Below are 144,179 nucleotides of genomic sequence, written 5' to 3' on the forward strand. Positions count from 1 at the left end.
ACAGTAATTTGTGTAGAGGTGTGAGGTGAGGAACAGGAAACCTTAATCCTTGTTTCCCATGAATTCGCTGTGTCACCATGACAGATGACATGATCCCTCAAGGCCTCATGCCTCCTTTGTAAAAATGAGATGGATGGATTGGATGATAAAAATGGTAACAGCTAAAGTGCACTGAGGACTTCCTATATATCAAGCCCTATAGTAAGCACTTACTGTGGATTAACATGCTGAAACCTTGCAACACTGCTGTGAGGTAGGTACCACTATCATCCCTCATTTTACAGATAATCCATGAGATGCTTTCAACGCCAAAGTTCTAAAATTATGTGACTTCAAGTTAAATAATATGGTAGATTGTATTTTCCAAAGGTGGACACAACAATATTTCCCATCTTATATACTCTTTAAATATATACATGTATACATATATATACATATATGTATATACAAATACATATATTTATAACATACATATATTTAAAGAGTATATATATACACACACACATATATGTGTGTGTGTGTGTGTGTGTGTGTGTGTGTGTGTGTGTGTGGCTGGGTACAGTGGCTCACCTGTAATCCCAACACTTTGGGAGGCTGAGGTGGGAGGATCACTTGAGCCCAGGAAGTTGAAGCCGCAGTGAGTTGTGATTGTGCCACTGCACTCCAGCCTGGATGACAAAGTGAGACCAGATCTCAATCAATCAATTAATAAAATATTTTCAGAGATGGGATCTTGCTCTGTCACCCAGGCTGGTCTCAAACTCCTGGACTCAAGCAATCCTCTTACCTCGGCCTTCTGAGTAGCTGGAACTATAGGCATGTGCCACTGCACCCAGCTCCTATGCTCTTCTTCAAATATAACTTTGACACTCATATCTTTGAGAAGTAGGTTTATCTACCCTCTCATTGAATTTGGGTGGCCTTGTGACTATGGAAAAAGTGATGTTGTGTTGACTTCTGAGGCTAAGTCCATAAAAACCAATATAGTTTTCTATTGCTATGCAACAAATTGTCCCACACTTAGTAGCTTATCATAATACCTGTTTATTAGCTCATGGTTTTGTAGGTCAGAATTCTGGGCACAGCATGACTGGGTCCTCTGCTCAGAGTGTCACACAGCTGAAATGAAGGCGTGAGCTGGACTGGGTTCTTGGAGGCTCAGGGTCGAGGTGGGGACCCGCTTCCAAGCTCATTACAGGGAGAGTTCAATTCAGTTCTTTATGGTTGCAAGACTGAGATCTGTTTCTTTATTTTTTGCCAAGTGGTCACCTCCACCTTGAAAGCTGGCTATGTAGAATATCCTTCATGTCAAATCCCTCTCATTTTTTGAATCTCTGAATTCCAGTCTCCTACCTCCAGACCCAGATTTAAATGGTTCATGTGGTTAGGTGAGGCTCACTCAGGGAATCTCCCTATCTTAAGATCAACTGATTCCAAACCTCATTTATATCTGCAAAATCTCTTTTGTCAAGTAATCATGGAAATAATATCTAATGATGTTCATAGGCTCCACTCACACTCAAGGGAAGATTATACAAGGGTGAGAGTCATTGGGGCCATCTTAGCTGCCTACCTGATAGCTTCTGCTTTTCTTTTTCTTTTTTTTTTTTTAAGATGGAGTCTTGCTCTGTCACCCAGGCTGGAGTGCAGGGGTACAATCTCTGCTCACTGCACCCTCCACTTCCCGGTTCAAGTGATTCTTCCACCTCAGCCTCCTGAGTAGCTGGGACTACAGGTGCCTGCCACCACCAAAAAAAAACCCAATTTTTTGTATTTTTAGTAGAGACGGGATTTCACCACATTAGCCAGGATGGTCTTGATCCCCTGACCTCATGATCCGCCCGTCTCGGCTTCCCAAAGTGCTAAGATTACAGGTGTGAGCCACCATGCCCGCCCTGTTTGATTCTCCTGTTTACTTCTGGAATTCAGCCACCATACTATGAGGAAGCCTAAGCACACCGTGGAATGGTCCACATGGAGAGAAACTGGCCTCAGTTAACAGCCCCAACTGAGCTCCCAGCCAATAGCCAGCATCAACGTGCCATGTGAGTGAGCCATTTTCAAAGTGGATCCTCCAAGCCGCAGGCTGAAATATCCCCACTGGCGATGTAGTGAACGGATGAGCTATCCCTATTAAGTCCTGCCCAAATTGTAAATGTGGGAGTAAAGGAAAAGATAGTTGTTCTAAGCCACTAAGTTTTGGGGTGTTTTGCTATATAGCAAAACCTAGTTCAAAACCTATTTGATCACCTATGTGAGACAATCTGTAAGTACTGGAAGCTGTGGACAAGGAGGGGTAGCTTCTATTTCTTTTAGGACATTGGAGCATCTGGCAGTGTAGGCCTAAAACGTCATTCAATACATGCTTGCTGATTCATCAGTTCAAACTTATACTGACCTGATTTACACTAGTATACCAGTCACCCATATTTGGAAGTTCCACATTTTAAAAGGGTTATCTAAAAATTATGCCACTTTTTTTTGGAGTAATGGCTATACTATATATTTTTAAGCCATGTTTGTAAAATGTTTGGGGTATAAATGAACACAGATAATGAATATTAATTTTCAAGGTAAAATGGGCTTGTGTGTAAATCACTACATAAAGCATTAGTACTTCAAAGTATATTCAATTGCTTTTCAACAGTTGTTTTTATTAGAAAAATCAGAAAGCATTGAAAAAATAATTACCAGTTTTGTCACTAAAGAACTTTCATCCACAGATATCAAAACTATTAGGTGAAAAACTGTTGGAGAGGCCAGGAGCAGTGGCTCAGCCCTGTAATCCCAGCACTTTGGGAGGCCAAGGCAGTTGGATCACCTGAGGTCAGGAGTTCAAGATCAGCCTGGCCAACATGGTGAAATCACATCTCTATGAAAAATACAAAAATTAGCCGGGAATGGTGACAAGCGCCTATAATCCCAGTGACTAGGGAGGCTGAAGCAGGAGAATTGCTTGAACGGGGGAGGTGGAGGTTGCAGTGAGCCGAGATCTTGTCACTGAAAAAAAAAAAGAATGACTGTTGGAGAATAGAATATCCATACACTCTCAAGGTGGCTCTGTGTGGATTATTTGAAAGGAACAGGTAACTTTACAATGGAGAAACCAGGCAGATAACTTCTTAACCAAGTGGCCGAACTTAGTATCACCAATGCTGGAACAAACAGATCATGTGCCTCGCATTGTGATGCACTAAGAATACGACATCGCCTGTGAAGCTGTTTTATCAAAAAATGTTTAACCTAAATCTAATGAGAGAAAACAGACAAATCCAACTTAAAGACATTCTGAAAAGCAACGAGCTTGGACTGTTCAAAAATGTCCATGTCCCAAAGACAAAAAGCTAGGGATCTCTTCTAGATTCGAGATTAATCAAAGGGGTTAACTAAACTTCGATTTTGATTGAAGCCTTATTTCACCCTCCCAACAAGAAAGGAAAAAAATAAGCCATAAATTTAAATATGCTCTGCATCTTATAGTGCCATCCTAAATGTTAATTATCTGAGTGGATTACCGCATTGTGGTTAAGTAGGAGACCATCCTTGTTTTTAAGAGACAGATGCTAAAATGTTTAAGGCGAAATGTCACTGTGTCTGCAAGTAACACTCAGCCAAATTGTGTAAGGACTAAAATTTTGAATCCGGTTGAGGAATTCTGTATCAACATCTAGTCAACACTGTCCAGGGACTCGGTAGAACAAGCAGTTTCCCTTCGCACGGTTGAGAAGCAGGCAGCCTGACCCTCTCCTCCCCAGGCGGCACGTGTAACCCTGAGCACTTAAAAGCAGCTGCAGCCCTGGGGGAAGGAAGACTGAGGCTGTGGTTCCACTTCTGCCAGAGGACACACACGTGCACACATGCTCCGTGCACTTTTATGGCAGTCCATGGAAGATGCTTAAGTGCAAGGGTGAGGCTGCACCACTCCCCTAACCCCCACAGGAACTTAGGACAGCGGGCTGTGCGGAGAACATTACAGCAGTCACGTCCGCCAGAGGGCAAAGCCTTGCCCTTTCGCCCCTCACAGGACAGCAGCACGTGCTGTCCGGAACACTTTACAGTCAGGCAAAGGTGCGAGGATGAGGCGTGCCCCTTCACCCTCACAGAACAGCTGCACGTGCCTGTGGAGCACCTTACCTCAGTTATGCAAATGTGAGGGCAAAGCCACGCCCTTTCATCCCCACAGAACAGTGGCATGTAGTCTGGAGCACTTTATGGCAGTTACATGAAGGTGCGAGGGCAAAGCCACGGCCTTGTAGCCTGCGAACAGGAGCACGTGCTGTCCACAGCACTTTAACGGCCTTGAGGCTAAGGCGCGGACGATGCCAAGGCCTTTCACCCCGACGGAACAGCGGCACGTGCCAGCCGGAGCACTTTACGGCAGTCAATGCCAAGGCAGCAGGGTTAAGCCACGCCCTTTCACCCCCACAGAACAGCGGCACGTGCTGGCCGGCGTACTTTACTGCAGCTACGCGAAGGTGCGAGGTCTCGAGCGTCTGCTGCGTCAGGGTCTGCTGTGGTTACGGGGCTTTGCGCTCTATCTCATTGTGGTCTGGCCGTTGGTCCGTTGGCACACCTACGGCTATTCTATCATGGCAAGGATGGCGGCACTGTGGCAGAAGACCAGAGATTACTTCCTGAGCAAGGAGTTCCGGGAATACGTGACCAGCACTCACTTCTGGGGTCCCATGGCCAACTGGGGCCTTCCGCTGGCTGCCTTTAAGGACATGAAGGAGTCGCCGGAGCTCATCAGTGGCCGCATGACGACTGCGCTCATCTTCTACTCTTCGATCTTCATACGCTTCGCCTACCGCGTACAGCCTCGAAACCTGCTGCTGATGGCGTGCCACGGCACCAACGTGGTGGCTCAGAGTGTGCAGGCCAGTCGCTACCTACACTACCGCTTCAGCGGCGGCGCCAAGGCCGAAGCCCGCGACCGTCCGGCTCCCACCGCCGCCGCTGCCACCAGCCGCAGTTCCCGGCCCCCGAAACAAGCTTCTTAAGGACTGATCGCATTTCTGCAGGTCACAAGCACTGAACTGTTATTCTTCCTGAAAAAAGACCAATGAAAACTTCGGTTTTGACTCTCTTAACAGTGCAAATCTGACTTAAACCTGCAGTTTGGTTGATAAACAAATACAAGATTGCATTGAACTGAAGTTGAGTGTTGCCTCTTTCGTGAACTGGAAATGTTTTTTAGAAGGGGAGGGTGGATTAGCTAGTCTTTCTCTTCGCAGGACCCACAACTCAGGATAGTTTATATGGGGGAGGAAGACTTTGAATGGAAAGCACCTCACACTATTCACTAACTCGTAGCTTTTTTTGTTTGTTTTTTTTTAAAGCTCTCTTAGGATCATGTTTTTCTTACTTGCTTTGGGTATCCAGGGCAAATAGGGTTGCTTAGTATCACACACGACTCAGAACTCGGTGCAGTCCCAAACCCGTACATCAAAAAAAGTCTGGGGGCTATTTCTACTGCGGGAAATGTTTTGAAGTGGGTTTTAAATGAATGTCGTGAGGTACAGTGTAGACTTAAGGAGTCCGTAAGAGAACCTAGGTTCCCTTGGTGACGGAGAGCGATTATGGAATCAGCCATGGAAACAGGATAAACAACTCTGGGGACAATTGCCGTCAACCCTGGATTCTAGGCAAATAGGTAAAAATGACAAAATCATTCTTTCCTCCATTTCTTATCCTTAAAAACGGGAAATGGCAGTTTCTAAAACTGGTTACCTGTCACTCTGTTGAATGCTAGCTAGAGCTGGGGGTGAAGGTCAGTGGCCAACAGCGGCAGCTCGGAGTATTCCACTAGGAATCCTGGGGGTTCCTACGGATTAAGGACAGTTGAGAAAAGGGAAACGAGAAGGGTAGGGTGGTGGGGCAATAGGGTAAGGCCATTACCCACATGGCAGAGGCTGCCCTCTACGATTTGACCCCAAATTTCCCCCTGCCCCTGCCTCTGGAGGATGCAGAAAATGTTTACTGGTGAACCCCAGAGTAGGTGTTCAGAAGTGTTTGAACCCTGATTTAGCTAAAGGTTTCAAATACAAAGAAATTTAAAAGCACTATCAAAGATTCTGAAGACATCAGTTCTTGGACAAAACAGACTCATTAGTGTAATTCTGAAGATTCCCCTTTGTCTCTGGCATTTAAGCAGAAGTCCTCTTTGTGGGCAGTCTCTGTTTCACGGCATTCTGCCTGTGGGAGCGGAGGGAAACAAACTATGGGGAAGTCGTGTATTGGTTATCTATAGCCCTGTAATCACTCCAACACGTAGTTTAAAACAGTTATCTGATGTAATTTCTGAATGCCAACAATCTGGGAGTGATTCAGTGGGGGGCTTTGGGCTCAGGGACTCTCAGCTGTCAGCTGGGGCTGCAGTCTCTGAAGATTTGAGGGGAGCTGGAAGATCCACTTCCAAGCGCACTCATACTTGTTTTTAACAGGCTTCAGTTCCTCATCATCTGGGCCTCTTCATAGGGCTGCTTGTGATGTGGCTTCCCCCAGAGTGGTGTTCCAACAGACAGCCCAATATGGAAGTTCTGGTCTTTTACAGCGCCATCTTGGAAGTCACATTACCATCACTTCTGCTGTGTTCACATAAAAAAAAAAAAATCTGGTACACTGTGGGAGGACAGTATGAGGATGAGAAGCAGGCACTGTTAGGGGCCATCTTGGATGCTGGCTACCACACGTGGTGCTAAAGAATTCTCATGCCTTTCTGGGAGTCAGAAGAAGGTAAAGCATGTAAGTTTGTTGCCTACCTTCCCAAAGAGAGGTCACAAAATGCTGTTTACAGTGTTGTGGTCATTACTAACATGCATATATCATAGAGCATGGGTTTGAGAAGCAGAAATCTCTGGAAGATAATAGTTGATCTAAATGTTTTAGATAATCCAGACTACAATGAAGTATTAAAAACCAGTTCTTAAAGTTATGAAATAACTTTATATCCACTTCACTGATTTCATGAGTAGAAATTAATATATTTTTAGGTTGCTTTACAATATGCATTTTGTAATTTGAGTACATTTCAATGAAAGGCCACTGTCTGAAGACACTTCAGAGTAGGAAGGTTTCTAATTAACCTGGTGAGGGAAAAGGAGGTAATCTCTACTGATAGTTTCCTATTGCCCTATACTTATAATTTAGAGGTCAAAACGATTCGAGAAAATATCCAAAAGATTGCAACACCTCCACAATAATGCAGTGCTCCACTTACCACATCTAATTCATTATCTGCCCACCCAACTAAGAGAGCTAACCCTATGTTGCCTAGGATATTAGTGTTTAAAGACAAATAAGTCATTCATACTTTATCTCAGGAAACGCGACACAGCCAGCTTGCAGTTTGAATTTATATTTTATTATTTTGAAATTCAAAATTTTAAAAAGATTTCAAAATACACCACTACATTTGTTGTAAAAATTGAGGATATAAAATAGAGAAGCCAAATTCCTTCTAACTCTCCCCTCTACCTCAATTCCCTTCACAATACAGCAAAAAAAAAAAAAAAAAAAAAAAAAGCAAACAACTTTCTAGACCTCTACTATTCTAAAACACAAAGAGCATTACAGCATGCCATGTTTTGTTTTTGTTTTTGTTTTTGTTTTTGAGATGGATTATCCCTCCATCGCCCAGGCCAGAGTGCAGTGCCACGATCTCAGCTCAATGCAACCTCCGCCTCCCCAGTTCAAGCGATTCTCCTGCCAGAGCCTGCCGAGTAGCTGGGACCACAGGTGCATACCACCATGCCCAGCTAATTTTTGCAGTTTTAGTAGAGACAGGGTTTTGCCACGTTGGCTGGGTTGGTCTCATGACCTCAGGTAATCCACCCCACTTGGCCTCCCACAGTGCCAGGATTACAGGCATAGCCGCCACCCCCAGCTGCTATGCACTGTTAAACCTCTGGATCACTGCATGGCTGCAGTGCAGCCACGCTTCCTTCTTTCCAACAGTTGCATAAGATCCTGTGGTAATGAACATGCTACACTTGAACAGCGCTGCTATACACATCCTGCTGTGCACACCCTTGTGCCAAGGTGCACGGTTCTGTTAAATAGGACATGAACAGGTTGATGTCTCTATATAGGCTACATTGCCTTAAAGCCCTCTCTGGGGCTTTAGAAAGTTTTCAGAACCATATCTTTATCAGAGCGGACAAATCCAGTAAGATGACAGCTCGTACACCGTCATCCATACCTTACACATCCTTGTATTTATAACTACTTCAGTGGCTGGCACATGGTGGACCCTTGACAAAAGCTTGTTGGTTAGATAAGGAGAAACTAGCTAGACACATATAGAAAATGAAAGTGTTCATAACCCAAAGTTCCTAAAATTGGAAATCAGATCTTAAATTGGTTAGTGAATCAAGATTCCATTTGATCCCAAGTTTTGTATCTCACATCTAGAAGCTCGGAAATATTTCACTAAGTTTCTGAGTTTGGAAGAGTTGTGAGATGAACGAAATTTCTTCTTTCTTTACTGTTGAAGTCTTCTCAAGGAATTTCATGAAATGAGGAAAGAAAATCTGAGACAAAGACTAAATACTACCTGACAGATTAAAGCAGGAAGTTACAGGCACATTTGCATTCATCTGGGCTTACAGAGTTATATAAGTGCACTTTAACATAAAATATGGACCAAATATGCCCTGGGCCTCCACCCATTCTACAGAGGATAGCCTTGGTGGGTGGGTGGAAAGGCACTGGAGCACAGCTTCACTGGGCTTAAAATGGAGCCCTTCCTGCAGGCAGTGAGGCACATGGCAATTCTGTTCCTGAAGGTCCACAGGCAACTTGACCCAGTGAAGTACCACTGGCCTCGGAAACAAGCACATGCAGGAGAAGGTGAAAGTGAGGCTGACTCCACAGACCACTGCCTACAAAGTGGCATTCATTGCGCAGTTTGGGAAACAAGCAGGAGGAAGTCAGGAGTGGATGACTTCATGGGTAAAAGGTATAGAAGAAGCATGAATTAATGTGTGAATTTGTTGAAAAGAAAATGTTGTCTTTGAATTTCCGCAAGAATGTTGCAATTTCCTTCTTAAATTTCTCAACAAAGGACCAGGCTTAGTTAATAGTATAATTAACATTTAGGTCTGCGAATACTTCCACGCTGAGAGAGGACCCTTCCGTGAAATATTCACTGAGCATGTGACAGCCAGGCCCTGGGAGTGTCCTTTTCAAAAGTGTACCATAAACAAGCTGCCAAGCGAGAAGCTCCCCACTCCCGCCCGACATCCCTGCTTGTGATGCTGGCCTGGGTCCTGCCTGTTCACTGGTCACTCGAGTCACCATTCTTCAGCTCCCCACGGACCAGCCTAGGCCCACCTCCTTGCCCTACTGCCTTAGGCTACTCCAACCTGGCAGTAACAATTCTGCGGGGTTTTCTTGAGAGACGGTCTTGTTCCGTCACCCAGGCTGAAGTGCAGTGGCATGATTATAGCTCACCACAGCCTTGACCACCTGGGCTCAAGGGATCCTCCCACCTCAGCCACCTGAGTAGCTGAGACTAAAGGTGTATGCTACCACACCCAGCTAATTTTTAAATTTTTGGTAGAAACAGGATTGCGCTATCTTGCTCAGGTTGGTCTCAAACTCCTGGGCTCAAGTGATCCACCCACAGTGCTGGGATTACAGGCCTGAGCCACTGCACCCAGTGGCAGTAACATTTCTGTACTAATTGGAAATAGCTAGAAAATCGGCTTTCAGGCAATGTTTCTTTTTGCTTTCTTCTGAAAAGGAAAGATTTCTATCCCAACATTTATATCCCAGCACAGCCTTGGCATCCTGGGTGAACAGGAATAGGACTTGCCTGCCAGTGGGTGGAGCACTCTGGGTGAGCCTCTGGCACAGGCCTGGCCAAACACAGTCTTTACTAAGTTAAGCAGCTACAGCTTAGGACCAGAAAAGAAATTCACCTTTTAAATAGCAAAAAATCCCTGGATGGTAGCAAGTTGTTTTTTTGCGTTTTTCTTTTTTCTTTTTTTTTTTTGGGAGACAGAGTCTTGCTCTGTTGCCCAGGCTGTAGTATAGTGGCACAGTCTCAGCTCTCTGCAACCTCTGCCTCCCAGGTTCAAGTGATTCTCCTGCCTCAGCCTCCTGAGTAGCTGAGATTATAGGCACACGCCACCATACCTGGCTAATTTTTGTATTTTTTTTTTTTTTTTTTTTTTTTTACTAGAGATGGGGGTTTCACCATGTTGGCCAGGCTGGTCTCGAACTTCTGACCTCAGGTGATCCGCCCACCTCGGCCTCCCAAAATGCTGGGATTACAGGCGTGAGCCACTACGCCTGGCCTAGTAGCAAGTTTTGGCATAAGAGTATCTAATATTTTTTGACTGTGATAGATTATATAACCCCAAGTTTATGAATATTGAGAAAGTTCCAAAGAGTCAGAGCAAAGTCCAGGACAAAACAGCAAAAATTCCTTTTTGTTCGGGTACAATACTCTGGTAACTTTTTCCTTTTGCACAGAAAAGGATATCTGAGACAGAAGCCATGCTGACTTTCACAGAACATGCCTGATTTTTGTTGACGAACAACCTAAAATGAAAGAGAATGCTTTAATTTTTTTTTTTAATTGAGGGGGAAAAAAATACAAATGCTCAAGACAGTGAACTCATTTTAACAAGTTCTCCTTATGGAAACTAATCAATTGCTATTAATGCCACAGTAAAAGCTGGACATCAGTGGCATCATTTTAAGGCAGAAATGCTTTTTGATTATGTTATAAAGCTGATTCATTTAATTCTAGACCAATGACTTGGTGTATTTGGCTAAACAAAGCTCCCAGGGAACTGATGTTGAATTACTTCACAGACGTCCATTAATTAGAGAAAGAACACAAACCTCAGGATCCTTTCTTCGAAACGGTAAGGACAAAGGCAAACTTCCTATTAGACTGTTGTGTGTTCATGACAGCCTCACATGAGAGAACAGACATGAAAAAGATGAGGCGATTCTGTCCTTCTTTAACACTATCATCTGCCTGAACTCACCTCAGGCCTTCCTGTCAGGTGTCTGGCTCCCAGGTTCCTTTGAATCCAGCTTTTGATGTAGACAGAGGCTGTCTAGCTTCTGCATCTCTTCTGTAAGGCCATTTCTAAGATCCTCATTGCTTCTCAGAAATTCCTTCACCACTTCTAGTCGATTTGAGAGCTGCAAGAGGAAACCATGCAATGTACAGCTTAGACAGTTTTGTAGCAGATTTGTAACTCAAATGAAAAACCTACTAGCTCCCAGTCTGGCTCCTACTCATGTGCCCAAGAGACAGAAATCCTGGCTATAGGCATCTGTCCACAAGTTAAAGTTTGAAAAACAAAAACAAAACAAACCCTTTAAAACAAAGCATCCTCCACTCAAAAAATAGCGACCCAGGATAACCGGTTCTGGGGGTACGCAAGTGGGTATTTGCTTGTCTCCTTCCATTTTTTTGTGCTTTAAAACTTCCTGCCTTTACATGAAAGGGCTTCATTTTATACATTCACACGTGTATGTGTACAAATAAATAAAATGCCCTTTTCTTTTGAATTCTGTACCTGAATTATTAAACATATACATGGATATATACATATGTTCATATAAATACATGGATATATAAAAGTGTGTGTGTGTGTGTGTGTGTGTGTGTGTGTGTGTGTGTGTGTCTGTGTGTGTTGTTTTGTTTTGAGACAGAGTCTTGCTCTATTGCCCAGGCTGGAGGGCAATGGTGTGATCTCAGCACACTTCAACCTTTGCTTCCCGGGTTCAAGCAACTCTCCTGCCTCAGCCTCCAGAGTAACTGTGATTACAGGAATGTGCCACCACACCCGGCTAATTTTTGTGTTTTTAGTAGAGACAGGTTTTTGCCATGTTGGCCAGGCTGGTGTCAAACTCCTGACCTCAGGTGATCCGCCCGCCTCAGCCTCCCAAAGAGCTGGGATTACAGGCATGAGCCACCGTGCCCGGCCGCATGTATATATATTTAATAGTAACAAATATACAGGTTCAAATCTCAAAATCAACACAAAGGTGTAAGATAAAAAGTTAGTCCTCTTTCCACCCCTGCTGTTTTAACCAAAAACAAGACAGAGGTCTTGATAACATTTACAACAAAAGTCCTGGGGTCATAATACAATCACTGTTTTTCCTGATCCCAGATGCACATTTTTCCCTATTCTAACATCTCAAATGAGAAGGCATACCATTGGTAGTGTCTTGTACTAAATGGGCAGCATTTTTTTTCTTTCTTAGAAGTAACTAAAATACTGGTATGTTTTACAATTGACAGCATTTTAGATTCACTGAAATCGGGTCTTAATAAATCCTCTGACTTTGGCAACTAACGCTAAACATGGATAATCATATAGGGTATGAACTTGCAGAAGACGTCAAATTTAATATATGTAAAAACCTGACCTCCAACTTTTTTAAGATAACATGTAAATCAATCATCGCATTTTGATCAATTGAAATATTATAAGAAATGCCATGGTCTGCTGAAGAGAAAGCATGAAAAATGAGAATTTATCAACTCTACCTAGAGACTTTGTGACCCAGAGGACAAGCCAACTAATCCCTATTTCCTTTCAGTAAAACAGAGATAACGGGGGTTCAAAACGTATAGCTGCTAGCTCCTCAGAGATACAAGATCTGCAGCACAGCAGACGGGAAGCCACAGGATCAGAACGAAGAGACCTGCAGGCCAGCCCTCAGCCTCAGTGCAAGCTCCATGGGGCCCTTGCCTCACATGCAAAGCAGGGGATACGATAAGATGACTGCCAGGTTTCCTTCTAGCTCTCAACTGACACAAACTCCTGGCTCTAGCTTCTGAAAGCAGCAGCAGAGAGAAAACTGGGGCTCTAATGGCATTATAAAATAAAACCAGATGAACTGAAACACATGGATTTAGAAAACAACAGATTTAACGTTCGAATTCATCATTTTAAATACCTATGGGGTATACCATGGTGGGCACACCCAAAAAACCAGGGGTACCAAGTCCTTCTGCTAAAGGGGCTCACCACGCTGAATAAAGCACCTGGATCAATGCTGGAATAGTTAATACAGGCATATTTACCAGCAAGGAGCACGGCTCCGTGAATTTTTATTTAATAAACCCTCCCTACGTTTAATGAGGTAACCAGCAAAACTACTTTCCTTGGACAAGGAGGAAAGGAGAGGTGAAATGATTTTTCCAAGATCTCCTGGTGATCTAGAAATCTAATCCAGCCAGTGCTGGAATATTTCTGAACCTTACTGGAATATAATTCTACCATTGTTAATTTCTTTTATACCTTGGATGTGACATGGAGATTCATTCCTCCTGTACTTGGGAGTTTAGACCATCATTAGCCTGCAGGTCTTAAACTAAAAACATTGATGATCCTACAAACATTCTCCTCCCCTCCTTCTCTACCCTTTTCCAGCCCCATGCCATGCTCCAAGTAATCTCCCTGGCCACCAAGAACCATCAGCTCTGCCCAGGCACTGCCTCCAGAATCCAGCTCCTTCACACCCCCTAGTTTTTGTTCTCTCTCACCTTCACATGACTCCAAGAGCCTTCTGGGTAGTTGCTAGCCACTCAACCAACCTCCAGCTACCACAAGAGTTAACTTTCTAAAAGCTATATCTGATCCTATCACTCTTTCTTGACTGCTTTTTGGGAATGAAGGTCAAATCCTTTGGCATGGCATAGGAAACCTTTCGGCATGTCGCTTCAGCCCACTTTACCACCCTCAAATCTGCCCACAGCTCCTGTGCTCACCTGTCCTTGCCTAGGCTCAGACTATCGTTTCCCGCCTTTGCAAGTACTGTACCCTCTGCCAAGAAGAACCTTTTTCCTTGCCAATTTGTCACTCTTATTTGATTCTGTGAGCCACAGCTCAACAGCACCTTCTCGGCAAAATCTTTTGGCAATCCCCCTGACCAGCAGCCAGTGTCTGGAGCATTATTTTTTTTTTCAGAACTTTATTGTAGCTCTTACTACATTTTTCCACTTTGTGGCACAGATTAGGCACTCAAATGTTTGCTGTTTGCTGATTAAATGAAAATATTTGTTAAGAAATAATATTAATCTGTGCCCAAAGCATATTCACACTTCTGGAAATTACTGGACTTATAAATCAAAAACACAATTGGTTATGTGTTAAGATGAGCTACTCTTCCTCCCCAGCATCTTTCTTTGTGTTGTTTACTCACAGAGGATATAATACTTTTCTTTTACCTCTTCAGGCAACAGCTCTTGCTCTTCTGCTTGAAGATATATCTCTTGAAGTTTCTCCTTTAGTAACTGCATTTCTATTTCATTGACTTGGCTCTCACTCAGGTAAGTTCCCATTTCACATTCACACCCATCTCGCTGATCTTCCTCGGGGACGTGAACAGCCCAATCAGATGTCAACAACTGAGAGGATTGCCATACAAATATATGAACTCATTTCATGAAAAAGGCATTCCACTGAATTACTCAAATAATTTATAGTTAAACATAATGAACTGGATCCACATTAATAGTGCACTGTGACCACAGAAAAGCTTCTCAGCCCAGCATAACTGCAGATTTCTTATGAGTATTCTTTCCCCCTGCTTACATTTTAACATTTAGGTTAAATCTAATAAACTTCAAATTTTAAATGTGTGGCTGTTGTTCTTTTCTCTCCCTTCATTCTGTATGCCAAACTATTAAACATGATTTTTACCTGTTCTATTCTGGAATATACTGCCACAATGTCTGGAATGTTCTTGAATTCATCCAGAAAATTTTGGATCTTCATCTGAAAATCGCGAAGCCACGCAGAAGATACTTTCATCTCGGAAGAGTGCATGATCTCATTACGACATTTAATTACCTGCAGAAAGACAAAAACATAAAAGGCTTCAAAATCAAACAATGGGATAAACTGAGATCTCTGACCCCTCAAAAAAATCACAGAAAGGCTTTGTTAATTACAAAATCAACAAGAGCGGTCTTCAGATGAGAAGGGCTGGAACTTTCTTGGGATCATGGGCATAATCTGGCATGTACTTGTATCAGAGTAGAGGACATTTCACCCCTCTAGCTGCCCAAGTCAGATCCGTATTTAGTTTCATCCTGTCTAGAGGACATATACCTTAAGAAGTGACATTCTCCTTGCGTCACAAACTGAAATGCCTTCAACGGTCAGGCAGGTAGCCTGAGGGAAGGTGGCTATGTGTAATAGTAAGGGGTGATCTCCCTACTAAAAGACTGGTTTGGGACAAACTGGAGAGTAGAGGCCCTATATGAGGGGCAGCCTCTACTTAACGCGTGGCTTATTGCCATGGGAGTTAAATGAGCCCTGTGTTCCCAGATCTTCTGATTTTTCATGAGAAATTGGAAATTTAGATTTTTCTGACAACTAATTTGAAACTCTAAAAAATCATGCAGGACAAATAAGACACGACAATAAGCCAGATTTTGGCCACAGGATTCAAGGAATAAAAAGATGGCTCCTGGGCAACAGCTGAGCCTTTTCTTCCTCACTGAGTCTCTGGAGCAGATTTCCAAGCAATCCAGAAGTTCCTAACATAACCTGTAGGTACCTGTTGGTGTTGTTGAGGCTTGAGGGGATGTTCAGTCCCCTGCCACGTGAATAATACATTAGTCAGGGTAAGGAATACAAACAAACCTACAACTATCCTTAGCCCTTGAAGTCTTATGGCCAGCTGGATATTACACCATCCCCCAAAATCTCTTAATTTAAAACAACCTGCCAAAGAGCAAGCTCATCGGCTCTGGGTATACTCACAGGATGAAGCAGACAATACAAACATCTTTTAAATACTGGTGGAGCACCAGGAAGCTAGGTCAAGGGAGTTTCCCGATGTGGAAATCATGATGAAAAGAAAATAAACTTTGGCCTCTATCTTTAGCAAAATGGTCCTGTCTAATAATGTATTAATATATAATTCATATAGAGCCTCCACAGTTTGGTTAAAAGATACCAAAGGGGACAACTACTGTGACAGTCCTTTGTTTCTGCTGACATCATAAAGGGTTCTCAATCCTGGTAGTTGCTGGCATGCTGACAAAAGATACATGCATTTTCTCTACCTATTATAAATAATCCAGCTATAGCTATATACTCTTTCCAATGATCTTCAGGGTAATAAATTTATGAGTTGTTCTTTGGTGAACTAGAGAAAAATCTGAATTTCCCAGAGGAAATCTATCAAGCACAGTGATCTATTCTCACCGTTATCCATCAATGTTCACATTTTCTTCCGTTCCATATCATTTGGTCTTGCCGCTGCTTAGCCAATGAGATTCAAAAAGGTAGGATTCAGATGTTAGCATACAACAGGCAGAATGTCAATGTTCTGTATTTTGTTTTTTAAACAAGAAAAATTACTTCCCTGTTCTGTTTATTGCAGAACAGGGAAGAGATTTTTGGGTTCATCTACTTCAGTGGCAAATGGCACAGTGAGTTGTCAGGAAACTAATTCGAGAGAACTGAAGGATGAGTGTCTTGATTGCATTTGCACTGGAGTTCTTGGACATCACAGAAGGTGCACATGATATGAGCCCCACTAGCTTGCTTAGCAATGCCAACTTTGAACACAAGTCTAAGTTACTTTATACACCACTGTTCTGGGGAGCTACCGTGTGTTCCACCTGCATGGCTGGCTTAGCATCACAGGGCGTGTCTCCTGGCCAACTCTCACAGCATAGACCCAACTGACTGGGGTATGGTTTTCAATCTGACAGCTCTTACCTCTGTGACTTTCTTTCGATCAACCACGAAGTGATCGCAGGAGTTGATGAGACTTAAAAGCGCAACCGCATCACATTCCTCAGGTCCTCGTTTGTCTGCTAGTCCTCGGGGCATGAAGGCCTATAGCAAGGGAGGGAGGAAGGGGACCTGAGCCTCTTCCAACTCTAGAAGCTGGAAGGGCAATGGTTACTTCTACTTTCCAAATGATGACTGAAATTCTCTTACGCACTGAGGTTTCAACTTAGAGCCTCATGTGCCCAAAATGCAAGTAGGAAAACAGTGTCACAGCTAAGCCTTGGCCAAAGGCAATAACTGAAGGGCTGTACTATTCCTGTTATTCGAGACACACGACGTAACTGGCTTTCCATCCTGTCTTAATGGCATATAAACAGAAAGCATGAGTAGAAGGCACCTTTTTTTCTTTTCCTTACTGAAATTTCAGTGGCTGAGTTGTTAAATAAAATAAAACTGGACACTTTCTGAATGACCTGAGTAAGTTCAGTATGCAAGTATTACATTAAGAGTCTGGGCTTTGGAGTGCAAACTGGGTTCAAATGCCAGCTCTTGCCATTTGCCAACTGTGACCGTGGTTAAGTTACTCTCAGATTCCTCATCAGTAAATGGGAGATAACTGTCCTTACCTACTTCAAAGGATATTGTGAGAATGAAATAAGGGAATGCAGGTACAGCACAGTGTTGGGCACATGCTAGTAACCAGAACATGAATGTTGGGAATTATTACGTAGATGGTGCAAGGTGAGTAGGACCACAAAGGAGTTACAGATGGAATCCCAGGATGAGATACTAGATACACCAGAAGGGCCTCAAGCTAGCAGGATCTTGCCTTTAGTAGGATTTTATGGCACAGACCCCCAAAATGGTATTATGGGAAAGCTTGGGCGTATTTCTTTACTGAAATTTTCTCAATTTATATCAGGATACAACAACTTTACTAGGCTAAGAATCTCAAGGATACACTCCTGCCAAGGGACCAGAACAAAAAGTTACTCGCAATAAGAATTCTACATAGGCTGGGCATAGTGGCTCATGCCTGTAATCCTAGCACTTTGGGAGGCAAAAGTGGGAGGATCACTTGAGCCCAGGAGTTTGAGGACAGCCTGAGCAACAAAGCGAGACCCCCATCTCCATTTAAAAAAAAAAGGCTGGGTGCAGTGGCTCATTCCTGTAATCCCAGCACTTTGGGAGGCTGAGGTAGATTAATCAACTGAGGTCAGAAGTTCAAGACCAGCCTGGCTGACATGGTGAAACCCCATCTCTACTAAAAATATAAAAATTAGCCAGATGTGATGGTGCGTGCCTGTAATCCCAGCTACTCGGGAGACTGAGGCAGAACTGCTTGAACCAGAGGTGGAGGCTGCAGTGAGTCAAGATTGTGCTATTGCACTCCAGCCTGGGCAAGAAGAGCAAAACTCTGATTCAAAAAATTAAATAAATAAAAGTAAAAAATTAGCCATGCATGGTGGTGTGTGCTGTAGTCCCAGGTACTCAAGAGGCTGAGGCAGAAGGCTTGCTTGACCCCAGGAGTTCAAGGTTTTTACACCACTGCGCTCCAGCCTGGACAAAGGAGCAAGACCCTATTTTTTAAAAAAAAGTCTTTAAGAGACCTGTTCCATCGAAAACACATCTCAATAGGCAACTACAATGCCTCCTACAGGACTGCTCATGAAAGCATTATGAAAAGGCTGGGTAAGTGCTCATGTATGCCAAGGAGAGTCAGGGCTACATTCCTGATGGTGGCTACATTCCTGAGCCTCACATAATTCAGAATTTTGTAAAGCCTGGCTGGCCCCTATCAACAAGTACAGTAGTCAGTCCCATCACTATCTTTCTGTGCCTTAATAGCCACAGGCATGCTGACCCTCTGAAAGAAGTCTCTTATGGGCCAGGTGCTGTGGCTCACATCTGTAATCCCAGCACTTTGGGAGGCTAAGGCTGGCAGATCACCTGAGGTCAGGAGTTTGAGACCAGCCTGGTCAACACAGTGAAACCCCATCTCTACTAAAAATACAAAAATCAACTGGGCGTGGTGGCACGTGCCTGTAATCCCAGCTACTTGGGAAGCTAAGGCAGGAGAATCACTTGAACCCGGGAGGCGGAGGTTGCAGCGACCTGAGATCACTCCACTCCACTCCAGCCTGGGCGACAGAGAGAGATTCTGACTAAAAAAAAAAACAAAAAAACAAAAAAAAAAAAAACCGTCTATCATAGTACCAGCTACTTCAGAGGCTGAAATGGGAAGATTGCTTAAGCCCAGAAGCTGGAAGCTGCAGTGAGCCAAGATTGTACCACTGCACTCAAGCCTGGGCTGCAGTGCAAGACCCTGTCTCAAAAAGGAAAAATTAAAATAAAAAATAAAAGGAACTGCTGAATTCAGCTATTGCTGGGAAGAAAATGCAAAGTTAGTACGGTCTTAGTTACCTCCAAATCAGGTGTAGTTTTTTCTTTTTCATTATCAGGTAGGTCCTGTCTGGCATTTTCTCACCAATATAAGCCAATCTATTCCATGTTAAAGTTTTTGTTTTGTTTTGGAGAGACAGGGTCTTCCTCTGTTACCTAGACTAGAGTACAGTGGCACAATCACAGCTCACTGCAGCGTCAACCTCCCAGGCTCAAACAATCCTCCCACTTCATCCTCCTAAGTACCTGGGAGGATTATAGACATGCACCACCATGCTTGGCTAATTTTTTTGTATTTTTTGTAGACATGAGGTTTGCCATGTTGCCCAGGCTGACCTTAAACTCCTGGAGTCAAGTGATCTGCCTGCTTCAGCCTCCCAAAATGCTGGGATTACAGGTGTAAGCCACTGTGCCTGGCCTTGTTAAAATGTTATTTTAGTAATTATTCCCTTTCTTCAGAACTGGAAGCCAACAGCGAGGCTCTGCTGCTTCCCTGCAGTGAAAGCAGGGCCTTAAAATTGTATTGCATACCACCGTGTTCCACATGCCAAATGCACAGCAGTGAGAAACGTGTTATTGCCTCTCCCTATCCTCCACTGTCTCTTCGCTGGGTAGGAGATGCATTTGGAAAATAAACAGAGGCCCGATTGTGCTGGGCCTTATTGGCTCTGGAAAGGTGTGAGGTTTATTCTAAGGCTATCAAGAAGCCATCCAAAGGTTTTAGGCAAGGGTTATAGAACAACCTAATTCCCATGTGAAGACTGCACATCCTGCTGTGTGAAGGACCGACCACAGATGCTCAGAGCAGCAGAGGCCCGGTAGGAGAAGGTGAGAGTTGTGATGCGGAGATGGAAAAGAGGATTCCAAAAGTATTTTGCAGGCACAAACAAGGGGAGAGGGGCTACCGAGAGGGAAAGAGATGAAACGAGTGATTCTGGAAAGTTGGTAATGGGGAATGGGCAGAGGGTGCGGGGTAAAGACAAACGGTTCTACTTTAGAACTAAATACAATGTGCTCCATAGGTGATGGAGTGGAGGGGCAAGTAAGCAGTTGGATGTGTACATCTAGAACTCAGGAGACAGAGCAGGGCTAGAGCCACCAATTTGGGAGCCAGTTATCATTTAACTCCACAGGCCTGGGCAATGTCACCAGAGAAGAGGGGAACAGAAGAGACCCAGCCCTGAGTCCCGAGGAAAGCCAAAAGACATTCAGAAGGAGGCTGAGCTGGAAAAGCCAGGGAGATGGGAGGAAAGCCAAGAGGGTTTCAAGAAAAGCAGCCAGTAGTGCCAAATGCCTCTGGGAGGTAAGAGAGATGAGGCCAGAGAACTGAAGGAGTGGCAGAGGCGGAAGCCGAGATGGAGTGGGTTGAAGAGGAAGTGGGAGCAGAGAAGAGAACAGGTGTGAAACCTCTTTTTTGAGATGTTCTTCTGGGTTTGTATATGGGAGGCAGTTAGAGAAGTGGGGAGATAGCAGGAGAGAATAGATCAAGGGACATTTTTCTTTCTTTTTTTTTTTTTCTGAGACAGGGTCTTACTCTGTCACCCAGGCTGGAATATAGTGGTGCTACCACAGTTCACTGCAGCCTCAACCTCCTGGGATCAAGCAATCCACCCATCTCAGCCTCCCAAGTACCTGGGATTATAGGCACACACCACCACAGCTGGGTAATTTTTTTTTTGGTATTTTTAGTAGAGATCAGGTTTCACCATGCTGGCCAGGCTGGTTTTAAACTCCTGACCTCAAGTGATCCACTCACCTTGTCCTCCCAAAGTACTGGGATTACTGCATGAGCCACCACACCCAGCCACACCCGGCTAATTTTTGTTATTTTTTTGTGGAGACAGTTACTCTGCCTTATGGTTTCGTCACATTGCCCAGGCTGGTCTTGAACTCCTGAGCTTAAGCAATCTTCTCACCTCTGCCCCTCAAAGTGTTGTGATAACAGGCATGAGCCACCATTATTCAGCCTCTTTTAAAATCTTATCTTCCAAGTATTTATTCAAGTGTTTTTAAAAAACAGCTTTCTTGAGATATAATTCACCCATCTATACATTACAATTCAGTGGTTTCCAGCATATTTACAGAGCTGTGCAACCATCACTACAGTCAATTTTAGAACATTTTCATTGCCTCAAAAAGAAACCCCATACCCATTAGCTACCATCCCTCATTCCTCAAAGTCCTGGCAACCACTAATATACTTCTGCTTCTGCAGATTTGCCTATTCTGGACATTTCTCATAAATGGAATCAAAATGGAATTTATAAAATGGACATATCACATAAATATGTGACTGGCTTCTTTCATTCAGCATACTGTTTTCAAGATTTATTGAAACATTTATTGAAACATATTGTAACATGAATCAGTACTTCATTGCTTTGTTACATTGCTACAGGAAAACAATATTCCATTGTACAGAGACACTAAGTTTTAAAAATTCCATGCATCAGCTGCTGGGTATTTGGGTTGTTTCCACCTTTTGGCTATCATGAATGGAGCTGCTATGAACATGTGTGTACACTTTTTTGTATGAATTTATGCTTTCATTTCTCTTGGGAATATACCTAAGAGGGGAATTGCTGGGTCATGTGGTAACTGTTTCTTTCTTTTAAAAAAATTTAAATAAACCATGGCTCTATTACAACTTTTTCTATAGTGATGGGAATAAGCTGCAAGAGAGAAAGACTGGACAAGTGAAGTATCAAAGGCCTTGAGCAGGAGAAAAGGGATAAGAGCCAACAGAAGAGTGGAGGTATAAGAAGAGGAGAGACACCCTTCCTCCTTTGTAGCAGAAGGAAACAGATGATGCACATGGAGATAAGTTGGTGTTGGCAAAAGGAGGAAGTATAGTCAGCCCTCCACTATCCATGGGTTCCACTCTCATAGAATCAACCAACTGTGTATGAAAAATTCTCAGGAAAAAAAATACAAAAGTAAAAATAGAGATTTTTTTAAAATACAGCATAACAACCATTTACATAACACTTGCATTGTATGAGGTAGTATATCTAGAGATGATTTAAAGTATATAGGAGAATGTAAGTAACATGCAAATACCACATACATCATTTCGTATCAGGGACTTGAGCATCTATAGATTTTGGTATCCTTGGGGGTCCTGGACACAATACCCCATGGATAAGGAGCGACAACTATGTATGTCCAGGGGCCTCCATCAACTCTGTGAAGCATGAGCAAGGGCAGAGGAACGGGAACGGGAAAAGTAGTAGTCTCCAGAAACAGAAGCCTAGTGAGAGATGTGATCAGACCACTGGGGCTCATGATCAAGAAAGAAAGTGAAACCAGTCAGCTCCCTTGTGAGATTCTTTCCCACTAAGCAGAAGCAGACAATGTTGTCATCAGGACTGGAGTTAGGCCAGGCAAGTTCAGAGAAAGGAGGAAAAAAAGCTGAGATAACAGCAAGGGTGTGATTATAATGATGGGCCATGGAATCTGGGCTAGCTGAGGTGACAAAGGCAGGCAGAAGGGCAGAGGTTGCTGGGTACCGAGGAAGCAGTAGAAGCCTCAAAGAGGCGGACGTAGTATGGGGCCCAGGGCTGGGGGCAGGAGCGTGTGAATAAGTGTGCCAAAGGCTAGCAGGATGTTAGACACTGAGACTTCCTGTGCTGACAAGGTCCAGGGTGTGGGCATGCAAGTGGGAGGCTAAGGGGGAGTGGAGCAGAGGATTAGAATCAGGAGCCCAGAAACAGAGAGGATGGGGTTGGACTTGAAGTCTGCAGGTGACAGCAACCAAGAGGAGCAAAGAGTGGTATAAGGATGCCAATGGTGTAAACGCAGCAACGGAGACCAGATGAGGGACAGGCATTGTAAAGGGCAGAGTTTTCTTTCTTTCCGTTTTTTCTCTTTTCTAGGTAAAAGTAGAAGTCAGCAATGCTATGGCTACAGTGGAAAAAAATGGGGAATAAGGTGTAGGTGTGGTGGGTTTACTGGCTCGTGATACCCAAAAGTCTGAGGACCCCGATACAGTTTCATTTTTTAAGACAGGGTCTTGCTCTGTCACCCAGGCTGGAATGCAGTGGCGTGATCACGGCTCCCTGCAGCCTCAACTTCCGGGGCTCCAGCGATCCTCTCACCTCAGCCTCCTAACTGGGACTACAGGCACGCACCACCAAGCCCAGCTGATTTTTGTATTTTTTTGTAGGGAAGGGGTTTTGCCATGTTGCCCAGGGTGGTCTTGAACTCCTGAGCTCAAGTCATCCTCCCACCTTGGCCTCCCAAAGTGCTGGGAATACAGGCACGAGCCACTGCACCCGGCCCCAATTCCTTTCATTTTTGAGATTGGGGAGCATAGGCTGGCCCTGTGTCACACACAACAGCTGAGCCAGGACTCAATCACCTGCTTCTCAGGCACTGCTCCTTCCCAGTGCCCACTCTGTGCCTGCTGATAACTACTGGCATGTAGATTGACTGCTAAAGTCAATGCGTGTTAGGAAGCCACTTCCGGCTGTCCCTCTCCATCCCTTACTGAGCAAAAAAATTTCCCACTCGGTCCACTTAGTAAGTGACATTGCCAAGATCTGAAGACAGATCCGGCTGCCTACCCCATTCCCAGCTCCCCAAAGTGCCTTTAGCTGGGCACTTAAGGTCCTTTCTATTTTAGCCCTAACTTCCCTTGGCTTACTCTGCCTTATGGCATCCTTTAGCCAAAAATAGCCGATGAGCTGTTCAGCGAGCCTACCCTCAAAGAGACCACACAAGAGTCTCCCTCCCTGCCTGTGCTCATAATGCTCGCTCTACATCTTGCCCAGTATCTCTTCTAGAAATCTTTCCTATAACTTTCCAAGCAGGGGCAACAAACTCAAATGCCTTCAGGAAGCAGATGGGTAGAAGAAAGCTTCTACTTCACTAAGCTGGGTTGGGTCCCCCATACCAGCCCCGAACCTCCTAGACCCTTGATCAATCTCTCTCTCTGCATTTGTTTACGAAGCCCCGGCGTCCACAAGACCAGATAGCCACCCTAAGTGCTGGGTGACCCGCCACCTCCTCCTTCCATCCCGGCCTCAGGCGCTTACCTTGGCCACCTCCCAGGCGTCCACCGGCCAGAGGCCGGGCCGGCAGTTTCCCCAGTGCACGTCTCCATTTCTGTTGACGTGATGTCTCAAAATCTCCCGTTTCCACACAGCGCACACCTCACACTGTGGCTGAAACTACAGGGGGCGGCGGTGAGGAGGGGCCCAGGAGGGAGGGGCGTCGCGGTTGGCCCCGCCTCCCGGAGGGAACTGGACACTCGCGCTCTGGGTCTGGGACAGGAACGGGGATGAGGAGGGGCAGGGTGGGGGCAGAGGTCAAGGCCCGGAGCCAGGTGCTCACCTGGCGGGCGCGCGGACTGCACCGTGAGCCGCCGCGGCAAGCGGCGCGCGGCCCCAGACCAGAAACTGCGGCGAGTAGGCCGCGGTGGAAGGAGAGTACCTCGCGGCCAACGAAACCCTGCAGGCAGCTGCGCAGCAGCAGCAGGCAGTGGCCCGCCTTCACCCAGTTCTTGTACTCGGCGCAGTTAAGGCGCGCCGCCAGCTCCGACAGCACCATGTCACACTCCCAGCCAGGACGCTGCGGGGAGTGGCGGACGGCAGTGCGCAGGCGCGGAGCCTGGGCACTGCCCGTGGCAGCGGCCCCTGCGCCTGCGCGGCCCCACCAGGAGGCGGGGTTTGCAGAGATCGCGGTGCGTGACGCCGGCCCCGGGGCGGAGCATCTTGACATCCGGGGCACGTCGGCTCCACCCTACTTAGGTGACGTCTGAGGTCTAAGAACTTCGGTGCTTGCGGAAGCAGCCACTCTGAAACCATTAGGCCGTCTTTGTCCCCCAGACTGAGACCCTGCCAGCATCCGATTCGACTTCCTCTCGCAATGTACGGGCACTTTTTTTTAATTGTACAGATGTACACGGTGCTCAGGGCACATTGCTTTAATCGTGTATGTTCTTTGCATTACACAATTCTATAGTTACTGGTTCCTAAGCCCACGCACCAGCTGTAGCAAATTGCGGTATTAGTGAAACGTGACTGCAGGCTGCCTGCGGTGTGCCAAGCTGACCCCAAGCTCAAAACCCCTAGCCAGCCACCGGATCACCTAGAAGGGGGCGTTTGCCTGTTTAGGGCAAGACACCACTTGGGTTCTAGAGGGTTGCACACCTGAGCTTAGATAAGGGCATCCTGAAGCCCCCAGCAAAGGTCAGACGATAATTACCTAGTAATTTTGGTTATATGATCATTAGTGCTCCTTGCACATGGAAGTCTGATTTAAGTTCCAAAGAAGTGCCACAAAGGTCAGAAGGCATTGGATTGTCAACTCCAAGTGACAAGTCAGGTCAGTTTTAGTTGTTTTTAGTGAGCTTTCTAAGCTTGGAAAACATGTCAAAATTGTGTGTAGTTAAAAGCCTGAGGAAAGAGTCTAAACGTTAAACCTTCCCCTGACTGTGGTTCACAGCAAAAAATACCCAGTGTTTAGGAGCACTAGCTCACAGTCAAACTGCCCGTTCTTAGCAGTTTGATCTTAACAACCTTAATTTGATCTCAGGCAAATGACATTTCTCTGGGCCTCCATTTACTCATTTTCAAGAGGAGGATATTAATAACCTACCTCATTGGGTTGTTGTGAGGATTAAATACACATTGAAATACTAAGAAAATGCCTAGCACATAGCTCTCAGTAAATACTTGCTATTATTTTATATTGACCTAAATGTGCCCTTTCATCAATCAGTTATATTTCTGGACAAGGTATTTTAACAAATCGCTGGCCACTTGGAAGTGGAGGCAAGTTACAGAAAATGGGGAGCGTACCATGGTGCACCTCCTGGAGTTGTGCAGCACAGTGCTGGCTGCCCTCTGCTAATTCTGTTTTAATAATCTCAATGCTAAATCCATCCTACGTAAATTCAAATCACATCTTTAGACACACTGTCCATTCTCAAACCAAATGAAAAAAATTCCACAAGAAACAATGAAATATATGTTAACATTTTCCCTGTGTCCCTTGAATGTAAGTTCTCTTAAAATTTTCTGTATACTGATTTTATATCAAGAACACTTGGATGATAAATAAATATTAAGGTAAAATGTAATAGGCATTTCTTTTGGGGGGGGAAAACTATGAAAGGAACAACTTTTTAAACTGAAATTGGATCAGAATCCAGGGTAGCAAAGTTGCAACTTCTTGAAGTTTCATCAAATTAACCACAGTCCAAAGAATGGCTGTCAGTATCCTTTGGCTGAACAGATACTGTGTTAATTAGAACATAGTTATTAGTGGTTCTTACATTCAAAGTCATATATATTTTAGCTTATGCTTGCACTTAGCTCACTCAGTTAATTTTCAAGCATAAGATGTGGCTCCTGTTATTAACAACTTGACATGTTCTGTTGAAGCTCCCACTTTTCTTCTAATTCCAGTACTTGTATACATTCTGAAATGGCATTTCAGCAGATGAAAAAATGAAGGTGGCAAATCAGGACCAATTTCTTATTTCCAGGTTAAATTAATACTAAACCAGACTATTAACGAAAACGTCTTCATGAAAATTAACTAGAGAGAGTTGGTAGTTCTCTGAAACTTTGTATAAAGTTTATTTATTACTGTAAATACTAAAATCACATTGAAAACACCTTAAAGTTAAGTCCCAACCCAATTATTAGAGAAAATCACTACGGGCATCCAGTCCCTTTGATTGAACCTGCGTAACAAAAGAGGCAAAAGACATGAATTGTGATGAAACTTACTATTCAAATGCTAAATGTTTTCAAGCTTTAATAAGGTATATATCAATTCCAAGTACCAAGCATAATATAAAAATTCAAATTCATGAGTTTACTCTTAGTAAGCATCAAAAGCAAATTCTGTTCACTGAATCCTATCTTCCTCTTGATTGACACAATGCATTCAGAGATGAGTTATAATTAGGAAAAAAGAGAGTCCATTGAATGCATCATGTGTAAAAATGCAATTAACATTTCAAAACCACATTAAAAGGGAAAATACCTAAAAAGTTAACTCTTAATAAAATTATTTGAAACAATATTATCCTGCAGATAAAAATACATTTCTTATATATACATGTAGATTTCTACATGAAAGAAAAGATTCAGCTCCAAATAGAAAAGGGCTGACCCTTGATAAAAGACATCTTAGATTGCCAAACTGATGTGATTACCACTGTTAAGAACTAAAAACAGAAAGATAAAAAGGTTCAGTTAAAGGAAGGATAAAAGTTTAGTCAACTGCTCCTGAACAGTGGCAGAGTTGGGTGAGAAGTGGGAGATGAAGGCAGAAACAAGACAAAGAAGAAAGGCAAAGAAGGCCTCAACTCTGATTGAAAATGAGTGGAGAACCAAGCAAAGTTGAGAACAGAAATGATACAGTTGCAGTCAGATGCTTGAAACTAGAATTTGGTAGCTGATAGTTATAGAAGCTCAATTAAATCATCTTAAAGTGGAATTAGACAAAGCATATACATTTTAATGGAGAAACAGTATTACAGTGACCAGATAACTCGGCATGGTATCATTTAAAAAACTTTCCTAAATAACATGAAGTTGGTAAAAGACCTTTGCATCAGATCATGTTCTTTGAAGCTTAAAAAAGTCCCTGACTGACTAGGAAGACAGCACAGTGCTCCAAAGAAACTCTGCAGAGATGCATCAGTACCAAAAACTCCATCTGACACTGGACAGGCCCAGAATCCTGGATTCTTCAAAATGAGGAGAATGGACCAGGTTTCTTCCAAGCAAAACATTCTATCATTTTGTTGACAATGAATTAAATTGAGATTGTTTAGAAAAATCCCAATTTTGGTGGGGAAGGCAAGGAGGAGAAGTCAAGCAAGATAAAGAAAGCTCACAGAAACTTCATGCAGGAGTACAGCATTAAAATTCTTTGTTTCCTAATTCATGTTGTATGCAGAAGTATTCTGTAAACTAAATTTGCCTGACAGAAAAGTTCCCACATCCTCTTCAGATGAGAATGATTGCATGTGGGATCCTATATCAATATGAACCACGTACTAAGTTCCTTATTTTTCACCAAATCCTATGTACTCAAAGACAACTGAGGTGCTAAATGTTAACCACTAGTCAAGCTAGGAATGTCTGAAGAAAATAAATTAACCTTGACATAAAGAAGATGTTTTTGGTCAAATTTCAGACATGTATTATTAGAAATTAATTACTGGCTCCATTCACCAGGTTAAAGATGAAGGGAGGGCCTAAGCTGTCTCTAGAATTCATATACACACAAGTGAGTGTCACTGTTTTGTTTTGTTTTTTTACCTAGTTTTAATAAATATTGCTTCCTTGGGGTGTGTTTATAACAACTCCCAGAACAAATTCATGTGAGGATTCAAAGCGGTCATATTAAAATACAGCTTCAATATAAAGTTGATCACAGTTTTACAGTATTCAAAAATGACAGACCTGCCTTAAAAAACAAAACAAAAACCAAAAATGGACTATTACACCCAAAACATAAGAAAACAATTAAATAAACAAGTTTGGCATTTCATAACTTTATAGTATAAAACAGAATATTAAATCTATTACTGGCAAACGGACACTGATTTATTTCCTACTTTGAAATGTGTCCCATTTAAACACACTATACAAGTTCATTATACAAAAGACTGATGATCATTTTGATGAAAGAAGTGCACCCTGAAAATTTTTGCCAGTTTAGAATAATTAGCTCTTTTTTTTAAAAAAGTCCTTTTCCTTTTTTAAACTGAAGGCTGAATTCAGATTTATTTTTGTTGTTTTGTCTCATCTGTCAGCCTTCCTGGTTTAAAAACAATAGTGTCTATGGACGCCCACCAGGGGGCAGTGTAAGATTAGCCATTAAATCACGAACAGCTGCAAATATTGTGCATTCACCTGCAACAGAGAAAAATGGTCATTAGCTATTCGCAATACAGGAAAGATGATGATAACACACCGGTGGGGGAAGGGGTAATTAAATCTAAAATTAGTAAGAACTTGAACTATCAAAATAAAAGAATTTTAACTGCCCAGATTATTGGGGATTAAGCTGTGGTGTTAAGTATCAGATTATATTTGGTTTGGGTTTTTTTTCCTCAGGAGGAAACTTGGAGCAAGTCCCAGTTAGGTTTGAATTTAGGAAGATATGCCTAGAGTTCCTGTTTAGAAACACTGTAGCATTAGATAAGCCTTTGAAGTTGGGCTTTAAGGCTACTGAGTGCTTATGGGCATTTTGGATCTCATAAAAATATCTAGTTTATATTTAGGCATTAGTTACAACTTTCGTGGTATCTTTCAAACATTGCATTAAAGCCCAGATAAAAATGTCTGCGACAGCACTGTCCAATAGAACTTTTTGTAATGATGGAAATTTTGTGTAAGTGTGCTGTGGCTACCAAGAACTTGTAATACAGCTAGTGTGACTGAGGAACTTACTTTAAAGCTTTATTTGATTTTAATTAACTTAAATTTAAGTAGCCACATGCTGGCTAGTGGCAGTTATACTGGACAGTGCAAGTCTCTGACATCTATTGGAGTTTTCTCTCAAAATTCAAGGAAATGGTCAACTTCCAGAGTTCAACATTAAAATCAATTAAATACAAAAATAATTTTTCTTAAAAGCACTTCACCAGAAGAGAAGTGATGGGTGTGGGAGGTGGGGTGGGAGACTGAAGTCTGGTGCACCAACAATCCAGAAACAAGATTTGTGGGTGGGGAAGGTGCTGGCAATTCATCCTCTCAACTTCCCCCTTTGCTCAAAGAAACCAAATACTCTGCTTCTTGTAAATATTACGGGTATTTAAATATTATAAACCAAAAGCTGGATCCCTTCCTCTAGAGCATGGTCTAACACTGTATACTGTGGCTGAAAGTGGGAGAACTGAAGACCTCATGTGAACCATGGCCTTTCAGCAAAGGGCAGGGTGTGCAGTGATCCTGTGCACTTGAGAAGGTACAGAAAGAAAAGGAAATTCAAAGGTCTGCCCAGTCCAAGCGGGGTGGGGGGAGGAAAAGACTTCCAAAATATCTCAACAATTTCTTAAAAGGAGAAGTGATACTGTTTTTTAAAAAGCACATTTTCATTACTGATAGGCAGGAAAACTTGCTTGATCCCAATAGGATCAAAACATTTTTCTTTTAATTTTAAATTCCACAAGACAGAATACATAAAAACACATAAGATAATGATAGCCATCTGCTTGTGAAGGAAGGGTGTTTATTATCAAGGTTCTATTGGACTGTTACTTTGAGAATTCTGATAGCTTTAAACTTTGATTCTTGAGGATCTATTTTTAGCTGAAAGAAGAGAGAAGTCAAAGGATGAAAGCAGAAAATTTTAAGAAGTAGAAATATTACAACAAAAGCAGCACACCCTTCTCTACTGCCCAGTGTGCCCAGTGTATTCCTTATACACTAAAGTGAGAACTCGCCTACCTATCCAATGTGGGGAAACAAACAGCTCAACATATCATTTCTCTTCTGATTCCTAGTTCTAGAAAACTTTGGACGCTGTAGTACCTAAAAATGTTTCAGAGAACAACTTTCCCTCATTTAAAAACATAATTGTTATTTAACTGTTCTAAACAGAGAGATACAGAGAACTTCCTTAATATTAGAAATCAGCAAATTTTAAATTTAAATTTCCTGAATATTAGAAATGAGCAAAGTGGAAGAAAAGTTCTCTTTGCTGAGCTCTGTATTTTGTAACCCCAAATTTAGCACTGCCAGGAGTTACATGTTAAGTGTAGGCTACTCCATTATAGCAGGGACCTTGTTTATCTTTCTAGAAGCATTCTGGTTTCCTCAGAAATGTTCAGTTTGAGAGCTTCATTGTGCACATGGTGAAAAGGTTCACTTGCACCCACCTGACACTTAGATAAGAAGCCCAAAAAAGCAGTGATGCCATTTGTATCAGCTTTTATTCTCACAAAACATTTAGAAGATACAGAACTTTTAATGATATTAGTCTATTCATGATTGAAGCATGAAATATGAGAAACCAACATGCATTTCAACTTTGTGATGTACAGAGTGGCAGGTATTGATGGTAGGGCAGGAATTCACAGCCATGGAAAATTCTATCATCCTAACCTAGGGCTTTGTGGCAATGTGTGCTATAAATACAAGCTTCTGGCATTAGCAACTGGGTCAGTCCCAATAGTAAATCACTAACAAAAATAAAGTCCAGGCAGCAGAGAAATGGACGAAACTGAAAGCCAGTGAGAAAGGAAGAAAGCGACAGGCAGACATTAGAAGGGCCACGGCAACGAGAGCTCTACTACTAGGAAATGGGTGGTGGAGTAGGTAAGGAGGGAGAAGAGAAGAGGAGAAAAGGGGGTCTCTCAGAAGCACTTTTCCAACATATATGCAAGAAAATATTGTCTACTGGTCATGTACCTTGTCGTGGAGGATTCATCTCTGCAAACCTCTTCAGAATGTTGCTGACCATCATGGGAGCAGCAACAGAAGAGTTCTGCTGTCTGGGAATGTCTGCCTGCTGGGTTGTACCTGAAGCCATGTCATAAATGATTGGAACTATAATACTAACGGGTTCTTGGGGAGGGACCGATGTTTTCTGAGTTAGTTGAAGCTGTATAGACACAACACACACAAAGAGAATAAAAACATCATAAAGCATCTGTCTAAATGTATCAAAGGTACTATCATTTACTATACTTTCAGATTAAGATAAGCAAACAAAAGAAAATTACACATGACAAGAAAAGTGACAAACAACTGAATGTTATGGTTAAGATGCAACTGTGCTACACAATCACCTGGTTCAATAAACTTCTGTTTATTACTAAAGGAACCAGGATCTCATGACATCTGTGCTGACAATTAAGGAATCCTGGCCTCTATTTGGCAGCAAGAGATAATTTATAGAGTTATCCAAAAGTTGCTCTATTATCCTCACGTGGCTTTTTCCACAGAAGCTCTGTACATGCACAAATGCTGGATGGTATACTTACAAAAAATAACATTTTGGATTTCAGCACCACAGCAGGTGTCCCAGGAGGTGCAATCGGCGGTGCACTGGGAGGGATGGTCAGGCAAAACTGAACATTCCATTTTAGCTGTGTTGCCTGGTCAGGGAACTGTTTTGAGGGGGGAAAAAAAAAAATCAAGAGAAAGGCATATAAACATTTAAAATCATATTCTAATACGGGAGTCTGAGAGGTTAGAATTTTATTTGATACCCAATTATTAACAGAACATAAAAGTTGATAACCTGCACTTTCTCAAAACAAATATATACATGAAGTTGCTAACTGAAAAATCAACTGTGGATTTATGTAGGATTTTCCCCTTGCTTCCCTCCCACTTCGTTTATTCCTAAGGACTATGGATTTGGCTTCTGCAGTGTCTCTGACATCTATTTCCTCCTCTCTGTATTTATTGAGGCCACCACATGCAGGGCTTTACTGCTTCTCCTGTGCTCCCCCAACAGCTCTTTCCAGTGGCTGCCTCGTCCAGTCCACCTATACCACCATCAGACATATGTCCTACAACATGGTTCTACTGAAGCTCACAAATGTTCAGTGCCATTTGGTGACACATGCTGTCCCCCCCCCACCCACAACTAAGGACCAACACCTAGCATTCAATGTCCTTCTTAACTGTGCCAATCTCAACTTTGCAGTCCTGTTTCCAACTCTTTCCCTTAACAGACTAGTCAAACTGTGTGAAACATTTTAAAATTATATCCACTGGTGCTTTTTTAGCCACAAAAATATTTACACCTTTAAAAATTCAAATAGATTTCTTTTTGACATAGATAGTTTCCTATAGCCTCTTAGATAAGAGGCCAAATGTTGAGACTATTAGCAAAAGAACACTGTTGCCCCAATATTTATAGTAAAACGCTAACTAGAAAAAGGAGTGAGGTAACTGAAGTTACTCAAATCAACACTAGAAACATTAAAATGAAAAGACCACTGTAAGACTGAAAAACGTATCTGCTGCCATCTGGATTCCATCTATATAACTGCATACTTTCACAAGAAAGAAGAATTCAAAATCTCCCATTCAGAGAAGATAGATTATTTGATAAATGGGCATCCGAAAAAGTTGGATCCATACCTCCTCACATTTGACACCAAAACAAAATGAGACCCTGTCTCAAAATAAATAAAAATAGATCAAAAATTTAAGTAATTTAAAAAATGAATCCATATCAGTATTAGAAAAAAAAAAACTTTGGGAGGATTATTTCAAAATCTGGGAGTGAGAAGGTCTAACAATCATACAAAACCAGGAAAACTTAAAAACCAATATTGATACATTTCATTATTTATTTAAAGGAAAATTTTACATAGCTAAACCTACCAAAAGTCAAGTCAAAACACAAATGACAAACTAGGAAAAAATATGTACAATGAATATCCCAAGGGACTAACTTCCCTAATGTATATACTGAATTCCTACAAATCAAAAGACCTAAAAATCCTGTAAACCAGAAAGACCCAAAGTCTTTTAAAGACTAATAAAACTGTTAACAAAGATGTGGGAAACAGCTGATACTCTCATTGCTGGTGGGAATATAAACTGGCATAACCTCTATGGAGAACAATTTGGCAAAATCTACCAAAATTAAAACTATATATATATACATATATATATATCCTTCGACCCAGCAATGCTACAGGTATACTGGCACATCCATAAAAAGGCTCTTTATTGTGGCACTGTTTGTAACAGCAAAATATCAGAAGAAACCAAAATGGCCATCAAATGGGGACGACTTAGCAATTTTAATACATTCATCTAATGAAGTACTAAGCTCTGTTAAACTAAACAAAACAAAACAAAGACATCCTTTATACACTGATAGGGAAAGATCTCCAAGATTTGTTCAGTGAATAAAGCAAGTTGCTCCTCCATTTCAAGCAATATGCCAGGCTAGATATCCTGGAAATCACTTCCACCTCAAACACGAAAAATACTGGAGACGGAAAGCCATATTTTTATTTTTTATTTTTTGAGACAGAGTCTTGCTCTGTCACCCATGCTGGAGTGCAATGGTGTGATCTCAGCTGACTGCAACCCTGCCTCCCAGGTTCAAGTGATTCTCCTGACTCAGCCTCCTGAGTAGCTGGGATTATAAGTGCCTGTCACCACGCCTGGCTAATTTTTTTGTATTTTTAGAAGAGCTGGAGTTTCACCATGTTGGCCAGGCTGGTCTTGAACTCCTGACCCCAGGCCTGCTTTGGCCTCCCAAAGTACTGGGATTACAGGCATGAGCTACCACACCCAGCCAAAAGGCATCTTTTTAAATGCTGTTATGGATTGAATTATGCACCTGAAAAAGACGTTAAGTCCTAACCACCAGCACCCATGAATATGATCTTATCTGAAAACCAGGTCTTTGCAGATGCAATCAAATTAAGATGAGGTAATCAGAATGGTCCCTAATCCAATATGACTGCAATATGACTGCTGTCCTTTTATAAGAAGAGAAGAGACACAGCCAGAGACACACACGGACAGAACACCATGTGATGACAGAGGCAGAGGTTGCAGTGATGAGTCTATAGCTAAGGAATACCAAAGATCACTGGAACCACCTGAAGCTAAGAGAAACGCATGGAATAGATCCACCCCTAGGGTCTTTAAAGAGTATGGCCCTTGATTTAGGATTTCAGGCCTCTAGAACTGTGAGAGAATACATTCCTATTATTTTAAGCCACTCAGCTTGTGGTAATTTGTGGTAGCAGCCCTAGAAAACGAATACAAATGCAGATTGTGCTATGCAGAAACTAAGGGAAATCCCCAAAGGGCCAAAAACAAACCAAAAACAGATACTCAGTGCACTGAAGGCAGCTGCTGCCCATGGAGCACCCTGCTGTCTCTTTGCACTTCAGATTGATAGACTTGATTTTTTTGGAGACGGAATCTCACTCTGTCAGCCAGGTTGGAGTGCAGTGGCACGATCTCGGCTCACTGCAACCTCCCTCCTGGGTTCAAGCAATTCCTGCCTCAGCCTCCCAAGTAGCTGGGACTAGAGGCATGCACCACCACACCTGGTTAATTTTTTTGTGTTTTTAGTAGAGAAGGGGTTTCACCATATTGTCCAAGCTGGTCTGGAACTCCTGAGCTCAGGCAATCTGCCCGCCTTGGCCTCCCAAAGTGCTAGGATTACAGGCATGAACCACCGTGCCCAGCCTTTTTTTTTTTTTTTTTTTTTTTTTTTTGAGACAATCTCACTCTGTTACCCAAGCTGGAGTGCAATGGCGTGATCTCGGCTCACTGCAACCTCTGCCTCCCGGGTTCAAGCGATTTTTCTGCCTCAGCCTCCCAAGTAGCTGGGATTACAGTTGTCTGTTACCATGTCTGGCTAATTTTTTGTATTTTTAGTAAAGATGGAGTTTCACCATGTTGGCCAGGCTGGTCTTGAACTCCCGACCTCACGTGATCTGCCTGCCTTGGCCTCCCAAAGTACTGGGATTACAGGCATGAGATACCATGCCCAGCCAGAAGGCATCTTTTAAAATGCTGTTATGGATTGAATTGTGCACCCAGCCTGCACTTCAGTTTTAATAGCAATTCAGGACACAAAGTCTAGGACCATTAAAGATGGGGAGTCAGATTTTTTAAAATTATGTGTTATAAATTTATACATGAACCATCTCATAATAAAAATGGGAAAAAGTACAAAACAGGATGTGTAAATGATACTATTTCATTAAAAATATTTATGAGAAGGCCGGGCACAGTGGCTCATGCCTGTAATCCCAGCACTTTAGGAGGCCAAGGTGGGTGGATCACTTGAGCCCTGAAGTCTGAGACCAGCCTAAGCAACATGGCAAAACCCCATCTCTATAGAAAGAGAAAAAAAAAAATAGAAAAAATTAGCCAGGCATGGTGGCGTGTACCTGCAGTCCCAGCTACTCAGGAGGCTGAGGTGGAAGAATCACCTGAGGACCAAAGGTCGAGGCTGCAGTGAGCCAAGATGGTATCACTGCACTCCAGCCTGGGCATCGGAGTGAGACCCTGTCTCAATCAATCAAAAGTTTATGAGAGCAATGTTATTTGCTTTTATGAATAGACCATCTCTAGAAGGAGAGGCAAGCCATAGCAACTCTGGTTGGCCAGAAGACAGTTGGACAGGGATGGAAGGGACAGGGTTAGCTAGACAGGAACTGATGGGAAATTTCTCACTATATTATTTTGTTTTAAATTCAAAAGATACAACAGAATTGTGTTACCTATTCAAAGGTAAGTAAAATTTAAGTTAAAAATTAAGAATTTAAGGCCAGGCGCGATGGTTACGCCTGTAATCTCAGCACTTTGGGAGGCTGAGGTGGGCAGATCACAAGGTCAGGAGATTGAGACCATCCTGGCTAACATAGCGAAACCCTGTCTCTACTAAAGGTAGAAAAAATTAGCTGGGCATGGTGGCATGCGCCTGTAGTCCCAGCTACTTGGGAGGCTGAGGCAGGAGAATCGCTTGAATCCTGGAGGTGGAGGTTGCGGTGAGCTGAGATCGTGTCATTGCACTCCGGCATAGGAAAGAGAGCAAGACTCCATCTCAAAAAAAAAAAAAAAAAAAAAGAATTTAAGAGAAAAATAGAAGAAACTACATAGATGGGTGAAAACCAATAAACTCTAACCTCCTCAAACAAATCTTGCTAGAAATGTGTTATCTCTGTAACTTACCAGCTCCAGCTTCATAATGTGCACACAATCCCTCAGGATGTGTGTAGGAGCTCCTAATAGCTTGGTGAAGGCTATTAACGTATTAGCTTTAAATGGTGGTCCTGCAACCTACAGGGAAAATAAAGCAAGTTACTCTTCATTTTACCTTAACTATTCTGTTTCATTAATTATATTCAAATTATGCATTATTAAACACATACTCTTGTTTCAAAGAATTTCTCCAAAACTTGAAGTTCATCAGGTTTCCACTGTCCTGCATTTTCAGGTGTCACTTTTAGCTGAAGTGTCTGGTTGGTTTTGGGACTAAGGGCTACTCTGCATTTCAGTGCATCGGTCTTAAACATGATCACTCCGGGTTCGTTGGAATTGATCAGCTGCAGCTGCAAAACAAGGACACATCAAATTAACATGTAAGTCAAAAAGAAAATGATGTTACTGAGAGAACTGTTCCAAAAGAAAAACCACTAAGTTGATACCTATTCCAAAACAAAGGCAGCTACAGCATTGACCATCAACTGCTAGCAACACTGCAAAAACAGATACGATCAGACATTATGTGCCTCTTGATGGAAGAACATAACACTACCTATGAAGTATTCTTGTAAAACAGCATCAAAAAACTTGAGTCTGAATTCATTCAGTAGCTTGATCCAGAGGACTGAGCAATGTGATAGAAAACACAGAGATCAAAAAAAATTCAATGATTCCAAATTGTATAAGGATAAAGAAAAAGAACTAGAGGGGGGAACCAAAAGTTTGAAGGGGATTTAGAAAAACTTATTTGGGTTCTGATTCAAAGTGTAACAAATGAGACAACCTGGGAAATCTGGATATTAACTAGATATGTGATGATAAAGAAATGTTTTCTTTAGGTATGAGAATGGTGTAGTTTTTTTTTTTTTTTTTTTTTTTAAGAGTCCATATCTTTTAGAGACACATGCAAAAATTTTTATTGAGGAAATTATGTCTGAGATTTGCTGTGAAACAATCTAGGGGGAGGAGTTACAGATGAAACAACACTGATATGAGTTAACAGCTAGAGGTGGGTGATGAGAGCACAGAAGTTCATTATACTATTCTACTTCTGTATATGCTGAACATTTTCCACAATATTTTTTTTAAGTGGCACATTAGAAAAAAAGGATACAGAGTACAATTACAAAAGGTTAGATCTGGATTAGGCTCTTATTCTAGCCCAGGGGTTGACAAACATTTTCTGTAAAGTGCTATGTAGAAAAAGCTGCAGGTTTTATGCACTATATGGTCTCTGTCACAACTATTCAATGTTGCCACCATAGCTGAAAGCAGCTATAGACCATACATAAATGAACAGGTATGGCTGCGTTCCAATAAAACTTTATTTACAAAAACAGGTGGTGAGGACATAGCACCAGGGGCCAAAGTTTACTGACCCCTGTTTTAGCAGCGTATGTTGATTATGCACCTGAGCAAAATGAAGCCAAAGAGCTGAAAGCTTACATAGATGGTAAGTGGCATAGCTGAGGCTAGATCCCAGGTCTGATTATTACCATTTTGAATGCTAATTTTAGTTTATTATTTTTCTTTTTTTTCTTTTGAATGCTAATTTATTAAAAAACATTTCCCCACCAAATCTTAATGTGAAGGTTGCAAAATGGCTTCGCACTAATCATGGAATATTTTAAACATTCACCATTTTTAGTTCTTTCTTTCTTTATTTTATTGTACGTTAGGTTCTGAGGAACATGTGCAGATTATGCAGGATTGTTGCATAGGTATATACATGGCAAGGTGGATTACTGCCTCCATCCCCCATCACCTATATCTGGCATTTCTCCCCATGTTATCCCTCCCCACCATCCCCACCCTCTGCTGTCCCTTCCCTAGCCACCCCCCAACAGACCCCAGTGTGTGATGCTCCCCTCCCTGTGTCCATGTGTTCTCATCGTTCAACATCCACCTATGAGTGAGAACATGTGGTGTTTGATTTTCTGTTCTTGTGTCAGTTTGCTGAGAATGATGGTTTCCAGAATTCATCCATGTCCCTACAAAGGACATGAACTCATCATTTTTTATGGTTGCATAGTATTCCATGGTGTATATGTGCTATGTTTTCTTTGTCCAGTCTATCATTGATGGGCATTTGGGTTGGTTCCAGGTCTTTGCTATTGTAAACAGTGCCACAATGAACATACATGTGCATGTGTCTTTATAATAGAACAAATTATAATCCTTTGGGTATACACCCAGTAATGGGATTGCTGGGTCAAATGGAATTTCTATTTCTAGATCCTTCTCTCTGTTGCCCAGGCTGAAGTGCAGTGTCACGATCTCGGCTCACTGCAACCTCTGCCTCTTCGGTTCAAGTGACTCTCCTGCCTCGGTCTCCTGAGTCGCTGGAATTACAGGCATGTGCCACTATGCCCAGCTAATTTTTGTTTTTGTTTTTTTGAGACAGAGTCTCACTTTGTCTGCTCAGGCTGGAGTGCAGTGGCACGATCTCGGCTCACTGCAACCTCTGCCTCCCAGGTTCAAACAATTCTCATGCCTCAGCCACCCAAGTAGCTGGGATTATAGGCACGTGCCACCATGCTGGGCTAATTTTTTTATTTCTAGTAGAGATGGGGTTTCACCATGTTGGCCAGGCTGGTCTCGAACTCCCGGGTTCAAGCGATCCACCTGCCTCAGCCTCCCAAAGTGCTGGGATTACAGGAGTGAGCCACCATGCCTGGCCTTGCATGAGCTACCACCATGCCTGGCCCTTGCATTTTTCAGTAGAGATGGGGTTTCACCATGTTGGCCAGGCTGGTTTCAAACCTCTGACCTCAAGTGATCCACCCACCTCGGGTCTCCAAAAGTGCTGGGATTACAGGCGTGAGCCACCATGCCCGGCCTAAACATTCACCATTTTGACTACCTCATTAATACATGCATCTACCAATAATAACAGTAATTACAAATAATGAATAGCTATTGAATGCCAAGACATTATATTAAGGGCTTTACATGAAATATCTCGAATTCCCACAACTGGTATCATCAGTTAGGTAAACAGTATTATCTGAAGAAATATGCCCAAGCCCACATTAACAGGTAGTATTGCTGGCTACAAACCCAGGCAGCCTGACTCTAGAACTGGTGCTTTCAACTATAAACTATCTCCTAAGGCTATCACCATAGGATAAGGTAGAAGATTTTTGTCTATATTGAGTTTTTAAAAATTCAATTGTTCATGTATTTACTTATTTATTTTTGAGACAGAGTCGCACTCTGTTGCCCAGGCTGGAATGCAGTGGCACGATCTCAGCTCACTGCAAACTCCACCTCCCAGATTCAAGAAATTCTCCTGCCTCACCCTCCCGAGTAGCTGGGATTACAGGCGTGTACCACCATGCCTGGCTAATTTTTGTATTTTTTAGTAGAGACAGGGTTTCATCATGTTGCCCAGGCTGGTCTTGAACTCCTGACCTCAAGTGATCTGTCCACCTCAGTCTCCAAAGTGTTGGGGATTACAGGTGTAAGCCACCGCGCTCATCCTGTTCGCATATCTAAAAAGCAGCTTTCATCCTTGTAACCATAAATAATTTTCTTTAAAAAATTTTTTCTATTTTTATTTGTATTATTTTAGAGACAGAGTCTCACCTGATCACACAGGACAGAGTGTAGCAGCATGATCACAGCTCGCCGTAACCTGGAACTTCTGGTCTCAAGCAATCCTCCTGTCTCAACCTCCCAAGTAGCTAGGACTACAGGTGCATGCCTGCTAATTTTTTAAATTTGTAGAAAGAGGGTCTTGCTATGTTGCCTAGGGTGGTCTGGAACTCTTGGGCTCAAGTGAGCCTCCTGCCTCAGCCTTCCAAAGTGCTGGGATTACAGGTGTGAACCACCATGCCCAATTATCTTATTTCAATAAAGACTCAGACTCAAAATCAGCCTGCCTGCACAGGCACTTCAGAAGGCAAATAATTACTGGTATGCTGTTCTCTGCAAGGCCGGATCCTGTGCACGCCAGTTGTATGTGCTGCAGAGACCTACCTCAAGGTCCATGTTTGCCACATCACATAGAAGCCACAGCATAGCAAACTGTTTAATGCAGAAGTATGTTAACATAAGAATGGAAAAGAAAGTAATGGAGTCCATTTTTATTGCCAGGGTAGGGTGAAAAACACATTTCTAACAAGCTTGTTAAAGGAAGGAAGTAAAAGAATGTCACATTAGTTCAGATCCTATCCTGTAGGACAAGTGAGCATTTTACTCTTAACAGTCACCACGCAGAAGGTCACTAGGTACCCATACCGTTTCTTGTTGAATAATTCTTTGAAGATGCCGTCTCATGATGACTGATCCAAGGAATCTCTCAAGTGGAGAACAAAGGTAACTACCTGCCAGGCCGGGCACGAGGCCTGGCGTTGGAGAGGGCAGCAGCAAAATGTTCAAGGCACTGTGAGTGAGGATGGTAGGTATGGATGCCGCCCAAGAGCGCTGAGGTAGTTTACGAGGTGGAGGCATGTTCGTTGGCATTGTTTGGGAACCTTTTGGGAAGGAAAACATGTTATGTCATTTACAAACACATACTATCTCATTGCTTCCTGTTTCGCTTTCATCACAAATCTTTGGTGTTCTAAATCAACCTGTACTGTTTTAGTTACTCCTTGTGGTATAACAATCATATATTAACAATCTGTTAGCCAAAACGGCCACTATTTTTCTCCTTCTTGTATCCAGGCCCCTTGCAATGTGACTTTGCAGCAACTCCTTTAATGAGTGGACTCTATTTCTCCACCTGAAACCTGGCAGGTCTAGTGACTTGCTTCTGGCCAACAAAATGTGATGGAAGTGACACTGGGCTAGTTGTAAGCCTAGGCTTCTACTCCCTGCCTTAAAACCCTGTTGAGCCACCATGTGAGCAAGCCTCAGATCAAGTGTGAAAACACACAAAGCAGAGAGAAACCTTGCCATCTGAAGCCATCTTAGATGAGCTAGTCCCAAACCAACCTGGCAGCTGACTACAGACACATGAGTGAGCTGCCCAGCAGAGCCCGAAAGAATCACTCAGCTGTGCTCAGCCTAAACTGTCAATCTGCAGAATTGTGAACCAATATATAATGATCATATATTGTTTTAAGCCACTAAATGTTATGTAGCAAAAGCTAACCAATAAATAGGTAGAATTCTCTTCTGTGTTAATGTGTGTGATACTGTGAAATACATATTTGATCTTTGGTCCAGCTCCTAGCATACAAATTCTAAAATTTTTGGAATCTTCAAAGTGGTTAAGTATCCTTTTGTATTCTAATGAGATGGCTGATGGCTGGCAGCCCCTAGGTAGCTTCAGGAAGGGGGTCGATCACAAGAAAGACAAGGCACAATTAGAGGGCTGGTAGTTTCAGCCCCATCCCCAAAGCTGATCACCAGTGCCCAGTGATTTAATCAATAATGCCTATATGATGAAGCTTCCATAAAAACCTAACAGGACAGAGTTCGGACAACTTCCAGATAGCCAAACATGTGGGGGTTCACAGAGGGCAAGGAAACTCCACTCCCCTTATGCATCTCTTCATCTGCATCCTTTGTAATATCCTTTAAGTATCACCTCTCAAAAAGTAGGTCATGACTTTCAAATGTGAGGATGGAACAAAATAGGACAATTTGGGCTATACTAAAAAAGGACATAAAAATGTTGATGATACTCACTTGCTCCAGCTCGAGGGGAATGAGAAGCATCTGGAACCGGAGAATGTAATGAGGGGTTGGCTGGTGACATTCCAGGCATGCGTGTTGCTGGTGAGGGGCCAGACACTTGAGGAGATCCTGGCCAGTTCCCTGCTCGTCCACTTGGTGACACCATAGTGTATGGGGAACTAGGGTCAAGAGTTCCTATAAAAAAGTAAACAAATGTTTCTCAAAACCTGTATTTTAATAACTGAAAATTATTTGACAGCATAGCTTGCTTGATGTGTGTTAACATGTCATGCCTGAATCTCTATTTTGTGTAAGTTACTTTTTAACATAATACAAAAATTAGAAAAATAAAAAGACTGAGAGAGGATAAAATTAACCTTCACAAAAGCTTCAATGTATGTAAAATGTAACAAAGTATGCTACTATATGCAAGAAAATATTAAGCAAACAATCTCAAGAGTTCCCTTAAAGGCAGAATTATTATACTTTTAAACTAACTTCGACAAGCTAAATTTTCATTTTACTCAAAGTAGAATGAGAAGGAAATGTTCCATATTCTTTATATAGGCTACGTCAACTAAGAAATGAACCAAGACTCAAGTTTTGAAAGCAGCAACTTCCAGAACAATTTGATATTTAAATTTAATCCTCCATTGGTATCCATGAAGATATTCAAAAATTTAAAAAAATTTCATCCTCCAGATACCTTCAACATATTATTGATATATCTTTGTAGCCAAATGACAAACTGAAAAAATACTTTTACCATGTATATATCAGAGAGTAAATGGTCTTTACTTAAGTCTTATAAATGGGTAAGAAAAAACACAAGAACATAGGCAAAACATATATAACTGGGAGGAATAAAATAAGAAACACCAAGGACCAGCCAGGCATGGTGGCTCCCACTTGTAATCCCAGTACTTTGGGAGGCTGAGATTGTTGGACTGCTTGAGCCCAGGAGTTCAAGACCAGCCTGGGCAACATAGCAAAACCCCATCTCTACAAAAAACAAACAAACAAACAAACAAACAAACAAAAAAACACAAAAACTAGCCAGGCGTGATGGTGCACACCTGCAGTCCCAGCTACTTTGCCGGGGAGGGGGTTGAGGCAAGAGGATCATTTGAAACTTGTGCCACTGCACTCCAGATTGCGTAACAGAGTGAGACCCTGTCTTTTTTTTTTTTTTTTTTTTTGAGACGGAGTCTCTTGCTCTGTCACCCAGGCTAGAGTCCAGTGGTGTGATCTCAGTTCACTGCAACCTCGGCCACCTGGGTTCAAGTGATTCTGCTGCCTCAGCCTCCTGAGTAGCTGGGATTACAGGCGCGCACCACCACGACTGGCTAATTTTTGTATTTTGAATACAGACGAGCTTTCACTATGTTGGTCAGGCTGGTCTCGAACTCCTGACCTCATGATTCACCCGTCTTGGCATCCCACAGTCCTGGGATTACAGGCGTGAGTCACCGCACCCAGCCCGAGACCCTGTCTCAAAAAAAACAGCCAACCCTCCCCGCCCCACCGTCACCAAAAAACAAAGACCAACCAAAAAGGATTCAATTAACTTCACTAACAAAGAAACATATTAAACAATGAGATACCATTTTTCACCTATCGAAATGGCCATATTTTAAAAAATATGTAACAGGCCCTGCTGGCAATGATGCAGGATAACAGACATTCTGGTATGGGGAATTGGTACAGCCTCTCAGATACAGTTTGCAATATGTTTCAAGAGCTTTAGAAGTTCTCAAACCCCTTGAGACAACAATTCCACTTCTGGAACTTACTTAAGGAAATAATCATGGATGTGAGCACAGATGGCACCATTTTTAATTGTGAAAAAAATGGAAATGTTCTAAATGTATAACAAGAGGAAAGCAGTTAAGTCATGGTATGCCCAGACAAGGGAATATTACGAAGCCATATGGTATAATGATGTGGAGTTTTTACTGACAGAAATGTTCCTGCAAATATTAATAGTAAAAAGTAAAATCCCAGGTGCTACACGGCTTAAAAACTAAGGACCCTATGTATGTTCTATGGCATGATACTCCTGATATATTAAGGGGAAAATGGCACTGAACACTGTACAGTATGCTGTCATGTGTGTAAACGAGAGAGGAAAGAACACATGCATGTATTTGCTTATGTATGCATAAAACAGCTCTGCAACAATATATAAATGTTTCTGGGAAGAGGAACTAGGTGGTTGGTGGAATAAAAAGGAAACATTTCACCGACTACTTGTTCTATTCTTTATCTATTTGAATCAATTCAAAATAAAATTTTTGAGTTAAAAAAATCCAAGTCTCAAAACAATTCATATGTTAGGGTATCCATTTGAGGGGGGCAAGGGCAGGTAGTTGAGTGGGGAGACAAGCAGCTGGGTAGAGGGCAAGCAAGAGTAACAGAAACGTGAGAAGGCAGGCAAGCAGGACACGTGTGACAGGAAGGGCAAGGCAGAGCAATGGAGACAGCAAGGGAGAGTCCAAGGCAGAGACGAACTCACTGGTCATTACCTCTGTGTAGTGGGATTAGATAAATTTGATTTTTCTTTTTGCTTAAGCAATATTTTTGCTAATTCCTCAACAACAAACAAGTATTAATTTTGCAAGGAGAAAATTTACTCAATAAAAATTATTTTCACATCAAGCTCTTATGCTATATCAATTTCCATGTATGGACTCACCATGTGGACTAGCAAAACTGGCCCCTGGTCCTATTGAGATTCCATGCGAGGATGGGGGAGGAGTTGGAACAAATGACGCTGGTGATGGGGCTCTCAAAGCCCCACTGGGGGAGCTGGCAGCATGCAGATTTCCTAATAAAGGAAAATAATTATAGATAATCTTGCAGGACACACTGTATGTCCTGTCCAAGGACTCCAAGTTAAAAATCTTCCTACAATCTAAAGAAACAAGTAGTAAAGCTCCCATATACATAACACAGAGAAAAACTGGCAAGATTTCATTATCGAAAGAGAGTGTTCAATTCTATGGACCCAAATTCTAGCTCTTATATTGACTGATTAAAAAAAAAATCCAGTGTACTTTTTATTCAGTTACGCACTCATTCATCAAGAAGGCCTGAATGCCGACTTCATGGCAAGCACTGTTCTAGGCATTGGGGATGCAGCAGTTAACAAAAGAGACAAAAATTCCTGCCCTCACAAAGCTTATACTCTAATAGAATGAGAAAGACAAGTATCTGTCAGGTAAGCACTATGGAAAAAAATACAGCAGGGTAAGGGGACAATATCGTGTAGTGAAGAAGGTGAAGACTGTTCTTTATATAAAGCAATCAGAAAAGACCTCTCTAAGGAAGGGGCATGTGAACTGAGATGTGAAGAAAGTGAAGGACAAGACATGAGGATACCCAGGGGATGAGCTATTCCAGCCAAACAGATGTGCAAATGTCCCAAAGGTGGAAGCAGTTATAAATAACAGGGAGGAAGCCAGTGTGGCAAGAACAGAGTGAACAAGCAGGGCAGTGGGAAGAGAGGACACCAGGGAGGCTGGAGGAAAAGGGGTGGATCCCAGATCACATGGGGACTTGTGGGCCACTCTAAGGACTTAGGGTTTACCCTGAATGAATGGGAATCCAATGCAGAGTTTGGAGCGGAAATCATGGACGAACTTCTGTCTCAGAAGGATCACTCTAGCTGCTGTGGGACAGACTACAGAGCAAGGGTAGGGGTAGGGACAGGAAAACCAGTTAGAAACGACTGCAATAATTCAGCTGAGAGAGGACGAGTAGCTTGGGTAAAGGTGGCAGACTATGGTAGTGAAAAGTGGTTGGATTCTGGGTAAATTCTGAAAATCAAGCTGACAGTATTTTGTAAATGACCAAATATGGGTATGAAAGAAAGGGACATCCAGCATGACTCAAAGAGCTTTGACCCAAGTCGCAGGAAGGAAGGGCCTGCCATTTACTGAGCTGGGGTGTCTGTGGGAAGAGGACCACTGGGGCAGTGAAGAGATCCGGAGTTTAGTTTCGGCCATGCTGAGTTTCAGGTGTCTACCAGACATTACATGGAAACGATGCAGAATAGGCAGCTAGAAAATACAATACTAAGGCCAGGACTAGAGACCAGCCTGGCCAACATGATGAAATCCTGTCTCTACCAAAAATACAAAAATTAGCCAGGCACAGCGGCACATGCCTGTAATCCCAGCTATTCAGGAGGCTGAGGCAGGAGAATCGCTTGAACCCGGGAGGTGGACGTTGCAGTGAGCTGAAATCGCGTCATTGCACTCTAGCCTGAGTGACAGAGCAAGACTATGTCTCAAAAAAAAAAAAAAAAAAAAAAAAAAAAAATAGGCTTAGGGAGAAACTGAGATTGGAGATATAAAAAACAGGGAAACGTTAACTTATTTAAAGCCACAGGACGAATTTCAATTTATGATTATGAAAGGGCAAACTATGGCTACCAAAACAATGAGTAAATGCAACATTTAAACACTTGCTACATTATCATAATTATCTTTAACATCAGCATGTTTTAAATTCTCTACTAGAGCAGTCCCCGCCTTATCCACAGGAGATGTTCCAAGACCCCCCAGTGGATGCTTGAAACCTCAGATAGTATTGAAACCTGTTTTTTTCCCTATATACACAGATGACAAAGTTTAATTTACAAATTAAGCATTGTAAGAAATTAACAATAACAGTAAAATAGAACACTCTTAGCAGTAGGTTGTAATAAAAGTTATGTGAATATGGTATCTCTCTGTCTCTAAATATCTTATTGTACTACACTTGCTCATTTTTGGTCTACAGTTCACCTCAGGCAACTAAAATCTCGGAGAGCAATAAGGTGGGGGGCTGTACTATGTGAGATAATTTCATATTTTTGTGTTCTGTAATACCTAAATCACTGCCTTACTTTCGATCAGTATGTTGATCAACTTGACTAACCTTTAAGTCAGGCGTCCCCAAACTACGGCCCGCGGGCCGCATGCAGCTCCCTGAGGCCATTTATCCGGCCCCCCGCCACACTTCAGGAAGGGGCACCTCTTTCATTGGTGGTCAGTGAGAGGAGCACAGTATGTGGCGGCCCTCCAACGGTCTGAGGGACAGTGAACTGGCCCCCTGTGTAAAAAGTTTGGGGACGCCTGCTTTAAGCGTTTATGTTTACTTATTTAGCTGTGTATCTGGACGAGTGACCTAACTTCTCCATGTCTCAGTTTTCCTTCATAAAATGGGAATAACAATAGGACCTACACCACAGGTTTGCTGTGAGGATTAAATGGATAAAGTGCTTAGAATAGAGCTTGGCACATAGTACTATATGCTTGTCTACTACTATAATTATTTCAAAATATTTTTCCCTTCCTACTATACAAAAACAATGTCGACTCATATCCTAAAGACACACTCCCATGGAGTTCTACAACCCTGTTTCTCCTGTTTCGCCTACTTCCTCCCTAGCTGCTGCTTCCCCACTCACTGACCACTGGTATTCCTAGGGGCTGACTCAACAACCCACTTGGGGTTCAATGACCCTAGACACAACAACAACAACTTCCAAGCCTTCATCTGTAGTCCAACCATCTCTGATGGGCCACAGGCTCATACAGCCAACTGCCTACTGAACATCTTGACTTAGGAATCTCTGGGAACTTGTAAAATCACCAGGTTCAGGAGAACTACTTGCTCCTTTCTCTGTGAAATCTGCCCATCCACCACTCTTGTCACTTTCAGTTGTACAAATTTAACCCAGACTAAAATCCAACAATGGCTTCCTATTTACCCATACAATAGAGGTCAAAATCTTGAACAGAGTTCTGTCTCTCCACACACCAGCCATTTGGAACAGTCTACCATCTTCTGGGAGTTCAGACTCCACACACCCTGCACAGTCTGCCTGCGAGATCTTCCTCGTCCATGTCCCTCCATCTGGGAAACTCTTACTCACCCTTCAAGTCTCAGCTTAAGCAGTGTCGAAAGGAGGGAGGCAAACAAGGCATCCCCAGGAAAGAAACAATCGAAACCCCCTTATCGAATGCTCTTTCAAAAGCCTAAGTGACCCTTTTTGTAACACTTACCATACTTGGCATTACAGATGAAGAGTGTTTATCTAGGAATCTAAGCAGAGGAAACACACCCCACTCCCTAAATAAAAGCGAATTTAAAGACTTTAAAAATGAGGATCTGTTTTTTTTTAAAACGACATCACTGAAGTAATGTGAAGAGTAATGTAAAGAGCAGTATGACTGTCTAAGTATGAGATGTGGTAGGGGTGGGATCTGCCAGGGTGTGAGTGCCTAGGCAGTGCGGGACGTCAAGCGGCCGAATTTGGGCAACAAGACAGATTACGATGGGCTGGTCAATGAGGCATTTGTCATGTGCCATGTCCCAGGCTAAACACTTTATATGAACTATTTCATTCAATTCTCACAACATCTCTATGGAAAAGGTTTTATATTATTCTCATTTTACAAATGGAATTAGCTACTGAATAAGTGATGTCATTATATCTCCCACCTGCAGGTTAACAGATTCTACCGGTCAATACAAATTTCTCATATACAGACACACATATACATATATAAAAGAACCTCTTAGGAGGCTGAGGCGGGAGAATTGCCTGAACCCAGGAGGCGGAGGTTGCGGTGAGCCGAGATCGCGCCATTGCACTCCAGCCTGGGTAACAAGAGCGAAACTCCATGTCAAAAAAAAAAAAAAAAAGAACCTCTTTTGCATTTTCTAAAGGAGGAAAGTATGCACTGCAAATTCTGCTTTTCACAGTGAGAACTTAAAAGCAGATGTATTTGTTGGGTTTATTACTTAAAAATCAGGATTCAATTTGGTTTTGTCCTGTTTTCTGATAAGCCTGAATGCCCTCAGTTAGTACAAAACTACTTTACTGCATTCTTTAGTTGATTGGACTGATATATTTACAGTAGATAAAAGGTTTTATTATGCATGCTTTTAAAAATCATTTAATTTCTCACATTTTTTATCCTATATTACATATCACATCTTTTATGCTAAAACTTTCTTTGAAAAACCCATCATTATGCTCTGGAAATATTACTAGGACCTAGTAGGCAAGGGTCATTCTCCCCAAGAAATCTGATGACCTATCTTCCTTGCTAGATGATAAGCTCAAGAGCAAGGCTGGTATCTGGTTCACTGCTGAATCACCAGCACCAGGCAGCAGTTGGCACAGACCAAGTGCTCAAGAGATACCACTGAATCATTCAATTAAAAGCAAACATTTGGCATTATCAAGCACTTTTACAGTGCACTTCATGGGGCTGCCAACAAAGCCATTATGTCTGGACAAGCAGGCTATGCACTGCCTAACTCTGGAGCTTGGGGGCAGGCCACCCTTCACCTATTCCATGGCTTAGTAAACTTTTTCTGTAAAGGGCTGTTGTGGTGGGAAAGCAGCCATAGACACTACATAGACAAGTGTGGCTTCATTCCAGTGAAACTTTATTTACAAAAACAAGTGGCAGGCAGGATTTGGCTCATAGCAGAGTCTGTCAACCTGTAACATAGACCATGTTGTGATTAGAACCCCCCTGGAGCTGTGCTGTGAGTGTGGCTCTGGGTGACACCTCCACTTAATGTAAGCCTTTTAACGTACTCCTGAGCCTGGACACAGACTTCACAAACCTTCCATAATAAATGAGTGACAACTATCTAGCCACAGACCAGAAAGGGAATTCTCTCTGAAGCCTGAGGCTAGATGCACAGTGCTTCTCAAAGTGGGGTGTGTGTGTGTGTTTTGGATTTGAAAGTTGAACATGACAAGAGAGTAAGTAGTATCTTACCTGGAGACTGTGTGTGCATCATAGAGGGAGACTGATTGACTGTGCTGTGATAAGATGTAGGGGGTGAAGTAAGAGGATAAGCGCCTGATGTTCCTGGCTGCTTTGGAAATGGCTGAAAAGAAAATTAAACGTTGGTAAAATGGCCAACTGCATGGAGCGTAAGAGTGTGGCATTCCCTAATTATAGCTACAGTGTTAACATTTACATACTTTGTTGGTTACCAAAGAGAAAACAGGAGGTATAAAAGTGTGCAAAGTAAATACACATCAACAACACAAGTCTTTATAAACCCTGACTTCCAAAATGTTTTAAAATAGCAACATCCTCATTTCTGATCTTGCAATGCTATTGCTTTCTATCTCACAAGATGTTTTTTTTGCTCATTTTATATCTAGCATATCACTGATTTATCTCTATCATTTATCTACCATTTCATTGATTCTAAGACATTTTTCCCCCACACTTCAACATCTCTAAGATCAGGGTATGTCTTTCCATTTATGGAATGTTAGTTTAACTGGCAGTGTTTTCTCTTTCTGAGCAGTAGATAAAAACTGGTGCATCTTTAGTATCAATGAAATATGGTAGTTCAGCCTGAGCTTTACTCATCTTTATCACTATCACAAGGTAGTTGTAACATTTTATACATTTTCTAGTGGCAAATAAGGGTTTCAGTTGTTCCTAATATCAAATGTTGGAAATAATTATCTATTTTTTTAAAGCCATTTTTGTAGGTGTGGAGTATTATCTCATTGTAGCTTTAATTTGTATTTCTGCAATGGCAAATGGTGTTTGAATACCTTTTCTGTGCTTACTGGCCACTTGGACATCCTAGTATGTGAAATGACTTGAATCTTTTACCTATTTTTAAAACCAGATTGTCTACTTTTTTTAAAATTGATTCTTTCTATGCTATCTTAAAGAAATTATAGCATTCAGGCTTTCTAACTCATAAGCTACAAAATCACACATTTGCCAGTACTGTTTTATCCAATAACGTAGAATGTACCTTTATGTTTGGAGACGTAAGCCACACTAACTTGTTAATTAAAACTATGATAGTCACAAACTTTTATATTTTTCTTCCTTTCCTTTCTCATGGACTAGCTTATGCATATAAAAGAAGAAAAGCTACCTGCTAACATCAAGTAAAATGTACCTGAATCCCTTTATGAACATTTTTTGCTCACAACCGTCTTATCAGGGAGATGAATAGTTTACAAATAGAAGTATAGCCCAGATATCTGATAAACACAAAAAAGCTGAAAACTGAAACTGCTCAATAAAAGACTCACTCTTTAGGAGGTATGTAAAGTCAAAGCCACCAACAGAAGACATTTAACCATGGCAGATGAATATTCTTTTAAAATAATTCTGACTTGGTATTGTCAAACTTTTTAACTTAAAAACAAAACAAATAAAAAAAAGCTCTACCTGTAGGTTGAATGCCAAGCAAGAAAAAGCAGAAAATTCCTCAAGTTTTCCCAAAGACAAATAATTCTGTTTCTAGAATATCCTAACCTTTTGCCAATCTACCCACTTCTAATCCTTCTGACTTAGCCTGTAACTGTTTTCCTAGTCAGAAATCTCATGTTCAGTATGAAATGCTACCGGGTGTACAGAGCTCTTAGCCAAATCAGAATATCTAATAAACTAGCACTGCAGGTGCTCACTGTGTCAAATTATGATTTTTTCAGTAACAAAAGCACTTTGGGAAGCTGAGGCAGGCGGATCACCTGAGATCGGGAGTTCGAGACCAGCCTGACCAACATGGAGAAACCCTGTCTCTTAATAAAAATACAAAATTAGCCGGGCATGGTGGCGCATGCCTGTAGTCCCAGCTACTCGGGAGGCTGAGGCAGGAGACTCTCTTGAACCCGGGAGGCAGAAGTTGTGGTGAGCCGAGATCGCACCATTGCACTCCAGCCTGGGCAACGAGAGCGAAACTCCGTCTCAAAAATAAATAAATAAATAAAATAAAATAATTATAGAGGGGCCAACGAACAATTTATTTTGGGAGAGGAAGAGAGTAATGGACCACATTCTCCCTCCATTCCCTCTATAACACTGGCCCTGCTACAGCCATGGTCATCAGCAGCCCATCTCAGTTACATCTTTCCCCCAAAGGATGTGGCTGATCCCCTGCTCCATCGAAAATGCAATGAAGTCGCTTCCACAAGAAAAAAGCTGGTCTGGTATCTGCTGAGCCAAGGTACTTTTCTTCCATGGTGGCCCAGCATCTTTAGAGGGCTAGTATCTCATCTGAGTCAATGTCTGTCACAAGAGCCCCGTGCCTTGGCTACATAGAGACATTGGCATAGACCTTTACTGAGCTTCCCTGTTCCAAATGAAGGCCAAGATGGGAAACAGTGAGAAGACGAGTAACCCTAAATAGCTGCCAGGAATAATACACCTTCCACAAAACTCTCCTTCTAGTAAGAACCTAGTACTTTTTCAAAGATGTAAGCACTGGGAAGTTGTAGTCACTAAGTAGTCAGATCAGAAGCTAAGCAATAAAATAAGCTAAGAGGACTCTCTGCACAGTGCTGGTTTCAAGCAATGCTATTCATGAAAGTTTCTGGGTGAAAAGCAGTGAGCTATTTTGTGAAACAAAACTAAAGGCTGTACCAAAGAGCCTTGCCTACAGGGTGTGTGCTCATATACAACTAAAAATGGAGCCACTGAAGACTCCAGCCCAGAGTCTACAGCCCCAATGGGTATTTCCCAGTCTAGGGAGTCACACAGGACTGTTAAAGGGCTAAACGATCACTGTTCACCTTCTATTTCAGGAGGCTCAGTGAGAGAACAATGGCTGGCCTGGGGCCTGTTCAACTCTCAGACATGTAAAGGTGACAGGACAGAACTGAAAGCTCTTATGTTTCTATAATGTGGCTTTTATCCAAATGGTCTGAGGACAGAACCCTGGAAATTTGTCCACCTGTTCTCTGTAGGAGTCTCCGCTGAACATCACTAGACATTTGGTCCACTGTGTTCTACTTTAACAGCATCTGTCTTTCAAGACCAGGTGAGGAAACTCTCTCAAAGACCTCGGATCCTGCAGATGATATTTCCACCCATGGAATCATATAACATCATTTTAAGTGCATGAATGATCTGAGATTAATGCTGTTTCTAACAGTATTCATTTCCTGTCACTGGAAGTCTCCTCCTTACCTCCTTCTGCAACTCTTTATTTCATAAGGATTTCTTGGGCATCTCAGGCCCACCAATGACCTCCTTGTCTTTCAATGAAGCCCTGACGCCTGTAGAACCTGTGAAGTTACAGAAATGTGGTACCATTTAGAATTTTGGCTAGATTTTACCTGTTGCTGGGGTGGTGGCTGGAGCTGCGATATTAAAGAATCCATCATATCTCCTCCTATGGGAGAAGGGGGATTATCGTCCTCATTTACAGACCTTCTTCGAGCATCCTGATTGCTGTCCACAAACATATTCAGGAACGTCTACGGATAGAAACAGGTTACATTTAGATTATTTTGCCTAACATTATTAGTAAAATATTTTAAATTATTTAGAATATTTCAACAGAAACATAGTATGCTGATCCTTGAAAACCATTAGTAGGATAACCTAGAATAAATTTTGTTAATTTTGAAGGAGGAAACTGAGGAAAACAGTTAACAAAAACAGAATCTAAGAAAAAAGTCATATCAACTAAGAAATATTGTTTGAGCAAAAAGTTGAAGAAAAAAGTGCATCCTGGCACCTCTTACCACCAGATTACATATTTTCTTACTAACTTCTAATCCAGAAATGGGGGTAAAAAATGAAAAAAATATTGGCCATAGCTTCAATGACTTGGAAAATATACCAGCTAGTGAGCACTCTCACTTCTTAAACTAGAAAATATGAAAGGAAAATTGAGTAACAATCTAATTTTTTCTTTTTTATATTATATGATTTAATCTTGAATCATTAAGAGTAGGACAGCCTTGTTTTACATATTGTCAAAACTGAGTAAGGTTACCAGAGCTTGTGTTTCAAACACAGATTCTCTTTAACATTCCTCACATCCCCAGTATTCAAGTGTGTGTGTATGTGTGTGTATCATAAGCTTATCAGAATCACTAGAGAGCTATTAAAAGTCCACAGTGGGCTGAGCATGGTGACTCATGCCTATAATCTCAGCACTTTGGGAGGCCGAGGTGGGAAGATCCCTTGCAAGACCAATCTGGGCAACAATGGCAAAACCTCATCTCTATAAAAAATACAACATCAGCCAGGAATGGTGGTGCACACCTGTGGATCCAGCTACCAGGGAGGATGAGATAGGAAGACTGTTTGAGCCCGGGAAGTTGAGGCTGCAGTGAGCTGTGATCCCACCACTGCACTCCAGCCTGGGCGACAGAGCAAGACCCTGTCTCAAAAAAAAAAAGTCCACAGTCTACTTTTAATTAAAGATGATGGGCCCACAACACACATTGCATTCTCTCCCCACTAAAACTACTGGAAAAAATTTTTTGAAGCAATAAGTAACAAAGACAAAAAAAATAGAAGAGAAAAAATAGCAATATATCCTGGAGGCTGCAAAGCAGATGGCTAAGTAGCAACTAGAATGACCCAATGTGAGAAAGTTGTATCCTAAGTAAACTGTGGGAAAAGCCAAGAAGCAAGCTATTTCCATCCAGATCCCCAAGACACTTTGGAATGGGCAGTATCAGGCACTAATATGGTTTGGCTCTGTGTCCCCACCCAAATCTCATCTTGAATTTTAACCCAAATTGTAATCTCCACGTGTTGAGAGAGGGACCAATTGATTGGATTATGGGGACAGTTCCCCTCATGATGTTCTCGTGATAGTGAGTTCTCATGAGCTCTGATGGTTTTATAAGAAGTCTCCTCTGCTCTCGTGCCTCTTGCCTGCCACCATATAAGACATGCTTGCTTCCCTTTACCTTCCACCATGATTGTAAATTTCCTGAGGTCTCCTAGCCATGCTTACTGTTAAGCCTGTGAAACTGTGAGTCAATTAAACCTCTTTCCTTTATAAATTATCCAGGCTCGGGTAATATCTTTATAGCAATGTGAAAATAGACTAATATGGGTACCTTTGGAAGTGGGGATAAAAGTTGGACTAACAACAGAAGGACTAAGTGAAAGTCTAAGAGACGCTTAGACCCTCCCAGACCCTCTGCTACTCTCATTTAGCTCGTTTGATCTCTTCCACCCTGGAGGAGGATCTCTGACTTGGGGGACACCAAAGATCAACTGAGAGGACTACCATATAAAAAAATGGGGATCAAAGTCTATATAAAGTTGAGAATACTCGTATTCTCATTTGACTTTCCCGAAATTGAGAGCCAGATGCATACCATCTATGCAGAAGATTTGGATACTCTTCTCTTGGTACTCACACCAGCCTAACAAAAAGACCTAAAGCTACTGATATTGGAAGTTTCCCAAAGAAATGCCCTAAGGAGATCATCCTGCAATGAAGACCACAGTCAATAAGTCTTACTTTTAAATAAGAGCAGACAGTTAAGAATCACTTAACATTTGAGGAAAGACACTAACATAAAAGAGATCAATACCACACCCCCACCCGACAAAAGCAAGGTGAATAGAGATTATATAAGATAAAAAGAAGAAAAAGTAATGTCGCCATATAATAGAATGTTTAAAATAAACGTTTAGAAACAAGAAAGACCTTCTGAAAAAATGTTTAAAGGATGGCCAAAATAAAACGTTGGTAGAAATGAAAATTAGAGGGATTAGAGGAAAAAGTGAGGTATCTCCCAGAAACAAAGAGACAAAAAAACCAGAAGAGACAAGAAAATTGGAGGATAAGTCCACAATGCCTAGCATCAGAACATTAGGAGTACCTGACCGAGCTACCACAGAAAACAACAGAGATGAATCAATAAATACTGTAAGATTTCCCAAAGCAAAAGGATGTAAGTTTTCAGACTGAAAGAGCCCACTCAAGTCACATAATGTTTAAGAATTAAAACAGCATTACACATCTCAATAATCACAATGGAAGCTAGGAGGCAATGAAGCAGTATCTTCAAACTTTACAGAAAATGACTGCAACCTAGAATTCTATTTCTAGCCACTTCAGTTAGATGAGGGTAAACTAAAGATGCTTTCAGACGTACAAGATCTCAAATTAACTCCCCACCCTCTATGTACCTTATCCCAATAATCAAAACAATGAAGTAAACCAAGAGAAAAAAACCAAGGGGCCTGCAACACAAGGCATGAAATGTGCAACATAAAAGAGAGCTAAAGGAGTCTCCCCGTTCATCCTTTTGCAGATACCTAAGCCAACACTGTGTAAAAGGCCCAGACTGCTATCAGTCCAAATTAGAGCAGGTTGGAGGCCTATTGAAGAGATTTCTTCAAGATGAAATCAGTAAGGCATCTGATATGTCTGAACATACCAAAAGGAGTTACATAAGTAGGAGATAGTTTAAGGTTAATTAGCAATAGGTACAGAGAAAGCAAAACCAAAAAAAAAAAAAAGACCCAATTAATAATTACCAATAAAATACAATGTTGAGCAAGACAGGAAAAATAATCATAGTAAGCTTGGTTACAGCAGTGCTTACATATTCATAACAGTGCAAACACTGAAAAATGATCTAATCAAAATTGCTACCTAACCATGTTACAAAGATAGGAGGAAAGACAAATGTGTTTATGTACTGAGTGCAGCCTGGAAGGGGGAAGGCACATATAAAGAAGAATTTAATAAGAATTAAAGCATGGGCAACACAACAAAACCCCATCTCTACAAAAAAAACATAAAAGTTATCTGGGTGTGGCCGGCCGGGCGCGGTGGCTCAAGCCTGTAATCCCAGCACTTTGGGAGGCCGAGGCGGGTGGATCACGAGGTCAAGAGATCGAGACCATCCTGGTCAACATGGTGAAACCCCGTCTCTACTAAAAATACAAAAAAAATTAGCTGGGCATGGTGGTGTGTGCCTGTAATCCCAGCTACTCAGGAGGCTGAGGCAGGAGAATTGCCTGAGCCCAGGAGGCGGAAGTTGCAGTGAGCCGAGATCGCGCCATTGCACTCCAGCCTGGGTAACAAGAGCGAAACTCCGTCTCAAAAAAAAAAAAAAAAAAAAAAAAAAAAAATTATCTGGGTGTGGTCCCAGCTACTGGGGAAACTGAGGTGGGAGGATGGGTTGAGGCTGCAGTGAGCCATGATCATATCACTGCACTCCAGTCTGAAGGACAGAACAAAACTTTGTCTCCAAAACAAAACAAAACAAAAAAAAGAATATTAATCTTCCATTATGAGAATCAGACAATGCCATCAACCAAAAAGTAAACAAATGGCAATGTGGGCATTCTAGTTAGAGATAAAGATATAAATACCAAGAGAATCAGCTATATAAGAATTCAAAACAGGGCATCTGGGGAGCAAGAAAATGACAAGAGTAGGTTGCCGGAGACTATTTTTCAAATCAAGCCTTTTCAATTTATTTGATTCTAAACTATAAATACATACAACTGAGCTATCACATCAGTTAACCACTCTGACAGTTGTGGTCCACGATCTTACATTTTTAAAAAGCATCAGGAGCCAGGCACGATGGCTCAAGCCTGTAATCCCAGCACTTTGGGAGGCCGAGGCAGGCGGATCACGAGGTCAAGAGATCGAGACCATCCTGGTCCACATGGTGAAACCCCATCTCTACTACAAATACAAAAAATTAGCTGGGCATGGTGGCGCGTGCTTGTAATCCGAGCTACTCAGGAGGCTGAGGCAGGAGAATTGCCTGAACCCATGAGGTGGAGGTTGCGGTGAGCCGAGATTGCGCCATTGCACTCCAGCCTGGGTAACAAGAGCGAAACTCCGTCTCAAAAAAAAAAAAAAAAGCATCAGGCCAGGCACAGGGTCTCACGCCTGTAATCCTAGCACTTTGGGAGGCTGAGGCAGGTGGATCACCTGAGGTCAGGAGTTCGAGACCAGCCTGGCCCACATGATGAAACCCTATCTCTACTAAAAATATAAAAATTAGCCAGGCATGGTGGCAGATGCCTATAATCTCAGCTACTGAGGAGGCTGAGGCACGAGTGAGCCAAAATCATGCTGTTGCACTCCAGCCTGGGTGACACGGTGACACTCTGTCTCAAAAATAAATAAATAAATAAATAAGCATCACAGTAGAATCAGTAACCAAACCTTTTTAAAAATCAATGATAAAAACTACTTTTAAAGTTCCCTAAAGTTCAAAGAGCAAATATAACTCTTTTTAGTATCTTTACCCTACTGATCAAAAGGTATGAATATAAAGAAAAGGACTTTTAATCATCTCACACACATAAGCACGGCACTTTATCAGAAGTACCAGCACCTTCAGAATGAAATTGCAGAGATGATGAATTAACATTGCTACTTGTTAAATTTAAACAGGAATTTGTTGCTTTTCCCCATTATTTCCCCCTCAAAGAAATTATTTTAGAGATGATTTTTATGTTTACTCATGTTATAACACTAAAGTCTATTACCTTTAGTCCTGGTGCAGGATAAAAACCTTCAACTAATTTGCTGTTATCAAAAAGACTATAGGCACCATCCCGTATTGCCACAACACCTCGACTCCGGCAGTATATATCAATGCAATACATGTTCCTGAAGGCCAGTCTGATGTGGGTGGACGACTGTGGCAGAATGGAGAAGCACTGGTATGCAGTGTTGGTTCTCTGGGTCAAGCCCAACATTGGCACAGTGGGGAGTTTGTTGATGGCATTTAATGGAGCCTGAGTATCAAACAGTACCTATAAGGAACAAAAACACAGTGAGAGGAGCCAGTTTCTGTACAGATGTTAAAACGTCAGAATTTTCAGTATATAACTGTCACAAATGAGACAACATCCTTCTAGCACATTCTATAAAACTTCCCCTTGAAGAGAATGCGAACTAGATCACTGAGTCCACATTGAATCAAAAAAGATTCTCAAAAAAGTGTTCAAGATAAAAAAGACAAAAGTTATCAGCCTTAGTCATTAAAGACAAGTTAAGTCCCCACGATCTTTTGAAGAGTTTTGCCTGAGACAGTAAGTGCTGGGGGTTTTTTTTTCTTTGTTTTTTGAGAAAGGGTCTCACTCTGACACCCAGACTGGACCGCACTGGCACAATCATGGCTCACTGCAGCCCTGACCTCCCCAGGCTCAGGTGATCCTCTCACTTCAGCCTTCCAAGTAGCCGGGTCTACAGGCATGCATCACCACACCTGGCTAATTTTTGTATTTTTGTAGAGACAGGGTGTTACCACATTGCTCAAGCTGGTCTTGAATTCCTGAGCACAAGCAACCCTTCTGCCTCGGCCTCCCAAAGTGTTAGGATTATAGGTGTGAGCCACCATACCTGGCATACTAAGTCTTAGTTTTAGACAGAAAATAAACTTCATTACCTGTAATAACTGAACCACATTTGGTGTTTTGTTGAACATTTCTTGAAGCTGATGGAGAATGGTATTGTGACAGTTACTGCAACCTGAGTTTGGGCCAACAGTTCCCAAAGAAATATGGAATTTCTGATGGATTGAATTCCATTGGATACTAATCTAAAGCAAAAACATCACATGTTTCAGAAACTGAGAAAGTAACAGATTCAAGTAGGAGAAAAAAATGTTAAAAGTAAGGCAAAATGCCAAAAATCTAAATGAGGTTTTTTTTTAAACAAGCAATAAAATAAGACTGGATTCGAACTCCAGATGTGCTATTAATATGGAACAATACACTTCCTGACCAGTGTTAGCCCTCTTTTACTAAATAAAACAGAAAGGCATTAAAATAACTTTCTTTACTAAACTTTATTTGAAAACTATCATTAGTGTTTCTTTTCGTTTTTCTCTTGAACTGAAGAAGAGTCACACTCTTGGTACCACCAACTAAAAAGCACTGTCATAAAGGGGAAGGAAGCCACTCCGAACACAGATACACTTGGTTAATAGATTTTAAAACACTCAAGTAACCTGACATTACTTGATGCAGAAGTCTAGAGAGAAGCCTGCTGGCTGTATTTTTATACTACATTTCTAGGACTTTACATATGAGGTGGGGAAAAAATAAAGAACTATAGATTACAGGAAATACTTCAAGATTAAAATAAGATGAAACAATGTTAACATTCATGTGACCAAAAGCAAAACCATACCACATTGTTATAACCACTCATACATAATTTTCCTTATAATAATCACATTGCCAAGCAAATTTGGAATCAGTGAAGAAATACAAATACCAACAGTATATTACCTTGTCCAAAATGCTTCAAGATCACATACCCCATCACAGAGTATTATTTTTCTTATCAATTTAAGAAGTTAAGCATTGTAGTATACTATATTTATAGCCACGAAACATTTAAAATTTACCATTTTATCCCTTTTACTTGAGCTCTTACTTATATTAAGGTAATTTTCATGTTTTTTGAAATCTTGATTTTTAAAATATTCATAAGACAGGAAGTTCAGCATTTTAATTAATAGACTTACTGAGCTTCCCTTGGTGGTTCCATAACACAGGATAAGTTTTCGGTAATTATAAACTCGAACTTCTGAGAAAATATTTAGATGAGCAGGTATGTCTAAACAGAAGAAAATAAAAAGAAGATTAATATTATACATGCAAAATTTTAAAATACAAATTTGATTAAGAGGGCATTTTGGCAATATTATATGCCAAGACAGGTCTCTAGTTAAGTAATTTAGTTAAAAAAAAAAAAAAAAAGCAACAGCATAAATAGGTAATATGCTTCCATTTCTACAAAAGTGGGCAAGGGCAGGTGAGACATACTGAAGCATCTGGCATAGCGGTGGGAGGGTTCCAATTCCAACTCTACCACTCACTAGCTATGGGACTTTATGCAAAGTTCTTAGTCTCTGCAACTTGTTTTATTCTGTAAAATGAGGAATAATACCCACCTCATAATTGTGATTGTGAAGATTAAATGAGTTAACACATACAGTTTATTATATCGTATGGCACACAGTAAATAGGCACTATTATTACGAGACAGTATACCTGTGTGTATAATTTCTGCAAACAAAAGAAAGTTAACAGTGGTTGTGTTTAGGGAAAGGAAACTGAAGTCTGAAGTGAAAGGAACACTTAAGTTTTATTAGATATAATTTTGATTTTTTTTGTCTTTAACACTGTATATGTTTTACTTCTTTGGTTAAAAAAAGGGGGAGGGGTGGGCTTTTCTTCTTATTTAAAAAGGAGATTATTACATGTACCTGGTAGAGAACGTGCAAATTCCAACACACACTCATATAATCGTGCAATACTATTCCAGTCATTAAGAAACATTTCAACCACTTTTCTACCACCAACAGGCTCAGACAACAGATTTTCATATGTCAGGTAAACGTGCCGGGATGGTCCTGTAAGATTAAGAGAATATTAATAGTAATCGATACTTTAAAAATCCAGAAATCTGCAAAGACAAAATGTATGAAACATCTCACCTTGCTCCCTAGTAGAAGTGCCATTAAGCGGGCAATTCGCAAACACTAACTCTGCTACCCACGTGCGGTTATTTCTACCTTGTAATCGGAAAGTGCAATCGAGAAGAGAGCGGTCCAGAGCCTTTTGGGTTTCCTCAGTTATACCCTTACAGGGAGGAATTCTGGTGATAAAACACAGCATATGAAGTATACTTTACATAGACAAAGCACAATGTACACAATGACAGGCAGGGTATGACATCAGAGCTTCAGTTCAAACTCCACATATAGATACCTTCTGCAAACAGTTCACAGTAATCAATAGTACTTAATCCATTTCCATTCACATCAATATGGATGAGAACTCTCATTTTAGTGATGTTTGTCTTTATTCATAATTTTGTTCTTTAAAAAAGACTACAATTCTACAGAATGAAAATTAAGAATACTGGTTTTCTACAAATATATCTAGAAGATCTTCAAGGAAAAGCTAACCAGAACAAACCCTTATAAAACCACTCTTTGAAGACGGGATAATACTGTACAAAGAATAAGGGCCTTGGAGTCAGAGACCTTCATTCTAACTCTGACTCAGCCACATTTAGTGTCTCTGAATTTCCCAACTATAAAACAGAGATGAAGAATTACTTTATGTGTCATTGACAAAGAAAATGAAAGTGCTTATGTGGCTGACATAGCAGGTATTCGTATGTTTTGGTTTTTTAAGAGATGGAGTCTTGCTGTGTTGCCCAGGCTGGCCTTGAACTCCTGAGCGATCCTCCCACCTCAGCTTCCCGAGTAGCTGGAATTACAGGTGCACACCAAGCCTGGCCCCATGTATGTTAATTCTCCCTTGCAGTGAAACGAAATCTTGTTCACTGACTGAATAACCACGATAAAATTCCAGGTTCGTTATCCCCACTTTGCTACCACCTCCTCTAGAGGCAACTCCTCCTCTAGAGGCAACTCCTATTTTGATAAGAGTTTTACATGTATTAACTCATTTAATATACATATTGTCACACATATGTCACATATACAAGAAGAATGTAGTAGCCTAATATCTTAAAATACCTACCTATCCATTTTCCTTCTACAGCTTTACAAACTATCTCATTGGTCATAAAACATTATGAGGTAATATATTTTAGCTATTAATGAGTTGTTTCAGTAATAAGAGGAAATAATGAGATATTATTTAATTATACGTAACCTTTAACTCATACAGAAGGTGGTTAATTCTCAGATTTGGTATAATGAATATCTATATTGAGGCAAAAAGACTAACAAATATAATTGAAATTGTGGAATCTTGGTTCAGACCCTTTAATTCAGAATATAACACCTAGAACAGTTTCTGAGTCTTGACAATACTGGCATTTGGGGCTGGAAAATCCTTTGTTGCGGGGTGAGGGGCTGTCTTGTGCAGCCCTGGCCTCTACTTACTACTAAGTGCCAGCAGCACTTCCAAGTCCCTCTTCTCAGTTAATGATAATCAAAACATCTGCAGACATTGCTAGAAGTCCCCTGCAGGGCAAAACAGCCCTGAAGTTGAGAACCACTGACCTAGAATAAACAACTTAAGAGAGCAAAAAATAGATTGCATGTGGTAATTTAAACTTCTATCACAGCTCCTCTTTGATACACAGCTTTTGAAGTTTTTCAAAAGTTAATCTTTCACACTACATACTTTTTATCACTACCAGAACGATTTTTTGCAACTATATTCTGGGTAGTTATTACAGAAATTGCATACACTACCTATCTGTTCCTCAACTCGACAGGTATACGGAGGACTTGTCTAACCTTACCCCTCACAACACAGCCCTTCTCACAGGAATTATAAAGTAGCCAATTCAGATAGATTTTTAAATCTCAAGTTTGAAAATATAAATGCAGTACATTATCTTCCTTTCAAATAAAGCAGTTTTTTAATAAAATCTATCTAGTTAGAAAAGGACATGTGTTCAAGTGAGAACTAACATCAGTGTAAGCCTCCTTTCAAATTAAGTTCTTAGGGACAGTGGAACGCTGAAAGTGCATTGTGTATCACTTTAACTGTGATGCAGATACAGTAAGCTCTACCTCAAGGAACCCATATAATAGTTACTTGCTTTTAAGGTTATGAATGAAACAGAATGAATAAAAATAAACTGTAACTTTAATCTTCTCAGCATGATCATGTGAGGGGAAAACAAAAACAACCCAAAGCCAGGTTCCTCAAAAGGAAATCTGACAAAATAGTTACAAACTTAAAATACTGCAAAATGCTATTATAGTAGCCAAAAACTAAGAACCCATGAAGGTGTTTTCTGGACAATGAATTAACCTATCTGAAAACTTCTACCAATTCAAAAATTTCTGATTTACACAGCTGCTCCTAACCAATTTTCCTCCCGTACTTCTCAGTACTAAGCAAATTGAGGAACCAGGCTATGGTCTTTTACGGTCTGGCAGATGTGTGTCAGCTTTGTTGTGAGGGGTTTTACAAACATCATTAACCTCACCATAGCCCTGCAGTGCAAAAGCAGGGAGAACACTGAAAGTGCTAGCAAAAGCAGCATGAGTGTGCCTAAAAGGGAAGTGAAGAGCTTTTTATAGAGATTGCACACTTGCACGAAGGACAAGCTGAACCACAAAATTTGCAAAAAAAAAAAAAAAAAAAAAAAAAATTGCTGTGCCTGTGCATTATCAGCATAAGCTACAGGAAGCAAAGAAACACAAGGGAGGAAATGAAAAACCCTTGTGGGTATGGCCGGAGGACCTTTATGACTGAGCATGACTGTAACATGAGTTCAACAAGAAGGTGGGAGGTTTGCTGAAGAGCTCTAAACTAGGCACCATGAGCATGCTGCTCTCTCAAAACTTGTGTCCCAAGCCTCATTTGGGTTATAGGATCAAGGCTCTTGAATTTGCACAAGGCAGCAGGTCCATGAACCATGGCAATCGAAGTTTACTGTGATACATTTGATACTCTGATTGCAGAGATGCATCAAGGAGGCCTGCTCAACAAATTTTCAAGGAGATAAAGCAGAACAAGAACATAATGTATTTTTGGCAAAGAGAAGGAAAGTGTGCCAAGTGTAAAGCTTCTAAGTATCAACTCATATTCATATTCATATTTAATATTAATATATCCAGGACTAAAAGCTTACAAGAGTTTCTAAAGATTAAACGCATAAGTCCAATTCCATACTAATTAGGTCTATACAGAATTCTAACAAAATCATGTTGAGACATCTATTATTTACTTTTTCCTTCTTCACTTCTATACCGTACCCCAATAATGGACAACACTTACTGGAGAAACAGACATCTTTAACGTATCCATTTATGTATCTTTTCCTTTACATTTTAAAATACAGAAAACAAAAGCCAGGGTTAAAAACTTTAAAACTGTTATAAAACGAAGCTAAAAAGTATGAAGTACTTCCTTCCTAGGTAGAAGTTTTATGCATTTTCTTGAGTTCAAGAAGTAAAGGAGACTGAATTTCTCTAGAAAAAATGCCGAGAACAAGATATTTTTAAAATCTCGCAAACCATGAAAAATACAACAGAATAGAATGCAAATGTTAATGAACATTATCAACTTATCTAGATGCCAAGAAGAGTAAAAAGAAATAAATAACGTATATTTGAGGCAAAGCAATTCTAAACCAAACGCAATTGAAAACATTGCATTTTCCTACTGATTTCCACTATAAGACTAGTTCTCTCTCCTGAAAACTTTTTTTTTTTTTTTTTTGAGACAGAGTTTCGCTCTTGTTACCCAGGCTGGAGTGCAATGGCACGATCTCGGCTCAACGCAGCCTCCGCCTCCTGGGTTCAGGCAATTCTCCTGCCTCAGCCTCCTGAGTAGCTGGGATTACAGGCATGCGCCACCATGCCCAGCTAATTTTTTTGTATTTTGAGTAGAGACGGGGTTTCACCATGTTGACCAGGATGGTCTCGATCTCTTGACCTCATGATCCACCCGCCTCGTCCTCCCAAAGTGCTGGGATTACAGGCTTGAGCCACCGCGCCCGGCCCTCTCCTGAAAACTTTTTTATAGAAATGGTGTTAAGATAGCCAGGATGAGGAACTATTTTAGTTCTTCAATTCCGTAGTATCTAAAGTGAGCACTAATGACTACACATGAGTTATGTGACACTATTTGATAGCTGTACCCACCTTCCACAGAAACAGATTCCTATATAACAAATGGTAAAGCCTCATTTCTCAAATTGCAGAGCTGCTATATCTTGGCAGACAGAGGAATTCGATAAATAAACATTGCTTATATAATTTATATCATTAAGCAATATCTGAGAAACAATAAAGTGTACACCTCCTTTGCAAAGGAACCTATTTCCTGGACAAAAAAGGTTGATCTCTTATATGGTACTCTGGCTTTGCAAGTCCATACTGGGTCATTTTATAAAGCACATGTATCACATTAGCTTTACTTCTAAGCATCCTTTGGCTTCTCGTCCTTTGTCCATTTAGAACAAAGCCCTCTGCCCATCTCCTTTTGTATACTCTTTCCTGGTGATCTAATTTACTACCCCATCTCAATTACTATTACTATGGTGATGACTTTATCTACTTCTCCTTCCCAGATCTGTTACCTGAGCTTGAGACACATCTCTGCCTGCCCAAAGGGTGTTCAGTCACCTTACACTTAGCAAAGTCTGTTCAAACTCACATCTTTGGTGTCCCTTATCTCAGAAAACAGTGCCACCATCCATTATTTGCCCAAGATAAAACCAAGAATCATCTTTACCACTTTGCCATCTTTCTTCCCTTCAATACCAGTCTAATCATAACTTGGGACTTTTTCTCTCCTAAGTCCTTGTGGGATGTACCCTGCTCTGAGCTACCAACAACTCTAGTGTGAACCATTTCACCAACTGGTTTCATTACTTTAGTCACGTTCCCCTTCAATTTATTCTCCATATTCCTATCAGGTTGGGCTTTCAAAAACACCTATCTATCTAATGATGTCAGTTTTAGTTTAAAATCACCTGAATAGCTTCTTAGTGCCATTAGGATAAAGCCTAAATTGTTGAAGGACACTTAAACAGGCCTAAAGGATCTGATCCCTGCCTGCTTACATTTCCAGCCTCATTTCTCCTGTCTCCGGCCATGCCGAACTCCTTTCAGCACAAAAACGCAGAGCTCTCCCTTCCCTCCAAGCCTTCACATTAGCAGTTAACCCTCTGGTTAGGACCTCTCACTCCCTCTGCCCCACCTTCCTCTGACTAATTCTCACCTCTCCTTCAGTCGATGCACAACTGGTACTTCCTCAGGGATACCCTTCCTGACTTCTGAACTAGCCCATATTCCTCTGCTTTATGAACCCACAGCATTCTGAGCAGATGTCAGAATTCAAGCCTGACACACAGTCACACTCAATATATATCTGCTGAATGAATCAAAGAAATGCAGAGAAAAGACATCCAAAAACATCAAGTGAGGCTGGGCGTGGTGGCTCATGCCTATAATCCCAGCACTTTGGGAGGCCAAAGAGGGTAGATCACTTGAGGCCATATCACTTGAGGCCAGGAGTTTGAGACCAGCCTGGGCAACATGGTGAAACCTTGTCTCTTTGTGTAAAAATACATAAAAACTAGCCGGGCATAGTGGTGCACACCCGTAGTCCCAGCTACTCAGGAGGCTGAGGCACGAGAATTGCTTGAACCTAGAAGGCAGAGGTTGGGAGGTTGCAGTGAGCCAAGATCATGCCACTGCACTCCAGCCAACCTGAGCAATAGAATGAGACTGTCCAAAAAAAACAAAAAACAAAACAAAACAAAAAACCACAAATGATGCTGGATTGCCACTCCATAGATTAAAGGGAATCCTCCCCCAGACCCTAATAACTCTATGCAGAAATCCACAACACCCACAGGTTCTGAACACTATTTTATGTTGTCTCATGGAAAAGAAGCAGCTTTCAGAGTATGACTGCAACATGTGGCACCAAGTGAGACATATGACAGGGGCTTACTTTAATAAGCGAATTGCATGACTGAAGCCATCACCTTCGACTTGCACTCCTTGATGTGGAATCTCCAGATTGGACAACTAGAAATAGAAAAATAGAATGATATCAGACCACCAATTTTACCAAAACGACTACCATTTCTAAGTACTATGGTCTCTATTCTGTGGCACCTGTTCTAGGGCCATACTTTCCCCAAGTTACAACACATTAGGCCTGAGTATTATCCCCATCATTAGATTTCTGGGAAATGACACAAAGTCCAGTGGAACTCAAAGCTGCCCCGGCACATCTATCTAGTTTAAGAAACACCTCCACGAGTGGCAAATGTTCAAAATTCAGGAAATCAATCTAATTTTTGCAGTGAGCCAAAAGTAATCTAGAACCAATTTTAGTAGTTCCAAAAGAGGCAACTACAAAATAAGAACGGTTTTCTTGTGTAATTCTACTCTGTTTGTTTAAAACAATGTTTGAGTCACTGTCATAGCTTATTTCTAAATAATATTTTTTAGTTCATAAATTTTCTGAAATATATTCTTAACAATTAAACTACTTCCGGGCTGGGCATGATGGCTCATGCCTGTGGCCTCATCACTTTGGGAGGCCAAGGTGGGCAGATCTCCTGAGGTCTGGGAGTTTGAGACCAGCCTGACAAACATGAAGAAAACCCATCTCTACCAAAAATACAAAATTAGCCGGAGGTGGTGGTGCGTGCCTGTAATCCTAGCTACTTGGGAGGCTGAGGCAGGAGAATTGCTTGAACCAGGGAGGCAGAGGTTGTGGAAAGCTGAGATCACGCCATTGCACTCTAGCCTGGGTAACGAGAGTGAAACTGCATCTCAAAAAAATAAACATAGCTGGGCGTGATGGCTCACGCCTGTAATCCCAGCACTCTGGGAGGCTGAGGTGGGTGGATCACCTGAGGTCAGGAGTTTGAGACCAGCCTGGCCAACATGGAGAAACCCCATCTCTAAAATAAAAAATAAAAATAAATAAGCTACTTCCTAAGTGAAACCCAAGAAAAGATTTCCAATTTGTCCATTTACCCAATGACATCTCTTTCCCAATTAAAGGATTCAGAAAGCAAATTAAAAAGATTAATGTAGAGATAGTCCCTGAAACCTTTTCCATGGGACTGCAAATAATTATGGTATGCCAGAAAGTCATCTGATCTAAAGAAACGCTTGCCTTTGGCAGACATTCCCAGGTCTTACATGACAGACTATTTATTTATATCTACCATGTTCTGGAAAGGATTTAAGGAAGTTCCAAGTATTTCAATGAGCCCTCTTCTTTGGGCCTGGGAAAAAGAAAGTTTTAGAAAAATAGCTGGTGACCAAATAGGAGGTAGGGGTTCAGATTCAAAAGGAAATGAAGTGTGGGCCAGCTCAAAAACGTTGCTGCTATTCTATCAATCAGATATATAAACATCCAGCCAGGCGCAGTGGCTCACACCTGTAATCCTAGCACTTTGGGAGGCCTAGGCGGTCAGATCACCTGAGGTCAGGAGTTTAAGATGAGCCTAGCCAACATGGTGAAACCCCATGTCTACTAATCATACAAAAATTAGCCAGGCGTGGTGGTGCACGCCTGTAATCCAAGCTACTTGAGAGGCTGTGGCAGGGGAATTGCTTGATCCCAGGAGGCGGAGGTTGCAGTGAGCTGAGTCTCACCATTGCATTCCAGCCTGGGCAACAGGAGTGAAACTCCATCCCCCTCCCCCCGCCAAAAAAAAACAGATAGAAACATCCCTTGTAAAATTCGATTTAGTTTTACTCACATCTCAGCCTAAACTACTTTAAGCAGAAAACATACTTGCTTTTATCTTTAACATAGCTAGAATGTTCACTGAGAATAAAAAGTAGGTAAGTTTTTAAGAGCTTAACTGAGTTCAACAGAGCACTGCAGAATGTTCATCTGTGTCCCCTACGTGCAGCAGGTATAGGAATACAGAGAAGGTGGACACAGAGGACATATGTCTACAGTCATTAACCTATGTAGGCCTACAAAGACACACATTTTTGCAAATTCTGGCCTGTGGGTAGAGGAAGAGAGGATATAAACACATTGCTTTGCCCCAGCACCATATATCCATCTTCCCTTCCCACTGCAAAGGTAGTAACTGAATGGCTTTCATATAATAAAGCCAAATAACACAATAAAAGAGTCCAAGAATACAGTCAGGTACATAGGAAACATGGACACACTCCACAGTTTAGGAGCTAAGGCCAGTATCCAGATAAGAGGACAGTCTTCAAGCTCACAGTTCTAGGAGCTGGGTCATCAAGGACATGAGTATTTATTTTAGGTGCCTGTTTCTGGGCTTGGGTTTCTCTCTGGGCTCTTTTCAATTTCACACCTTATCCTCTGCCTGCAGATCCCAAAGACCTGTAAATCAGGGGTTGGCAAACACAGCTCATGAGCCAAGCCCAGGCCATGGCCTGTTTTGTCTGTTTGTTTGTTTGTTTTGTTTTTTCTCACTCTGTTGCCCAGGCTGGAGTACAGTGGCATGATCTCGGCTCACTGCAACCTCTGCCTGTCAGGTTCAAGCAATTCTCCTGCCTCAGCCTCCTGGGTAGCTGGGATTACAGGTGCCTGCCACCATGCCCAACTAATTTTTATATTTTTAGTAGAGATGGGGTTTCACCATGTTGGTCTCGAATTCCAGACCTCAGGTGATGTGCCTGCCTCAGCCTCCCAAAGTGCTAGGAGGACAGGCATGAGCCACCATGCCCAGCCCACTGCCTGTTTTTGGAAACCAAGTTGTATCGTAAGACAGTCATGCTCATTTGTTTAAATATCAGCTCTGGCTGGTTCACACTACAACAGCAGATTTGAGTAGCTATAACAGAGAGCACCTGACCCACAAAGTCTAAAATATTTACTATTTGGCTCTTTATAGAAAAAGTTTGTCAATCCCTGTTCTAAAGCATAAAAGCTATTTTCAACAAATTTTCCCAAGGCCATCACCATCAGTCCAACTGAAAAAGTCCTTTTCCACCTTTCCAGGTCTCTCCTTCATTCACAATAACTTACAGAGGAGGGGATTCTTACAAAACATAAAACTTTAGGCCGGGCACAGTGGCTCACACCTGTAATCCCAGCACTTTGGGAGGCTGAGGTGGGTGGATCACCTGAGGTCAGGAGTTCGAGACTAGTCTGACCAATATGATGAAACCTCGTCTCGGGGTGGGGGTGCAAAAAAAAAAAAAAAACAACTTTATACTACAGAAATAACTGGGGTTTTAGTGTAACACTTTTGAGGGGCTACCCATCCTTGGCCAAACCCCTTTTGGGAAACACAAAAAATACAGGTTATTTTACCTCCCTTTCATGTTTTAAGAGGATTATACTGGATATCACAACTTTGTATTCTTGAAAGACACTAATTCTGCATAAATCTATTGCTTCTCCCATGTGACAAAAGTAAAAATTTAATTTACTATTCTTTCTGATCTGCTTCTTAGAAAGGATCCCAGTTTTACTAGTGCTTAAACAATATACATGGCTTTACCAACTCAAAAATAAGCCACCCGATTATCAACTAACCGTCTCTAATAGGCTTAAACGACGCTCCTACCAAGAGGTATGAAAGTAAAATGTTGATTCTTAAAAACTGTCCACTTGTTTTTCTTTCATTTTTTAAATTTCTTTTTTTAATAGAGATGAGGTCTTGCTATGTTGCCCAGGCTGGTCTTGAACTCCTGAGCTCAATCAATCCTTCCACCATGGCCTCCCAAAGAGCTGGGATTATAGGCTTCAGCCACTGCACTCAGCCTGTCCACTTTTTTTTTCTTTTATCTTTTTTGTTTTGAGACAAGAGTCTTACTCTGTCACCCAGGCTGGAGTTCAGTCAGGGGATCTCAGCTCACTGCAACGTATACCTCCTGGGTTCAAGCAATTATCCTGCTTCAGCCTCCTGAACAGCTGGGACTACAGGCATGTGCCACCACTCCCAGCTAATTTTTGTATTTTTAGTAGAGACAGGGTTGCACCATGTTGGCCAGGCTGGACTCAAACTCCTGACCTCAGGTGATCCACCTGCCTCAGCCTCCCAAAGTGCTGGGATTACAGGCATGAGCCACCACGCCCAGCCCTGTCCACTTTTTTTAACTGGGAAAAATTTACATTCAATTTCCATAAAGAGCAGAAAGCCCAGAATCTGGAATCAGAGAAATGAAATAATTTAAGTCATGTTTTATATGTCTACCATGAGATGCTATGATTGTGACCCTACCACTCCTCCCAAAATGAACAGGATCACAAATATCCTGCTTTTCCTAATGGAACCTATACACTTTGAGCAACACATTTTAAAAATTACTCCTTCATTTGGAATATCCAGAACTGTTCCAAAAAAAATTACCTCCAACCGAAGTCCTACAAATGGCATATTTGTATCACACATAGCGACAAAGTGAGCTAAAACTTTATTGAAGGCACACATTTCTCCTGATCGTTTCGTTTTCTTGGATTCTACTGGACACGGATCATCAGACAACTAGAATTTAAGTAAAGAACACAAACAGGTAAAAAAACGTACATGTGATGCAATTCATTAAGATAGTTAAAATACTGGAAGAAAGCTAAGGGTTAACCAAAACAAATGTCATTGTATTTATTGAGTAAATACTGACCTAAACAATGGTAATTCATTAGTAAATATTTTGTGTTTAACAAGTTCTCTCGTGGAAAATGGTGGATAATTCTTCAATTAAAACAAAAGCATTTTCAAGAAAATGTAGACAATTGTTATTTAAGCCTTATTGCTGCCTCGTCTCTTAAAAACCGTATGTTAGTTCTCATATTAAAAATGAGTAAAGAACACAACCAAGTTAACACACACAAATTCTGTTCTCATTTCCATATGGAATCATACCTTGCGCTTAGCATTGGTTCTGGTCTGTTTCCCGGTTTTTGTACGAAAAACCAAGTCCTGGATGTTTTCCTTGAACTGCTGCAGCAGCAGTGCCATTGCAGGGCTGTCTTCACGATCTGAAGCATTCACCGACATAAAGTAGTACTTGTACGACAGTTGCGTGGGTTTATTGGGAACCTCCAACATCTCCACAACCTAAAAATCCCAAAAAGAAATAAGACTCAAAAGAAATAAGAAGTGTCAGATATTTTCCTCTGTACTTCACCAAGTAAGTCTCAGAATTATAAATCTAATGTAGACGTCTTAAAAAAAAAAAAGGTCAAATCAATCATATCAAAGCATTCTTAGTAAATACATAATTTGTTTTCCAAAAAGTAGATGAGACCAAAGAAGAATGATAAAAGCAAAAGCAACCATAAACTGCAACAAATGGGACATTTAAACTATTATGTGTTAGGTGTTCTTGATATTCGTACCTCAGCTTATAAATTGAAAAAAAAATTATGCCTAAATACAAAAGGTCTGTGATATGCTTTGGCTCTGTGTCCCCACCCAAATCTCATCTTATAGCTCCCATAATTCCCATGTGTTGTGGGAGGCACCCAGTGGGAGATGACTGAATCACGGGGGCAGGTTTTGTGATGTTCTCATGATAGTTAATGGGTTTCATGACATCTGATGGTTTTTAAAATGGGAGTTTCTTTGTACAAGCTCTCTCTTTGTCTGCCATCATCCACATAAGATATGACTCGCTCCTCTTTGCCTTCCATCATGATTGTGAGGCTTCCCCAGACACGTGGAACTGTGAGTCTAATTAAACCTCTTTCTTTTGTAAATTGTCCAGTCTCAAGTATGTCTTTATCAGCAGCGTGAAAATGGACTAATACAGTCTGCTAGATTTTCTAGAATGGTATCTATTTTAAATTGTTCTGCTGCCACCCTTAACCACTCAAACACCCTAAATATTCCATTATTAAGGCAGAGAAAAATGACAACCATCCCTCATACTTGGAAACATGTAAAAATAAACCATAATTTTTCTTTTTTTTTTTTTTGGAACAGAGTTTCTCTCTTGTTACCCAGGCTGGAGTGCAATGGCGCGATCTCGGCTCACCGCAACCTCCGCCTCCTGGGTTCAGGCAATTCTCCTGCCTCAGCCTCCTGACTAGCTGGGATTACAGGCACGCGCCACCATGCCCAGCTAATTTTTTTGTATTTTGAGTAGAGACGGGGTTTCACCATGTTGACCAGGATGGTCTCAATCTCTTGACCTCGTGATCCACCCGCCTCGGCCTCCCAAAGTGCTGGGATTACAGGCTTGAGCCACCGCGCCCGGCCACAAACCATAATTTTTTAACTGAACATTATGGTCACAGTGAGGGTAACAACATTGACAGCTAACACTGATACAAAGCTTACTATGTGCCAAGTACTGTCCTAATACTTTACAGATGCTAACACATTTAATCTTTTTAATAATCCTGTGAAGTAAGTTTTTCCTTTTTTTTGAGACAGAGTGTCACTCTGTCACCAGGATGGAGTACAGCGGCACAATGTCAGCTCACTGCAATCTCTGCCTCCCAGGTTCAAGCAATTCTCGTGCCTCAGCCTCTCAAGTAGCTGGGATTACAGGCGTGTGCCACTACACTCAGCTAATTTTTTGTATTTTTATTAAAGGTGGAGTTTCGCCATGTTGCCCAAGCTGGTCTCTAACTGCTGATCCCAGGTAATCTGCCCACCTCGGCCTCCCAGAGTACTAGGATTACAGGCATAAGCCACCATGCCCAGCCTATATTTTTGTGATGAAGAAACTGAGGCATAAAAAAGCAAGTTACTTGCCCAAGGTCACACGTCTAGTAAGTGACAGACTCATGCTTTGATTCCAGAAGTTTGGCTCCAGACACACATCTAGTAAGTGATAGACTCATGCTTTGATTACGGAAGTTTGGCTCCAGAGACCTTGCTTTTCCTATTATACCTGCTTACTGTTTCCAAGGTCTAGCTAAAATTTAAGAAAAGTCCCCTAAATACTTTAGTGACGAAAATAAATGCCATTAGGAAAGGCTCCTAACCAACACATATTCTTTCCTATCTCTCTTCCTGCTTCCTTTCGCCCTTGCTCCCCCACTCCTCCCCACACATACTCTTCAGGAAAGCATCACACAGATGATGTACCTCAGGAAATGTTAAAATTAAAAGTCAAATGGCCATTTCACCAAAGAAGATATAAGGATGAACACATGAAAATATGCTCAACATCATCAGCCATTAGGGCAGTATAAAGTAAGCCTACAATAAGACACCACTAAATACCTATCAGAATTGTTAATATATATTTTTTAATTGTAAAGACCAACTGTTGTCAAAAATGAAAAGCAATGAGAACTCTCATACATTGCTGGCAGGAATGCAAAATAGTACATCACTTTGGAAAACAGTTTGGCAGTTTTCTACATAGTTAAATACACATTTACCGTATGACCCAATAATCCCACTCCCAGTTACTTATCCAAAATGAAATAAAAAATGACAACTTATGCACACATAAAAACCTATATGTAAATGTTTGTAACAGCTTTAGTCACAATTGCCCCAAACTAGAAACAACCCCAATGTCCCTCAATGAGTGACTGATTAAACACAAACTGTGGCACGCCCACACCATGGAATGCTACTCTGCAACAAAAGGAAGGAACTATTATACACACAACAACACAGGTGAACGTCAAAGGCATTGCATTGAGTCAAAGAAACTGAACTGAGAAAGCAAAACTATAGAGTCAGAAAATAGGCCTGTGATTACCAGTTGGAGGGGGCTGATTGTTTATAAGGGGTATTCTGAGGGAACTTTGGGGTATGATGGATCTGTTCTGTGTCCTCAGATGGAGGCTACACAACTGTATGCATTTATCAGAACTCATGCTTAAAAGTCTGAATTTTTACTTTTTGCCAATTATATTGCAATAAAGCTAACCAAAAAAGAAAGGCAAAATGGAAGAAAGACATTTAAAGGGAGATCAACTGTAGCAAGACTTTCCTCTGTTCTTCTTAATGTCCATGGTAGTAGTTCTTTCCACTTCCATGAACATATCACCCCTAAGTGATAAAATCTAGAGGACAAGGAGTAACCTACATTCAGTTTTGGTCTAAACCAGGCATCCCCAAACTACGGCCCGCGGGCCACATGTGGCCTCCTGAGGCCATTTATCCGGCCCCCTGCCGCACTTCAGGAAGGGGCACCTCCTTCACTGGTGGTCAGTGACAGGAGCACAGTATGTGGCAGCCCTCCAACGGTCTGAGGGACAGTGAACTGGCCCCCTGTGTAAAAAGTTTGGGGACGCCTACTCTAAACCATGTGAAACAAATTATGACTTTACAATAAATCACTGGTCATTGACACTAAAGCCTGGTTGTTCACTGATGCTAAATGTCAGAAAATAATAAATTACAACCATTTTTATTTTATTTTGTGCATGGATGAGTATAAGAGGTCTTTGTATGTTCATGGGTTTTTCCAAGATGCATGTATTCTGAATTATCATTTCACATGTAGACCAAGCAAGCTCACTGAGAACTAAAACAATAGCCTTTTGTTGTGGGCCAAATCTAGTTCTACAGTTGCAGTTTTAAAACTCAGAAAAAAGTAAAATTCATGTCAATGACAGACTCATTCGTCTACATAAGCATCCCTAGCTTAAAATATGTCAGCCTATACACGTTGCTCTTTTAAAATAGTATCTTTTAAAAGTATAGGTCAAAACCTTAAAAAGTTCACTCCCATTACTTTCAACCAACAATCTTGAATTAAAACTTTTATTTTTATTTTACTTTTATAAGAGATAAGGTCTCACTATATTGCTTAAGCTGACCTCAAACTTCTGGGCTCAAGTGATCCTCCCGCCTCAGCCTCCCAAAGTGTTAGTTTTATAGGTGTGAGCCACCACATCTGGCCTGAATTAAAAATTGTAAAACATAGATTTTTAGCCAACATATCATTTGGTGTACACAGAAATTTCAACAAGCAGGAAAATACATTCAGGATGAGTTCACATTTTAAATTCTTGCAAATTTTAACAAATTCAAAAATAAACTAGAAAACATACAGAAAGAGTGAAAAAGGAATAAGAGAGCACCTTACTGTGCACTAAAAGGAACACATACTCAATAAAATGAAATATGCCTTCAATCAATGAAGGATAAAAAAATAAAGCTATTTCAGCCAGTCCATATTTGAAAGGTTTCATTATACAAGTTAATATTCTAGTGAAACAAGTTTATCTGACATCAAAACATCACCAGACTCTTATAGTAGTTGCTCTCAAATTTTTTATTCTTACAGAGATATTTCATTCCAATCAAAGACTAGGCCTCATGATAGGACAGACTCTACAGTGAGGGATGGGGTTATACCTTATGTTCCCCAACTGAGACATGATGTTCCTCTCCCCACACCCCCCCCAACCCCATTTTAACCCCCTGGGTTGAGAATCACTATATGAAAGTCAAGTATTCAATAAAATTCATTTGCAACTTAAACAATAAATAATTCAAGATACCAATAGAATTACTAAGCTTATCACACCAAATCACTCCTTTGCATACTTACAATGTAGTATTGTGGAAGGCGGGTAAGTTTAATGAACAGCTTATTCTTAGAAAGGTTTCCAATAGGATGAGTTGAGTAATTGGAAAGCTGCAATGTTTCACTGCATATCGTAGGCAAATGTTTTATTGACTGCTTGCAACGCTGTTGTCCAAGCCAAAACCTGAATTTAAAAGTTATAATCCACATAAAATCATAGACTTTTCATCTGTGTGCTATCGATTTACAAGTGATTAGAGACTTTAAAAAAACAATTTAAAAAAACAATTAATTGAAAAAACAATTAATTGAAATTTAACTAAAGGACACGTGACCATAATGACAAATCCTTTCTTCATAGTTTTGCATTATACTGTCAATTCTAGTTTTAATTTAAGAAGTTTAAACTGCAATGTGAATGATGTTAGTCACAAGATAGAATTAACTATGAGGATGAGATACTATGTTAGTTGATTATAAGGAATGATGGATTTCCTATAGTTTAAAGACAGTACCAACTAATCTCAACATGCTTTATATAGCACAGTTTTTAAATTGTGTATATGTGAAGTGTGTAGTATACCTAGCAGGTGCCAGCAGTATTAACTTTGCTACCATGTCCCTTTCAGGTAAGCTGCCAGATTTCGCTGATGTTTTTAGTATAGTACTCCTCTCATTCCTTTTATCTGATTAGCTATCCTTGAAGCTAGGATACCATATAATATGTAAAAAAGGGATAAAATGGCTGGTTCACAAACTCCATTGATGCATAATGAAAACTACAGAAAATAAAAATTTTCACAGCAGCGTAACAATGCCACAACATCCCAGCTCATGATCAGCAGACTTGCCTTGATGAATTAGGGCAGAGATCAGTTTGGGGGCTGATAATTTGTGTGGCAACTTGCATGTGGTACATATACCAGTCATATGCAGTAAAACCATGTTGTAATATATAACATTTTAAGGGTAGTTTGCCAACTGTTCTAGAAACCATTTCATTTTTTTCATTGAAAGACAAAATTTAACTACAACTTTATAGGATCAAATGCAAGAACTGGTTACTGATGAAGGAATGAGGATACATTTTGAAAATATACCACCACTTGCTTCATTTCGAAAAAAGTTAAAAATAAACATCCTGAACTTGCTAAACATTTTTTCAAATCTCTACTTCGACTCCCATCAACATATCTTCGTGAGAATGATATCTCTACTATGCATGTTATTAAAAGGAAAACATGAGAAACATCTCTCATCATTAGCATGTTCATCAATCCAACACAGACCAAGTTATTAACAACAAGAAACAAGCTCGTATGTCACATTAAAAATTCTAAATACTGATATACGACGTGGTCTTTTCAAAGTCGATCTGGAATTGCTATTTCCCTCTTCACTATTTGTTATGATTCTGTGGGACAAAAAACTTGAGTCTAAGTGACTTTCTATTTTAATTGCCTGTGTGTACACTTTCAATGAAAAATGTACACAGTTTCTATAATTTTCTTTTTTCCTGTGTTATGTTTGTTCTGATCATATTTATGGAAATATAACTTTGTTGATTCTAATAAAAAATATTGGGGCTTATATCTTGTACATGTTCTTTCATTTCTTTTTTCCTATAATTCATTTTTATTGCACATTATTTTAAAAAGTAATCATGAACGAACAGATGCTCAACATCATTATTTGTTAGGAAAACATAAATTAAAATCACAATGAAATACCCCTTCATATTCATTAGTATATCTATATTCAAAGATGGTAACAATGGTTGGCAAGGATGTAGAGAAATGGAAATTCTCACAACACTACTGATGGAGCTGTAAAACAGCACAGGCATTTTGGAAAACAGTTTGGCATTTTCTTTGAAAAGCTAAACAAATTTACTGTACGCCCTAGCAGTTCCACTCCTTGGTTTCACTCCAAGAGAAAAGAAAACGTAAGTCCACATATAGACTTAAACATGAATGTTCAGAGCATCAATATGCATAACCAAAAAGTAGGAAAAAACCAAATGTTCATCAATTGATGAATGGATAAACCAAATGTGGTATATCCGTACAGTGAAATATTACTCAGTCATAAAAAGAAATGAAGTACTGATATATGCTACAATATGGATGAATCTTGAAAACATTATGGTAAGTGAAAGAAGCCAGTCACAAAATATAGCATGTTTTGATTCCACTTTGTATGAAATGACAAGAAAAGGCAAATAGAGAGTAGATTCATAGTTTTCTGAAATTGAGTATGGTTATTACCTATAAATGGACATTTCTTTGGGGTGATGGAAATGTCCTACATGTTTTAGAGGTGGATTGTGGTGATAGCTGCAAAAGTCAGTAAATTTACTACAAATCATTGAATTGTACCCTTAAAATGGGTGGATTTTTATGGTATGTAAATTATACCTCAATAAAGTTATTTCAAAAAATCAATGTCCCATGATAGATTAACTGATAGATAAACTGGTCATTCACCACAGATCATTTGAAAAACACTATTATAAGTGACAACCAGGGGACTTTTCTTATAAATAAACTATGTAAGTTTATGTACAGGCACACATTTGGTAAGTTAAAGGCTTTGGGGACTTAGCTTTCAGGTTTTAGTTTATATTTCTGGCAGCTAGAACTGCCAGATAAACAACCTCAAGTTATGCAAGATGTGAATTGTTAAGCATGTTAGGATATTGAAATCTTGCTTATTTAGCCAAAATACACAATGATGCTAAAACAGTAATTAGGTTTAGATGAGGTCATGAGGGTAGGGGCTTCATGAAGGGATGAGTAGACTTAGAAGAAGGGATGCCAGAGAACTTGCTCTCTCAGCCATGCGTAGACACAGCAAGAAGGCAGCTGCCTATAACAAGCTAGAAAGAGAGCTCTCATCTGCTGACACCTCAATCTTGAATTTCTGGCCTCCAGAACTATGAGAAAATAAGTTTCTGTTGTTTAAGTCACCTAGTCTATGATATTTTGTTATGGCAGCCTAAACTGCTAAGTTTTAGAAATCATTATGCAGATTAATGACTGATTTTTTTTCCACATACAGATAAACTAAATAGCTGCTCAAAAAAAAAAAAAAACAAAAACAAAAAAAACAAAAAAAAAAACCCCACATAATATTATCTATCTACTGGTAGTAAAAATTAAGCCCGGGGTCAGGCACACTGGCTCGCCTGAGGTCAGGAGTTTGAGACCAGCCTGGCCAACATAGTGAAACCCCATCTCTACTAAAAATATAAAAAATTAGTTTGGCATGGTGGCACATGCCTGTATCCCAGCCACTCAGGAGGCTAAGGCAGGATAATCCCTTGAACCTGGGAGGCAGAGGTTGCAGTGAGCCGAGATCGCCCCACTGCACTCCAGCCTGGGTGACAGAGTGAGACTCTATCTCAAAAAAAACAAAAAAAACAAAAAAACATTGTCCTGAATACAAAAATTGGCTGGGCTTGCTGGTATGCACCTGTGTCCCAGCTACTTGGGAGGCTAAGTGGAAGAATCGCTTGAGCCTGGGAGACAGAGGTTGCAGTGAGCTGAGATTATGCTACTGCACTCCACTCCAGCCTAAGTGGCAACAAAGCAAAACCCTGTCTCAAAAAAAAAAAAAAAAAAAGTCATGCCCCATTAATGAAAACATTACTTGATTATATTGAATTTTTCAAGTATTGGCTAAAGGGAAAAGCAGAGACTAAAGGACTATAAGAACAACAGATCCCACTTTATAGTCTTTCTTTAGGCACCCCCCACCCCACCACTGCCTTCTCCATTTGCCAGGTTTGGTTTTAATCTCTGAATTTTTTTTAGCCTTTGGAATTTTGTTTTATTAATTTTAAGAAAGAGTTTGTTAAAGTTGCTATAAGGGTACCTTTGTGTACCAGGGTGGTAATGAAACTCTACAGAATTATATCTAGCTCCATTTTCAACAAATGTTTAACAGTACGAAGCATTTAAAGGATTTTGAGAGAAATTGAATGACAGTATTCAGGAAGCAGAAATGACTATTTTGAAAGTGTCAGCTGGTAGTCAACCATGACGATTACCCTGGATAAGAACAAATGGGACTTTATTACAGAGAACACTCAATACAATAAAATTCATTGTGTAAGTGATTTATAAAGTGCTTATATAGAAGAAAATGTGGTAAGGGATGAAAGTAGAGTGTTATGTCCTTCACACCTATATTTGCTCTAGAGGAGAATTTGCTATGAGAAACTGCCATCTTGGAACTATTCCAAGAGAATTGATTCTAAGGTACCAAAAGGCACTTAAGTTTCATACCATACATCTTAAGGACAGTGACTGATCAAGAGTAATGATGGAGAAGAAAATGTATGTTGTCAAAATAAGTTTCCATTTTTAGTCTTGAGCTAAATAAATAAGCTTACTTCAGTTGCTGAATCCAGGGTATGATCCGTTTCATATCATCATTCACAGACTTCTCCATGTCATCCAGAGTGGCCTGGTCTACAGAATAAAGCACTTCATTAATTAATTGCTTACATGAGAAACAAAATCTTTATCTAGGTAGCCTAAAACAAACGAAAATTATTGTTTTAGGCAGAAAATCGTGTTATTTTGGAATCAGAGAAAAACTTAACTAAATGCATCATTAGATATAAGCCAACCTAATTTGTTTTCCCTCTTTAACATTTAGGGAGCATTATAGATAAGACAACTAATTAATAGCCAGTATACACTGGCAGAAAGAACAATTAATAAATACATAAATTCATTCTTTGCCTATATTTTAATTTCCCAAACTCTTAGTCTACTTAATCAGTATTTTAAAATAATAAGTATTTAAAATTCATAGTATTACTAGACTTAGAACCTTAAAAATCATAAAAACAAAAAACTCCACTGCCATGTTTACTTACGAAACACAAACTATCTCTGGCATATGCAAGAGCTATTGGCTGAAGATCAGCTTGCTAATTAACTCACTTAGAATTTTTAATGACACTAGAAAATGCCAGTAAATAGAATAATGAGCAAAAAAAGTAAGATACAAAATGATTTTGATTAACAGGGACAAAGTATAGAAAAAAATTAGAAAAGCACTGCTATGGAGTCAACTATGTCCCCCCTGCAGATCCATATGTTAAACCCCTAATCCCCAGTGTATGTTATTTGGAGAAAGAGTCTTTGGGAAGCAATTAGGTTTAGATGAGGTCATGAGGGTAGGGGCTTCACGAAAGGATTAGTAGACTTAGAAGAAGGAATGCCAGAGAACTTGCTCTCTCAGCCATGTGAAGACACAGCAAGAAGGCAGCTGCCTATAACAAGCTAGAAAGAGAGCCCTCATCTGCTGACACCTCGATCTTGAATTTCTGGCCTCCAGAACTATGAGACAATAAATTTCTGTTGTTTAAGTCACCTAGTCTATGATATTTTGTTATGGCAGCCTAAGCTGCTAAGACAAGCATACATCTCTAAAAGACTATTTGCTTTTCTAAGTTTTGTGTGTTTAAGTTAACTGACATCAGCCAGAGTTACTATTTCCATAACCACTTTCAACACTGCATATATCATTCCTTCTGACACCTAATCACAGAAAATATTTTGTTTAAGATATTTTTTCTTACACTGAATGACTATCTGTTTTAGTAACTTACCAAGTCCATAAAGCATCAATTGAAACATTCCAGAATGCAAATCTACAAAAATGTGCAGACACTCCGAATTACCACAGGGCTCCAAGATGGGAACAACAAGAGCTGGGAGTGCAGTCTCTATGGAAGCTGAACAATCAAGAATTAAAAATTACTTTTCTAGCTGAGTATTTTCCGGAAAAATTATTTCTCAATCAGTGACTACAAACAAACCAACTACTGAAGGATCCTAAATGTTAGACAAAAAACATGATTTTGCAAAATTTGCAATAGTATTATATCAGTTAGTAGCTCAAAAAGGAAAGGATGTAATTTTCAAGGTGACTTGAAACAAACATGCCTGTCTCAAATACTACAGCAATAAAAATCCAAAATTTCTTAAAGAGGGTTGAAATAGCTAGTGAAAATTCAACCTCATCAGTGAGCTAAGTTCTAGTTTTACTTTTACTTGGTAATTACTAATAAGTTAATTTTTAAGGATTTTCTTTTTTATATAATGGAAAGAAAATTGATTGTTGGGAAACAGAAGAAATATCTTCTATGGCCTCATGATTTTCAATGCCATTCCTCATAAAAAAGAGGTATTCTGGCAATTAGAGCCAATGTGTTTAAAGAAACACTTGAAAACTAATAAACATTATAGATTACCCAGGAAGAAACTTTTTTTTTCAAGTCATTTGTGTACTCCATTTCAAGTCGCAGATGAACTAAGAACATCGGCAATTGCTAAACACGAATCCCCAAAGCTGACAATATACTTGATCTAGAGTTTCATAGTATTTCCACCAGGCCCAATTAACTTTTCTCTTAATTCTGCAAGTGACATAATGAAATCCAGTAAACAAGCAAAACATTGAAAACACACTAAGTGCTGATCAGATTGAGGTGTTGTAAAAGGAACATGCTCTTCTTGTTACCAAGTTCCTCTGAAGCTACAGCACAGAAAAAAATTTTTTAAAAAGGCAGATACAGAGGGGAATGGTGATGCAGGTGCAGGAAGGAGAGGTAAAGTGGCAGGCGCAGAGGGGAGTGGTGATGCAGGCCTTTCACCAGGTGTGGTCTCTGCCTGCTACTTTGTCAAATGAGGACAATAACATCTTCCCCTCCATGCCACAGGTCGTTAGGAGCAAGAAATGACAAGGCTGTAAAAGTGCTTTAAAAAGCAAAGTGTTCGACAAATGCACATTATCTATATTGCTTTCGAATCAAAGAAACCAACCAAAACCTCTTACTAAAAATTTTCAATAATTCAAATAGGTGACATTACCATTGGTACTGTATACATAAATTATCAAACAAATTAATAAAAGATTGCAGAAGACATATTTAATTAGAGGAAAATAAATTGCTTTAAAGTACAGGTTGAGAATCCTAAACTCCAAAATTTGAAATGCTCCAAAATCCAAAATTTTCTGAATGCTGACATGATACTCAAAGGAAATGCTTAATGGAGTATTTTGGATTTCGGATTTTCAGATATGGGATGCTCAACTGCTAAGTATAAATGCAAATATTCCAAAACCCGAAAAAAATCCGAGATCTGAAACACTTCTGGTCTCAAGCATTTCAGATAAGGGATACTCAACCTGTACATCTAATATGTATTTGTATACAAAATGTTTAAACATGCAAATCCAGCAGAACCCTGACCTAAAAAAAAAAAAAAAAGGCACAAAAATTTATTTTACCATATAATTCAGACCGATGTGACAAATTAGTTCAAATCAGTGATGTTTTGCTGAACTTACTATGTTAACATAATAAAAAGTTATTACAAATGTGAAACAGAGTTAATGATTTTTGAAACATTTCCATATTGTTACCATTCCTGACAGGGTAGGAGTGAATTCTCTAAATCAAAACCATTTCTGAAGTGTGGTAATGGAGTAAAACTAGTTCTGGGAATTGGGATAACAATTATAGTTTCAATCTAATTATCACAATTGAGTATTCTTAGAAAAATAGGGCATCAGAGAAGAATACAGAGAACACAGTTCAAAAGACAAGAAATACTTTGACACAAATCATGTACATATTTTTTTTACCACCATGTCCATATTTTTCTTTACAGAAAATAAAATACAAAATGCCCTAAAGCATTCAAAGGCAACAGGTTTTAAGTATACAAAAACGGGGAAACTTGCAAAGAAAATAAAAAAGAGGGAATTAAAAGCAGTGCAAGATGACAGGACTTGCTGCTATTTGCTCCAGCAAGAACATATACATATCTCCTCTTTTATTTCTTTTTTATTGTTTTGTTTTTATTTTTTATTTTTTTGCAGTCCCAGCTGTTGCAACTCCTCTTTTATTTCTATCATTTACTGAGAACAAGATGAGGAATGGATGAACAGACAGTAATATAAAGTGTGAAGAGTGAAGAGCAGCAACTAAGCTCAATTAGGAACGGCTGTGTGTGGTTCACAGCTTCCAAACTGATCATGATGCCCTGATTACAAGCGCTGAAGGGTAGAGTACAACACAAAGGAGCAGCACCTTGGCTTTCAGGAGTTAGGCAATGCTGCCAAGTGGGCCATATCTCAAGTTACCTTTAGTGCCTTGCACTGCCTTTTTTGAACTTATCTCCAAAGTCCTGTCTCCTCTCCCCTGAACCATTCCCACTCCCACGAAACCACATACCTGAGCTGCTCAAAACCTGAAGTCTATGCCTTCCCCTAGCCTTCCCTTGAAATGCTCTGTTCTCTGAGCTACTCATTTCCTTGAGTTATTCCAGTTAAGTGTTAGAAGAAAAGCCATCTGATTTAGGGGTGATTGCACTAAGGGATTCTAAGAACAGACTATGTAGTCCCTGGTTCCAGTAAGGATCTTACTAAAGCATGCTTACCCACCACAAAAAGAATCAAGTAAGACTATACGAAGAGTATAAATGCATGCATATGAATTTAAAAAACAAGTTAAAGCACATGCCCTAAAATGGTGGGTCAGCAGACTCTTTCCTCTAGCAGGCCTCATTTCTAGAACTGTCCTGATTAAAGTAGGACTGAGGAGCTCCCTTCCTTCCAAATTTATAGTCCCTAAAGCACCCTTCTCTAACACCCAGGACTTGAAAATCACTGGTATAGCACACTCCTACTGGAGTTTAAGATCTAGGAAGAGCCTGGACTATTATAATATCCTCAAATTTCAGATGAGGAGAATGGCCCAAATAGCATAAATGACTTATTCAAGAGCAGAGAGCTGAACTCAGACCTCTAACATTTCTACAAAAAGGAATTTTACACCTAGGTTCTAAAGATTTCTCTAAATTGCTCTTTAGAAATCTTCAGAACCTAGGTGAACAGCACACAAAACCATTCCTATGTAAACACATGCTTCGAGTTTATTTTTCAAAATAATTTAACTATCCCTTGGCAATCACAGTTTTTTTTTTTTTTTAACTTACTAATCCTTATTTACAGACGACACTAAAGTAAACCAGGGCCTATCAAAAGATTGCATACCCCCTATTTTCAGGAATCTCAACAAATGAAATTTTAGCATTCTACTATCTTGAAAAATTAAGATTGCAAAATACTTAAAGCAGGCGTACCCAAACTTTTTACACAGGGGGCCAGTTCACTGTCCCTCAGACTGTTGGAGAGCCGCCACACACTGTGCTCCTCTCACTGACCACCAATGAAAGAGGTGCCCCTTCCTGAAGTGCGGTGGGGGGCCGGATAAATGGCCTCAGGGGGCCACATGTGGCCCGCTGGCCGTAGTTTGGGGACGCCTGACTAAAAGTCTTCTTTAAGAACAAAAGAGCCAGGCCTGGTGGTTCACACCTGTAATCCCAGCACTTTGGGAAGACAACATGGAAGGACTGCTTGAGCCCAGGAGCATAAGACCAGCCTATTCAGGAGGCCATGGACTTAGACAGATAGATAGATAGACAGATATAGATAGATAGATAGATAGATACATAGATAGATAGACAGACAATTAAATAGGAAAAAGTCGTCTTCAACAAATCTTACTGCAATAACTGCATATACTCACATAAAAGAATGCAGACAATAACAAGTATTGGTGAGGATGTGGAGAAAATGAAACCTTCGCACATTGCTGGTTAGATTGTAAAGTGATGTTAAACAGAGTTACCACAAGACACAGCCACTACACTCCTAGGTGTACAGCCAAGAGAAATGAAAATTTATGTCCATACAAAAACTTGGACATGAATGTTCGTAGCAGCATTATCCACAATAGCCAAAAAAGAAAAACAACCCCAATGTTCATCAATGATGAATGGATAAACAAAAGATGATATAGCCATACAATGGATTATCTGACAATAATTAAGTGAATGAAGTACTGAAACATGCTATGAACCTCAAAAAAATTGTTAAAAACCATATTGAAGAGACCACACATTAGGATTTCATTTATATGAAATGTCCAAATAGGCAAATCTATAGAAAGTGGATTAATGATTGCCAGAAGGGAGGTGGGAAGGGAGAGGGGTAAATGGGTTGTGACTGCTAATGGGTATAGGGTTTCTTTCTGAAATGATGAAAATGTTCTAAAATCAGGCCAGGCACAGTGGTTCACGCCTATAATCCCAGCACTTCGGGAGGCCAAGGCAGGCGGATCACAAAGTTAGGAGTTTGAGACCAGCCTGGCCAATATGGTGAAACCCCATCTCTACTAAAAATACAAAAAATTAGCCGGGCATGGTGGCAGGCACCTATAAGCCCAGCTACTCAGGAGGCTGAGGCAGGAGAACTGCTTGAGCCCAGGAGGTGGAGGTTGCAGTGAGCCAAAATCACGCCACTGTACTCCAGCCTAGGCAACAGAGCAAGACTCTGTCTCAAAAGAAAAATTAAGTAAATAAAATAAAATGTTCGAAAATCCAATTGTAGTGATAGTTGCACAACTCTTTTAGTAAAAACCACTGAATGAAGTAATTATGTGTGAATTATATCTCAATAAAGCTGTTAAAAAAGAACAAAAGGGGGCGGTGGTTAGAAGCCTTTCTAACTCCGATGAACGTTTCAATTACACTTTCCAATCACAATTTTTAGGTCTGTATTTAACATCTTTGCTTGAGGAATTAAAGGGGAGGGCCTTATACTGAAGCTTTTAATTAAATTAAGATAATGTACTGGTGATGTTAATGTTAAACCCTGATAGGGCTAATGGATAGGCACCCCCAATATACATTTAACCAATACATTCACCAGATTTCTGATATATCCTTTATTTCTTTTTTAAGGCCCATATTTGCATTTTTGTTAAGTTAGGCTGCCCCTCCCCTTAGTCTCTTTAAAAATATAAGCTAATGGTTTGGCTTATCTTAGATCCCCTTTTTCACCTCTATATTTTCACTTTCCTAGAAGGGGTATGTATTCTAAATACACATTTATTCTTCTGACTTTGTCTTCCTTTCAGCTAGTATTTTTTTTTTAATCTATTTCTGTCAAAGTGGTTTTAATCCAGAGTTACTAGCATATACTTAAGAAGCTGCTTTTTTAAGTATAATGGATTGAGCATGTGGGCTCTGTGATGACAAAAGGCAGAATCTTTGCTACTAGCACTATTAAGACTTCCTACTTATAATACAGGCACTTCACTTACATCATCCAACTTAATTAAAGACTGTGCACTGTGGGCCCAAGGTAATTATGGCCAAAAACAATTGGGGCAGGGATAGTAAATACACTCATTATGATGTTGTGAAACTATATTCCTAGAATGAAAGGGTTTACTTTTCTAAATGACTGTCCCTCAAAGCTCTGAATATACTTACCAGGTAATTAAACTTGGAAGATTTTTCACTATGTCCACGTACCTGCATTTCATTTATTTACTTATTTATTTATTTATTTATTTATTTATTTAGAGACGGAGTTTCACTCTTCAATGGCGCGATCTCAGCTCACCGCAACCTCCGCCTCCTGGGTTCAGGCAATTCCCCTGCCTCAACCTCCTGAGTAGCTGGGATTACAGGCACACACCACCATGCCCAGCTAATGTTTTGTATTTTTAGTAGAGACGGGGTTTCACCATGTTGACCAGGATGGTCTTGATCTCTTGACCTTGTGATCCACCCACCTCGGCCTCCCAAAGTGCTGGGATTACAGGCTTGAGCCACCGCGCCCGGCCTACGTATCTGCATTTCTTATTTGAACTCTATTAATGTATTAACAATTTTTAAAACTTTTTTTAAAAGACAAGGGATGAATTCTATTTCATTCAACGGGGCATATTTTACCAGTATATTATAAATATTTGCAATGCTGTTTTATCACTAGAAAAAAGTTTTAAAATAAAATTCGTATTAAGATGTTAGCTCACGTTTCACAAGGTTTTTCTTTTTTATTTAAAAAATCTATAAATAGAGACAGGGTCTCATTTTTTGCCCAAGCTTGTCTAGAATTCCTGGCCCCAAGTGATCCTTACACCTTGGACTTCCAAAGTGCTGGTATTGGCATGAGCCACCATGCCATAAAGTTTTAAGGAAAGCCAATACACAAATATTTCAAAAATGAGGATAAGCTAAATAAGTAAGAAATAAGGGGAAATCAGAATAAGTTTGGCAGATCACCAGTTAAAATGCAGAAATACCAGCTTCCACAATAAAAGCAAAATATCAGGAAAAAGTCATATTAAGATCCTCACAAAACAAAACCAGATACTAGTTTAAACAAAAGAAAAACAAATGTCAATTTTAAAAAACCTACAGTTTTCATTGGCATTGAAGCCTCTAAGAATGGCCTTCAGTTCTTGGAGCTTCTGATGAGCTCTTGCATGGACACTGTCAATCAGGAGTTTTTCTATTGATAAGTGGTCAATCTGCATAAATAAGAACAACAAATTCATATGTGCAATTTAAACGTTTTTACTTTAAAAGCCCAAGAGTAGATTACTGTGCTTCAAAATATTTCCTTTTGAAATCACATTGATTAGCTACTAAAAGAAAGCAAACTTAAAGTTAAAAATTACCTAATATGATATTGAGTTAAAAATTAACATATAGTATTGATAGCTTAAAAACTATAGTTAACATTTTGATAAGTATAGGCGAAGATAATACAAATCAGTTATCATGGTGCTCAAATGCCAGATCTTAAAATTAAAATGGTATCTGATCTAAATTATAAAATATGAAAGAATATATTAAAAATTATACGTTATGGTATCAGATGTTTTTAAAAAACCAATAAACGTAAGAAGTGTAACATTTACTTGAAATAAGTTTCATGAAGGGTTTTAGGAATAATTAGGTATTTTTAAAAATTTGTGCTAAGAGTTTAAGTATAAATGGCAAGTTACATTCATTTAAACCAATATTAAAATATATTGAGATCTTTTACCTTCATGGCTCTTTCTACTAATTTGGAATCAGAAGCTGGCAAAGGAGGATCATGAAAAATCTGTAAAGGCTTGGAGACATCATTCTCATCAATTTTAATTGTAACTTTGTGAACAGATGCTGTTCCAGTTTTTCTTCCAAGAACCTGTTGACTAAAGAAAAAAAAGAAATAAAGAATTTTTTTCAACACAGCCTGTTAACTTCCAGAATAAAAGAGACAATCCATCGTGCAGTTTAGCCAGAGCCTGAAATACGGCAGGCCCTTGGTGTTTGTGGAGGGAATAAATTAATAATGAGAAGGTAGCTATTCTGTAATCCAATACAATATTTGATTTATTGCATTAAGAAAAGAACACAAAATCTTAAAATAAAACATATGCACACGTGAAAAAGAACCCCAAAACAAAACTAGCTGTCTTCTAAGTGGTATGTATTCACCTCTGATTCCTTTACAGAAAACGGGAGTATTTGGGATAATAAGATGCAGGGGTGAGGAGAAAAATAGGAATCAAGTAAAGTTCGAACAGGGAACTGAGAGTTGGAAACTGCCCAGTACCAATTTTCTCCCAAAGAAAAGTTTTTAACAGGCACAATTCAAAGTGGAAAACTTAAGCATGCATGTGTTAAAAGATGATACCCAACAATCTAACCTAACGGTCTTTTAGAAATTTGGTATAAGCCCAGAGTAAACTAATCTCTCAAACTTTTTAAGAATAGTAAGTCTTAGTACAAATAAGTAAATGTCTATGTATTTAAAACATGTTCTAAGACAGGTGTCAATTATGGATGTCCTATGTGGTCTACATAATACTATGGGACCTTACTACACAAAAGCATGTTACTAGAGGTGCACAGCTATTGGTATACAGTCATTCCTCGGTATACCTGGGAGACTGGCTCCAGGATTCCTGTCCTAATATCAAAATCCACACATACTCACATCCAGAAGTCAGTCCTGCAGTCACCCAGCAGAACTCACGTACAGGGAAGGCTGGCCCTATACACAGGTTTCACATTTTGCAAATTGATCTGCCTATAAGTGGACCCACACAATTCAAGCTTGTGTTGTTCAAGGGTAAACTGTGTATTTAATCAGATGTATGAGAGAAAAAGAGAAGTAAAAAGAGCATTTACAGTCATAGCATGAACCCATCAGAACTAATTGTACTTACTTCCAAACTGAGAGGGAGAGGCACTTTCCAGCATGGTATCTTTCCACCTGCACAAGGTCTCCCCACCGTTCTCGGATTAACATTAGAGTTTGGGAATGTAAGACTTCTAATTGAAGTGATAAACAGAAAGAATCTGATAGATGTTGTTAAGTAAATTTAATATGTTATGCCAACAGTCAATCAAGTACAGGCAAACTTGATTTAAGGAAAGCTCTGGTTTTGAAAAACTGTCTATGAAGAAAATTTCTGAAATATTTCTCCAATGGCTCATTCCAAAAAGTTGTTATAATTTATAGCATAATTTCAGAAAAAGGTTTTATATTTAATTTTGAACCAATATAAAACCATAAGGTCTGGGTTGTGTCTTAATTCATCATAGTTTAGAGAACATGGATTGACCAAATAGTACTATTTTTTTCATCAAACACTACTTTTTTTTTTTTTTGAGACGGAATCTTGCTCTGTCACCCAGGCTGGAGTGCAGTGGCATGATCTCGGCTCACTGCAACCTCTGCTTCCTGGGTTCAAGCAATTCTGTGTCAGCCTCCCTAGTAGCTGGGATTACAGGTGCCTGCCACCACACCAGGCTAATTTTTTTTTTTTTTTTTTTTAAGTAGAGATGGGGTTTAACCATGTTGGCCAGGCAGGTCTCAAACTCCTGACCTAAAGTGATCTGCCCGCCTCAGCCTCTCAAAGTGCTGGGATTACAGGCGTGAGCCACTGTGCCCAGCCTCAAACAATACTATTTTTAACTAATCACTTTTTGTTTTTACCTGCAAAGTCAAAAGTAAAATTTTAAATTTGGTTTATTATAGACATATCACTATTCTTCATAGTGGCCAGTTCTCTAGCCCTATGTGTACCCAAAAAGTGTAGGGGAGATGGGGGCAAGGAATGTAGGCTGCTACAGTTCAAGATTAAGGACAAATGAAAAATGTGGGAGAAGTACCACAAAATCCTTATAAACACATGTCTCAAATTTCAGAAGGATACGCAGGCAGTTGTACATATCCTGAAGAGGTTTCTCATCAGCAAAGAGCCTAGACTGCACCAGCTGATGGATGAAGTTGATTTGCATGCTGTGAACCAAAGCTCGCCCATCTTCCATTGGCAGGAGAAAAGAAGGTGGTTAATCAAATAGGTGTACAAGTGTGTCACTGTTCCAACTAAGCAAGCACATAATAACAATGAATTTTTTAAAAAAGAACTGAAATTATCTACAGAAACTAGACAACACTGCACTCCGAGAAACACTGAAACTTCCATGGTCAATAGGTAGTTACAATTATAAAACTTGCTTCATATTACAGGATAAATTGCTATACACATTTATTATTCTGAAGAAATATATATATAAATATATATACACACATACACACACACACACACACACACACACACACACACACACACGTATATTTCAGACAGAATCTTGCTCTGTCACCCAGGCTAGAGTGCAGCGGCATGATCATGGCTCACCGCAGCCTCAACCTCCCTAGGCTCAGGTGATCCTCCCACCTCCCACTTTAGCCTCCCAAGTAGCTGGGACTACAGGAGCACACCACCATGCCCGGCTAATTTTTAAATTTTTTGTAGAGATGGAGTCTTGCTATATTGTCCAGGCTGGTCTCAAACTCCTGAGCTCAAGTGATCCACCTGCCTCAGCCTCCCAAAGTTATGATTTACCTCCTGTTTCCTTATCCTCAACTAGAATTTCTAGCTTGAGAAGACGCCATGGAACATCTGGGTCATCTCCCATCACAGTCAAGGTGGCTTCAAATTCTCCTTCAACACGAAACTTCACCCGGCCATTTGCTTTTAGAAGAAAAAGATGAAGAAAAAAGTATACTTCACTAGAAAATGAGAATCTTCCTCTTGACCTAGAACTTTCAGTCTTACTTATAAAAAATTTTAAATAGATTGAAGGTTCTTTCGTAAGTGTTCAAACAATTCAATGGTTCCTTAAGAAGTAACCAGCTTCCAGGTCAAGAAATGAAAGGTAACTCTTCTAACATAAATGAACAATATTTTCTTGAGGCTCAACTCTGGGAACTCTTCTCTTTTTCCAGTCCCACTCCCAAGCTGCAAATACCAGCACTGTATTTCTAGGTAGTAAAGAGAAATGACATGGCTGACAAGTTATAGAATCAAACACCACAAAATTGTGAGTCGAATTTTCATAATGCTATTTGAATAAAACTATAGAACTAAAAAAGCTGTTTAAGAAAATATTCTAATATGTAAATTGTGTCACTCAGTCTGGAGTACAGTGGTGCAAGCTTGGCTCACTGCAACCTCTGCCTCCCAGGTTCAAGCAATTCTCGTGCCTCAGCCACCCAATTAGCTGGGATTACAGGTGTGTGCCACCACACCTGGCTAAATTTTGTTTTTTGTTTTTTGTTTTTTGTTTTTTTTTTGACAGTTGTCCAAGCTAGCTGAGATTTTATTTTGGACCCAAAAAAAAAAAAAAAAAAAAAAGCCAATTGAATTGTTTTGCAGCTGGAGGCATGGGCAAAGGGGGGGGTCCCCAGGCAGTAAACTCCCCGCAGATGGGCTGAGGGGTAGGGCTGAGCATCGAGTGGATCTCCTGTTCCCTGTGCTCCCCTGCACAGTGGCCTCCCTCCCGGGCTCTGGGGCAGCCTCAGGAGGGGCAGGCTGGGAGGGGCTGTTGCAGCTGTTCACTTGGGCAGGACGTCAGAGGACTCGGACACCAGCCTCCCATCGCGGGTCTCAATCTTCTTCACAACCTCAGCCTTGGTGGAGCTGGTGCGGCTGAAGGTAGAGCCCCCGCCAGAGCCAAAGCTGGAGCCCAGGCTGTAGCTGAGGCCGGGGCTTGTGAGGCCCCCATAGGCAGAGCTCAGACCACCTGCATAGCCGCTGGTGGTCTTCGTGTGGATACTCATGTTCTGCATCCCGGACTCCAGCCGGCTCTCCTCGCCCTCCAGTAGCCTGCGGTAGGTGGCGATCTCGATGTCCAGGGCCAGTTTGGCATTCATCAGCTCCTGGTAGTCAGGCAGCTGCCGTGCCATGTCCTGCTTGGCTTGCTGCAGGGCTTCCTCCAGCTGCTGCTGCTTGGCACGAGCATCCTTGAGCGCCTGCTCCCCACGATGCTCAGCATCTAAAATGGTGGCCTCCAGGGAAGCCCTCTGGCCTTTGAGGCCCTCGATCTCAGCCTGAAGCCGGCTGATGTTCTGGTTCATCTCGGAGATCTCAGTCTTTGTACGCCGCAGGTCATCCCCGTGCTTCCCAGACAGCTTCTGCAGCTCCTCATACTTGATCTGGTATACGCTCTCCGCCTCAGCCCGGCTGCGATTGGCGATCTCCTCGTACTGCGCCTTGACCTCAGCGATGATGCTGTCCACGTCCAGGGAGCGGCTGTTGTCCATGGACAGCACCACAGACGTGTCGGAGATCTGGGACTGCAGCTCCCGGATCTCCTCTTCATGCAGCTGCCTGAGGAAGCTGATCTCGTCAGTCAGTCCTTCCAGGAGAGACTCCAGCTCTACCTTGTTCATGTAAGCTTCATCCACATCCTTCTTGATGAGGACAAATTCATTCTCCATCTCTGTACGCTTATTGATCTCTTCCTCATACTTGTTCTTGAAGTCCTCCACCAGCCCCTGCATGTTGCCAAGCTCCGCCTCCAGCTTCAGCTTCTCCTGGCCCAGAGTCTCCAGCTGCCTCCTCAGGTTGTTGATGTAGCTCTCAAACATGTTGTCATGTTGCTCCTAGCCATTTTCTGCTGCTGCAGGAGACTCCACTTGGTCTCTAGCATCTTGTTCTGCTGCTCCAGGAACCGCACCTTGTCGATGAAGGAAGCAAACTTGTTGTTGAGGGTCTTGATCTGCTCCTTCTCCTGGGTACGCACGGCCTGGATGTTGGGGTCCACGTCCAGCTTAATGGGATTCAGCAGGCTCTGGTTGATAGTGACGGCGGTGATGCCTCCCATGCCTATGCCGCTGGCCCCAGCATAGCCTGCACCCAGGCCACCGCGGAAGCCAGTGCTGCTCACTTGGGAGAAGCTCGAGGAGCTCGAGCGGGCACTGGGCCAACTAGTGAAGGAGCGGCTGCTGAAGGCCCCGGCCCCGGGGCCAGAGGTGGACACCCTGCAGGATTTCTGGGTCACCCTGATGGACATGGTGGAGGCAGGAGTGGAGGCAGGCGGGCTGAACCAGGGAGAGATTCCAGAAGGAGCAGGGAAGCTGCTTCTTGCTAATTTTTGTATTTTTAGTAGAGACAGAGTTTCACCATGTTGGCCAGGCTGGTCTCAAACTCCTGACCTCAAGTGATCCACCTGCCTCAGCCTCCTAAAGTGCTGAGATTACAGGCATGAGCCACCACACCTGGCCACCAACTCTTAAAAAAAGAAATTTCATGTACATACCAACTGTAAGATTTGCTAACTGAGGAGGAAGATCTGTGGTTACAAGCCGATGTCTAAGAATCTGATTCAGCTGATGGAGTGTGGCTTGTTTTTCAATTTTGGTAATTGGGTCTGGAGGAATAATTTTATCCTGGAAAAAAATTTAAGTGATTTTTAAATAATGTACAAAAAGGGATAATTTTTTTTTTACCTTTGTCTGTCTTTATACAGTGTTTTTGTACTTTACCCAAGAGAATCTCAACACTCATTTCTGCAGTCTACATCCAATAACAATGGCCATTACTATCATACATTAGAGCAACAATGATTACAGTCATTTATCTAAGATAATAATACAACATAACCTCCTTTATGCTCTATTTATGAACCAACTTAATATCACTTGATAACTTCCACAAGTTCTTACAAGTATAAAATACAATGTCTCACTAAGTCAGTAAACTACGAAAACAATAATTTTAAAACGCTTTCAAAAAGCAACTAGCACGTAGCATTTTCACGACTGAAATAGATGTTGCTGTTTGTACATCTGCTCACCCCTGGGGGAAAAAAATAAAACCTTCACCCATTTTTATATCTACTCACATTCTGGTCCCAACTTATTTTTAAAAAGTCCACAACTTTAGTTATAGAGAAAAAAGTGAACTATATGTACTCTTTGTTTTAACAATATGGTTTTTGCTGGGCTACTTAATTGGATTGTATTATTATACAATCCAATCCAATGCTAAAACCTTTAGTTTTTAGGAACATGAGGGCAAAGCACTTACCCTAATGCAGGTTGGCAGCCGCGGATAAGATCCAGTAGTCAGTACATCAATGGCATATGGGATGGCAAAACTAGGCAGGCGTGCATGAACCAGAGCATCTCTAGCTAACGAGGCCAGGCGATCAGCAGTGTCCACAAACAGGATGGCTTGCTGATCTAAAAAGCTTGAGATCATCTTTAAAGTAAAGGGTAAATGTATTAAGCTCCCCTGAAAATGATCTCCTTTTCACACTATATATTGTTAAATCATTCCGAAGTAAACTTCAAGGGGAATTAACATAGTAAGTTTTCCATATTTCAAAGTAGTTCTTCAAACATTCTCTACTATTTTGAAGAAGAAATATTTAATACATTTGTATTTGACATTAAGAGCAATAATTTTCTGTCACTTTAAGTAAAAGCTTCCTAACTCATTTCTACATCCTTACCATTACACATACATAATATCAAAGTTAGCAAAAATAAGTAGAATACAATTTGTTTTCCTCTTACATACTTCCAGGGTTGGTTGGTAATGAAGGAGTTAACAGCATGGACTCCTAGACCTAGACTGCCTTGTTCTCCATTTTAACTCTGCTACTTACTAGCCCTGTAACCTTAGGCAAGTAACTTAACCTTTTTGTGCCTCAGTTTTTCCAGCTGTAAAATGGAGGTGATAATGATTCCCAATCTCATAAAGTTGTTCTCAGTATTAAGAGTTAATGCAATTGGGAGGCCGAGGCGGGTGGATCACGAGGTCGAGAGATCGAGACCATCCTGGTCAACATGGTGAAACCCCGTCTCTACTAAAAGTGCAAAAAATTAGCTGGGCATGGTGGCGCGTGCCTGTAATCCCAGCTACTCAGGAGGCTGAGGCAGGAGAATTGCCTGAACCCAGGAGGCGGAGGTTGCGGTGAGCCGAGATCGCGCCATTGCACTCCAGCCTGGGTAACAAGAGTGAAACTCCGTCTCAAAAAAAAAAAAAAAAAAAAAAAAAAAAAAAAAAAAAAAAAAAAAAAAGGAGTTAATGCAAAATACAGAACCCAGAAATCCACACGTAGCCAACTCATTTTCCACAAAAGCACCAAAAACATACATTGGGGAAAGGACAGTTTCTTTAATAAATGGTGATGGGAAAACTCAATAACCATATGCAAAAGAATGAAACTAGAATCCCCATCTCTCACACTATACAAAAATCAACTCAAAATGAATTAAAGGCTTAAACATGAGACCTGAGGCTATGAAACTATTAGAAGAAAACACTGGGGAAATGCTCTAAGACACTGGCCTGGGCAAAGATTTCTTTGGGTAAGATCTTAAAAAGACAGGCAACAGGCCAGGCACGGTGGCTCATGCCTGTAATCCCAGCACTTCAGGAGGCCGAGGCATGCAAATCATAAGGTCAAGAGATCAAGACCACCCTGGCCAACACGGTGAAACCCTATCTCTACTAAAATACAAAAACAATTAGCCAGGCATGGTGGCCCATGCCTGTAGTCCCAGCTACTCAGGAGGCTGAGGCAGGGGAATCGCTTGAACCCGGGAGGCAAAGGTTGCAGTGAGCCAAGATCACACCACTGCACTCCAGCCTGGGCCACAGAGTGAGACTCAATCTCAAAAAAAAAAAAAAAAAAAAAAAAAGACAGGCAACAAAAGCAAAAATAGACAAAGGAGATTACATCAAGCTAAAAAGCTTTTATACAGCAGAAGAAATAATCAAGTGTGAAGAGACAACCCACAGAATGAGAGAAAATTCTGCAAAATATCCACCTGACAAGGGATTAATAGCCAGAATACATAAGGAACTCAACTCAATAGCAAAATAAAACCAAATAACTCCACTTAAAAAATAAGCAAAATACCTGAATAAACATTTCTCAAAAGAAGACATACAAATGGCCAAAAGGTATATGAAAAAATGCAACATTACTAATCATCAAGGAAATGTAAATCAAAACCACAATGAAAAATCATCTCAACCCAGTTAAAATGACTATTATCAAAAAGACCAAAAATAGCAGATGCCTGTGAGGATGTGGAGGAAGGGGAACCCTCATATACTGTTGGTGACCATGTGACTACAGCCACTACAGAGAACAGTGTGGAGGTTCCTCAAACAAAAAACTAAAAATAGGCTGTGTGTGGTGGCTCACATATGTAATCCCGGCCTGGATAACACAGGGAGACCCTGTCTCTACAACAAATTAAAAAAACAAAAAAATTAGCCTGGCATACTGGTGCATGCCTGTGGTCACAGCTAACAGAGAGGATCACTTAAGCCCAGGAGGTTGAGGTTGCAAAGAGCCGTGACTGTGTCACTGCACTCCAGTCTAGGTGACAGAAAGAGACCTTGTCTCAAAATAAACAAACAAACAAAAAACCCGCTAACAACTAAAAATAGAATTGCCATATGATCCAGCAATTCCACTGCTGAGTATCTAACCAAGAGAAAGGAAATCAGCATACCAAAGTGATATCTGCACTCCCACATTTACTGCAGCACTATTCACAATAGCCAAGATACAGAATCAACCCAAGTGTCCATCGACAGTTTATGGATAAAGAAAATACGGTAAACGTATGCAATGGAATACTATTCAGCCATAAAAAAGAATGAAAGCCTGCCATTTGCAAGAGCATGTATGGAAGTGAAGGTCATCATGTTAAGTGAAATAAGCCAGGCACAGAAAGACAAATATTGCACATTCTCTCTCACACGTAGGAGCTAAAAAAGTGGATATAATGGAGGTAGAGAGTAGAACGGTGGTTAGGAGAAGCAGGGAAGGGAGGAAGCATGAAGAAAAGTTGGTACAGAAATATAGTTAAAAGGAATAAGTTCTAGTATTCGATAGTAAAGTAGGGAAACTATAATTTGCAATAATTTATTGTATATTCAAAACAACCAAAAGAGAAGAACTGTAACATTCCCAACACAAAGAAAAATGTCTAAGGTACTGAATATCCCAATTATCCTGATTTGATCACTTTAAATATGTATCAAAATATCACCTGTACCCCCAAAATACGTACAACTATATCAATTAAAAAAAGTTAACACATAAAAACCCTTTAGAACAGTGCCTAGAAAGAAGACAGAAAAACACTCCAAAACACCCATTATGAGATATAGGTCAACTTCATGCCCAATACAGAAATCCTTTCCATCAGTTTTCCACTCAGTGCATTTCATAACGATACCTAAACTAGTAGAGCTCATCACAGAGCTAAAAATTACCTCCCTAAAACTTTTACCTTGTTTTTTTTTTGAGACAGAGTCTTGATCTGTCACCCAGGCTGCTGGAGTGCAGTGGCGTGATCTCTGCTCACTGTGACCTCCGCCTCCCGGGTTCGAGCAATTTTCCTGCATCAGCCTCCCGAGTAGCTGGTATTACTGGGGCACACCACCACACCCAGCTAATTTTTGTATTTTTAGTAGAGACAGGGTTTCACCATGTTGGCCAGGTTGGCCAGGCTGGTCTTGAACTCCTGACCTCAGGTAATACACCCGCCTCAGCCTCCCAATGTACTGGAATTACAGGCATGAGTCACCGTGCCCAGCCATTTTCTAGTTCAATTCTAGAACAATAAAGTCTTCTCTCTCATGTCCTTCAAACAGGCTGCCAGTGGCCAACTGAAGACATAGTACCCAGAATTAATACCAACATCACACAAACATGTAAAAATGCTCTACAATTTCTTAGTGTTTTCAAACATGTTATTTGATTTTTGCAACTCTAAGAAATAGAACCAGATAATTACTATGACCTTAGAGATGAGAAAATTGAAGCTTAGGTTAAGACACTTGCCCAAAGAAAGTCAATAATCAGAAGAGCTGAAACAACACCACAAAAAGTATTTCTTCTAATTCTTAATTAGACCCAGTATACAACATGACCCAGTAAAAATGCTACTTTCTATGACTAGTACAATGAATTTCTATCAATGCCACCAACCCTAACTTATTAGCAGCCATGACACTGCTAATACATTCTCAACTTTTGAACTGGCTTTTACTCAGATTTAGGCTATCTCAAGTCTCCCTTAACTCAGGTCACTGTAAAAATGCTTATCAGACCAAAGTCAAGCTCAGAGAGTACCAAAGACCTTCCCTGAAAAAGACATGCATCAACCCTATTGGGATGCCACAGTTTATCCAGCCCCTACCGCTCCACTTAAATGTAAACAATTAATGAAACACTCTCTAAACTACTTCACTGAACTCAAAATACACTAGCTTCAGCTACATTCCTTGAACTTAGAAATATAATTAATAAAGATGAAACTTGGCTGGGTGTGGTGGCTCATGCCTGTAATCTCCAGTAGTTTGGGAAGCAGAGGCAGAGATGGGAGGATTGCTTGAAGCCAGGAGTTTAAAACCAGCCTGGGCAACAAAGTGAGACCCCTGCCTCTACAAAAACTCTTAAAAAATTACATGGCCTGTAATCCCAGCACTTTGGGAGGCCGAGGCGGGTGGATCACAAGGTCGAGAGATCGAGACCATCCTGGTCAACGTGGTGAAACCCCGTCTCCACTAAAAATACAAAAAAACTAGCTGGGCGTGGTGGCGCGTGCCTGTAATCCCAGCTACTCAGGAGGCTGAGGCAGGAGAATTGCCTGAGCCCAGGAGGCGGAGGTTGCGGTGAGCCGAGATCGCGCCATTGCACTCCAGCCTGGGTAACAAGGGTGAAACTCCGTCTCAAAAAAAAAAAAAAAAAAAAAAAAAAAATTACATGGGCACAGTAGTGTGTGCCTGTGGTCTCAACTACTCAGGGAGGCTGAGGTGGGAGGGCTGCTCGAGCCCAGAAGTTTGAGGTTGCAGTGAGCTGTGATTACACCAGTGTACTCCAGCCTGGGTGACAGAGTAAGATTCTGTGTCTTAAAAATAAATACATAAATGAAACTTGAGTTTTGAATAACTGATTAGTGAATTCATTCACATGGATGGACAGTCTTAGTTCACAAAGAACTAATCCATGTTGTTTTTAAGTATTCACACACCAGCTGTAATTATGTTTAATAATAATCTCCTTTGGAATTTAACACTGAATAAATGTTTCTGTAAACAAGATACACAAATGGCCAATAAGCACATGAAAACATGTTCAACATCATGGGTCATCAGGAAAATACAAATTAAAACTTTAATGAGATGCCACTTCATACCTACTAGGATGGCTAGATTCGAAAAGTCAGGTAACAATAAGTGTTGGCATGGATGTGGAGAAACTAGAACTTCTATACATTGCTGGTGCAAATGTAAAATGGTGTGGCCACTTCGTAAAATAGTACGGCAGTTCCACAAAGCGTTCAACAAAGAGTTACCTAGCCATCCCACTCCTGGGTATACACTCAAGAGAAATAAAAGGATATGTCCAGACAGCTGGACTTGACTATTTACAACAGCATTTGTCATAATAATCCAAAACTGGAAAGAATGCAAATGCCTATTAACTGATGAACAGATAAATAAAATGTAGTATTATCCATGCAATTCAGCCATAAAAAGGAATGAAGTACTGATACATTTTACCACATGAATCAATCTTGAAAATACTAAGCAAAAAAAAAAAAAAAAAAAAAAAAAAGCTAAATTAAAGAAGCCAATCACAACACAACACATTTGATTCCATTTATATGAAATGTTCAGAACAGGCACATCTATTGAGACTAAGTAGATTAGCAGCTGCTTAGGGCTGGAAGAGAGCTGGGGGGTGATAACTAATGGGCACAGGTTTTCTTTCTGAGGTGATTAAAATGTTTTAAAAATGACTGTGATGATGGTTGCACATATCTATGAATATAATAAAAACCACTGAATTCCATACTTTAAGTGGGCAAATTATATCTCAATAAAGCTACTGAAAAATAATCTCTAGGAGAATGACAAATATTTTCTCTTTTTCTTAGGCAAAACGTTATCCAAGTTATTTTATCATTAGTCAGAGTTCTATAAACTGTGGACCTATACACTCATAACACGTCTGGCACAGCCAAAGATCATTATCAAGACTCTCTAATGAAACTAGTTAAATAACATTAGGTTGAGAACAGAAGCACTGAAACATGAACAATCCCTCTAATTCTCTTTGATGGACTTTATCCCTGACATAAACACATCTGTATCACAAACAAAACTGCTGAGAGGGTCAGTGCAAGATAGTGGAATAGAAGCCAGCACCAGTCACCCCCTCTCCAGGAACATGAAATTACAACTATCTGCACACATAAAGGCAGTGTTACAAAAACGAAAAATCAGGTGAGCAATCACAGTACTTGGTTTTAACTTCCTATCACTGAGGGAGGCATTGAGGAGGGCAGGAGAGACAGTCTTGAATCACTGACACTGGCCCTCCCCTATCACCCCAGCAAAGGCCCTGCTGTACAGAGCAAGAATCTATGCACTTAAGGGAGGGAAGAGAACACCGACTGGGGGACTTTACATAGAACGCAGTGCTGCCCTGTCATAGTGGAGAGCAAAGCTGTGCTGGGCCAGCCAGCACCAGTGTACAGAAGGAGCACTTGGACCAGCTTTGGCCAGAGAATTGCCCATCGCAGCGGTCAGAACTTCAGTTTCTTGGCAAGCCTTGCTACTGTAGGCCAAAGTACTCTGGAGTCCTAGGTAAACATGAAAGGCAGTCTAGGACACAAGCACTGCAATTCCTAGGCAACTCTTAATGCTAGACTGGGCTCAGAGCCACAGGACCGGGGTGGCACATGACCTAGGGATACACCAGTTGGGGGGACCAGGGAGTGTTTGCACCACCCTTCCACAAACCCCAGGCAGCGCAGCTTGCAACAACAAAAGAGATTCCTTACTTCTGCTTGAGGACAGGAGAGCAAAGAGTAGGGACTTTGTCTTGCATCTTGGATACCAGCTCAGCCACAGTAGGACAGGGCACCAGGCAGAGTGATGAGGCCCTATTCCAGGCCCTAGCACATGGATGACACAGACACACCGTGGGCCAGAAGGGTACCTGCTGCCTTGAAGGAAAGGACCAAATCCTGGCAGGATTCATCTGCTGAATAAAAGAGCCCTTGGGCCCTGAATAACCAGCAGCAATACTCAGGTAGTGTGCTGTGGACCTTGGGCTCCAAGATGTGCTGACTTCAGGTGCGACCGATCACATACTCAGCTGTAGTGGCTATGGTGAAAGACTCCTTCTGTTTGAGAAAAGCAGGGGGAAAAATAAAGGGGACTTTGTTTTGCTCCTTAGGTACCAGCTCAGCCAAAGGTGGGTAGAGCACCAAGAAGGCTCTTGGGGTCCCCGAGTTCAGGCCTAGGCTCTTGGACACCATTTCTGGACCTCCCCAGGGCCAGAGGGGGCCCTGAAGGATGAGTCCCAGGTCTGGCAGTATTCACCACAAGCTGACTGAAGAACCCTTACGTTTTAAGTGAACATCAGTGGTTGCTTAGCAGAACCCCCAACCATGGGCCGGTGACGGCCAAAGGGAGAGGCTCCTCTGCCTGTGGAAAGGGGATGGAAAAGCAGGAAAGACTTTTATTGTGGTTCGAGTGCCAGCTTAGCCGCAGTAAGAAAAGAGTATCAGGCAAATTACCAAGGTTTTTCACTCTAATCCCTGGCCACTAGACAGCATCTTTGGGCCCACCCAAAGCCTGGGGAAACTTGCTACCCTGAAAAACACAAACCTGACTGGCTTCACCAGCTGCTGATTATAGAGCCCTAGGGCCTGGAGTGAACATAAGTGGTAGCCAGGTAGTGGTTACAGTGGGCCTTGGGCAAGACCCAGTGCTGTGCTGGCTTCAGGTCTGACCAGGTGCACCCATGTGGTGGTGGCCACATGGGTGCTTACATCACCACATCCCTAGTCCCAGGTGGCTCAGCACAAAGAGCAAGACTTTGTTTGTTTGGAAGAAACTAAAGAAAAAGAACAGGAGTCTTTGGTTGGTAATCCAGAGAAATCTTCCAGATCTTATCCAAGACCATCAAGGCGGTACCTCCATGAGTAGGCAAAAACCACAGCATTATTGAGCTTGGGGCCCAAGTCCCTCGGAATATCTGGAAAGCCTCCTCAAGAAGGACAGGCACGAACAAGCCCAGACTGCAAAGACTACAATAAATACCTAACTCTTCAAGGCCCAGATCTAAAAGCATCAAGATCATCCAGGAAAACAGGATCTCATCAAACGAACAAAAGAAGGTACCAGGAACCAATCCTGGAGAAACAGATCATGTAATCTTTCAGATAGAGAATTCAAAATAGTTGTTTTGAGGAAACTCAAAGAAATTCAAGATAACACAGAGAATGAATTCGTAATTCTATCAGGTAAATTTAACAGAGATTGAAATAATTTTTTAAAATCAGGCAGAAATTTTAGAGGTGAAAAATGCAATTGGCATACTGAAGAATGCATCAAAGTCTCTTAATAACAAAGCTGATCAACCAGAAGAAACAATTAGTGAGCTTGAAGACAGGTTACTTGAAAATACACAGTCAGAAGAGACAAAAGACAAAAGAATGAAGCATACCTAAAAGATTTAGAAAACAGCCTCAGAAGGGCAAATCTCAGAGTTATTGGCCTTAAAGAGGAGGTAGAAACAGAGATGGGGTAGTAAGTTTATTCAAAAGAATTATAACAGAGAACTTCCAAAACTTAGAGAAAGTTATCAACAACATTCAAGTACAAGCAGATTTAGCCCAAAGGCGACTACCTCAAGGCATCTAATAATCACTCTCAAAGGTCAAGGATAAAGAAAGGATCCTAAAAGCAGCAAGAGAAAAGGAACAAGTAACATACAATGGAGCTCTCTAATACGTTTGACAGGAGACTTTTCAGTGGAAACTTTACAGGCCAGGAGAGAGTGGCATGACATATTTAAAGTGCTGAAGGAAAAAAAATTTTATCCTAGGATAGCGTATCTGGTAGAAATATCCTTCAAGCTTGAAGGAGAAATAAACAAAAGCTGAGAGATGTCATCAACACCACACCTGTCCTACAAGAAATGCTAAAGGGAGTTCTTTAATCTGAAAGAACAGTATGTTAACAGGCAATGAGAAATCATCTGAAGGTACAAACCCACTGGTAATACTAAGCATACAGAAAAACAGAATATTATAACACTGTAATTGTACTATGTAAACTACTCCTATGTTCAGTAGAAAGGCTAATGATGAACCAACAGGAAATCATAACTACAACTTTTAAAGACATAGAATTTTTCAAGACAATAAGAACTAAAGAGAAACAACAAAAAGTTAAAAAGTGGGGAGATGAAGTTAAATTGCAGAGTTTTCATTAGTTTTCCTTTTGCATGTTTGTTTATGCAATCAAAGTTGTCGTCAGTTTAAAATAATGGGTTATAAGATAGTATTTGCAAGCCTCACAGTAACCTCAAATCATACAATAGGCTGGGCGCTGTGGCTCACGCCTGTAATCCCAGCACTTTGGGAAGCTGAGGCAAGTGGATCACCTGAGGTCAGGAGTTTAAGACCAGCTGGCCAACATGACAAAACCCCATCTCTACTGAAAATACAAAAATTAGCAGGCGAGGTGGCACAAGCCTGTAATCCCAGCTACTCAGGAGGCTGAGGCAGTAGAATCACTTGAACCCGGGAGTCAGAGGTTACAGTGGGCCGAGACCACACCACTGCACTCCAGCCTGGGCAACAGAGAGAGAGAGACTCCATCTCAGAAAAAAAAAAAAAAAAAGATGGATACAAAAAATAAAAAACAAAAAATTATATCATGTCACCAGAGAAAAATCACCTTCACTAAAAAGACAAGGAGGAAGGAAAAAAGGAAGAGAAGACCATAAAACAGCCAGAAAACAAATAACAAAATGGCAGGAGTAAATGCTACTTATCAATAACAACACTGAATGTAAATAAACTAAACTCTCCAATAAAAAGGCACAGAGTGGCTGAAATGGATTCAAAAAAAGCAAGACTCAACAATCTGTTGCCTTCAAGAAACATACTTCACCTGTAAAGACACCGATACACGGACTAAAAATAAAGGGATGGAAAAGGATTTATATTCCAATGGAAACCAAAAAGGAGTAGGAGTAGCTATACTTAGACAAAATAGATTTCAAGACAAAAACTATGCAGAGACAAAGAAGGTCATTAATGATATAGGAGCCAATTCGGCAAAAGGATATGATTGTAAATACATGTGTATCCAATACTGGAACACCCAGATATGTAAACCAAATATTACTAGAGTTAAAAAGTAAGATGTCAATACAACAATAGCTGGAGACTTCAACACCCCACCTTCAGCAATGGATGGATCTCCCAAACAGAAACTCAACAGAGAAACACTGGACTTAATCTGCACTATGGAACAAATGGACCTAATAGATACTTATGGAACATTTTATCCAAAGGATGCAAGATATACATTCTTCTCCTCAGCACATAGATCACTCTCAAGGACAGACGATATGTTAGGCCACAAAGCAAGTCTTAAAACATTCAGAAAAACTGAAATAATATCAAGCATCTTCTCTGACCACAATGGAATAAAACTAGAAAACAATAACAAGAGGAATTTTGGAAACTATACAAACACATGGAAACAACATGCTTCCAAATGAACAATGGGTCAATGAACAAATTAAGAAGAAAATTTAAAAATTTATTGCAATAAATAATGGAAACACAACATATCAAAACCTATGGGATACAGCACTAAGAGAGAAATTTATAGTTATAAGTGCCTACATCAAAAAAGAAGAAAAACTTCCAATAAATAACCTAACAATGCATCTTAAAGATTATAAAAGCAAGAGAAACCCGAAACCAAAATTAGAAGAAACAATAAAGATCAGGACAGAAATAAATGAATTTGAAATGAAGAAAACAATACAAAAGGTCAATGAAACAAGAAGTTGGTTTTTTGAAAAAATAAACAAAATTGACAAAACTTTACCCAGACTCACAAAGAACAAAAGGGAGAAGACCCAAATGAATAAAATCAAGAATGAAAAAGGAGACATTACAATTAATATCACGGAAATTCAAAGGATCATTAGTGGCTACTGTGAGCAACTATATGCCAATAAGTCAGAAAATCTAGAAGAAATAGATAAATTCCCAGACACATACAATCTGTGAAGATTGAACCATGAAGAAATCCAAAACCTGAATAAACTAATAACAAGTAATAAGATTGAAGCTATAACTCATTATATTAATTAGAACTTGTCTCCCAGCAAGGAAAAGCCCAGGACCTTATGGCTTCACTACTGAATTCTACCAAACATTTAAAGAACTAATACCAATCCTACTTAAACTATTCCAAAAATAGTGGAAGAAGGAAAACTTCCAAACTCATTCTACAAGGCCAGTATTATCCTGATACCAAAACCAGACACACATCAAAAAAAGAAAATTACAGGCCAATATATCTGATGAATATTGATGCAAAAATCCTCAACAAAATACTAGCAAACCAAATTCAACAAAACATTAAAAAGATCGTTCATCATGACCAAGTGGGATTTCTCCCTGCAATACAAAGATGGTTCACCATATACAAATCAATCAATGTGATATATCATATCAATAGAATGAAGGACAAAAACCATGTGATCATTTCAACTGATGCTGAAAACACATGTAAAGCATTCATCATCCTTTCACAATAAAAACCCTCAAAAAACTGGGTATAGAAGGAACACACCTCAACATAATAAAAGCCATATTTGACAGACCCACAGCTAATATCATGCTAAATGGGGAAAACTGAAAGCCCTTCCTTTCAGATCTGGAACATGACAAGGATGTCCACTTTCACCACTATTATTCAACATAGTACTGGAAGTCCTAGCTAGAGTAATCAGACAAAAGAAAGAAATAAAGGGCAACCAAACTGGAAAGGGAAGAAGTCAAATTATCCTTGTTTGCAGATAATATAATCCTGTATTTGGAAAAACCTAAAGACCCCACCAAAAAAACTATTAGAACTGATAAATTCAGTAAAGTTACAGGATACAAAGTCAACATACAAAATATCAGTAACATTTCCTTTTTCTTATTTTTTGAGATGGAGTTTCGTTCTTGTTACCCAGGCTGGAGTGCAATGGCGCAATCTCGGCTCACCGCAACCTCCGCCTCCTGGATTCAAGCAATTCTCCTGCCTCAGCCTCCTGAGTAGCTGGGATTACAGGCGTGCGCCACCATGCCCAGCTAATTTTTGCATTTTTAGTAGAGACGGGGTTTCACCATGTTGACCAGGATGGTCTTGATCTCTTGACCTCGTGATCCACCCGCCTCGGCCTCCCAAAGTGCTGGGATTACAGGCATGAGCCACCACGCCCGGCGATATCAGTAATATTTCTATATGCCAACAGTGAACAATCTGAAAAAGAAAAAATCAAGTTTTTACTCCTTAATGCTTTGTTTTTTTTAATCTTTTTTATTCCTTAATGCTTCTTAAACATAGCATAAAACTTTATTTTTGGTAGATTTTAGTATCTTTGGTACACTGCACTGCATGTCACTTTGCATTCCAAAGAGCGATTCAACAGTAAAAGACTATAAGGTTCTCGAAGGCAGGGACTATTCCTTATTGAAGACTCCATTATACCCTGTGCTCAGTGGAAGTTTGAAGAATTATAGATAGATAAACAAACAGAAAAATGCTTTTATCAGCCTCTGTGACCTTGAAGAACCCATGTAACTTCTAGGGACTTTATCATTTCGTCATCTAAAAAACTAGAAAAAAAAAATACTAACTCTGCCATTCTCACAGGATTGTCAAGAATTAATAAGCAAAATTTAATGGAGAACCTTGCAAATTCTAAGGAATTGTACAAATATAAACTAACAATTTCTCCCCTTTAGTCTCAGTCTCATATTTAAAGTCTCCTCATGTAATGATGTCTCCAGATATCTCCCACTCTTCTTTCTGATCAGGTGTCCATAAACAAACACTAAGTTTCTACAGAAATATATATTATCATACAGAAACATGATTGTTCACGTCACTCAAATCAGCAGGGATAAGTTAAAGCTAAAATGTAAAACTATGTCTATTACAACATTCAAAAAGTTATTTTATACAAAGTAAAATAAAAAATTTAACTCACCGCACATTTTTCCACTTTGCCAGCATTATTAGCCCATTTCACTAAAGCTAATAATCGAACAAAGAGTTGGCGTGTCCGGCTAGCAAACTGCACTATTTCTATTTTCCTATAAAATAAAACAACGCTTAATGAACCAACATATTAGGAAGGGTATTTCACAATTTATTTCAAACGGGGGGGGGGGCGGGGCGGGGAGAGGAAATCAACCTTTGCTTACAACCACTATGAAATGAGCCACCTAAAATATTTAACTAAATATTAACTATTGTCACATTTTGTACACTATCTGTATGTTTTAGTTTTCACTTCAGAACAATAAATCCAATAGAATGTTTTAGCAATAAATCACATTTTTAAATTAATTTTATATTGTAACAAAAGTTGTTTACAAAAATGTACTAAATTTAGCATATGGCAGTATAAGTAAACTGGCTCACAGAAGGTATCAAATGAGAAGTTATGAATTATAAGTTCATAACTGAAATTAGGAGTAATTTAATTAGTAAGTAATTAGTAACCCTTTTGGTAAGTGAAAATAATTGAAATTGATCTTTACCAAAGCCTGAAACTGTATTCATTCTACAAAAGGGCATCATTTCCCATCCTGGACCAGCATGATTTTAAAGATTGAATAATTAAAGAACTTAAGTATGTAACTCTTTACCAAACTAATTTCAACGACAAACTTGTATATATTAAAAAATGTCCAAGCAAAGTTAAAGAAATTATGTTGAGTACCAAAAATAAAAGGTCTGTTCATATCTAGTTTTATCCTATACTATTATTATTATTCCTTTTTCCTGAATACTCATCAGTACTTTTATCATCTCATCCTAAAGCCCCAAAAGCTTTACTTAAATTATGTTGTCAATCAACATGTTAGCTAGATCACTCAACTTCACAGCAGCTACAAAACTGATAATTATATCTTTCATGGTTTACTTTAAGATGCTGAAAAAAATATTCAACAAGCCAGGACTGATGACAGGACTCAGCAGGACACCAACCTCCCTCCAAGTAGACTCTGACCTATTAATCTTAGTACAGCTGTTCAACGACCTACAGATCCAATCTCCACATCTTGCCAATACCACCATCATGACGCAATGCACCAAAGTTCTTGCTGAAGTACAATCCTGACTGAAGGCTACAGAGGCTGGCTCCTACTGAGAGCACACATAGCCCACAAGCACCCTAAAAGGCTCTTAAAGATCAGCCAGCAATATGATTAGTGGTACTATAAAGGGAAGAATCAAGGGCATAATTATGACTCTTTGCCAGTGTCCATGAAAGATCATAAGACCAGACTGAAACACAGCAGAAATGTTAAACACACATTAAGATCCGGCAGATCTCAGGGATGGGAACCTCAGTACCTTCTTCACTCTAACTCAGCAATGGCTTATAGAGGATGCAAGGTCTCTGCTCCTCTCACAGAGCAAACACACTTGTCTATTATTAATTCAGTTGCCCAAATGCAGTCCTCTACTATAATGGAAATGTCCCCCTTTGTAAGCTATAGTAATGCAGTTTTCTGACACCATGTTGTCTCAAGTGATAGGGAACATAAGTCAGTTTTCCAAAGGCCCAGTTTCCCTTCATACTCGAGATTGGACAGAACACATCCTTGACTTAGCATTTTCCTCCTTTAATACTGACCGGCCAAACCATAACACAGGTTGCCTTAATTGTCTCTTCCACTTCTACCTTTTTGATCCATGTCTACTTTGATCAGAAGGTAAGCGGGGGTTGGCAGTAGAGTTGCGCCTGTAGTCCCAGCTACTCGCCAGGCTGAGGCAGGAGAATTGCTTGAACCCAGGAGGCGGAGGCTGTGGTGAGCTGAGATTGCGCCATTGCACTCCAGCCTGGGTAACAAGAGCAAAACTCCATCTCAAAGAAAAAAAAAATGCTAAAAAGTTGCCAAGTGACTTGGTACTTAAAAAACAAAAAACAAAACAAAACAAAAAAACCAACCAAGGAGCCTAAGTAGTGCCAAAGATAAGGTCAAATAATCTACATAGTAGTTACAATTTAAATCTCCATCATATGATTTATTTGGAACTTTAATGTAGCTTGTTCCTTTGGCCTCTGGAAACATACTAGCCTTGTGTTAAATCTTAAGCTCCAACCTCCAACTGAACAAAAATGTTAACTATGTAACAGCAGGAGCAGTAGGAAACTATCAATTCTCTGAAGTACTTAATAGCATCATTGTAGCAAGTGATAAATTAGCAGCCAACTTTCTAAAGCCTGTCTGCTGCTCCTCAGCACTTTCCTTTACAGACTGTATCTTCTATGTCTTAGTATCACCCTTAGGGACTTGATCAGGTCAGTCACTCAATAAAGGTTTGTAGAATATAAGATCTAGAACTGGTCCCACGCCAAGTATTGTTAAGGGTGAGGAAATTACATTTCCCAGGACTGCCGAAACACATGGTGTAAAAAATCATTCTAGACTCTTCGGGCCTGTTTCTAATCCATAGCCCTATACCACCCATACCTACATACCAACACTCATATAGATTGATCAATAAAGAGACTTTAAGGTTTTTTCATACTCACCTTTCCACATCAGATTTCCTTGGCAGTCTAAGAAGAAAAAAAAAAAAAAAAGAAACATTAAATACATGCACACTTTCATTCTAAAGTGTTAACAATCTTTACTTTTACTCTATTAAATATGTTAATGTTTCAGAAAAACTGGGTAAACAGCTACTACAGGCTCACATGGCTACCTACTCTTTTTTAGATTTGACTGTAAGGCAAAAACCAACAAAAGAAAAGAACATTCAAAATCTCTCCATTCAAAATGCTTCAAAACGTATTGCATGAACCTCGAATATTTAAAAAACCCAAGTTCCACATTAGCACACGATATCATAGGGTATCAGAGAAAAGATTATTTTAAGACCAAAATGGTCACAGATGCAGAAGTACTTACTACTTGGTTGCCAGCCTCCCTGTATCCAATGGATACCTGTTTCCAAGCAATAATCCCTTCACGTTGTGTTATGGTGGACAAAATTAGAAGTTAAGCATACGAAAGGGCCAATGTATATCAAGGGTTTTACAGTAATTTTGATGTTGCATGGTGGTTAGATGAAAAAATTTTTATTGCTTTTAAACAGCTCTAATAGGATTTTTATATTTCTTTTTGTTAGTCCTCCAGCTGATAGCCAGCAACCAATGTCAACTTCTTCCCTGATAAGCTAGACCATTTAACACTCACGTCCACTGATGCCTAGAAAGATCCTTAATGCCTCCCGAATTGCCACATTCTGTTAACCTCTATCCCACGGTCCAAGATTTAATGGCCTAAGCAACTCTCAAGCCTCTCCCACAGCTAATCAGTTCTTGAAGCATACACACCCAGCCGAAGAAGATTGTCTCCCACCCTTGTGCCACAGGAACAGAAAAACTAAAACTACTTTCAGAGGTTCAAAGTACAAGGAGGAGAAAATATTAAAAGGAGCTCTGGCTTATAGTTACAAGTATTATTTGGGTAGACAGTGAGATGGAAGTTAAAGTCATGTTCAGAATGATAAAGGGAACTAGGTGGTGGCTGGAAGAGCCAGCAGAACCGAACGATAAAGCAGAAATTACGGCCCCGCTAGAAGACTGCAAATAAAGGCAGCTACTGGCAAGTTCCTCTACATGCCAAACCTCCTGAGAACACTCCTTGAGAAGCCAGAGTCCTTGTCTTCACCTCAAGGGAGGGAGAATGAGAAAGACCTATGAGGGAGAGGAGGAGTAGAGTCTCTGGGGATAGAAAGAACAGGAATCATTGTTCCTGCTTCTTTTACCTGCCTCAGAGACCCCAAAAGGACCACCTCATGTCAGAAGTAGTATCATATCAGGGATAAAAGACAGGCTTTGCTGCCTGCCTCCCCTTTTCCCCATTCCTCCTAATCTATTTTAAATTCTTTTATGGATAAGAAAGCTACCATTTAGGGTAAAAGCCCTAAAATGCAAATGCTGGCAAGTAAGGCATAGAAACTTATTTATCCCAAAGCACAATAAGACAAGTTTACATGACTGAGATCCTGGCATTTTCTGATTTTAATTTAAAAAAGGGAGGTGGGGGCAGGTGCGGTGGCTCACTCACACCTGTAATCCCAGCACTTTGGGAGGCTGAGGCGGGCAGATCGCTTGAGTCCAGGAGTTTGGGACCAGCCTGGGCAACATGGTAACCCGCATCTGTACAAATAATACATATTAGCCAAGTGTAGTGGCAAGTAGTCCAGCTACCTGGGAAGCTGAAGTGGAAGAATCATCTGAACCCTGTAAGTCGAGGCTGCAGTGAGCCATGATTGTGCCACTGCACTCCAGCCTGGGTGACAGAGAAAGACCCTGTCTCAAAAAAAAATAAATAAAGAGTAGAACCTAGTTCTCTAAAAAGTCAAGGCAGAGAGTAAACTCTAGGAAGAGAGTATGTATGTTGAGGAGGAAGGGAGGTGGACAAGCAGAAGGAAAAAACCCAGAAATGTGAGGCCAAAACAAAACCACCTAAGTTGCCAACACTGTCCTTTTTACCTTCACTAGTTCACAGACAAGCATCAAATGTTACTGAAATAAGTAACTGTTTCCCTAAAGACTCAAAGTATACCTAGAACACTGGCTCTACATTAACATAGTAATCCTGACAGTTTCTAGGGAAAGTACTCTATTTAGGAACTTCCATGGTAAATTCTCAAACTAATTTTATTAATAATTACCACGATCAAAGTTGAAAAAAGTTATGTTTTGTTCTTTTTTTTGAGAGGGAGTCTCATTCTGTCGCCCAGGCTGGAGTGCAACAGTGTGATCTCAGCTCACTGCAACCTCTGCCTCCCAGGTTCAAGCGATTCTACTGCCTCAGCCTCCTGAGTAGCTGGGACTACAGGCGCCCGCCACCACGCCCAGCTAATTTTTATATTTTTGGTAGAGACAGGTTTCACCACACTGGCCAGGCTGGCTGAAACTTCTGACCTTGTGATCCGCCCACGTCGGCCTCCCAAAGTGCTGGGATTACAGGCATTAGCCACTGCGTCCAGCTGAAAAAAGTTTTTTAATATACTTGTGTATCAAAAATTCACTCATTCATGTATGAAATCAATAAATACTTAATTAAGCCCTGTGTACCAGGCATTGTTCTAGGCCCCAAGGAAAGTCACAAACAAATCAAAATCTCTATCCTCATGGGGTGGAACAGACAATAAACTAATAATGTCAAGTGGCAATAAGTGCTGTAAGAAAAAGCAGCAAGTAAGGATAGAGTGAAGGGGCAGAGTACTATTTTTTAGGTGGTCAGAGAAAATCTTTCTGATAAATTGTATGTAAATGAGGACCGAAAGGACTAATGAGAAAGCAATACACTCAGATTTCTAGGGAAAGAGCAAAGGCTCAAAGATGGGAGTGTGCTAGGTACTAACAAGAAACATCAAGGTTTGGAGGCCAGGCACGGTGGCTCACGCCTGTAATCCTAGCACTTTGGGAGGCCAAGGCGGGTAGATCACCTGAGGTGGGGAGTTTCAGCCCAGCCTGGTCAACATGATGAAATCCCATCTCTACTAAAAACACAAAAATTAAGCAGGTGTGGTGGTACCTACCTGTCTCGCTATGTTGCCCAGGCTTATCTCCAACTCCTGGGCTCAGGTGACCCCCTTCCTCAGCCTCCCAAAGTGCTGGGATTACAGGCATGAGCCACTACACCTGACAATTATCAAAACTTTTTAATCTAAGTGAGATGGGGAACCACTGAAGGGTTCTGAGCAGAGACATTTTAAAAAAATTATGCTGGCTATTTTGTGAGAATAAACTGTAGAAGGGGCAAGGGAACTATTGAGATACTAGTCAGCTGACTATTGCAGTACACAGGTAAAGGATTAGGTGGCTTGGACCGACACTTGGTGGAAGTCTTGAGAAATAGTCAGATTCTAAAGTCAAAGATGACAGGACCTGCCGATGTATGTGGGATGTGAAGAAACAGGGGCCAGGAATTACTCCAAAATTTTTGGCCTGAGCAACAACAGGAAGAATGGAGATACTCTTTAGTGAGATAGCAAAGAAGGTTTTGTAGGAGGGAGGACAATGGAATCAGGAGTTAGGTCCCGGACTTGCTATGTTGAAATGCCCATTAGATACTGAAATGTAGGCATCTGGATATAGAGTCTGGAGTTCATCAGAGAGGTCTGTGCTGGAAATACAAATATGGGAATCATCATCATATAAAGGGTGTGGGACTACAACTACATACTTATTCTATGGCAATAAAACAGATGTTCCTCTCTTCATAAACCAAGTCCTAAAATAGTAAAAAACAAAACAACAAAAAAAATCACAATTCAAAGAATTTCTACAAATCCCCTATGGAAAAGCAAATTATACCACTGACAGCAGCAGTTTTCAACATTTTTTTTCCGTAGCTCTATACAGGACAGGTGACCTTCACATACATGAAACTTTCTCGTGGATAATATTCTTGGATTTTTATGGACTCCAATAATAAATGGTATAGAGAAGTAAATCACTAACGATAGTCCCTAATCCCAGACAGCTATTTAAATTTCTCATTAGCCATGGGTAGGCTTCTTTAACTTCTTTTTTCGGTCCCATTCAAAAAAGTACAGTACACCAAAACTCAGAATGATGTTTATAGGAGTAAGTGGAACCTATCCTTCTAGTCATCGTCAAACAAGTATCTGTTATCAGTCTCTAAAAACAAATTACTTTGATGCTTAACAGCCTAATATCTGCATACTAATATATCTCAATTGATAACCCTGATCTGAAGTCTTGCAACAGATGAAAAAATAAAATTCTGATTAACTTTTTCTGAACCAGGGTTATAAGATGTACAACCGAGTCTCAAAATGTTATGGTGCCTTTTCTTCACACACTGAAATTCATTAGTATATTCTGATCCGATTTTGAAGGGATTAACAACTTAATCATGCCCCAAGGCATTTCATGGATAACTAGGTGATTTATAAACCCCCTTCATACTCCAAGAAATAACAGACTAGTTACTAAAAGATATTCTACTCACACTAACTTCATTAAGACCTCAAACACTCAAAAGCTGCAGAAAAAAGTACTCTGAATCCAAATTTGTACTTTATACACAATAGAGCTCCTGCATCAACTTAGAAGAAATTACAGCTTTTATTTAAAACGTATCGTCAAGAGACTGTAACACAGATTTCCCGTCTATGGAGTTTTTTCTAAAAGCTGGAATATTACGTATTCCAGCCAAGAAATCAAGAGTTCTGTTGGGAACTCGGGACAAAAATTTCCTACGATTTTCAGGGGAAGTGTAACAACACGCAAAATTAACAAGTCTCGAATACACCGTTGTCAGGAAGACCCCAGATACAAAGCTGTTTCTCCACCTCCGCCGAACCCCACGAGTTCAGAAATTCTAGACTAAGCAGTCCAGCGGAGAACACAGCAGCCTCTGGAGAGAGGGAGGTGCAAACGTCTCGGCCGGTTGGGCGGGAAGGGGGGCTGGGGAACAGGCAGGGGTTTCGGGGCACTTACAGGTCCGTCAACACCATAAGCTCCGAGTAGGCCCGGTGAAGCAGAAATTCAATGAGGGTGCTCAGCCGGTAGCCCGGGCTAGCCGCAGCTGCAGCAGCCGCCGCCACGGCGGCTCCCGGGGGAGGAGGGGCTGGGGCAGACTGGGGTCCGCCACTGCTCCCACCGCCGCCTCCGGGCGGGACCAGCTGGTGGTTCTCCAGCTGCACTGGGGCCATGGCGGCGCAGGACCGGGCTTGGCTCAACGGCACAGGATACGGTCCTCAAGCCTCCCAGGCGCTCGGTCACCGCGCCGAAGCCGGCGCGGGCAGAGTCACCACCGCCTACCGCCAGGCAGCCTCAGAACAGGAAACCGTGCGCTGACCGCGGAAGCCCGCCCCCATGTAGCGAGAAGTCCGCCGACCCCAGGGACGGGAGCGAGGGGCGGGGGGAGGCGGGGAACCGGGGGAAGCAGGGCGGCCCCGCAGAGGGGAAGCTGCGCGTCCGCAAATGCTCAGCAGCAGCTTCGCCAGACAGCCGCAACGTACATGCTGACCGGCCGAAGCGGAAGTCTTTCGGCAGAGCGGAAGGGGGATCTGCAGTGGACCTTTTCGACAGCTCAGTATCTGTTCTCTCCGCTGTCTAGCGCGGCAGCGCTGGGGGGCGCGTGGGAGTGAGGCGGTACCGGTGCGCGCGCGGGAAAGCGGAAAAGGGAACCGCGCGCCGCCGGAAACCGGGATGAGGGCGGAGCCGGAGTCGTCAGCGGGCACGTAAGCAGGTGCCCCGCCCTTACCCCCCGCCGCTTTCACTCCAGCCTCTGCCTTCTGGCGTTGTAAGGGCGACAATTTGCCTAGAGAAATCGTCCATCGCTCCCTAACTGGGGCACAAACACACAGCGGGGGGAGCCTCCTCTAGATGATCGTGAATTCTGGATCTGGAATAGCGAAGAAATGGTAGCGGCCGCGCGCTTGTGAGTCTCAGGCCTTTGCTCCTCCCATACACGTCCACGGCGCGTTACGTGGGAGAACGTTTTCGCCTTTTTTTTTTTTTTTTTTTTTAACTGTGGGAAGACGTGCAAGAAAATATGATTGCGGGTAGGGACAGGGCCGCTGGCAGAATAACTGAACTTTTTAATAGAGTCCGGTGTATGCTGAGGTCGTCACCGTCCCCCAAATCCTGTCAGTCCCATACAAAAACGGTCCTTGAATCCCCTGCTATGGGGTTTCATGCACTTTTTGTCCTTACTCTGGCAGTCACCGCTCTAATCCGAAGGGCTTTTCAGTTCGTCCATCCCTACCACCACTTCCCCCCACGTCAAATCCACATTTAATTTTTTGCATCTGCTTTAAAACAGCGATTCTCAACCTTAGCTGCACTTTGGAATTACCTGAGGAGCTTTTTTAAAAAAAAATACTTGGGCCTATGGGTTCCACCCCAATAGGTTCATATTTAATTGATCTGGCGCGAGGTCTGGGTTTGGGGACTTTCTGAACTTTCCCAAGGTGATTCTAATATGCAGCTAACGTAGAGATTCACTATTAGAAGCATTCATTGCTGTGACCTCTCTTAAACATCTTTCTGCAGTTTCATCTCCCTCTTCTCTTAGGTGTAAGAGAAGTTCACACTGGTCCCTAAGGTTAGAGTACTCACGCGGTCATCACTTGAGTAATTCTTTAGCATTGTTGAAACCGGCTCATCTGCTTCTGAAGGTGTAACCTCACTCGCTCCCTCCCTTGGTGGTCCTAAAACACATTGAAACAGAATATCATTATACTAGTTACTAAAATGCATTGGGATTATTTATACGCCCTATGGGTACGGTTGCTGGAAGGCAGCTACCTCATTTTTAAGTGTTACTTTTATTTTTGGTTGATGATACTATGTATTTATGGCATACAATGTGATGTTTTAAAACATGTATCCATTGCGGAATGACGAAACCATGCTATTAACGTATCTATCAAATTATATACATACTTCTTTGTGGTGAGAAAATTTTAAGTTAACTTTTAAGGCTGGGCGCGGTGGCTCAAGCCTGTAATCCCAGCACTTTGGGAGGCCGACGCGGGTGGATCACGAGGTCAAGAGATCGAGACCATCTGGTCAACAAGGTGAAACCCTGTCTCTACTAAAAATACAAAAAGTTAGCTGGGCATGGTGGCGCGTGCCTGTAATCCCAGCTACTGAGGAGGCTGAGGCAGGAGAATTGCCTGAACCCAGGAGGCGGAGGTTGCGGTGAGCCGAGATCGCGCCATTGCACTCCAGCCTGGGTAACAAGAGCGAAACTCCGTCTCAAAAAAAAAAAAAAAAAGTTAACTTTTAGGCCGGGCGCTGTGGCTGACGCCTGTAATCCCAGCACTTTGGGAGGCCAAGGGGGCTTGATCACGAGGTCAAGAGATCGAGACCATCCTGGCCAACATGGTGAAACCATGTCTCTACTAAAAATACAAAAATTTGCTGGGCGTGGTGGTGTGTGCCTGTAGTCCCAGCTGAGGCAGGAGAATCTCTTGAACCCGGGAGGTGGAGGTTTCAGTGAGCCGAGATCGTGCACACAGCGAGACTCTCTCAAAAATAAATAAATAGGCCGGGCGCGGTGGCTCAAGCCTGTAATCCCAGCACTTTGGGAGGCCGAGGCGGGCGGATCACAAGGTCAAGAGATCGAGACCATCCTGGTCAACATGGTGAAACCCCGTCTCTACTAAAAATACAAAAAATTAGCTGGGCATGGTGGGGCGTGCCTGTAATCCCAGCTACTCGGGAGGCTGAGGCAGGAGAATTGCCTGAACCCAGGAGGTGGAGGTTGCGGTGAGCCAAGATCGCGCCATTGCACTCCAGCCTGGGTAACAAGAGCGAAACGCCATCTCAAAATAAATAAATAAATAAATAAATAAATAATCCACTTAGCAATTTTGAAAGATACCAAACCTCTTTGGTATCTTTGAAAGATAAAATTAATTTCTATTAATTGTAGTCACATTGTTGTTCAATACATCACCAGAACTTATTCCTCCTGTCTAACTGAAACTTTGTATCCTTTGACTAATATTTCCCCTTTTCCCATCCACTGCCGCATCCAGCCTCTGGTGGTAACCACCATTCTACTCTTTTTTTTTTTTTTTTGAGATGGATTCTTGCTGTGTCCCCACGCTAGAGTGCAGTGGCGTGATCTCAGCTGACTTCAACCTCTGCCTCCCGGATTCAAGCGATTCTCCTGCCTTAGCCTCCCAAGTAGCTGGGGCTGCAGGCATATGCCACCACACCTGGCTAATTTTTTTTATTATTGTTATTTTTCCAAAACAAGTAGTACAAGAATTTTTTTTTTTTTTTTTTTTTTTTTTTTTTTTTTGTATTTTTAGTAAAGACAGGGGTTCGCCACATTGGCCAGGCTGGTCTTGAACTCCTGACCTCAAGTGATCCACCCACTTTGGCCTCCCAAAGTGCTGGGATTACAGGCATTAGCCACTGCCCTCGGCCTGAATTTCATTCTTTTTTAAGGCTGAATAATATTTGTTGTATATATATACCACATATTTTAATCCATTCATTGGTTAATGGACACTTTGATTCTGCATCTTAGCTTCTGTGAATAATGGTGCAATGAACATGGGAGTGCAGACATCTCTTCATCATACTGATTTCAGTTCCCTTGAATATATACCCAGAAGTGAGATTGCTGCATCATATGGTAATTCTATTTTTAGTTTCTTAAGGAACCTCCATAGTGTCTTCCAAAATGGCTGTACTATGAATTTACATTCCCATCAATAGTATACAAGGGTTCCCATTTCTCCATACCTTCACTAGCACTTACTATCTTTAATCTCTTTGATTATAGACAGTCTAACACAATTTGTTTGTTCCCTACAAAAATTAATTGTATGGTTTTAATTTGCATAAGGAATTTTTTTAATGTTAACTAGAATGGGACCATTTCTTTTGCAGTTGTTTTGACATGTTTTATTGCAGTTTCTTTTTCTATCTCTAGCTTTTAAAAAAAATGTTGACTTCAGTCCAGAAACTCTGGTTGTCAACACAAAAGATAGGTGGTTGTACAAGATGATCCTTAAGGCCTTTTCTAACACTGAAGTTCTGATTCTGTGTGATGTTAATAGCATTTTAATTCTGCCTTATTGCATATATTAAAGATAGTTATACACCATGCCTTTCGGTAGTCATTCTGTTTGGTGGTAAGATTCTACCTAGAGAGAGTACAACCAGCTTGCAAGAAAAAGAAAAAAAAAAATGAACCAGTGGGAATTGTTTTAGAAGAGAGAAAATTTCACCCACATCAGATTGGGGTTTATTGACATTTCTGTGAGTTGAATAGATATCTTTAGAAATGCAAAAGTACTATTTATCAAAAAGAATGTTGTAAAGAAAAATAGAAAATTCAGCAATAGGACTATGAGACTTACTGTGCTTGAATTATTGGAGACCAGAGAGGTAAAGTAAATGAAAGCTCCTGAATGCAGTGACATCCCACCTCCCAACCAGATAATGTTACCAAAATGTCAGGGGTTCAGTCTCGGTCCCATTGCTCCCTGCACAGAAAGCCAATCACCGAGATGATGACTATTGCCAGGAAAGTAGTCATTCCATCTCTCTGACTCACTAAAATTGGGGGTTTATATAGTGGGAAAGGAATGTAACTACATGTGGGTAAACAGGAATTAGGGAGAAGTAAGGAAATCATGAAGGATGAGGGGCCTGGCTTCTCATTGTCTAGATACGGTGATTTGGTTTCAAGTTTCTTGAAACTATCTGTGAGGCATGAGGGTTATTTTCCTGAGGAAGGAACTCAGTTAAGACAAATATAATTTTCAAGATTTAAAACTGGAAGGGTCAATATCTATGTTTATTTTAAAAGACTGTAAACATCGATTCTATGGGACAATTGGGCTGATTTCAGTAATAGAGCCACTTGGCAAACGTAGGAAGGGCTAGTAGAATAAATTAATGGGGAAGGATCGAGAAAATGTTAGCATGTTTGGCTGAGTTGCTAAAGAAATGACCCATATTCAGACCACTTTTGAAAAGTTTCAAATTTATCATTTTAAAGCTTATAGTATAATATTTCACACTATAACATAGGTACATACTTCTTTCATTCACATTTTTCAGTTGTTTCTGTATTTGGCGATCACCTGATTCACACTAAAGATTGTTTCAGAACTAGCAGCGTAATATTTTCCTAGCTCTTAGATTGACTTAAATGCTTTAGATGTTTGATGAGATTAATCTGATTTTAACAAAAGGAACAAAAAATATTGCAAAACATGGAGAAAAGGGAATTTCCTTCAAAGCTCTTTTGATGGAAAAAATGAAATTATGATACATAGTTTTATTTAATATACAGCTGCCCCTCAGACTCAACAGGGTGGAAAAGGAATTGAAACGTAATTTTTTTCATTATTTTGATAAGATATTGCAATCAATTTTTATACAAAAAGGAAAGCAACAGCAGAAACTGCATTCATTCAACAGATGCAGCATTCATAGTTAAGTCGAGAGGAGGAACCATGGGCATGGTCTGACCAACCTAGAAAAAATTGTAACATTGTAATGGCTTTGCATTTAGAATAAAACCCAAACTTCTTACTGTGACCTCTAAAGCCATTAGCAGAGTAGCCTTTTCCTACCTCTCTATCTGCCCTATCTCCTGCCACTTACTCCCTTATTACATTGTAATCTCACTGGTTACATAGTGCATACCATTCCCTCCCACTGAAGATATGTTGCATTATGTTGCAGATACTTGAAATACTTGTTTCCTGGCTACTTTCTCATCCCTCAAGTATCAGTTTAAATGATAAAATCCTCAGAGAGGCCTTCTTGACTGTACTATACAGTAGGGGTGTACACAGGGTTCTCACTCAATTGCCCAGGCTGGAGTACAGTGGCACAATCATAGTTCACTGCAACCTCTATCTTCTGGGCTCAAGTGATCTTCCTGCCTCAGCTGGGACTACAGGCACATACTACTGCACCCAGCTGATTTTTAATTTTTTTTTTTTTTTTATAAAAATGAGGTCTTGCTATATTGCCCCAGCTGATCTCAAACACCTGGCCTCAAGCGATCCTTCTGCCTTGGCCTCCCAAAGTGTTAGAATTACAGGTGTGGGCCTCCATGCCTGGCCTCAGGAATATTTTTTTAAAATGCTTCAGAAAAAATGGCAGTTAGATGAAATAAGATTAGCAGAATGTTGGCAGTTGTTAAAGCTGATGATGAATACATGGGCATTCATTGTAGTCTTCTGTATGTTTCAGAATATACATAATAAAAAGTTCAAGGAAAAAAAGATAGGAAATGGGTAGCCAACTAAAGGCTCAGATCTTTTCTAATGATCGGCGTTTAATATATATCTATTCCCAGATTTTAAAAATTGTAACTTACAGAGTGTCTAACATTAAAAAAAGAAAACTACATGGAAACTTCAATTATAATTGCCTATAAAAGAGATAAAAGTGTCAAAAATATATAAATATATATATATATATATATATGGTTTTTTTTTAAGACGGAGTCTGCTCTGTTGCCCAGGCTGGAGTGCAGTGGTGTGAACTCGACTCTGCAACCTCTGCCTCCCAAGTTTAAGCAGTTCTCCTGCCTCAGCCTCCCGAGTAGCTGGACAGGCACATGCTAAAACGCCCGGCTAATTTTTTTGTATTTTCAGTAGAGATGGGGTTTCACTGTGTTAGCCAGGATGGTCTCGATCTCCTGATCTCGTGATCTGCTCTCCTTGGCCTCCCTGTGCTAGGATTACAGGTTTGAGCCACAGCACCCGGCCAAAAGTGTCAAATATTTTAACTGTTTTAGCTTCAGGCCTTGAAAAGAATTTTTCCAAGGAAACCTTAAAAAAAAAAAAAAAAAAAAAAAAAAAAAAAAAAAAAAGCTTATACAGTTTTATAATCTTAACATTATCTAGCTATGCTAAAATTCAATATCTTTTAAATAAATGATTTCTAACGGGTGAACAAAGGAAGAAGAAAAAGAAGGGCATTATTAGAAATAGAAAGGAGAAGGAGAGAAGTCCATTTAGAATACAATTATTATATTCTTCATTAAGAGATAAAAGTCTCATCTTGCCTTGTTCTCTTTGTTGGAGAAGAGCCCTCTGCCTCTGAATGGAGCAAGGAATAAACCTGCCATCCATAGCTGCTGCAAGTAACCAACGAATTGAGAGTAAGACAGCATGGCAAACATCAGGGCCATGAGCATGATAGCTCTGGTTCCAATGCTTCCACGTCTCACAGAGCGATGAGATAAACATGAAGACTATATATGCACAGTGAGTTGTCCCATAGCTAATAGAATCCATGGCCGCGGGCTCCATGCCTTAATTCTTACCAGTGAGACTGAAGCAAAGTTGCCTTGGTGCACATATGAGGAAGGAGCTCAGGTGTCAGGCACAGCCAAATAGTCATGCTATTATAAGGGTGTCAGGTACAACTAAACAGTGCTGCTATTGTGAGAGTGTCATGCACGGCAAAATAGTTCAGATCCCTCCATAGCTACATGAGTGTTCTGTTTTCATAGCATGAGGATGGGGATGGTAAACCTAGCAGCAGAGTTGTTTTGCCAATTGCAGCTGCTGCCTGACTCAGGTGGACCATGTGATTGTTCTCTGCAGTGCTACATGTAGGGGACAAAGAAGGCATTAAATGTTACCCCCCCCTTCCCACACCTCCTGGAGACTGAGGTATTCCTTCCCCAGGTCCCAGGTTTATTGCTCTTTCCATATAGTCCATTTGTTTAAACCAGTAGGCACTATTTCTCCTTTCAGCCAGCCATCCCCCACCTCTACCCAGATGGATGAAGGCTCATGGGAACCGGGCACAATGGGTAGAACTTGCAACAGCCCGTGATGTCCTCTAACACTGCCCAAGCAGGCCATCGTAGGGGTACTGTAGGGCCCATGAATTTCACCAGCTATTATCCTCATGGCCAGCACTCTTCCATATCCAACAACTGAAACCAAGTCATAGCAGAAGCAAAAGGTTGCAGTCACCTTCCTCCTTTTGCCTAACCTTAGGCTGAAACCAGTCAGGCTTACTAGGCACTAAGGGCCATCGGGAAAAAAAACAATAGGGGTGACTGAAGATTATCAGGGTTCAATCACAGATACATAGCACCAGTCTCCCATTGCTCCTACCCCTTCCATCCTGGCCTTCCCTAAGCAATGGGAAATTTTAAATGTAATTGATCAGATAAATCATTCAGTCATGTGCATATTCTAGGAATATCTAATGTAGGTAAATTGTCACACATGTCTATGAGAAAGAAAAAAAATTAAAGGCTGGGCACAGTGGCTCATGCCTGTAATCCCAGCATTTTGGGAGGCTGAGGCAAGGCAGATCACGAGGTCAGGAATTCGAGCCCAGACTGGCCAAACATAGTGAAACCCCCATCTCAACTAAAAATACAAAAAATTAGCCAGGTGTGGTGGCAGGCCCCTGTAATCCCAGCTACTCAGGAGGCTGAGGCAGGAGAATCACTTGAACCTGGTAGGCAGAGGTTGCAGTGAGCTAAGATCACTCCATTGCACTCCAGCCTGGGGGACTGTGCAAGACTCTGCCTCAAAAAAAAAAAAAAAAAAAAAAAAAAAAAAAAAAAAAAAAAAAAAAAATTAATGAACTGTTTATTTCGTTTAAAAATATATAGACAAGTAAGTTTAAATAATAGTCTTTGTTACTGTAGTTACATCCAGTGAGGAGTGAAGGGGAAAGAGCCCCTTATAACCAACAGATATTGTGAGAACTCACTCACTATCATGAGAATGGCATGGGGGAAACCACCCGCATGATCCAATCACCTTCCACTGTGTTCCTCCCTGGACACATGGGGATTATGGGAATTATAATTCGAGATGAGATTTGAGTGGGGACACAGAGCCAAACCGTATTATTCTGTCCCTGGCCCCTCCCAAATATTGTGTCCTTTTCACATTTAAAAACATCATGCCTTCCCAACAGACTCCCAAAGTCTTCACTCATTTCAGCATTAACCCTTGTCTCATTTGAGACAAGGCAAATCCCTTCTGCCTATGAACCTGTAAAATAAAAACAAAATTATTTACTTCCAAGATACAATAGGGGTACAGGCATTGAGTAAATGTTCCCATTCCAAAAGGGAGAAATTGGACAAAACAAAGGGGCCACAGGCCCCATGCAAATTCACAATCCAGTGGGGCAGTCGTTAAGTCTTAAAGCTCCAAAATGATCTCCTTTGACTCCATGTCTCACATCCGGGCATGCTGATGCAGGGGGTGGGCTCCCACAGCCTTGGGCAGCTCCTTCATGGGCTGGCGTTGAGTGCCTGAGGCTTTTGCAGGTGCATAGTGCAAGCTATTGGTGGAGCTACCTTTCTTGGGGCTGGAGAACAGTGGCCCTTTTCTCATAGCTAGCTCTGTAGACCCTTCAGATTGGGGATAGGACCTGTAGTATTAGTTTAATTTTGGACACACTTGAGTCATAAAAGTATATTACAAAGTCTGATTATAAAATCTCTTAGTATTTGTCTGGGTTACAGTGTTCATACGTGTGCTCTTCAGAGTCTTAAATGCTATTTTTCAGTCTTTGTCACATAAATTGACTCAACAGTTCATCTTACAATGAAAGAAACATGAAGGATTGACTTTAATCCAGCTATCCAAATAGCCTTCCTATCAGTGGAACTCAGACAGTGGTGTAGATCTGGATTTCACAAAATAATGTCCTATGGGCCCAATTTTATAGCTCTTGGCCAAAAGAAAGGAATAAGAAAGTACAAAGTAGCTCAGAGTGAGAAAGTGTTGTAGAAATCTGTCCAGCCATTCATTAGGCTGGAATAATACACAGATAAAGTCAGCTGCACAGTTCAGTATCAGGGGATGGTTAGGCCTTAGTGTGACACACTTAGCAAGACTGTGCAAAGATCCTTGGGACCTGTGGTGGACTACCTGTAAACAGTGGAAAGATTTGTACAGAATTTGTTTTTACTTCAAAAAAAAATTAGCCCATTATTTCTAGTGATTTTTGAAGAAGATAGAATTGAGCCAAAAGGGAAGGAAACTTCAAATTCTAAGCTAAAAGTAAAGCTTAGAGAGAAAGCAATGCTCATGAAGAAAATATGGATTATAATTTTAGTTTTGCTTTGGTATTTATGAAACATGCCAAAATTACTTCCTCTGAATGTTATCAAAAGGCATAGATGTGAAAACATTTAGGTCTGCATAAAAAAAAAATAAGAGGAAAGATTAGAGTCCTTCAAACCAGAGATAATAGGCTAAAATTTGAAAGAAAATATAGAATCAGTATCTTTTAGACAATTAGAAACCTAAATGAAGGATTGAAATGCTAAGAAAAGAATAAGACAATATGAAAAAAGAACAGCTAGACTAGGGGAAAAACCGTAAAAATGTAAAGATTTGGCCGGGCACGGTGGCTCAAGCCTGTAATCCCAGCACTTTGGGAGGCCGAGGCGGGTGGATCACGAGGTCAAGAGATCGAGACCGTCCTGGTCAATATGGTGAAACCCCGTCTCTACTAAAAATACAAAAAAAAAAAGTAGCTGGGCATGGTGGCACATGCCTGTAATCCGAGCTACTCAGAAGGCTGAGGCAGGAGAATTGCCTGAATCCAGGAGGCAGAGGTTGCGTTGAGCCGAGATCGCGCCATTGCACTCCAGCCTGGGTAACAAGAGCGAAACTCTGTCTCAAAAAAAAAAAAAAAAAAAAAAGTAAAGATTTAAAAATTTGGAATTGCTTCTGATAAGCAATTTAGTGAATAAGTTAAAACGCAGATTAGACAGCTAAAAAGAGAAGAAATAAACTGTAAAATAGATTTAAGGAAAATTTCCAGAATGCTTGTAACACAGAGTTACACAAAGACTGAAAATATTAAACAAGTTAAAAAGACCTAAAAGATAAAATGTCTAAGGTTCAGACCAGTGTTTATTTCTTTTTTATTTATTTTATTTTTTTAAAGACGGGGTTTCACCGTGTTGGTCAGGCTGGTCTTGAAATCCTGACCTCAAGTGATCCGCCCACCTTGGCCTCCAAAGTGTTTGGATTACAAGCGTGAGCCACCACGCCCGGCCCACAGCAGTGTTTATAGAATGCTATCTTTTGTGTAAGAAAAAGGAAAATAAGAATATGTATTCATATGTTATTATATTCCCATAACAAATTCAGAGGGTGTACAAGTAGTACATCTCTCTGAATGTGGTTGTGGTGAGGGACATAGTAGATTTGGGCAAGGGTGGGACTGAGACTTGTATTACTGTGTACATTTTATGTTGGTTTAATTCACAAACCATGCATGAGTCCTCTGAGAAGAAGCAGCCAGCATGGGATTGGACATGCAAGGATTGATTGGAGAAATCCTCTAAGGGTAAAAGGGGAGGAAGGGATCCCTGGGAGGTGGGAAGAACTTTAAGGCCGCTCTGCAGGTCTGACACCAATGAAAGAAGTATTGCATAGGCAGAGTCTAAAACTACATTGAGGTTCTAAGAAAGGTTCAGCCAGGTTGATGAGGCATCCTGAAGCCAAAGTAGCCCATCAGAGGAATCACATGTTTTACAGGAATGGATCTAACTTATCCCTGCCATGTGGAATCACTGACTGAAAGCAGCCTGTGTGAAGTGTGGTCTCCATGCTAACAGGCAGTAGATTCGGAGTGCAGCAGCTGAGGCCATCTGTCAATTATGTTTCCTGTAGCAGGAGATCTGAGTGGCATATTTTCGTGGCTGCCACACCATGGGACTACATTTTGTATTCAAAGATGGGCAAAATAAAGACATTTTCAGACAAAGATTGAAGGAGCTTATCATTCACAGACTGTCACCCTGAGAAACTCTAAAGGATTCACTTTAGAAAGAAGTATTTTGAATACCAAAGGACAGTGTAGGATGCAAGAAGTAATGGTGAGCAAAAAATTGGTAAACCTGTGGGAAATAAGTTAGTAAATGTGCAGATAAATCTAAATAGACACGACTGTTTTTAAAAACTAAGAAAATTGAAAAAAGCAAGAAAAATGACAGTAACGTTTGAGTATATTAAAAATAAGATGGAATTAAAATATTACCAATAACATGAAAAATTGGAAGGAGAAATTAGAGGTAGAGTATTTCAAGGTCCATGCATTTGTCAGAAGGACAGTAAAGATAAACTTTATTTTTGCTTTTTATTTTTATTTTTTTGGAGTCAAGTACTCACTCTGTCACCCAGGCTGGAATGCAGTGGCACTATTACAGCTCACTGTAGTCTCAATCTCCTGGGCTCAAACAGTTCTCCTGCCTCAGCCTTTCAAGTAGCTGGAACTACAGGCATGCACCAGCACATGCCAGTAATTTCTTTTTGTATTTTTGGCAGAGACGGGGGTCTCACTATGTTGCCCAGGCTGGTCTCTCAAATTCCTGAGCTCAAGCAGTCCTCTGGCCCCAGCCTCCCAAAGTGCTGGGATTACAGGTGTGAGCCATCGAGCCCAGCCAATGTAGATTAACTTTAGATTTCAAACCAAGTATGCCAAATTTAAGAGAAACTACTACAAGAGTACAAATGGCTTATATGACTTCCAAGCCAGAAGAGGAAAAAGAAGGGAAAAAATGAGGCATAGTGAATCCAATAGTTGGCACGAAATGAGGAGGGAAAAATAAAGCAAAAGAATGGGAACATAAATAACAAAAATAAATAAATAAAAGAAACACAAGCATAAATTAAGAAAAAAATAAATACCAATATATCAGTAATCACTGTAAGTATGCATTATTTTCTTTCCACTAGGGATATTTCCCTTGTAAAGACACCGAATACACTGCAGATCAGTTCCTTTCACTCTTTCCTTCTTGAAAATGTGTGTATGTGCATGCATGTGCACGTGTACACACATGTTTACATTTACACACATACTTGTTTCCACATCTGTCTATATATATATATTAAAGCCATGAGTACATACTGATACCTCAAATTTCAATCCAACACCACAGGTTCATTCTAGTCTTCCCCCCTTTCCATATTTGTAACTTCCTTTTTTGACAGTGAACAGTCTGGTTCAATATATTTATTTGCTCAATCCTAGAATACATAGAAAGTAGTTTCAGAATAGATAATCTATACCATTGTGAAAAACTAGCCTTCTGGGTTTGGAGGACAGTGGCAATACTTCCTCATTCTGAATCTCCCTACTCACCCCTCTTCCCACAAATAAATCTCATAAAATAAAGCAACATAGGACTGATATAGTTTGGCTGTGTCCTCACCCAAATCTCTTCTTGAATTGTAGCTCCCACAATTTCCACATTTCATGGGAGGAACCCAATGAGAAATAATTGAATCATGGGGGTGGGTCTTTGCTGTGCTGTTTTCACGATAGTGAATAAGTCTCACAAGATCTGATGGTTTTATAAGGCGGAGTTTCCCTGCAAAAGTTCTCTCTTGTCTGCTGCCATGTAAAGATGTGCCTTTCACCATCCACCATGATTGTTAAGTGAGGCCTCCCCAGCCACATGGAACTGTGAGTCCATTAAACCTCTTTTTCTTTATAAATTACCCAGTCTCAGGTATGTCTTTATCAACAGTGTGAAAACAGAGTAATACAATGACTCATACCTTCAACAGTGTTTGGTAAAAGAAAATACTCTCATGTTCAAATTACTTGTAAGTAGAAAAATAAACAAAATTCTAATAGAGCTTCTGCCATCTGCCTACTGCTGCAAACCTGTGGGTGCAGAGTACAGAGGAGAAGAGGCGTAAAGAAACTCCATGAAAAAATATAGTGGGGCATAGAGGACTTGGATAAGGCACAGACAAAATAACACTTAGAAAGAGAAATCCAGGTAAGATAAATGCCAAAATACAAAACATAGGCCAGGATATGACAGTTTGTTATGTAACAATAGAAAATGAATATGGATTTTAGTACCTGAAACTGTGGTGCTGCTATAAAAAATACTTTAAAATGTGGAAGTATCTTTAGAACCAAGTCTGAAGATGATTTTGCAGAGCATGATAACAGCCTAAGTTGCCTTGAACAGAGTGTTAGTAGAAGTATGGACTGTGGGAAGGCTGCTGATGAGGCCTCAGAAGGAAGAGAGGCTCATGTTAGAATCTGGAGGAAGTGAGATCCTTGTTATGTATTGGCAGCAAGCTTAGCAAAATTGAAATTTGTGTCCTACAGTTATTTGGAAGGTAGAATTTGAAAGCAATGAACTCACATATTTAGCTGAAAAGATTTCCAAGTAAAGTGGGTTTTTGTTTTTGTTTTTTAGAGACAGGGTCTCCCTCTGTTGCCCAGGCAGAAGTATAGTGATACAATTATGGCTCACGGAAGCCTCAAACTCCTGGGCTCAAACGATCTTCCCGCGTCAGCCTCCCAAGCAGCTGGGGTTAGAGGCACATTCCACAACACCTGGCTAATTTATTTTTATAGAGATGGGGTCTCACTGGATTGGTCAAGTAAAGTGTTGAAGATGCCATCTAGTTTCTTCTTGCTGATTATGGTAAAATCCAGGAAGAGACAAATTGAGGAAAGGACTGTTAAACTCAAAGAAATTGGGTAATTCTCACCATATCAAGATTGACGACACTAAAATTAAAAGACTGGGTCCCAAAAAAAAAGCATGGAATAGAGAAAAAGGTGAATATGTGTCTGTTCAACTCTTTTCAGAAACCTTAGAAGATCAAAAGGTTAGAGTATTTGATCACAAGAGGTTTAGGCTGTGCCTCACAAATCTCAAACCAGTGGCTTCTAGGAAGCTTAAGGGTGTCCCTTGCTTCCTAACATGGTTGAGAAGGAAAAAAGAAAAAAAAAAAAAAAAAAAAAAAGGTGTTCCTGAGCCATCTCAGCAGCAGCCAAAGCTAGAGAAGGGATGATCTCTACCAGATTTGTGGACATGGCTTCTGTTCAATGTAGTAAATTCCCATGACATCTACTCAAAGCAGACAAGGTTCTTGAGAAATTTATATCAGCAGAAGTACTGCCAGCTTGGACTGAAAGTGACAGAGTTTGAAGTGAAAGGAAGCTGTCAAACTCCCAGAATTCCTCTGGCAGAAAGAAGGTTGATAAAACTACTCAGCTGTAAACACATTCTACCTTTCATGAAAAAAGGATGGCTCAGAGAGAGGAACTGAAAGCCCCGGGGGTAGAGGTAAGAGAGCCAGAGGGCAGAACTGAAAGGCACATGGAATTATTTCCAAGTCTTGACACCTGAGGGAGTTTCCCAGCTTTTAAAACTGCTTTGGACTGGTGACTCCTTTTTACCTTCCATTTTCTTCCTTTTTATTTTTTTATTTTTATTTTATTTATTTATTTTTAATCTTTCTGAGCCATGCTATCAGCTTTCTTCCATTTTAAACATGAATGTCTATAACTCTTATCGTATGCCTGTTCCATCATCATGTGTTAGTGACAGATAACTTGTTTCTACAGTTTCATAGGTCCACAGATGGAGAGAAATTGTGCCAGGAGTCTGACCCACACCTAATCTAAGTGATTTGATGGTAAGATGTTGGATTTTTGAATTAATGAGATTTAGATGAGAGTTTGGACTTTGAGTTGAAGCTGTAATGGGATTGACACCCTTGGGAAATTTGGGAGAAGGTGAATGTATTTTGCCTTTAGGAGAGACGTGAATCACTGGGGGCCAGAGGGCAGACTGTGGTAAACAGAATTTTTCTTTTTTTTGAGACAGGGTCTTGCTAGGTCACCTAGACTGGAGTGCAGTGGCATGATCATAACTCACTGCAGCCTTGAACTCCTGGGTTCAAGTGATCCTCCCTCCTCAGCCTCCTGAGTAAATGGGACTAAAGGCAAGTATTACCACACCCAGCTAATAGAAACAGAGGTCTCCCTACGTTGACCAGGCTGGTCTTGAACTCCTGGCCTCAAGTGATCCTCTTGCTTCAGCCTCTCATAGTGTTGGGACTATGGGCATGAGCCACATTGCCTGACCTTGATGTTTGATATATGTTTACATTGTGGAACAATTAAATCAGACAAATTAACAAATTCACCACCTCACATACTTAAACATCTCCACTTTCCATATCTACCCTTCTCCTCCAGCCTCTGGGAATTGCCATTGTACTCTTTACTTGTTTGAGTTTGACTTTTTAAAATTTCACATGTAAGTGAGATGGTGTGATATTTGTCTTTCTGTGCCTGGCTTATTTCACTTAACATAATGTCCTCCATGTTCATCCATGTTGTCACATGTGACAGAATTTTATTCTTTTTAAAGGCTGAATAGTATTCCATTGTGTATATAGACCACATTTTAAAAAATCCATTCAGGCCGGGCACGGTGGCTCAAGCCTGTAATCCCAGCACTTTGGGAGGCTGAGGCAGGCGGATCACGAGGTCAAGAGATCGAGACCATCCTGGTCAACATGGTGAAACCCCGTCTCTACTAAAAATATAAAAAATTAGCTGGGCATGGTGGCACGTGCCTGTAATCCCAGCTACTCAGGAGGCTGAGGCAGGAGAATTGCCTGAACCCAGGAGGCAGAGGTTGCAGTGAGCCGACATTGTGCCATTGCACTCCAGCCTGGGTAACAAGAGCAAAACTCCATCTCAAAAAAAAAAAAAAAAAAAAAAAAAATCTGGAGACAACAGATGCTGGAGAGGATGTGGAGAAATAGGAACACTTTTACACTGTTGGTGGGGAGTGTAAATTAGTTCAACCATTGTGGAAGACGGTGTGGCGATTCCTTAAGGACCTAGAAATAGAAATGCCATTTGACCCAGCAATCCCATTGCTGGATATATATCCAAAGGATTATAAATCATTCTACCATAAGGACACATGCACATGAATGTTCATAGCAGCACTGTTTACAATAACAAAGACCTGGAACCAACCCAAATGCCCATTGATGATAGACTGGACAGGGAAAATGTGGTACATATACACCATGGAATATTATGCAGCCATCAAAAACGATGACAGATGGTTTTATACACCGTGAAATGTTATGCAGCCATCAAAAACGATGAGTTCGTGTCCTTTGTAGGGACATGGATGAACCTGGAAACCATCATTCTCAGCAAACTGACACAAGAACAGAAAATCAAACACCACATGTTCTCACTCATAGGCGGGTGTTGAACAATGAGAACACATGGACATGGGGAGGGGAGCACTACACACTGGGGTCTGTTGGGGGGAAATGGGGGAGGGACGGGGTGGGGAGGTGGGGAGAGATAGCATGGGGAGAAATGTCAGATATAGGTGAAGGGGCAGCAAATCACACTGCCATGTGTGTACCTATGCAACAATCTTGCCTGTTCTTCACATGTACCCCAAAACATAAAATGCAATAAAAAAAAATAAAAACACTTGTTATCTTTTCGTTTTTCTGATAGTAATTCTATTATCACCAATTCTATTATATATTCTATGATATTCTATCATATCACCTCACATTCAGGTGTAAGGTGATATTTCCATTGTGCTTTTAATTTACATTTTCCTGGTGATTAGGGATGATAAGCATTTTCATATATCTGTTGAACATTTGTGTATCTGTTTTTGAGAAATGTCAAGTCATTGGTCCGTTTTTTAACTAGGTTATTTTTTTTTTCTTGCTATTGAGTTGTTTGAATTCCTTGTTTTGGATATTCATTTCTTGTCAGATGCATGGTTTGCAAATATTTTCTCCCAATCCTTGAGTTGTCTCTTCATTCTATTAATGGTTTCCTTTGCTGTGCAGAAGCTTTTTAGTTTGATGCAATCCCATTTGTTTATTTTTGCTTTTGTTGCCTTTGCTTTTGAGCCTATTGTGGAGCATTACCCCCATGTTGTGGAGCATCTTCCCCCATGTTTTCTTCCAATAGTTTTACAGTTTCAAACTTTATGTTTAAGTCTTTAATCCATTTTGAGTTGATTTTTGTACATGATGTAAGATAAGAATCCAAGTTCATTTTGCATGAGGATGTCCAGTTTTCCCAATACCTTTTATTGGAGAGATTGTCCTTTCTCCATTGTGTGTTCTTGGCACCTTTGTAAAAAATCAATTGAGTAAGTGCTTGGGGTTATTTTTGGGCTCTATTCTGTTCTATTGGTCAATGCATCTTTTTAAAATATCAATACCATGCTGTTTTTATTACTACAGCTTTGTGATAGATTTTGAAGCCAGGTAGTGTAATGCCTTCAGCTTTTGCTTTTGAGCTTTAGGCTCCAGTTTTTTTTGCTCAAGATTGCTTTGGCTATGCAGGGCCTTTTGTGATTCCATACAAACTTTAGGATTGCTTTTTCTAGTTCTGTGAAAAAAATGACATTGGAATTTTGATAGGGATTTCGTTGAAACTGTAGATTGCTTTGGGTAGTATGGACATTTTTAACAATATTAATTCTTCCAATTCACGAACACAGAATACTTTTTCACTTGTGTCTTTTCTATTTTTTTCATCAATGTTTTGTAGTTTTTAGTGCACAAAACTTTCACCTCCTTGGTTAAATTTACCCCTACATATTTAATTTTTTGATGCTATTGTGGATGGGACTGTTTTCTTAATTTCTTTTTCATATAGTTTGATTTTAGTGTAAGGAAATGCTACTGATTTTTGCATGTTGCTTTTGTATACTGCAACTTTTTTTTTTTTTTTTTTTTTTTTTTCATTATAAAGATGGCGTTTCACCATGTTGGTCAGACTGGTCTTGAACTCCCGACCTCTGGTGATCTGCCCGCCTTGGCCTCCAAAGGGCTTGGATTACAGGCATGAGCCACCATGCCCGGCCTGTATACTGCAACTTTACTGAATTCATTTATTAGTTCTAACAGTTTTGGCGAGAGTTCTTTGGGTTTTCTGTATGTAAGATTATGTTGTCTGCAAATGGGCAATTTAACTTCTTCCTTTCCAGTTTGGCAGTCTTTTATTTTTTTCTCTTGCCTCATTGCTCAAGCTAGGATTTCCAGTACTATGTTGAATAGAGGTGGTAAGAGTAGGCATCCTTGTCTCATTCCTGATCTTAGAGGAAAAGCTTTCAACTTTTCACTGTTGAGCATGATGTTAGTTGTGGGCTTTTCATATGTAGTCTTTATTGTGTTGAGGTACACTTCTTTTATGCCTAATTTGTTGAGAGTTTTTTATTGCGAAAGGATGTTGAATTTTCTCAGATTTTTTTTTTTTTTTGCATCTATTAGATGATCGTATCATATAGTTTTTATCCTTCATTCTGTTATTATGGTTTATCACATTCATTGATTTGCAAATGTTGAACCATCCTTGCATCCCAAGGATAAATCTTATTTGATCATAGTGAATTATCCTTTTAATGTGCTGTTGAATTTGGTTTACTAGTATTTTGTTTAGGATTTTTGCATCTATGTTCATCAGAGATATTGGCCTGGAATTCTCTTTTTTGGTAGTGCCATTGCCTGGCTTTGGCATCAGGGTCATGCTGGCCTCATAGAATGAATTTGGAAGTATTTCCCCTTCTTCATTCTTTTGGGAAAAAGTGTGAGAAGGATTTGTATTAGTTATTTAAATATTTGGTAGAATTCCACTCTGAAGCCATCTGGTCCTGGGCTTTTCTTTGATGGAAGATGTCTTATTATTGAGTCAATCTCATTGCTCATTATTGGTTTGTTCATATTTTCTGTTTCTTCTTAATTCAGTCTTGTTAGATTGTATGTTCCTAGGCATTTGTCCATTTCTTCTAGGTTAACCAAATTTTTGGATATAATTGTCCGTAACAGTCCCTTGTGGTCCTTTGTATTTCTGTGACATCAGTAATATCTCTTCTTTTATTTCTGATTTTCTTTGAGTCTTCTCTCTTTTTTTCTTAGTTGGTCTGACTAAAGTTTTGTCAATTTTGTTTTCATTTTCAAAGAACAAACTTTTACTTTTGTTGATGTTTTCTATTATCTTTTTAGTCCCTATTTCATTTATTTCTGCTCTGATCTTTATTCTTTCTTCCCTTCTACTGATTTTGAGCTTAGTTTGTTCTTCTTTTTCTAGTTCCTTGAGGCATAAAGGTTAGGCTGTTTATTTGCGATTTTTTTTCTTGGTGTAGGCATTTGTTGTTATAACTTCATTTGGTGATGTCTGTGTAGCCGTGCATTTGAAAGAGCAAACCCCTCTTTCAATTTTTACAGATAAATGTTGGAAAGTTAAAATCTTATCCTGTTAGATATTGTATTAGTCCATTCTCACATTACTGTAAAGAAATATCTGAGACTGGACAATGTATAAAGAGAAGAGGTGTAATTAGCTCACGGTTCTGCAGGCTGTACAGGAAGCATAGTGGCTTCTGCTTGTGGGGAGGCCTCAGGAAGCTTCCAATCATGGCAGAAGGCAAAGGGGGTATGAGGCGTCTCATGTGGTAGGAACAAAGAGCAACAGAGAGAGGGGGGAGGTGCTGTACACTTTTTAACAACCAGATCTCATGAGAACTCTGTCTTGACCATCAGGATGGTATCAAGAAGGATGTGCTAAACCATTCATGAGAAATCCACCCCCATAATCCAACCACCTCCCACCAGGCCCCACTTCCAACATTGGGGATTACAATTTAACATGAGATTTGGTAGGGGTACAAATCCAAACCATATTGGGTATCTGGGTTGATGAGATTGCCTCCACAATCCTAGTTGAGTGGGGTTGAATCTAGATCATGTTGCTGGTATTGGGTCTGCAGAGGAGACCAAAGTTGGCCTGTTACAAGGAGCTTTACTGGGCATGGATTCTATATGGTCCCCAGTGGACTGAACTATTTCCAGAATCTTGTCTGTGGGGCTGGTGCTCGGATGAGGGTCCACTTCAGGATTCACAGATGGCAGGCCTGTTACCAGGCACACTGAGGGGTATGGCTTCTTCCGTGACTCTGAGAAGGCTGCTACTAGATCACTGGATGGATCCCTAGGCTGACCATACTGCTCTGGTCCATGGCTGAGAGGGGCTAGAACAGAGACACAGGGTTGTTTCAGGGTCCACAGCTGAGACCGAGAGCTTCAGGCCTGTCTCCAGGGTCAGGGGTAGGTATGTCTCCCAGTGGGCTCCTGGGTGAGCAGGCCTGCTATCAGACTGCAATTGAGAAGGGCTGGAGTCTATTTATAGGGCTGTTTCAAGATCCACAATGAGAACGAAGTCAAAGAGTCAGCCTTCAGGGACACTGCCAGACTTGCTTCCCTCCAGAACCAAGATCCAGGGACTCAGAAGGGCACATCTCCTGGCGGGATCCCAGCTGGGCAGAACTGTTCCCAGACCACAGCTGGGAGGGGCTGAAACTGAGCTTCAGTGCTATTTCAGAAACTGCTGTAGAACTGATATTGGCAAGCCCAATCTGGTGGCACCATCAGGCAAGACTCCCAACAGTTCCCTATGTGGGAAGGATTGCTCCAGGACTGCAGCTGAGAGGGGCTGCAGCTGAGATTCAGGACTCCTTTAGGAACTGCTAGGAGACAGAGGTTGGGAGTCCCAATGTATCTCCCAGCCGTTTCCTGCACAGGTGGAATAGTTCTGGACTGAAGCTGAGACAGGGCCTCTTCAGGGTCTACTATGGGATGTAGGCTGGCAAGTCTGTCCTGGTGGCATAGACAGGCACGTCTTGCAGCAGTTCTCTGTGCTTTTGGGTTTGTTCCCAGACTGGGCTGGAGTGAAGCTTCTGGGCCTCTTCAGGATCTGCTGTGGGAAGAAAGCTGGCAAGCCTGTCACAATGGCTCAGACAGGCTAGTCTCCCAGCAGTTTTCTGCGTAGGTGGGAATACTCCTGGGCTGTGGCAGAGAGGAGCTGTAGCTGAGACAGGGCCCCTTCAGGATCTACTGTGGGATGGAGGCCAGCAAGGCTGTCCCAGTAGCACATATGGGCAAATTTCCCTCTGGGTCCTTGTGCGAGTAGTACCAATCTGGGACCACTTTTGAGAGGGGCTGGGGCCGAGTTACAGGATAGCTTTTGGATTTACTACCTACACCAATGTTGGTAGGCCTGTCTCTTGAGGCACTAGTGTGCCTGATTCTTCCAGGACCCCTTGGCAAATAGTTTTGGTAGCAGGCTCAAGGCCAGATGGGGTTGCAGCCAAACCCTTAGAAGAATAGGGCTATTTCCAGGTCTGAAGTCAGGACAGCAGTCAGCTGATCTGACACCTAGGTGTGGGTCTGCACTCTCAAAATTACCCTCCTAGGTCTTGGGCTCCACCGGGTTTCACGACTTCTTACCTGTGTCCCAAGGATCCCACAAAGACACTTTTCTCTGTGGATGGGTACAGAATTCTTGTTGTGGGGGGATATGAGTGAGGGAACCTCCTATTCTGCCATATTGCTCTCTCCTGTTTTCTGTTACAAGTTTTATAGTTTAACCGTTTATATTTAGGTCTCTGTTCCGTTTTGAGTTAAGTTTTTAGTATGGTGTACATGTAGATATCCAATTTTCTCAGTACTATTTGTTGAAAAGACTATCTGTTCTTTCCCCAATTGAAATGCCTTGCACTTTTGTCAAAAGTCAATTGACCATAAATGTAGATTTATTTCTAGACTCTCAATTCTGTACTTTTGATCTATATGTCTGTCTTTATGCCAGCACCGCACTGTACTGATAACTGAACTTTATAAATAAGTTTTGAAGTTGAGAGTTAAAAGTCCTCCAACTTTGTTCTTCATTTTCAAAATTGTTTGGGGTGTACTGGATCTATTTCATTTAATTTCAGGATCAGTATGAAGTCATAAACTGTGAAGGGTCTGAGATTTTACTCTACTTGCAAACTAACAAGTTAGTTTGTGACAATTTCACATATATATGATGACAGAAGATATCAAACCCCTGTGTCAAGGACAGATAGACGGTTTGTAATTCATGGTAAAAACAGCATCCAGAGTACCATCTTACTAGTGCCTCATTCCTCATGCCCCAGTTCTCCACAGGGCAACACAAATGAGAACCAGATGTTTACCTGAGTAAGCAATGGGTTTCACTACAAGAGAAAAATCCCCAAATTAGGAGACTCTGATGTTATATAAGGTTTACTGGCACATCTGCCCATCCTCCCGTTTAGGAAGAAAGAGATAATGACTTCATCTTTTCTCTTGAATGTAAACAAGTCTTCACTGGGGAGGGGAGTGGAAGGCCTCTAAGTTTATTATCTTAAAATATAAGCAAATACCTACTAGGGAGACACAGCTCTAAATCTCTAGCTTCTAGGGCCTTTGCCATTCAAACATGCTCTTTGTTCAGAAGACCTGGACTGTGTGGAGCTATGAATTATCTATGGAGAACTGTCTCCCAGAAATCAATTTGTCAATTGCCTCAAAAAAGTTCTGTTGGAATGTTGATAGAGATTGTGTTAATCTACAAATCAATTTGGAGAGAATTGCCATATTACTGAGTTTTCCAATCCATGATCATGGGATGTCTCTCCATATATTTAGGTCTTCTTTAATTTCCCTCGTCAGTATTTTTAAATTTTCAGTGTGCATGTCTTACACTTATTTTGTTATTCTTAAGTATTTTATTGGTTTTAATGCAATTGTAAATTGAGTTATTTTTAAATTTCACTTTTAGGATCTTCATCGCTCATACGTAGTAATACAGTTGATTTTTGTATACTAAGTATCCCATCACTCTGGTGAACTTATTAGTTCTAATAGTTGTGTGTGTATGTGTATATAAATTCCTTAGGATTTTCTACATAGATGATCATGTCATTAGCAAATAAAGACCATTTTACCTTTTTTACAATCTGGATGCTTTTTAATTTTTTTTGCTTAATTGCACTAGAACCTCCAGTATAATGTTGAATAGAAGTGGCAAGAGTGGATATTCTTGCCTTCTTCCTAGTCTTGGAGGAAAACATGCAGTCTTTCACCATTAGGTATGATGTAGGACAGGATTAGGAGAAATCCAGGGGTTTCTGGAGGATCCAGGAATCAGATTGGAGGCAGATAGGGAGAAAGAGTTGGAAGGGGTTGAGAATCGGATGTGGCTGTGGAGTAAGCTATTCAAGTCTGGATTCAGTCTTTGCTATTTCTTATCACTGGACCTGAACATAGGAGCACATCTGGATTAGAAGATGTCAGACTCAGAGGATCTTCCCAAAGGCAAGCATCAGATGCATTCACACAGGAAATGAACCATGTTCACTGAGAAGCTACTGGAAGATTTGAACATCTTTTTCAATGAGAACCCATACCCAAACCCTAGCTATCAATGGCCTCGAAAATAGGCATACATCCAACAGTACGGCAGGTCTGGTTCGAGAACCACAGAGCAAAACTTAAGAAAGTAAAATGCAGCCAGGCGCGGGTAGCTCACGCCTATAATCCCAGCACTTTGGGAGGCTGGGGCGGGTGGATCACGAGGTCGAGAGATCGAGACCATCCTGGTCAACATGGTGAAACCCCGTCTCTACTAAAAATACAAAAATTAGCTGGGCATGCTGGTGAGTGCCTGTAGTCCCAGCTACTCGGGAGGCTGAGGCAGGAGAATTGCTTGAACCCAGAAGGCGGAGGTTGCGGTGAGCCGAGATCACGCCATTGCACTCCAGCCTGGATAACAAGAGTGAAACTCCATCTCAACAAAAAAAGAAAAAGAAAAAGAAAGCAAAATGCGAGTGTATTCAGCAAAAACAAGAAACTCAACAACCACCAATACCAGAGGGTGAAGTCAAGACTAGTGTTGGCCTGAGAAATACAGACACACTACCCAGATTCCCCAGTGCTGCTCATCCTATCAGCCTGGTGTGTATGAATCATTCACTGGGCACTCATCCAACTCATTCTGTACCCCAACCTTAAGGTCCCTACAAATGACTTCCTTGGTCAAAAAATAGTCCATATTGGCTGCTGCCAAGATCCTAACATACACTGCCTCTAGCCCATTTTGGAATCCCAAGTTTGTTATCCAGGCTTCAATTCTACTTCTTCTGTCTGTTCATCTCTACAAAGTCAAGAGAGATGCTAAACACAAAAAAGCACGTATTGTAAAACAACAAAACAAAACAGTGGGGGTTTTGTGGGTACTCTTTTTTTTTTTAAGGACTTTTTTTGTGTGTGACAGAGTTTTGCTCTTGTTGCCCAGGCTGGAGTGCAGTGGCACGACCTTGGCTTGCTACAACCTCTGCCACCCAGGTTCAAGTGATTTTCCTGCCTCAGCCTCCTGAGTAGCTGGGATTACAGGCACCTGCCACCGCGCCTGGCTAAGTTTTATAGTTTTTAGTAGAGATGGGGTTTCACCATGTCGGCCAGGCTGGTTTTGAACTTGTGACCTTGTGATCCACCTGCCTTGGCCTCCCAAAGTGCTGGGATTACAGGTGTGAGCCACCACGCCCAGCCTGTGGATACTCTTTACCAGGTTGAAGGTTAAAGAAGTTCCCTTCTAGTCTAAGTTTGTTGAGAATTTATATTATGAATTTGTATTTTTCTATATCTATTGAGATGATCATGTGGTTTTTGTCCTTTTTTCTATTATGTTCATTTCCATGTGAATTTCATTTTCCTGAACGATTAGAAGGGAAATATGGATTTTATAACTTTATGACTAGAGCCTGTTGTTTTCGTGAAGTGTCAAAAATGTGGTGGCTTAATTTCTGAGATCTCCAGACTCTGTTACCCTCCCCTACTTTTTCTGGTCCTGTTCTTCCCTTTGTCCCTATTGTCACTATCCTGTTCAATTTAGATTGGTCAGCAAGTCTCCACAGTATGGATCTTTATCCTCAAAGGATGCTTTGGCTGGTTAGTTCTAAGAGCTTATATGACCCAGACTGTTTTAGATCTCTTAGCCCTTACTGCAGACCATTGCCATGGAGGTTTACCCCTACAGTTTTAGTTCCTGTTCTCACTTTGACTCTCTGAACTTTCAGTGAGTACCTTTGGTTATTTTGTTGTTCCCAGGTCAGTGAGATGCCCTGTTGCTTCCCTAAACATGTTTCTGTACAGATGCCAATACTGTAGGTGTTGTAGCTATCACTGGTCTATCCCTACTTGCTCACATGTATTTTTTTACTTTCCAAAACTTATTTTTTATTACTATACAAAATGTGCACTCTCCTCTCTTTTTTGTTTCTCCCATCCCACCCCCCAGAGAACAGTACATGGTGTGCAGGGATGGAGTGACCAGGAGGCTTTTGTCCTGCAACCTGCCCACAGGCTGAGCTCTGCCCCAGGTCTTTTCAGGCATCTAGATACACCCATATCCTGCCAGGCTGGGGCAAAGAGGTCCCAGCTCACACGTACTCCTTGGCAGAGTTGGACTTAGAGTAAGAGTGGGGTACACAGTACCCAGTTTTGCTTTTACTCCCAGGACAAGAGCAAGAGAATAGTGCACCTCCTAGGAGGGCCAGAGAAGACCCTGCCCAGCCAGTAAAGATAGCAGGTAATGTTCAGAGGGATCAAGGGGTTGTAAAAGTCTGTGACAATCTGAATGGCCATACCAGGAGAAAGCTACCAAGGCAGCAAGACCCGCCATGATGAAAATGACACCTCTAACCATAGGTATTGTGTTAGTTTGTCTTCACACTGCTATAAAGAAATACCCGAGACTGGGTAATTTATAAAGGAATGAGGTTTAATTGACTCACAGTTTATCATGGCTGGGGAGGCCTCAGGAAATTTACAATCATGGAGGAAGGGGAAAGAAGGGCCTTCTTCACATGGCAGCGGGAGAGAGAAAGCATGTGAGAGAGCAGGAAAAACTACCATTTATAAAACCATCAGGGCCAGGTGTGGTGGTTCGCACCTGTAATCCCAGCACTTTAGGAGGCTGAGGTGGGCAGATGACCTGAGGTCAGGAGTTTGAGACCAGCCTGGCCAACATGGAGAAATCCCATCTCTACTAAAAATACAAAAATTATATGGATGTGGTGGGGGGGGAGGGGCGGTGCCTGTAATCTCAGCTACTTGGGAGACTGAAGCAGGAGAATCACTTGAACCTGGGAGGCAGAGGTTGCAGTGAGCCGAGATCAAGCTACTGTACTCCAGCCTGGGCAACAAGAGTGAAACTCCATCTCAAAAAATAAATAAAAAATCAGATCTTGTGAGAATTTACTCAGTATCATGAGAACATCATGGGGGAAACTGCCCCCATAAACTAGTCATTTCCCTCCCTTGACATGTGAGGATTACAATTCAAGCTGAGATTTGGGTGGGGACACAGAGCCAAACCATATCAGCTATACAGGCATTCTTCACTTTGTCATTTTCCCCACAGCACATGCACTCCATGCCCATGGTGGCCACACACATGGTCAGGAAGCCCAGCACAAGGGATGCCACCATTAGGGCTCGAGGGGCCTGTATGGCTGCTGGCAGGGTGAGCACCAAGTCATGTATTTCACAGCTCATCAGGCCCATGGTCTGCATGATGTAGTCTATCCACA

At 40.8% G+C, this 144,179-nt stretch overlaps 3 protein-coding genes and 3 pseudogenes across 6 annotated transcripts; 2 read left to right on the forward strand and 4 right to left on the reverse strand.

Annotated features, from left to right (window-relative positions):
- Positions 1-2,633: 2,633 nt before the first annotated feature.
- Positions 2,634-24,752, reverse strand: CXHXorf38 (chromosome X CXorf38 homolog). Of its 2 annotated transcripts, none has more exons than XM_039475676.2 (7): positions 24,471-24,752; positions 24,173-24,307; positions 16,719-16,838; positions 14,685-14,834; positions 14,210-14,389; positions 11,004-11,163; positions 2,634-10,548 (listed from the first exon to the last, which is right to left on the reverse strand). In XM_039475676.2, exons 1-6 carry the CDS (start codon positions 24,684-24,686, stop codon positions 11,005-11,007), a joined length of 960 nt encoding a protein of 319 aa, XP_039331610.1. In that variant the 5' UTR covers positions 24,687-24,752; the 3' UTR covers positions 2,634-10,548; position 11,004. The 2 variants fall into 2 exon arrangements, with proteins under 2 accessions (XP_039331610.1, XP_074247983.1); XM_074391882.1 differs by having other exon boundaries at positions 24,570-24,751.
- On the forward strand, positions 4,320-5,000 carry MPC1L (mitochondrial pyruvate carrier 1 like). The gene has a single exon (XM_010334813.3). It carries the CDS (start codon positions 4,320-4,322, stop codon positions 4,998-5,000), a length of 681 nt encoding a protein of 226 aa, XP_010333115.1.
- Positions 24,753-26,698: 1,946 nt separating the features above from the next.
- MED14 (mediator complex subunit 14) lies at positions 26,699-117,845 on the reverse strand. 3 transcript variants are annotated; one of them, XM_039475385.2, is made up of 31 exons: positions 117,442-117,845; positions 111,962-111,988; positions 109,400-109,505; positions 96,364-96,537; positions 95,594-95,723; positions 92,896-93,024; positions 92,203-92,310; positions 91,210-91,342; positions 90,039-90,189; positions 89,406-89,517; positions 82,732-82,857; positions 81,502-81,580; positions 77,130-77,289; positions 72,524-72,718; positions 72,011-72,145; positions 67,651-67,727; positions 61,683-61,843; positions 61,452-61,598; positions 60,708-60,799; positions 59,622-59,774; positions 58,717-58,986; positions 53,556-53,696; positions 50,233-50,344; positions 45,138-45,269; positions 42,455-42,637; positions 41,057-41,292; positions 36,982-37,161; positions 36,782-36,889; positions 32,095-32,220; positions 31,520-31,712; positions 26,699-29,017 (listed from the first exon to the last, which is right to left on the reverse strand). In XM_039475385.2, exons 4-31 carry the CDS (start codon positions 96,535-96,537, stop codon positions 28,944-28,946), a joined length of 4,017 nt encoding a protein of 1,338 aa, XP_039331319.1. In that variant the 5' UTR covers positions 109,400-109,505; positions 111,962-111,988; positions 117,442-117,845; the 3' UTR covers positions 26,699-28,943. The 3 variants fall into 3 exon arrangements, with proteins under 3 accessions (XP_039331319.1, XP_039331317.1, XP_039331318.1); XM_039475383.2 differs by lacking the exon at positions 117,442-117,845 and adding an exon at positions 116,918-117,435; XM_039475384.2 differs by lacking the exons at positions 45,138-45,269; positions 117,442-117,845 and adding an exon at positions 116,918-117,435.
- On the reverse strand, positions 93,671-95,540 carry LOC120366559 (keratin, type II cytoskeletal 8 pseudogene; annotated as a pseudogene).
- A 22,573-nt stretch (positions 117,846-140,418) lies between the features above and the next one.
- LOC101050619 (divergent paired-related homeobox-like) lies at positions 140,419-141,766 on the forward strand (annotated as a pseudogene).
- A 1,261-nt stretch (positions 141,767-143,027) lies between these two features.
- The window catches only part of LOC101045841 (claudin-7-like), a 1,300-nt pseudogene continuing 148 nt past the window's right edge, over positions 143,028-144,179 (reverse strand).

Source organism: Saimiri boliviensis, chromosome X, assembly GCF_048565385.1.
Source record: "Saimiri boliviensis isolate mSaiBol1 chromosome X, mSaiBol1.pri, whole genome shotgun sequence".
NCBI lineage: Eukaryota > Metazoa > Chordata > Mammalia > Primates > Cebidae > Saimiri > Saimiri boliviensis.

Bases quoted from the DNA above. Each gene is read 5' to 3' on its own strand.
- MPC1L (XM_010334813.3), top strand. From the start codon at position 4,320: ATGCCAAGGCCTTTCACCCCGACGGAACAGCGGCACGTGCCAGCCGGA.
- CXHXorf38 (XM_039475676.2), bottom strand. From the start codon at position 24,686: ATGGTGCTGTCGGAGCTGGCGGCGCGCCTTAACTGCGCCGAGTACAAG. The intron at 14,835-16,718 runs GTAAGAGCTGTC...GTCTTTCTGCAG, and splicing joins ATCGAAAGAAAGTCACAGAG to GTAATTAAATGTCGTAATGA. The intron at 11,164-14,209 runs GTAAAAGAAAAG...TTCCTCTTGCAG, and splicing joins AAGAGCTGTTGCCTGAAGAG to CTCTCAAATCGACTAGAAGT.
- MED14 (XM_039475383.2), bottom strand. From the start codon at position 117,132: ATGGCCCCAGTGCAGCTGGAGAACCACCAGCTGGTCCCGCCCGGAGGC. The intron at 59,775-60,707 runs GTAAGTCTATTA...TTTTTGCTTTAG, and splicing joins GAACCACCAAGGGAAGCTCA to ATTAGTATCCAATGGAATTC. The intron at 29,018-31,519 runs GTACATGACCAG...TCTCTGTTGCAG, and splicing joins GATGAATCCTCCACGACAAG to GTGAATGCACAATATTTGCA.